Source organism: Lagenorhynchus albirostris, chromosome 10 (genome assembly GCF_949774975.1).
Source record: "Lagenorhynchus albirostris chromosome 10, mLagAlb1.1, whole genome shotgun sequence".
Classification (NCBI taxonomy): domain Eukaryota; kingdom Metazoa; phylum Chordata; class Mammalia; order Artiodactyla; family Delphinidae; genus Lagenorhynchus; species Lagenorhynchus albirostris.
The window spans coordinates 79295832-79440010 of record NC_083104.1 but is presented as its reverse complement, the minus strand read 5'-3'; the positions used below and the strand labels follow the sequence as shown (position 1 = coordinate 79440010).

At 44.3% G+C, this 144179-nt stretch overlaps 1 protein-coding gene, 1 non-coding gene and 1 pseudogene across 4 annotated transcripts; 1 reads left to right on the top strand and 2 right to left on the bottom strand.

The window, feature by feature from the left end:
- Positions 1–30971: 30971 nt before the first annotated feature.
- Positions 30972–31135, bottom strand: LOC132528300 (U1 spliceosomal RNA). The gene has a single exon (XR_009543179.1). It is a non-coding gene; the product is annotated as a U1 spliceosomal RNA (small nuclear RNA).
- A 37699-nt stretch (positions 31136–68834) lies between these two features.
- ELOVL5 (ELOVL fatty acid elongase 5) lies at positions 68835–138777 on the top strand. 3 transcript variants are annotated; one of them, XM_060163114.1, is made up of 9 exons: positions 68835–68989; positions 113282–113347; positions 116514–116701; positions 130464–130541; positions 131337–131508; positions 133223–133347; positions 135526–135660; positions 136924–137095; positions 138294–138777. In XM_060163114.1, exons 2-8 carry the CDS (start codon positions 113290–113292, stop codon positions 137053–137055), a joined length of 888 nt encoding a protein of 295 aa, XP_060019097.1. In that variant the 5' UTR covers positions 68835–68989; positions 113282–113289; the 3' UTR covers positions 137056–137095; positions 138294–138777. The 3 variants fall into 3 exon arrangements, with proteins under 3 accessions (XP_060019097.1, XP_060019096.1, XP_060019098.1); XM_060163113.1 differs by having other exon boundaries at positions 136924–138777; XM_060163115.1 differs by lacking the exons at positions 68835–68989; positions 113282–113347; positions 116514–116701 and adding an exon at positions 129825–129991 and having other exon boundaries at positions 136924–138777.
- Positions 77701–78737, bottom strand: LOC132527916 (large ribosomal subunit protein eL22-like; annotated as a pseudogene).
- Positions 138778–144179: the final 5402 nt, after the last annotated feature.

Here is a 144179-nt window from a genome sequence, read left to right as displayed (position 1 = left end):
CATCTCTCCACCGAAGAGGTTTGAACAAGGCTCAGAGTTTCACTACTATGAAGACAGATGCTGGATTAAGAAACTGAGACCTATGATTTATCGAAAAGAGAACTGGTTTCTGAGTTCTGAGCACCCGGAAGACCTGAGAGCGGTTTTCATCCTTAACTATATTTGGAAGTTGAGAGATTGGGGGTCAGAGATGACCTGTTTCATATTTCTGTGGTCCCAAGACACCACGCCATGCAAAGCTGATCATTGGGCATTCCCTTCTCAGGGCCTGCTGTAAAGCCCAGAAGTAAAATTGAACTTTTACTAGATGGTCAAACAGTCCACCAAACACAAGTAACCCAGAAATCCTTTAAAAATATGTACCCAAGAGGACAACTACATGCTTTCATTGCAAAGAGCACACTGGTACTAGACAAAATCACTGCATTGTAATTAAGCTGCAGCGGCCAAGTTAAGCTTAAGGGTGAGGCTCTAAGACTTTAAAGAAGAATCTATAACCAAAGTGGTGTTTGCTTGGTGAGCCTCGGGCTCCAAAAGGGCAATATCCCAGGGATACCTTCCAAGAGAGACCAAGAAAGAATTTTCCTGATTTGTGAATGTATTTGTATAAAAAGTTTTTGAAAGGTTTAAGTTAAATCACGTTTATTTGAAATCGACGTCATCACAGAGAAATTATGCTGTTTGATCACTGACTGCGCCAATAGAATCTAACATTTTATTTTTGTGTATATCTCTCCATGAAAAAGGAAATTGGGGTTAACACAGATATTTCTCTGATTTAGAATAGAAACACGTATTCTGTATTCTTCCCCGATTAAGGGGCTTGCTTTTATTTCTAAACCCATAGGCATATAAATATAAAAATAATATTTAACCCAGGAAACTGTGAGTCACATTGAATTGGTGGGAGAATGGCCACATAACCCTTAAACTTTTGACTCTCCAACCCCACCTCGACCTCTCACCACAGGACATTCTTTTGTAGGTCTCCACTGAAGTGAGTCCAGTTCCAAAGAAAACAAAAGCCTCATCTATTCTAGTCTCTTAACAAGACAGCGTTGCTGACACTCAGAGACCTTCCTGCACCACTGTGCGCGTCCTTGGAGGTCTGAGGAAGCAGCTGCTTCACGTTTATGGGAGCGTGCAAGCAGAGGGCCAGCCCAGGAGTCCTGAGTCTTTTCTGCAGGCCAAGCCTTGAGCAGCCATATCGCTTTAAGAATGTAGTGAGGTGGATGGACCTAGAGTCTGTCATACAGAGTGAAGTAAGTCAAAAAGAGGAAAATAAATACCATATGCTAACACATATATATGGAATCTAAGAAAAAACAAAGGTCATGAAGAACCTAGGGGTAAGACGGGAATAAAGACATACACCTACTAGAGCATGGACTTGAGGATATGGGGAGGCGGAAGGGTAAGCGGTGACAAAGTGAGAAAGTGGCATGGACATATATACACTACCAAATGTAAGGTAGCTAGCTAGTGGGAAGCAGCTGCATAGCACAGGGAGATCAGCTCGGTGCTTTGTGACCACCTAGAGGGGTGGGATAGGGAGGGTGGGAGGGAGGGAGACGCAAGAGGGAAGAGATATGGGGACATATGTATATGTATAACTGATTCACTTTGTTACAAAGCAGAAACTAACACACCATTGTAAAGCAATTATACTCCAATAAAGATGTTAAAAAAATAAATAAAAATTTAAAAAAAGAATGGTTGAGTTGCAAATGAAATAATGCCATTTGCAGCAACATGGATGGACCTAGAGATGATCATACTAAGTGAAGTGAGCCAGACAGAGAAAGACAAATATCATATGATATCACTTATATGTGGAATCTAAAAAAAAGATACAAATGAACTTATTTACAAAACAGAAACAGACTCACAGACATAGAAAACAAATTTATGGCTACCAAAGGGGAAGTGGGGAGGGCAGATAAATTAGGAATTTGGGAGTAACATATACACACTACTATATATAAAATAGATAAACAACAAGGACCTACTGTATAGCACAGGGAACTCTACTCAGTATTTTGTAATAGCTTATGTGGGAAACGAATCTGGAAAAGAAGATAGATAGATAGATAGATTTTTTTTTTTTGCTGTACACCTGAAACTAGCACAACATTGTAAATCAGCTATACTTCAATTTTAAAAAAAAATAAGAATGGTTGAACTACTGAGCAAGATAAAGGTACTCCCTTGATCAAAGAACGTTCACATATTCAGGTGTGGGTAAGTCATTTGGGCATATCCATGAGTTATCTTGAATTTTATGCCGACCGGAACAGCCTGGTTGTGGCCTATCAATCATACATTGTACATCTGCTTTATTTATTAAAGAAAAAGGCACACTGACCAGAAGTAAAGAACGTCCAGTTAACAATAAAGATTAAATGCCTCCCTTCCTGGGACGCCAATGCTGGCCCTCCTTTGATGATAAGACTCCCTTCCCAGGTGGCAAGGCCATGCTGACTCTCTGTGTATGTGCTGATCTCGTTTTTTTGAAACCCTGAAGGAAAGCATCCCTGACTTGTTTGATGTTCTTTGTTCTGACAAAACATAAAACTGCACTGAAAACCCCACTTCTCCAGAGCAGTTCCTCAGAGTTATCTGAGAGGCTGTCTTCTAGGCTATAGTCCTCAGTTTGGCTCAAATAAAACTCTTTTCTATTCCTATCACAGATTGTTTATTGATTATTTTTGTCGACACCCTCACTGATTTTTTTGAGGCTTACCTAGTAGTAAGAGTACTAGAATACATAAGACATATATAATCTAAAGGAAAACTCACAGTTACCATAAAGCAGGAGGCAGAGACAATAAAAAGACACTGACGTGCTCAAAGGGATGGTAGACCTAAATGTAAAATGAAAAAGGATACAACTTCTGGAAGATAGGTCTACATATATTTATTTTTATCTAGATAAATATTGATGTATTTAATCTAGATAGAACTAAGGGAACTTCGGTTCAGCAATAATTTTTTAGATACAGCACCTAAAGCACAATCCATGAGAGAAAAAAATTAAGTTGGACTTCATTAAAATTAAAATAACTGCTCTGCGAAAGAATGAAAAGACAAGCCATGGACTGGGAGACTTACCTGATGTCTTGCAAAACATATCTGATAAAAGACTTGTATCTAAAATACACAAAGAGCTATTAAACTCAGCAATAAGAAAACAAACAACCCAATTTAAAAATAGGCAAAAGGTCTGAACAGACTCCTTATCGAAGGAGATACACAGATGGCAAATAAGCACATGAAATCCACTTTGCATCATATGTCATCAGGGAAATGCAAATTAGAACAACAATTAGACATCACTACACACCTATTAGAATGGCAAAAATCCAAAACCCTGACAACAGCAAATGCTGGCAAGGATGTGGAACAACAAGAACTCTCATTCACTGCTGGTGGGAGTGCAGAATGTCACAGCCACTTTGTAAGATTATTTTGGCAGTTTCTTACAAAACGAAACATACTCTTCCCATATGATTCAGCAATTTCCCTCCTTGGTATTTATCCAAAGGAGCTGAAAAATCTACATCCACACAAAAATCTGCGCTGTCATGTTTATAGAAGCTTTATTCAAAATTGTCGAAACTTGGAAGCAACCAAGTTGTCTCTCAACAGGTGAATGCATAGTGTGGTACATGCAAACAATGGAATATTGTTCAGCAATGAAAAGAAATAAACTTGCAAGCTACAAAAAACATTGAGGAAACTTAAGTGCATTCTGCTAAGTGAAAGAAGCCAACCTGAAAAGGCCCCATACCATATGATTCCAGCTACATGGCATTCTGGAAAAGGCAAAACTATGGAGACAATAGAAAGCTCAGTGGTTGCCAAGAATTCAGGGGAATGGGGAGCGGGATGAATAGGTGGAATAGGCACACTTTCAGGACAATGAAACTATTCTGTGTGATAAGGTAAAGGTGGATACAGGACATGATGAGTTTATCAAAACCCATAGAACTAGGCACTTCCCTGGTGGCCGCAGTGGTTAGGAATCCGCCTGCCAATGCAGGGGATACGGGTTCGAGCCCTGGTCTGGGAAGACCCCACATGCCGCGGAGCAACAGGGCCCTTGAGCCACAATTACTGAGCCTGCGCTCTGGAGCCCACAAGCCACAACTACTGAGCCTGTACGCCACAACTACTGAAGTGCGCGTGCCTAGAGCCCGTGCTCCGCAACAAGAGAAGCCACTGCAATGAGAAGCCCGCGCACCGCAACAAAGAGTAGCCCCCGCTCACCACAACTAGAGAAAAGCCCGCGCGCAGCAACAAAGACCCAATGCAGCCAAAAATAAATATAAAATAATAAATAAATTTAAAAGAAAAAAAGAATCTTGCCAGGGGAGATTATCCTGGATTATCTGAGTGGGCTCTAAACCCCATCACAAGTGTCCTTAGGAGAGAAGCAGAGAGATTACACACAGAGAAGAGGAAAAGGCGATGTGAAAATTCAGGCAGAGATTAGCATGACATGACCACAAGCAGAGCAATCAAGCTGCTGACAGAAGCTGAAAGAGACAAGGGATGTATTCTCCCCTCGAGCCTCTAGAGGCCGTGCTGACCTACCGACAACAAGAAGCAAATGCAGATCTTCCTTGACTTATGACGGGGTTTTGTCCCAATAAACCCATCATTAATTTGAAAATATCAAAAGTCAAAAATGCATTTAATACACCTAACCTACCCAACATCATAGCTTAGTCCAGGCTGCCTTCAATGTGCTCAGAACATTTACATGAGCCTACGGCTGGGTAAGATCATCTAACACAAAGCCTATTTCATCATAAAGTGTTGAATATCTCTCATAATTTACTGAATACTCTCCTGAAAGTGAAAAAAAAACCAAAAACAGAAAGGTTGTCTGGGCACAGACGGCTGTGTGTCGGTTGTTCACCCTCGTGACTGTGTGGCTGACTGGGAGCTGGGCTCACTGCTCAGCATCACCAGGGAGCATCTTACCCCATATCACTAGGCCCAGAAAAGATCAAAATTCTAAGTACAGTTTCCACTGAAAGCATATCACTTGCACATCATCATAAAGTCAAAAAAAATCGTGAGTCAAGCCATCATAAGTCAGTCACATCCTAAGCTTGGTACCATGACGTATTTGTAGAGTAACTACTGTGTTCCGGTCACTATTCTAAGCATCCATGTGTAGTGATGCATTTAATCCTCACAACAATAAATGAAGTAGATACTGTTATTACCTTCATCCCCATGTTATAGGTGGGAAAACTAAGACTCACATAGGTTCAGTCGTCTGACCGAGGTCACACCACTAGTATGACATAGGTGGCATTCAAGGCCGGGCAGTCTGGCTGCAGAATCCTTGTGCTTAACCACCAGGTGACACTGTCCTTGGGCAGGAAGCAGCTGTAGTGTATTGAGTGGATACAAATGCACTTTGAGAAGTGAAGCCGTGAGCAGCGAGATAAGGCTAGAGAGGTAACCCTTACCACACAGGGGTCTCGAATGTCATGCAAAGATCAGGCTTGAGCATGCAACATCAGAAGCACCCAGGAGGCTTGTCTGTACCCATATTTCTGAGCTTCACCCTCAGTTTCTGATTCAGTAGGTCTGAGGTGGGGTCTGAGAATTTGCATTTCTGGCAATTCCCAGGGGATGCTGATGCTGCTGGTCTGGGGACCACACTTTGAGAACCAGTGCTCTAGGTGATAAGAAGCTATTCAAGGGTTTCAAGCTGACAGGAACTCTGTTAGAGTTGCAGTTTAGTTACCTAAAGGTACTAAAAGCATTCAACAGTATCAGAAACAAATCTCAATATTTAAAATCGATAAAAATGCAGCTGCTCTGTTTTAATAAGGAAGTGGTAGAGTACTTTCTGGTTCTTCAACTTGTAGGTTCTAGCATCTGTGAGACCTTGGGTAACTTACTGAACCCCTCCCAGCCTCAGCTCTCTCATCTTTAGAGTGGGAGTAGAATCTTGAGGGTGAAATAAGCTGAATGAAGTATAACAATTGACATATAGTAACACTCATTACATAGAAGACATTTTTATATTTAGTATATTGTTGAGGGGAGTAGGGCAAAGCTCCCTCCCCCAGGATGGATTCTAGGTGAGCTGGGACTTTCTTTTTTAAATATAGTTTATTTTAACTTAAATGTGCTTAAAGGAGTACACTCATATTGGTTAGTATAGTGTAATTTAGTTCAACTTAATGAACACAATTTGGACCAAAGTTGTAAATGGTTTAAATATTTAAAAGAAAAAACAAAACAAAACCAGGACTTGCTATCTGTATTATTTTTCACCTATTTTAAGTGTACAGAAGATCCTCCCTCAAATGCTACGAAAAAAGGCAGCATGAACCCTGAGAAATTGGATTTTAGTTTACTTCAGAAAAACAATGTGTTACACTGTCAAGGCTTAAAAATTGGAGCAGCAAAGCATTTTCATAATGTTTCCGTGCCAGCTTACACAAACGCAATAGCCATAGCGTAGCCCCCGGGTGGGGAAAGGGTACTTCACGTGTGAGGCAAGTACAATAGCTGTGTGCATCTAGTTGATATTGTGCGTGGCTTCTAAATCTATGCCCTCTGAGAGTCAACCAATTCCCTAGGTCTGAGTTAACACTCTCAGTCGGAGGAACATTTTGAAAAATACTGAGTTAGATCAGTTTTAAACACTACGTTTTGAAATTGTAAGGTTTTTAAGTGAGCATTTTTCCCGAATTAAGTAATTAGACTGATTTTTGCCAGATTTATAGATTCAGGTGCTGAATAATGTGCCTGGTCTTTCAGGGTACTGGAGATATTTTCTGCGTTAGGCCATTAATCTTGATCACATTTCAGTGATACATGGAAAAAGTAGGTCTCATCCTCCTTAAGTTTTAGAAGGAGAATACAGCGCTGAAAGTCTACACATAAGGTCACTGAAGAAATCTGTTTCAGAGCTGCCACTAGGTTCTGGGCCTCCTGAGATCTCTTCCGGAGGACTGTGTTAGATTTCACTGATGACCTTAAATAGGAGAATGCACATGGATTTTCAATCAGGAACCATGTGGTCAACCAAAGTATCAAAAACCTTTGCAAACATTATGTTAAAACATAAAATATGCCAGAGGATTATCAACCTTTTTCTTGTTTGCCAATATACTGAGAAAAAAAAAAATCTCATTACTGTTCTACTCTGTAGTTCCTTAAGAGATCTTGAGCATCTTTTCGTATAGCCTCTATGAATTGCCTTTTCCAATCCTTTGCCTTTTTCCTCCTGTTACATCTTTTTCTTATTAAGGACATGATTTCACTGCCATATATTTTTAAAAGGCTTTCTTTCTACTCTATTGCTGATATAAAGGGATCACAATCTTTGATGCATGCAGAGAATGCAGATTCTTTATTTTGTCCATTATCCATCACCCTGAATGAGCCCCACTTGCTAAAGAGAAGAGAAAATTAACAAAATGTTAAACCAATGTACCCCTTAGTCTGATTTAACAATTTAAACAGTTCTTTTAGGTAATGTTCACCTTTAGGAGTTAATTGTTAGTCGGTCTCATTGCTTGCGCCCCACCATCACTACTTACACCTTCACTCCTACTTCTCCCAAGATGGGACTTGGTATATAAGAGGAGATGGGCTAATGTGAGCTAGGAAGAGAGTGCAGGGTCCCAGGGAATATGCACAGTGCTCCAGAGTCTCCCCAGGGCCATCTGCAGAATGGCTGGCTTGGTACCCATTGGGTTACAGTTTGTTCCATCCAAGCCACATGCATTTTGTAAGCATCTCCTGCAGCTGGTGATACCAAGGTTGATTTATTCCCAACTTGGTGAGAGCCATAGCAGTGACCCCTCCTCACCCCCCATCACCACTGCCTTGGCCCGCTCCAGTCCTTGCTGAGTGGCAGACTCCACTGAGCATCTGCCTCATGTTTTATCCTGCCCTCTGGCTCAGGGTTTGGTGTAGGGCCAACTCACGCTCTTTATAGTGGGCTCCACGGTTCTCAACTCAGTGTGTCCATTTGAAGAACCATAGGAACTCAGAAATGCACTACCCTCCACCCTCCTCTCTCCCTCTCCTAAACTTACTGGACACGACTAAGTTAACACAAGACTTCTACACAGCTGTCTCCTCCAGGACTCATATGGAAGGTGAAGCCAGCCCTTCTGCCCTTGGTGTTTCCCTCAACTGATCTGGCATTACCTCCTCTTAGGACATGTGTCTAATTATCTACTCTCCTGGCATGTTATCCAGTTCCTTTTCCCAAAAATCCCTTAGGACTGGATAGGGTGAGCTTTCCCTGATTCTGCTCCTGAGACCTCTCCAAGGTGAAAATGCTCTGTCTCTAGTTCCCTTCTCTTGATATATGTATTTCTTGTGGCAAAATCCTATTCTGAATGTCAGATGTTGACTATTAACTCTTTCTCTTGGCATTTTGGCTATCTCAATTATTTTTTAATCCTTTAAACATAATTATGCTGTCATTCATTGTTCACAAATTTTTGAACATTCAAATTTATCAGTCTTTTCCTTCACGGAGTTTTCAGGTTTTCAGTTTTCATAAGAAGACTGTACATAACTCAAGATTATAAAAATATGTTTGTATAGTTTTCTTTGGTTTCTTACTATTTTTTATGTTTAGCTCTTTAAGCAATATGATTTTCTGATTAGAGATATGACTTTATTTTTTCAACATGGATAGTTACTTGCCACAATATCGTTTTCTGAATCTAAACTCCATTTATTTTATCAAACTAAAATTCCCATTAATACATTGATCCGTTTCTACATTTATTCCCCTAGGTCGGGAATCTCTTGGTAAGCAACAGGTGGGAATGTTCTGAGTCATTTATTCTTCTAAATTGGGTTTTTGTCCTTTGCCTGCTATATTTCTTTTCACTATATATATATGTATATATGTATATCAATATATATGTAGGTATATATGTAGGTATGTATCTATACATATAGATATATGTCTGTATCAGTCACACAAAATTTTTACACATTGCCTTTCATCTTGCTAATTCTTGGAAGCTCTGTCCACATATTCCTTTTGTTCTTGCCTCATTGTGTGTCTTCTTTATTTTCTTTCACTGTATTTGATAATATTTTGCTTTCCTCAATCTATATGTTGACACTGGCTATCTTACTTTTCTATCATCTAAGTGATGATGGTTGGGGTGGGGAAGGACAATTGCTTGCCTGAGGCTTTGTATACTTGTTAGAATATCTGAGCTCCACCTTCTCTCCTGTGATGTGGGTGACTGTCCTGTTCCAGGTTCCTTTCACCTGGGGAGTGAGGAGCTGGGAAACAGCCTATTCCCCTTGGCTTCACTTTAGGGTAAGCGGTGGGAGCTTGGGGTACCCTGAACGCCAGAATAAGAAGGACTTTACTTGGAGACACCAAATCCACACTGGCCATCCTAGTTCATCCCTGTCAGTTTGTTCTCTTTCTTAAGGAAAAAGAAATCCTTCAGTCAAAACTTTGGCCAAGGAGTGAATGCCTAGCTGCCTTTTAGGTTGATGAGACAGAAGAGGTGGGCGTGTGGAGCCATAAATCTACATCTGAGGGACTTCCCTGGTGGTGCAGTGGTTAAGAATCTGCCTGCCAAATGCAGGGGACATGGGTTCCAGCCCTGGTCCGGGAAGATCCCACATGCCACGGATCAGCTAAGCCCGTGCGCCGCAACTACTGAGCCCGTGAGCCACAACTACTGAAGCCCGCGGGCCTAGAGCCCGTGCTCTGCAACAAGAGAAGCCACCGCAATGAGAAGCCCGCGCACCGCAACAAGAGTAGCCCCAGCTCGCTGCAACCAGAGAAAGCCTGCGTCCAGCAACGAAGACCCAATGCAGCCAAAAATAAATTAAATAAATAAATAACTTTTTTAAAAAATCTGCATCTGAGGAATTCCCTGGCAGTCCAGTGGTTAGGACTCCATGCTTCCACTGCAGGGGACATGGGTTTGATCCCTCGATAGGGAACTAAGATCCCAAATGCTGCACACAGCCAAAAGAAAAAAAAAATCTGCATCTGAATCTTCAATCAGTCCCATCAATGTCCACCCCACCGTCACTCCTGACTTTTGAATCGGGCCATTCTACGTGTTCTGCAGGGTAGGTCAGCTGCCCTCTGCACTTGTTTTAGCATTTGATCTCCTTGATTTAGCTTTATTATTAAATATCTGCTTTGTTGATGCCTCCTGAATTGTTGAGTTTATACTTTTTTAAACTTCTTTACTATCATTTAAATAGGGGTCTCAGGAGGAAGAGTAGGTCAAAGTTTGTACTCAATCCACCACCTGAATTAAAAGTATTTTCAAGTGATTTACATACCTGGTAATTCTTTAGAATTGTAGATCTAAATTCTTCAGAACTGTGGATCTGTTGATGGTGTCTTTTGGTTTCTGGCACTCTAAGGAAAGATGATATAGGTTATAGGTATATAGATATAGATATAGATTATAGGTACAGATATAGGTATAGATGTGTGTGTGTGTCCTATGATTTTGAGGGATGAACCTGAAGACAGAATGGTGTGTGCTCAATCTGCATCTTAATCCAGTTTCTCCTAAAGCCTTCTTTTATTGAGAAACAACCCCTCAAAACCCGTATTTCCACGAGTATATTTTAGCGACTGTCAGTCTACAACACACATTCTTTCTTAGCCTCAGACTGGATTTCATTGCCAGCATTTTCTGGAACTGACCGAGTATTGGAAGAAGACTCTCTGGCCCTTCTGACCTCCCTGGAATCATTTAACTGACAATCAGTCACTACAAGCTCCTGGTAGATTTGGGAGTATGAATACCCACATGTGCTGGACATGGCACATATCCCCATATTCTTCTATATATACTATTAAGAATCAAACATATATTTTTCTCACTGAGAAAACTAATACACACTCATTGCTGAGAAATTGGATAATATAAAAATGAATAAAAAGCAAAAATATTACTGCCAATCTCATTTCCCAAAGAGAATAGTTGTTAATCCTTTATTTTCTTTCAATTTTTTTCTATGCATTTTTAAACAAAGTTAGGGTCGTTTTATACACATACGTTTGTAAAATATTACACTCTGCTTTTAAAATATCTTAATGACATGAATATTTTTAAATGTCATTAAGTATATTTGGAAAATATTAAGTTAAAAAAATTTTGATATTGACTGGAATTAAAGAACTCAAAACAAAATAAATTTATGTGCATATTAAGAAGTCTCACTCCATATTGATTCCACCACTGTCACCACCATCACCACCATCACCATCACCCTCTCTAAAGTAACCACTTTCATTAATTTATTATTTATCTTTCCAGTTGAAAACACTATTTTTAATGGCTGCATAATAATCCATCCCAAAGAGATATAAGATTTACACATTCTCCTAATTTGGGGCATTCGGAATGTTTCCAATTTTTCACTATTATAAATAATATTTACAAAAAATTTTAAAGTATTGCTATGACTTCGCAGAGCTTCCTGACTTTCTATTCACCATATTTTATTTTTCTATCTGGCACCAAAGGAGAAATAAAAGTTCGTTAAATTGTACTTCTGGCTTTTACCAAAACCTTGAAGCTAAAGGGTCCCTTAGAGTTAGACTAGTTTAGTATCAACCCCTCATTTAATAGAAGTAGGAAAGTAAAGCAGAGAATGAGTGACTCACCCAGAGCCACAAGCGAGTTAGCAGGAGGAAAGTGATGGAACACAGGACAGTCTGGCTGCAACATCTGCCTCACCACTGCCCTCCCCAGGCTGGTAGGGATGACTGGGGTAGTAGACCCCCTAGCCCACCAGTCAGTCCCACAGTCCCGCTCAAATACACATGCTTGGTTGAAAGAGGAAAAAAAGAGTGTTTAAAGTCAAAGTGACCGCATATCTCTGCTAGAACATCTTGGTTGAACCATCTTTAGGCTGAACATCAGGTATATAAGTAAGAAAAGAGATGAAAACTGAGAAAATAAGAAAAGGGACAATTCTAAACCTCCCGTATTGTTTCTAAATCATGCAGCAGAATCCAGCCAGCTGCCAAGGCGAGAGGCATACTGTGAAACTAGATTCCCCCCAAGCTCCCTGGACAACCTGTCTTTCCTTGTTCATTTCTCTTAAGGGAATGTGGAAAATTCCCTGGGATTTAGAAGCCTTTGACTCATCAACACATATGTCTGAGAATTTATTCTAAGATAATACACAGACAAGTACACAAGATGCATATAAAATGATTTTCATTGCAGTCTTAGATATCATGATGAAAACTGGACAATTCTATTTCTTCAGGATATATTTTATTTGCCTCTGCGGCTTCTCTCAGCCTCACCTGGCTCTGAGACCCTTTGCTTTGCCTTGGCTATTGCTATGGCTGGTCCACTCTTCGAAGACTTCGAAGTTCACCTCCTATGGCCAACCAACCACACACTCACAGTCTCTGACTCTCCCGGTCACTTGCAAATTCCAATGGAGAATTTCACTGTAGAACCTGAAATCTTGTTCGGCCAGTGGCTGCTAAAGATGCTGAGTGATGAGAGGGAGTGTGACGGAGTCAACTTCCTGCTAAGGAAAACTTGGACCAGTGGAAGAGAGAAGAGAGGGGCTAGCAGGGAAAGGCCTCTCCCTTCCTCCCTCCAAAACACTGTCCTGAGGCTTGACTTCTCCATGTGGTCCTCCTGGGTACATCCTGCAGGACCAAGCAGATGTACCTACTAAGGAACAGGTGCCTCTTAAAATTGAAAATGATGACGTTAAAGTTAAAAATGATGACATATACCTATATTCACTAGCTTGGAAAGAGCTCTGAGTGATGTTTCTGGAGGGAAGTTAACCCTGTTTGTTTCTAGATAGTCAGATTTTGGACATTTTCTTTTTTTTAAACTATTATGGATTATTGTTGCACTTGCTACAAGTATGTATTAAATTTATAAACAGAATAGTTTTGGGGAGTCCAATTTTTACACTAAAATGTTGCCAAATTTTTCATCACAATAAAATTTGCTCTAATGAATACATTTTAAAGATAAATACCTTATCAATGTCACATGTATATAGAAGTAATGTTTACACGTGTAAATAGATATATACATAGTGTATCAGTACCTAAACCATTTTTGAATGGAACTTTTTTATTAGGCTGTCCACTGACAAACTGCTTTACTCAGCTTCCAGTTTCAGAAATGCCACTGAATAATTGCCTATTCACAAAGAACAACAGTCCCTTTGTGAAACAAAGATTTTTGGCTTGCAGCCTTACAGACAGAGTTCACAGCACTATTATAACTGTTCATACACATTTGTCAAAAAAGGATGGTATCTGGGGTTAAGTTCAATCAGTTCCCTACAGAATTCAATAATAAACTTCTAGCTAAACTTAGAAATGCTATTTTATTATTTACATGTGAAGTGAGTTTTTTGGTTTTTTTTTTTTCCCATTTAGGGTATGTCAGCTGATTTAAATAAGCAACTTATACTGAGGAAAGCTTTTATCCAAGTGAGCAAGCTAAATGGAAAAATACAAAACCAAATAAAAAATGCTAAAAAATAAAGATGTTGCCCAATTCTGGACCCAAATGAATTAGGAAATAGATTATCCAATGGTTCATGATTCTAAATTCAAATATGGTGCCAACGTACAGAAATAGTATGGGAAAGATGTTACAGAGGAGTCCGAATCAACTCTGAAATATCATTTTCTGTGGGGAAGAGAGGATGAAGAAATCATTAAAAGCCATGGCTAAGTGAAAAGACATCTTCTAACACACATGTCCCACACCTGGTAAGAGATGTAATTAAAAGGGGTATGTGGATAACAACATGAAATACAGAGTAAAGAGAAGAGTCATTATTTCAAACCTATCCCCTGAAGTCACTAGTGCCCCCTCATTCTCCTTCTAACTGGATTCTGGAGTTTCGTACACATTCTTCTTGCAGTACCTAAAGTTCTCTGAAGCTCAGGGCATCCAACTCACTTGGTCTGTTCTCTCCTGTCCTGTCTTCCAGGCTCCATCTGTGGCCCAACAGTGACGATGCTAAGGAAACTCCCTCATCCAGGTCTCACTTCTCATGTTCATGGTGGAAGTTGAACTTCCTTAACTTTGCGATATATTCTTCCTGTTGCCATTTCTGGCATCAGTCTGGTCACTTCTAAAGGTAGTCTACTGCCTCCTGAGAAAAAGAAAGCTTTTTTCCTCAAGCATTTCAATACTTCTGTAGGCCCCAGGAAAATCATGTTCCCATTCTGCTAAGATGCACCTGGAGCCCCGAAGTAGCACTCTCCCGACTCTTTCTGTTCCCAGTCTACCACCTTCACCCTTTTATAGGATGCTCAGTCACACACCCAGCCATTCATTCAACAAGCCTTTTCAGAGCACACTGGGGTCACTGTGCTCAGTTCTAGAAATTTCATGGTGAGCAAAACCAGAAGCAACAACCCCAGGCCTCCTGGAGCACCCCTTCTAGTGAGAGAGGAGACATGGACTGAATCATCCCCAAATGCAGAATTATATAAACTCTAGTAAGGGTTGTAAAGGTAAGTTCCCAAAAGCTAATAGAGCATGTAATGAGAATACTGATTTATTCTGGCAGGACCAAGAGGCATGTCCAAGAAGTCATCTAAGCAAGTATACTCACACTGATATCCAAAGAAGTTTTCTCAGCAAAAAGAAGGAATGTGCCAGGCAGAAGGAAGAGTTTTTGTCAAGTTTGTGACATCCTCAGTGAATGAAAGAATTTCGGTATTTTGGAGCTAAGAAAGTTTGAAAGGTTGGGAGGTACGTACATTCTACAAATTCTGGCCAAGACGTTAAGGGTGAGAAGTGTTTATCGCCCTCCCCACTCCCTCAAGCGCCTCAGTCCCGGAGCTGTCCACTGCAACATGCTCCAGCTCTTTTCTTTCAAGAGGCCCAACCAGGAGGCTTTACGTAAGCACAGGCTCCAGGGTCCCAGCCAGACAATATTATGAGCACAGAATGAACCTCTTTCTGGTATAGTACCTTGTACGCAACTTTATAGATGGCAAATTGTAACCAGTAAGGATCCTAGCAGTAAGGGATGGGGCAGTGTGACTGGCAAGAGCGGAGAACTGTTACCATTCCTAGGCCACAGGGAGCTGCGAAAAGATTGGTTTCTAGAATGTGAACAGATGGAGAGGCTACCTGACCAGAGACAGCACCTTTGAGAATGGGATGCAGCCCACCTGTGGTTACACCTCAGGCAGGCACCTGGGGGGAGGAAGAGTCCAACTTCTCTCTCCTCCCACCCTCTGAGCTCTTGTCCTTGCTGGAACTCAATGAGAGCCGGAGGGCAAGGACACCCACGTGGATCATCCCCCCAGGATACAGAGCAGAATGGAGAACGGGGGATGCGCAAAGCAGGTGACATCGTCAGGAGGGTTAAAGCATAGTGCCCCAGTTTCAAATATCTGAGGTGCCACTAATAAAGTCCATTCATCTCTAGATGCCTCAATTTCCTCATCTTTAAAATGGAAATGATGACTACGATGCACTGGTTTGCTTTAAGCATCCATAAAGTGTTTAGACTAGTGCCTGACACCTGGCCAGTGCTTATAAACGTTCTTACAGAAGAATGTTTATAAATGCTTTTATAGAAGAAACTGAAGTTCACACAAGGTAAGTGACTTACTCAAGCTCCTGCTGTCAGAAGGGGCACAATCAAAGCCAGAATCCAGACCTTATTGTTCTTGTCTGAACACTCTTAAATCTCCTTTAAGCTGTGTCCTCCACTCTCTTCTTCAGAATCAACAGAATAATTACTAAATTGACTAATAGTTAATTCTGTAAGCACATTCTGAATCTTAGCGCTGTTTGTTAATTTAGGGGGTATTTGCATTTTCTCCCAACTTTATTGAGATACAATTGACATATGACATTGTGTAAGTTTAAAGTATACAACCTATTGATCTGATACACTTAGGTATTGCAATAGTGTTAACTCACATCTCCATCTCGTAGCACAATTACCATTTCTTTTTTGTGGTAAGAACATTTAAGATCTACTCTCTTAGCAACGGTTGATCATACTTTTCAAAAATGTATTCACAGAGGACAGGAAAACGTTTCTCCTATTCTCTGTAACTTAATGCAAATAGGAACCTGTACCTTCACAACCGCATAGAGAAGAGGAAGAGAGAACAGCTCTGTCTTCCTCTCTGTCCACCATGTGAGGACACAATGAGAAGGCTGCTATCTGCAAGCTAGGGAAAAGGCCCTCATCAGGAACTGAATCCGCCAGCACCTTGATCTTGGACTTCCCAGCCTCCAGAAATGTGGGGAATAAATGTCTGTTGTTTAAGCTATCCAGCTATTTTGTTATGGCAGCCTAAGACAACTAATACAAGATCTTCTGTCCATTTTAAATTGGAATATTTATCTTTTTATTTTTGAGTTGTAAAAGTTCTTTATATATTCTAGATACAAGTCCCTTTGCAAACTGTCACTTTCATCTAAGATGCCACCATCTCTCGTTTGGACTAATTACCCCATCTTCCTGCTTCTACTCTAGATCTCTGTATTGCATTCCCCACACAGCAGTCAGAGTAATTAATTTTAAATATACATCAGATCGTGTCACTCCTCTGCTCAAAATCCCTTACGGCTTCTCTTCTGATCCAGAATAAAATCCAAAGTCTTTACCATTGCGGACAAGCCCCAACCGATGTTGCCTCTGACCCCTGCTCAGTCTTCATTTCTCCCTTCTTCCCACTGCTTACCCTGCTCCAGGCACAGTGGTCACTCTGCTCTTTCCTAAGCAAGCCAAGCAAGCTACCACCTCTGAGCCTCTGTACTTGCTATTACAATAAGAAGCCAGCCAAGAGAAACTCAAGAGAAAGTATTGTAGGCAGAGGGAAGGTCTAGAACAGTTAGGCTGAAAGTGAGACTGACATGTCCAAAGAACAAAAAGATGTCTAGTGTGGATACAGCAAGTGGAGAAGAGGCAGTAGGTGACACAGATGGAAAGTTCAGTAAGGCTTTGTAAGGCAGGGTAAGGACTCGGGGTTTCACCACAATACAATGATGGGAAACCACTGGAGGTTTTTAAGCAGGAGAGTAACGTCTGATTTAAGTTGTAAAAGCATTGTTCAGGATGGGTAGACAGTGGCCACTAGCTTGGAGGCAGGAAGAAAATTAGGATGCCTTACTCTTACCCACTCAAATGTCTCCACTCTACTCCCAACTAGTCTTCTTCTACTTACGCAGATTCTCTGCCCTATATACTCTTCATTTTCCCCAGATGCAAGCTCTCCCATGAATGAACGATTGAATGAATGAACGAGTTTGCATCTTAACATTAATACACCAAAGGAGCTTATTCACGTTCAAGAAGCACTTAGTGAGCATTCAAAAATTTTTGAAAGGCACAATACTCTGCTGTGGTTAGTTATACACGTGACCAAGACACTCTCCTTGCCTTTAAGAAGCTTTTCTAGTTCACTGAGGAAGACACCTCACCTGTATCTAAAATACCAGCAAGAAGGGTTACAAAAGAGTTACAGGTAAAGTTCTATAGAGAGTTCAAAGGATTGGATGATCACTTCAGGTAGAAAAATCACAGAAAATGTCCTATTTGAATAGAGTAAGACTTGAATAGGTGAAAATGGTTAGAAAGTGCATTTTAGGTCGATGAAAAGAAACTGATGTAGAATCTGGGAGCAGAATAAGATATTAAAGATCATTTAGTCCAAAACTGATTTTCCACGAGTGTAGCAAATTATTTTATGGTCAATCACAAATATAGAGAACAGACTTGGTTGTCGGGGAGAAGGGAGTGGGGGAGGGAAGGATTGGGGGTTTGGGATCAGCAGCTGCAAACTATTATATATAGGATGGCTAAACAAGGTCCCACTGTATAGCACAGGGAACTGTACTCAATATCCTCTGATAAACCATAATGGAAACGAATAAGAAAAAGTATATGTATAACTGAATCACTTTGCTGTACAGCAGAAATTAACACAACATTGTAAATCAACTATACTTCAATAAATTTTCTTTAATGATTTTACGGCCGAACAAGTACTCTTTCAACTTCATGCTTTCCCGTAAAACCGTATATGCAGTTTGGTAATGAGACTGCTACATTGAAGAGCCACAAAATTGTGGTGTAAACCTCCAGGCTATGGCTGGACCAGTGATAAAAATACATGTAACAGTCAGGCGTGGAAGAGAAAACGTCCGGACTATTTGTGAAAGTCTGCTCCATCTACCCCATAATGTTTCTGGTGCTATTCTATCTGTTCTCTCTACAGAATCTACTTTCATGCTTGTATAAAGACAGCTGATGAAATTTAACTTCTGCTTGTCTTGGAAGCTGAGCTAAGTCAATAATAAACATGTACTTTGGAATTTTGTCTATTTGAACATTCACAACCTGCTGCTAGACTTTTAAAAAATCTCAGAAGTTTTAGGCTAGTATAAAGGAAAATCATTATGATATTCACCAGAGAGAAAAAAAATCATTGATTTTTAAACTTTGAGTTGACAAAGTCAATAGAGTATGTTCAAAGAAAAACCAGTGAGTTGCTACAGTCGTGGCTCAGCAACACTGGACTTGAACATGGACTTATAATGAGTATTTATCTTTAACATTCACATGAAGATCGTGTCTGCAAACCTCAGCAGTTTCAGGATACTGCCAGATAAAGATGTTTTCATTTACGTTTCAATTTTTACTGCTTAATCGCATCCCTTACGGATCAAGGATGCATACAGTTTCAGGGCTAGAAGATTAGGCAGAAAAGTCTTTACAATTCTTTCTGTGTCCAGTCTGGGTTGACAAGAAGTCCTCGGCGTTTTTTTCTGACAGTGTTGCTTTGGAGACAACAAAGAGTTAAATCAGAGATATGGGGATATATATTTATGTATAGCTGATTCACTTTGTTATACAGCAGAAACTAACACACCATTGTAAAGCAATTATACTCCAATAAAGGTGTTAAAAAAGAAAGTTAAATCATAAGTATTCCAAAGACAATCCTTTATACCTAGCATATCAGTAAGTATGGGTATTAGGGAAAAAGTAAGAGGTAGTTTCTGCCTTCAGGAAATGTACACAATTGTTGGAAAGTTTATGTGTGTATCTATATACTATGAGAAAGAGCCAGAATGAGAGAAAGAGAGACATGGAAGCAAAATATAGACAAATATTTAACAAAATATAGCATTTGTACAACAGACATTAGGAAGGGAGAAGAAACTGTGAGCAGGAGTTAATCAGAGAAGGCTTCATAGAGGAGAGGGTAGGATTCAAGTAGTTACAGTAGAGAAGAGAAAGTATTCCACATAAAGAGAATGGCACAAGCAAAGACACTAAGATATTCCCTCCTTTTTTATTAATCCACTCAACATTTATCAAGCACTTCGCACCAGGATTGCTAACCAGTAGTTTCAAAGATGAGCTGAAAGATGGAAACCATGCTCTCGCCCTTCACGGGAGTGGCTTAGGAGCCATTCAATCTTCTAACCCAGTATCTACTCTGCAATCAGATTTTTTGAACGTTTATCAAAAAGTTGAAGCTTCTGCTACTTTCTCAATGCATCTTCTTTTTTTAAAACCCTCTATCCAGTTCACCTGTATTCTCATATCTTTCATGAGATTATTTTCCACCTGCTGCTCTCACAGTCCACAGCATTAGCAGTTCTGGGAGCAAACACTAGAAACCCAGCCGAGATGTGTGGGTTGATGAAGCTCAGCAATGAAATGACCCATAACCAGAGCCACCCAAGTTCAGTTAAAGGATGATTGTGATTTGGAGCAGCCAAGGACCACTGCCATCTGACAGTGGGGAAACTGACTCCTTGGAGAAAATCAGGATAATGACCTGCCAGCCCCTGCCAACTGGAACTAAGCATGGGCAGATAGAATCAGACTCCTCTCCCTGCCCTGAACCCTGAACAGTTAGGGTCACATCCATTCCAAGAGCAAGGGCAGCTCCAGAGAACACTGTGAAATGGGTCTTTGGTCATCAGTGCCCTATTACTCTCTTATTTGATTCTCCTTTAGAGGCTCCTTCTCTGTCCAATTCTCTGTTTCTTCAGGCCAGCCACAGGCTTCCCAGAGCCTCCTCCCCAAAGTGGGTGGACTTTTCCTTTGCCCACATGGAGGCATGTGAGCATGGCTGGAGATAATCAAGCAATTGGACAGGTCAGTTTCTGTATATTCATCATAACCTTCTACTTCAATAGGAAAATAGAAGTCATCTCCCCTTCCCACCATGAAATTCCCCACCCACCTGCATATACATGTTCATCATCTCCTCTCCTACCATTTCAACAGAGTTGTTAAGAGCATGGAGTTAGACTACAAAGGTTCAAGGCCTGGCTCTACCACTTAGCAATGTGATCTTGGATAAATTGTTTAGCCTCTCTGAGCCTCAGATTCCTTAAGAGTAAAATAGGGGGAATTTTAGAACCACCTCATCAGGTTGTTGTGAACTTAAAAGGGAAAGCCAATGACCATTACAGTGATCCATAAAGCAAACCCTAAGTTTATTTATTTGCCAGGCAAGGGAACATGTACCAGTGAAGAAGTTCACTGAGGTGGGGAGAGAGGTGTATATATAAATAAATAAATGGGCAGGTGGGGCTCACAGTGGTTATACTAATTAAGAATAATAAGTAGGAATGTACTCTTATTCAGAGGATTCAATTGTTTAATCCATGGTAAAGCATTTGAAACATTGCCTGGCATATAAGAAACCCTCAAAAATGCCACCCTTCATTATTTATTACTAACCTGTTCCGAATCTTGTTCTCTCACTATCTCAGGGATTTTACTCTTGAATTTCCAGTTCTCTCCGTCTCTACTGGATCATTCCCGTTAGCATTCAAATATATTCTACAACCTCCATACATAAGCCTTCTCTCTCCCTTAGTAAAGATGAAGATGGAACCTTAAATTCAATAGTGAAAAGACAGATTTATATTATAAATGATTTGGAGAAAACAGGGAGCCATCTAAAAATAAAACCAAAGTTGTATCAGTACTTCCCACTTTACACCAGGAAAATCTCCTATTGGATCAAAGATCTCAGTTTAAATAATGAAACTATAAATATACTGTAAGAAATCATGAGAGAACTCTAATAAACTCAGAGTGGGAAAAGCCTTCTTAACTATGACACAAAACTCAAGGGCCATAAACAAAAAGATTTATAATTTTTTCTTTTTTTTTTTTTTTTTTTGGCCGCACCGCATGGCATGTGGGATCTTAGTTCCCTGACCAGGAATCAAACCTGCACCCCCTGCAGTGGAAGCGCGGAGTCAACCACTGGACCGCCAGGGAAGTCCCAAGATTTATAAATTTGACAATATAAAAATCAAACATTTCTGCAAGGCAAAAGCCACCATAGGGCTTCCCTGGTGGCGCAGTGGTTGAGAGTCCGCCTGCCAATGCAGGGAACACGGGTTCGGGCCCCGGTCCGGGAGGATCCCACACGCCGCAGAGCAGCTGAGCCCGTGAGCCATGGCCACTGAGCCTGCGCGTCCGGAGCCTGTGCTCCGCAATGGGAGAGGCCGCCAAGAGTGAGAGGCCTGCGTACCGCAAAAAAAAAAAAAAAAAAAAAAAAAAAACCACCATAAACAAATTCAAAAGACAAACAACAAACTGGGAAAATAAATTCCAAAGATAAATAACAAACTGGGAAAACACATTTACATCGTTATATTGCAAACAAAGGGCTACTTTTCCTATAGCATGTATAAAGTGCTAAGAAAAAAAACCCATAACCTGGGGCTTCCCTGGTGTCGCAGTGGTTGAGAGTCCGCCTGCCGATGCAGGGAACACGGGTTCGTACCCCGGTCCGGGAAGTTCCCACATGCCGCGGAGCGGCTGGGCCTGTGAGCCATGGCCGCTGGGCCTGCGCGTCCGGAGCCTGTGCTCCGCAACGGGAGAGGCCACAACAGTGAGAGGCCCGTGTACCGCAAAAAAAACCCCAAAAACCAGTAACTCCCTTTTTTGAATGGACAACAATCCCCAAAAAAGGAAATACAAATACCTTTTAAACATAAAAAGATGTTCAATCTCACTCATAATGAAAGAATACAAATTATAATTATCCAGAGCTACCATTTTTCACTTACCAGATTAGCAAAGGTCAAAAGCCAGATAATACTCTGTGTTAATGAGGTTATGGGGAAAGAAAATCCCGCGAGAGCTGCTCGCCCCTGACCCGCGGGCTGCCGGTTCCAGCACAGCCGACTACGCGGGCGCTGCCGAGGCTCTGGGGGACGGGCTGCTGGGGTTTCCACTTCCGCCGCCACGGATTCGCTCCCGGCCGTGGTGGTTTCCTGTGCAGAAGCTGAGGAACCTGCTGGTGTTTTATTTGGAGGCGTGGCTGGCCGACTCGATCTTCGGCCCAGGCCGAGCCGTGGTTCCGGAAATGGAGTGGATGAGCCAGGCCCTGCTGACGGTGGACGCACTTCACGCCGGGAAGTTGGTGGAAATCACTAATATGTGGCAGAGCCAAGATTTGTAATAGGGAAGAACAAATCTCACTCCATATTGGATCTGTTTCTTTTACTTTAACCTTTGTTTTCTATTGCTTTTGCTACAAATTAAGAATGTTGCTTGTAGCCTGAAATATACAGGACAGCCCATTCTCAAAGCTCTGACCTTTAAAAGTGTAACACTTTTCCATTGATACAGAGATTAAAAAGTTGCACAACAGCACATTTGTCTTATTGGAGGTTTACAGGAACATCATGACCTGACCTACATGGACAGCTGCTAGAACAAAGGATTCTGACACCAAGAAGTTTGCAACCACTAACCATGCCCCTCCTGTTTAGTATAAAAGAAGCCTGAGGGCTTCCCTGGTGGCGCAGTGGTTGAGAGTCTGCCTGCTGATGCAGGGGACACGGGTTCCAGCCCTGGTCTAGGAGGATCCCACATGCCACGGAGCAACTGGGCCCATGAGCCACAACTACTGAGCCTGCGCGTCTGGAGCCATGCTCCGCAACGAGAGGCCACAACAGTGAGAGGCCCGCGCACCGCCCTGAAGAGTGGCCCCCGCTCGCTGCAACTGGAGAAAGCCCTCGCACAGAAACGAAGACCCAACACAGCCAAAAATAAATAAATTTATAAAAAATAAATAAAATTTAAAAATAAATAAGCCTGAATTCTAACTTGGGTAAGATAGTTCTTTAGGACACTAGTTCATCATCTTCTCTGACGCCTGGCTTTCCAGATAAAGTCACTATTCCTTGCCCCAACAACTTGTCTCTCAACTTATTGGCCTGTTATGTGGTGAGCAGTACAAGCTTGGACTCAGCAACTGATTCAAGTCCAGGTATGACTGACACCAAAGCTCAAGCTCCTAGCCATGATGCTATCCTAAAATCGAGTATAGAAAACTGCCCAAGAAACATTAGTGCTGAAACTCTTCTGCAAACTCTTCATAGGTAAGTGTCCCACCTGGCCAACCTGAGAGTTCCATCTAATGGGTAGTGAGGACAGACCAAGTGCAGGGGTACTGCACAGCGTAGGAAGCACATACCCTTCCAGTCTTGGCCATACTACTCTCCAGCTGTGGAACTCCTGCAAAGCCACTGACTCTTATTTTCCCTGTGTGGTCTTTAAGGTCACGGTCACCTCTAAACTCTATGTGCAGTATTTGTTTTGCATGCAGAAGGCTTACTTCTCATGACTACACCAAAAATATCCTAACACAATGGTGGGATGTATTGATTTCAAACATCCTTTTTTTGTAGCTCTGAGCTACTAACCTACCACCTAATAAACATGTCTTTGTTCTCCTTGGATGTAACAACAAATGCACATAAGTAATTGCATTAAAACTTATGTGTCATCAATTATTACTACTCACTTTGGGCTCAAGAAGTGCAAAGCCTCAAGGCAAAATGGAAGCTCTAACTTATTTTGCAAAGAAGGTAAAAGACAAAAGACATGTGAATTCTTAAGAAGCTAGAAGGAGGCTTGTTTCTTTCACTCCTAATTCAACTCTCAAACCTAACCTGGTGGTGTTCAAAACATTTCTATGAAGGGAAAATATCTCACCATCTACAGAGACTTCATTATTCTTTTATCCCAAGGAAACTAAAATATTTCCTATTTTTGTTAATTGGACATATCTTCACATTAGGTTATTGCTTTTTTCTGTTTTGCTTTGTGTTTCCCTGATTGGCTTATTGAACTCAGTTTCACATAATCCTTTGAGCAATATCCCCAAAACGGCAGTGTTGTGTTTAACCTAGTTCTATGACAAAGTAAACTGCTTTCCTTCATACTTTAAATGGAAATGTTTTCTTATTGTTCTAATCCCCCATATTCATTTCTGGGATGTTATTCCTCATAAAAGCTCTTTCTCATTATAGAAAATGAGAAGCATAAACAGCGTGGACCTCCTAATGTAGAGTGATGAGAATGTTCTAGAGTAAATGTGGCTAGATTGCAGCTGGTTCTTCTACGTGTCAACATGCATATTAGGAGAAACTGGAATGGGGCTTGAATTTTATTCTCTTCCAGAATTTGGGATCTCATTCACTGCATTCTTCTGTTTCAGAATTTGGAATACTGAAGGATACTATTAAGTCAGAAACTGAAGGGTTAGAGATTTTCCCCTACTTGCAAGCTAACAAGTAAGGCTGCTATATACAGTTGTATATACATGACAGTGACTGAAGAATACACACCGTTTGGACATAGACAAAACTGTTTATTAATCACAACAAAATCAGCACCCAATGCAATATCTTGCATCAGTTCCCAAAACCCCCATCCCCACAGAGTGACACAGTGGGGACCAGATATCACCTAGGCAGTCACTGGGGTGCATCGCAAGAGAGAAATCCCCAAATTAGGAAAAACTGATTTATATAGGGCTACTACTGGCTTGCCCATTCTCCCCTCCAGAGAAATAAAGAGGTTTTATTTTTCCTCTGGAGTGTAAGCAAAGCTCTTCAGGGAGAGGAAGAAGATTTTTACTAACCTGGAATGTGTCTAGGGAGGGAGACATTTACGAGCTCTATTATGTCTAGCTTCCAAGGTCATTTGCTCTGCAAACATCCTTGAACCAATGGTCCAAAAAGTATAGGAAATGCCATGAAGAACTGCCTTCCAAAGCAGATAGGACTGGGGACGGAAAGTGAGTGCTGTCTCCAGAAAGCAATTTACCCCAGCAAAGCCCACGAGTCTTGGGCCTCCCTCCCAGACCAGCCCCGACCTGCGTGCTCTGGACTCCAGGCTGCCGGTTCACATCCCAACCCTAAATCAGGGAGAAGCTGAATCCCAAAACCTAGTGAACTCTCAGCTGAAAACCAGAAAAGACCTGGCAGAGGGGGGGAAAAAAATCCGTTAGACAGAAATCAGAATAATCAAATAATAGGTGGTACTTGGGAGAGAATGGTTTTTAGAGAATTTTCTAAGCTGATCTGAATGCCTCATTGCTTTCTTATATGATATGCATAGGCTTGGACAAGGCAGGGAAGAAACAGATTAAAGTGCCTGTCAGTTTAGACAATATCCCTGGAGTATAGGGATTGCTCAGAGAGCCCTCAGGAGAGCCCAGAGGAGAAATGATATTACCCAAGATGGGTTCAGGGTGGAAGAGAATTTATCCTGTAATGTCCATGTCCACAGTCCATGCAGTCTGACTCTTTATTATGTAGACAGACCTGCCAGGAGGAGCTCGCATCAGCAGCCCCCATGATTATAACCAATTAAGATGCTTCATTCGTATATTTCCATTTCTCAGAGTGAAAAACTGGTCTGAAATGGGACAAGCTATCGTTGACAACCCAAGGTACCAATGAGTGTACTGCTTGGAAATATCATAGTGGTTCTTTGGCGAGAATAGCTTTGAAACTGGGTTATGCTCTCAGCAACAAATCACCGAGTGTTCCTGAAAAATTGAAAGCATCTTGTCTGGGGAAGAGGCATTACTTCTATTTTCTAGCTAAGGTATTTTCTGGCGTTCTGGGGAGGCAAACAGCCAAGATATAGTCTCTTCAGGCTTTCATTTGCTGAGAAAAATGGCCCTTCAGAATCTGTGATATTTTGGGCACATTAAGCTGAGTGAAATTTGGGGTCATCTAACAGGTTAATGATCCGAATCATTAAACGGGCTACACTAATCTTCCTTCCCACAAGAACAATGTCAGTCATTTGACTTCTAAAAATGAGGGCACTAGGAAACAGAAGTAGGGATGGGAAAAATTGTGGGCAGCTTGTATGCTCTTTAAACAAGTTCAGATTCTAATTCAAGAGGAAGAACGTTTACAGGGGTCTTCTCTCTGCACACAAATTATATCTTTAAATATATATACAAATTGTTTTTTTCCTTTGCTTTTAGAATGCTAGTGCTATAAATTAAGTGTTAATTGCTTGGTTTATTGTAGTTAAAATATGCTTTATATACTATGATTAAATTAACCTCTCTTTGGAACTTCCCTGGCAGTCCAGTGGTTAAGAATCCATGCTTCCCAACTGGCAAAGGATTAATCTCCAAAATTTATAAGGAACTCATGCAGCTCAATAACAAAAAAACAAACAACCCAATCCAAAAATGGGCAGAAGACCTAAATAGACATTTCTCCAAAGAAGATATACAGACTGCCAACAAACACATGAAAGGATGCTCAACATCACTAATCATTAGAGAAATGCAAATCAAAACTACGATGAGATATCACCTCACACCAGTCAGAATGGCCATCATCAAAAACTCTAGAAACAATAAATGCTGGAGAGGGTGTGGAGAAAAGGGAACCCTCTTACACTGTTGGTGGGAATGTAAATTGATACAACCACTGTGGAGAACAGTATGGAGGTTCCTTAAAAAACTACAAATAGAACTACCATATGACCCAGCAATCCCACTACTGGGCATATACCCTGAGAAAACCATAATTCAAAAAGAATCATGTACCAAAATGTTCATTACAGCTCTATTTACAACAGCCCGGAGATGGAAACAACCTAAGTGTCCATCATCGGATGAATGGATAAGGAAGATGTGGCACATATATACAATGGAATATTACTCAGCCACAAAAAGAAACGAAATTGAGCTATTTGTAATGAGGTGGATAGACCTAGAGTCTGTCATACAGAGTGAAGTAAGTCAGAAAGAGAGAGACAAATACCGTATGCTAACACATATATATGGAATTTAAGGGGAAAAAATGTCATGAAGAACCTAGGGGTAAAACAGGAATAAAGACACAGACTTACTAGAGAATGGACTTGAGGATATGGGGAGGGGGAAGGGTAAACTGTGACAAAGCGAGAGAGAGGCATGGACATATATGCACTACCAAACGTAAGGTAGATAGCTAGTGGGAAGCAGCCGCATAGCACAGGGAGATCAGCTTGGTGCTTTGTGACCGCCTGGAGGGGTGGGATAGGGAGGGTGGGAGGGAGGGAGACGCAAGCGGGAAGAGATATGGGAACACATGTATATATATAACTGATTCATTTTGTTGTGAAGCAGAAACTAACACACCATTGTAAAGCCATTATACTCCAATAAAGAAGTTAAAAAAAAAAAAAAAGAATCCATGCTTCCACTGTAGGGGCCATGGGTTCAATCCCTGGTTGGGGAACTAGGATCCTGCATGCCAAGCAGTGCAGCCAAAAAAAAAAAATTAAAAAATAAATTAAGCTCTCTTTGTAAACCAGCCATTATGCCTTCATTTGTGTATCTTTGCTTCATAGAATACTGTATTCACAATCTTCTAAGCTTCTAACCTTTAGGAGTATTTACTTAGCCATTATGTCATTCAAACTCAGATTTTTCCATTTTTAATCTCGAGGATTATTCAATCCTTGATATCTGGGACAACGTTAAATGTGCTAGAAACAATGCTTCCAAGTCCTTACCTCTCCCTATTTCCTATGTGTGTTCAAGCCATTAAGTCTTTCTTTTTTTTTTTTAATAAATTTATTATTTATTTATTTTTGGCTGCGTTGTGTCTTCGTGGCTGCACGCGGGCTTCCTCTAGTTGCGGCAAGCTGGGGCTACTCTGTTGCAGTGCGCAGGCGTCTCATTGGAGTGCTTCTCTTCTTGCAGAGCGTGGGCTCTAGGTGCGCGGGCTTCACTAGTTGTGGCACGCGGGCTAAATAACTGTGGCTCACAGGCTTTGTTGCTCTGCAACATGTGGGATCTTCCTGGACCAGGGCTTGAATCCATGTCCCCTGCATTGGCAGGCGGATTCTTAACCACTGCGCCGCCAGGGAAGCCCAAAACCATTAACTCTTAAGAAAATATTTCTTCACGAAAAATGTTTTCCCAGACAAGCTTTGATGGTCATCTGAGGTGGACAAACCCAGAGGTGCCACAAGCAGGTCAGTCTAACACAAAGGACACACCATAAATGAGTGGTGATTCTACTCTGGAAAATAAATTTCTACCAAGAGGAGTGGTACTCAGGCATCATCCAGTATTATAGAAGAAGGAAATCCTGTCTCTCTTAAACAAAATAGAATCCAGAACCTCCAAAGTTCATAGGTGGGAAGTGAAAATCCAGATAGGAAAGTCTCTGAAAAAGTGACTTGTTTTAGTCCCACTCTGTGGTAGGCAGAATTCTTAGATGACCCCCAAATAACATGCAATCCCCTCTCCTTGGCATATGGGTAGAATCTGTGAATATGATGAGCTATTACTCCTGTGATTAGGTTACATTATATGGCACAGTTGACTTTTTTTAATCGTAAAAAACACTACATAAAATTTACCGTCTTAACCATGTTAAAGTGTACAGTTCAGTAGTGTTAATTATAATCAAATTGTTGTGCAGCAGATCTCCAAAACTTTTTCATCTTGCAAAATTGCAACTCTGTACCCAGTGAAAAGTAGTTCCCTATTTCCCTCTCCCTCCAGCCTCTGACCACTTCCATTCTACTTTATGCTTCTATAAATTTGAGAACTTTAGATATTTCATATAAGTGAAATGATATAGTATTTATCTTTTTGTGTGTGACTGGCTTGTTTCTCTTAATGTGCCCAAGTTTTATGAACGTTGTAGCCTATGACAGGGTTTCGATCTTTTGTAAGGCTGATTAATATTCCATTGTATGTATATACCACATTTTGTTTATCCATTCACCCATTGGTGGACATGTGGGTTGCTTCTGTCTCTTGGCTATTATGAATAATGCTGCAGTGAACATGGATGTGCAAGTATCTCTTTAAGACTCTGCTTTCGAATCTTTTGGATACATACCCAGAAGTGGGATTACTGGATCATACAGTAGTTCTATTTTTAATTTTTTGAGGAGCTGCCATAATGTTTTCCATAACAGTTGCACCATTTTACAATCTCACCAACAGTACACAAAGGTTCCAATTTCTCCACATCCTTGTAAACACTTGTTATTTTCTGGTTTTTGATGGTAGCCATCCAAACAGGTATGACATGATATCTCATTGTGGTTTTGATTTGCATTTCTCTAATGATTAGTGATGCTGAGCATCTTTTCATATGCCTTTTGGCCATTTATATCATCTTTGAAGAAATGTCTATTCAGGTCCTTTATTCATTGTTTAATTAGGTTATTTTGCTATGATTTAGTTGAAGGAGTTCTTTATATATTCTAGATATTAACTCCTTATCAGATATATGATTTGCAAATATTTTTCTCATTCCATAGATTACCTTTTTTTTTTTTTTTTTTTGGCTGCGTTGGGTCTTCGTTGCTGCGCATGGGCTTTCTCTAGTTGTGGCGAGCAGAGGCTACTCTTCATTGTGGTGCACGGGCTTCTCACTGCGGTGGCTTCTCTTTCTGTGGAGCACAGGCTCTAGATGTGCGGGCTTCGGTAGTTGCAGCACGCGGGCTCAGAAGTTGTGGCGCACAGGCTTAGTTGCTCCGTGGCATGTGGGATCTTCCCGGACCAGGGATTGAACCCGTGTCCCCGCATTGGCAGGTGAATTCTTAACCACTGCACCACCAGGGGAAGTCCCTCTATAGATTACCTTTTAATGTTGATTTTTTTCCTTTGATGCACAGAAATTTTTGAGCTTGGAGTAGTACTCTATGTATATTTTTGCTTTTGTTGCCTGTGCCTTTGGTGTCACATCCAAGAAATCACTGCCAAATCTTAAGGTCATGAAGTTTTCCCTGTTTTTTTTCTAGGAATTCTATAATTTTGAGTCTTACATTCAGATCTTTAATCCATTTTGAGCTAATTTTTGTATGTATTGAAAGATAAAGGTAAATTTTGTTATTCTGCATGTGAGTATCCAGTTTTGCCGGCAACATTTGTTAAGGAGACTGTCCTTTCCCTATTGAGTGGCTGCTTGGCAGCCTTGTTGAAAATCATTTGCTCATATATACAAGGATTTATATTGGGCTCTCTGTTGTATTTTATTGGTTTATGTGGACACAGTTGACTTTCAGAAAGCAAGATTATTCGGGTGTGCCTAACCTAATCACATGAGCCAGGTAAGAGCAGAGAAATTTTTCTGGCTGGTCACTTGAGCAAACCAGCACGAGCAAGATTTGACAAAGGCATGTTGCTGAGATGAAGGGGGACCTGTGGCTAAAACTTGAGAGCAGCCTCTAGGAGTCGAGAGTGTGCCCCAGTTGACAGCTGGCAACTGCAAGGAAATGAATTCGGCCAACAATCTAAATGAGCTTGAAAGTGGATCTTTTTCTAGTCGAACCTCATGATGATAACACAGCCGATTCAACATTTTTATTTCAGCCTCATGAGACCCTGAACAGAGGACTCAGTTAAAACGTGCCAGACTGCTAACATACAGAAATGGTGAGATAGTAAATGTCTGGTATTTTGAGATGCAAAATTTGTGGTATTTGTTACACAGCAAGAGAAAACTAACATACCCAGGTCACACCTTCCTCTTTTGATGAGGTCATTCTAATCACTGTGGCCATTAGTCCACTGGACTCCATGGCTCCTTTGTTCTGACCAAAGTTGAGACTGAATGAAACCTTTTTCTTTCTTCTCTTTTTATTTACTTATCTTTAAGGAGGAATTTTTTTTTTTCCAGGGGAAAGTGCGAACGCAGTCCCCCACTACCACAAATTATGCAGTCGAGTTTCCCACATTTGGGGAAATCGCAGGGGTCAGCACATCCGGAGTGCAATGGATAAGCCTCGCCCTGGGAAAACCACCCTCGTGATCATGGTATCTCCCCTGCCAGGTAAGTATTAAGGAGGAATTTTTAAGTTAATGTATTAAGTTTGTAAATAGGTAATATGTTCAGAAATACATGGTTCAGAAATCAAAACATGTAACATCTCTACATATTACAGTGAGAGTAATCCCTCGTCGGCCTGTTCTGTTATCCCTCATCTGCCTGTTATCACCTGCCAACCATCTCCCCAGGGAACCACTGCTTCTAGTTTCTTGATATCCTTCCTGAGTTATTTTAAATGCATATATGTGACCAAAAAAACTGTTAATTACTCCCAATATCAATTCTCTTCTTAAATAGCATTAGAATTTTTATTGGAGCAAATAGCTTCCAGGAATCAAAATTATATTCCCCAGGGTCCCTTATAGCTGGGTGTGACCAGGTGTGGCAGCTTTCCGGAACCTTCCTTGGTGTATGCCCTTTGTCCCTTCTTCTTCTCCTTTTCCATCCCACTGCCTGGAAAGGAGCTGCTTCCTTGGACCGAGGACAAGGCCATGCCCTAAGAATGGAGGGCAGGTGAGCTAGAAGGAAACTAGCCCTGTGAGTGTGTCACGTAGCAGAGCCCTGACTCCATTCTGGACTGCCTTCCCCTAGATATTTACAGAGAGAAATGATCTTTTATCTTTTTTAAGCCACTGTTCTTTTTGAGTATTATCACTGGAAGCTAAACCTAATTCTTAACTAACACAATATTTTTAAAAATATGAAGATATAGTCTCCCTTACCCCTTCTTTTACCAAAAATAATAGAATATTACATAATTCAATATTACATTGCTCTGTATTTTGCTTCTTTGACTTAACAATTTATCTTGTAGCTCTTTCCATTGCGTACTGTCAGGGAGGACAAGAAGTAGATGGCACACTACAAACAGGTGTTAAGGGAAAAATAACAGGACTAATTACAAAGATTTGCGCAGGGTTAGGAGAAACCAGTAAGGGAAGGGGAAGCCAGAGTGGGAAGCCACTAGTACCCTTAGGCCTGAAAAGGTAAGTAGATGGACTGGTTATCAGAACTCAGAGAGATCTGTTGCTGCAGGACAGGGCAACCCAACAGAGGTGTGGCTTTTGATTTAAAAAATAGCCTCCAACCGTCACCTTATTAGGGAAGGGAGCCTGAGGAATATCCTAATCACTTTCTTCCTATTCTCCAATCTCCTGTTGGTGCCTCCTATTTCCTAAATCCAAGCAAAAGCCAGAGGGCAAGGAAGATTGTTGTGATTCACAAAGTTCACCCCCCTGGAGCCCAGAGCAGTATGGAGAAAGGCAAAGAGTGCATCGAGAGGGAAAAACAGGAAATATCCAGCACTATCCACCCATGTTACTTCTCAGCATCTACTTTGTCCTTTGTTTAGAAGAGAAATTTGTGTCCCCAACAAAGGGAACATACAAAGTCCCATCAGCTCCATGCATTCATAGGGTAATGTCTTTCAGTCATATTCCAATATCATTAAACTTTAGCCGTGACATTGCTCTTCATTTAAATCTGCAGGAGGATCTACAAACTCAGTGCAATCCCTATCAAAATTCCAACTGCTTTTTTTGCAGAAATGGACATGCTGATCCTAAAACTCATATGGAAATGCAAAGGACCCTAAAGAGGCAAAAAAAAAAAAAAGAAGGAAACCACTGAGAAAGAAGAGTAAAGTTGGAGGACTCATATCTCTTGATTTTAAAACTTATTACCAAGCAACAGTTATCAAAATATTGTGCTACTTGCATAAAGACTGATATATAGACCATATATAGATCAATGGAATAGATTGAGAGTCCAGAAATTGATTTCAGACAACAGTACCAAGACCACTGAATAGGGAAAGAATAGTCTTTTCAAAATATGGTCCTGAGGCAAGTGAATATCCACATGAAATGAATGAATTTGGACTTCTACCTCACACCATATACAAAAATTAACTCAAAATGGAACAAAGACCTAAACAGAACAGGTGAAACTATAAAACTCTGAGACAGAAACCTTGGTGTAAATCTCTGTGATTTTGGAGTAGGCCACAGTTTCTTAGATATGACACCAAAAGCACAAGCAACCAGAGAAAAAATAGATAAATTGAACTTCACCAAAATGTAAAACTTCTGTGTGGCAAATTATACCATCAAGAAAGCGGAGGGCTTCCCTGGTGGTGCAGTGGTTGAGAGTCCGCCTGCCGATGCAGGGGACGCGGGTGCGTGCCCCGGTCCGGGAAGATCCCACATGCCGCAGAGCGGCTGGGCCCGTGAGCCATGGCCGCTGAGCCTGCGCGTCAGGAGCCTGTGCTCCGCAAAGGGAGAGGCCACAACAGTGAGAGGCCCGCGTACCGCAAAAAAAAAAAAGTGACAAACTACTACACATACAACAACTTGAATGAATCTCAGAAACTTTATATTGAGTGAAAAAGTCAGACCCAAGAGTATATAGTGTGTAATTCCAGATATGTGATGCTCTGTAGCAGAAAAAAAAATTATGATGAAATCAGAATAGCGGTTACTTCTAGAAGTGGTGGGGATTGACTGGGAAAGGGTGTGAAGGAACATTCTGGTTGATGGAAATACAGTCTACCTATATCTCAAGTGTCTTGATAGAGTATGTGAATTATAAGGGTACATGCCTCTGTTAAAACTGACTCAACTGTACACTTAGATCTGTGTATTTCATTGCATGTGAATTACATCTAAATTAAAAAACAACTTATTTCCTGCAAACAACTGCATTGTGCATCTCTAGCCCTTTAATCCACTTTCGATAAAGAGCACATTAAGATTTGGAGTCTATTCCCATACATGTTTGCCTCATCTCTTAGCCTTGTGAACTGTGATGGAGGGAGTTAACATAAATATCATACAGGAAAATAGGGGACACTATGTCACTAGTCATCAACTGCAGCAGACCAGAATACCAAGTAAAATAAGTCACAGTACCAGTTTCAAATAGAAACAGGCATAAATTAAAAAGGGAACATTTTACATTTACAAAAGGTACATAATAAAGGGTAATATTTAACCATTTTCAAGTGATAATGCTAGATATTCGAAAGAGTCACATTCCTTTATTTCCAAGAGAGCAGTGTGTTAAATAACAAGGCAATCTGCATTGCTATTTCTATGCCTCATTAGGAAGTAGTTAATAACGTCCAAGGGCTTCCCTGGTGGCGCAGTGGTTGGGAGTCCGCCTGCCGATGCAGGGGACGCAGGTTCGTGCCCTGGTCTGGGAGGATCCCACATGCCGCGGAGCGGCTGGGCCCATGAGCCATGGCCGCTGAGCCTGCGCGTCGGGAGTCTGTGCTCCGCAACAGGAGAGGCCACAACAGTGAGAGGCCCGTGTACCGCAAAAAAAAATAATAATAATAATAATGTCCAAGATATTTAAACTAAAATCCAACTCATAATATTAATTTTTGTTTACCCTAATAGACCAGTTATAGATGAAGTAAATAGTTCTTTGTTTGGACTTTAGGAGCACATTTTATGGACAATATATCTAGTTTTTGGTGGTTGGAATTCAGCAGTCTTTTCAGTGGGCAGTGTATAAAATGATCCCTTACCTCATTGCCCTGTAATATTCTTCTCCTTGTCTCAAAACCTTCCATTGAGATCAAAGTGGACATTTTCCCACCTGTTCTTGATTTTTCTTGACCTACAGGCATACCTTATAGATATTGCAGGTTTAGTTCCAGACCACAGCAATAAAGCAATTATCTCAATAACATGAGTTGCACGCATTTTTTTGGTTTCCCAGTGCCTTTAAAAGTTATGTTTACACAATACTGTATTCTAGTAAGTGTGAAATAGCATTGTGTCCAAAAAAAAAAGTACATACCCTAATTTTAAAATATTGCTAAAAATGCTAACCATCATCTGAGCCTTCACAAGTCGTGGTAGTAACATCAAAGATCACTGATCACAGACCACCACAACAAATATAATAATAATGAAAAATTTTGAAATATTCTGAGAATTACCAAAATGCAACACAGAGACACTAAGTGAGCAAATGCCGTTGGAAAAATGGCTCCAATAGACTTGCTTGACACAGGGTTGCCATAAACCTTCAATTTGTAAAAAACACAAAGCCAGTACACCTGTACTGACAAAGGGTCTCTCCTTGACCACTCTCCAGCCCAGCTCCTCTGAGCCTCTTCTCCACTAGGCCCCAACCTTGCCCTATTAAGGCTGGAACAAACATCAACATAGTTCTAACAGCTCGAGGCCGAATCCCTAGGAAGACCCATTCCCCCTTAAAAGGCCTGCCTGAGAACACTCAAGGCTGTCAAAAGAATTTGCTGTGTGTTTCAGCCCCTGTCTCCCAGTCGCTATTGGAGGGGGGTGATGCTGAAAACTCGACCTCTGTGCACTGGTGCAGGGTCGAATCTCGGAGACAGCGTGTAGAAAAGAATAGCTTTATCGCTTTGCCAGGCAAAGGGGGCCACAGCAGGCTTGTGCCCTTCACAAACTGTATCCCAGCCTGGGGGAAATTTGATGAGGAGTTTTATAGCAATGGTTCAAGGGCAGGATTGCTGATAAGGATCAGGGTGTGTGCAGGGCCTGCATTCCTTTAATCTGGCCTCAGGTGATCTCCTGATGAGCTTCTGTGGTTCCTTTAATCTGGCCTCAGATGGTCTCCTGATATTCTCTGAAGAATGCTTCATCAAGTAGTTAACATCTTCCGTTTGTTGGGAGTTTTAGTTCTGCAGAAGAGCTCAATGATACTGTTATGTGTATCCCTTGAGGCGGAACTAAGGTCCTGCCCCAAGGCTGCACTCTTGTTTCTCGGCTCCCTCCCTCCTTGTCTCTGCATCCCGCCCCCCTTCCCTGATTAGCCACTGTTTGAAGCTGCCCTTTGGAGCTCAGAGAAGGTCATGGGGGCTAAAGCCTATTCCCTACAAACAAGAAACGGGGGACACAGAGAGGCTTCCGTGCCCAGGAGCCCCACAGGGTCCTGCTTGGTTTCACTAGGAGCCAGTTAGCAAACCCAGATGGGTTTCACATGGACCAACCCTTTTTCCCCTCGTATTTTTATAAGTTTTCACCTCCCTGATTCTACGGAGCCCCCAGTCACCCTCCCCTGTATCCTCTTATTCTCTCTTTAAAATGCCCAGTCACCTCTGTTTAAGTCAAAGTTGAGTTCAGTTGACACTAGACCCTTTTCCCTATTGTAATAGTAGATTCCTAACTAAAATCTGCCCTGACCACTTTAGCTAGTGTCCAGCTTTGTCTATTAGCTGTCACCAAAAACGGGTTGAACGGAGAAGAGCCTACAAGGGGCCGACAATCAAATAACAGACGGGGCCCACATACAACAAATACAAACACAGCTTCTAGAGTGACAAAAAAGGAGGTCAGAGATTTGCAGCAGAATGATAGTATTTGATTAAGGAAGTCTTTTGGAAAGGAGAAATTTTGAGAAAGCAATGAAAGGGTATTTACAGTTCAGAAAAGAGCCAAAGGTCACATCCGCCTGATGTAGTCTTGTTAGGGTTGGAAATCAGCAGTGGGTGTGGACATTGTTTGAGGGACAAGTGTAGTGAGAGTGGAGGGGTGAGGATCACAAAGGAACAAGGGAGCATCGGGAGTAATCTAGATGGTTAGAGTCTGTAACCCAGGGAAACACCTGCTTTGGGTTGTCACAGAGCATATCACAGTGGTCGCCATCTTTAGCTGCAATGGCCTCTTCTCCGACTTGCCCGAAGAAAGGCTCTCTCCAGCACAACAGGGTGACTGTGTGCAAACCAGAAAAGGCTTTGCTGCCTCAGGCAGAGACTCTTACATGGAGTGAGAGGAAGGGAGGAGTTTAAAAATACTGAATTAGCATAACGGGGCTCATCCATGTGCAGCCTCTGTGCTGAGACGCTTGGAACACAAAGGACCTGAGTCACTTTGAGGATTGGGGTGGAGGTAGAGATTCACTTTGTCTTCTTTCAGCTTTCAGGGGGTTTTGTTATCTTTGTTTTGGATTGGGGTTTTGTTGTTGTTGTTGTTTGCTCCTCTCCTAATTTGTCTGGCTAAGGCCACAGCCTGAAAACCTTGAGTTTCTCCCAGAGGTGATAGCACAGTCTGCACTTATCTATAAACACTCCTCCAAGCACTTTCGTAAGTCCCTGAGTCCTTCCAATCAATTTACTTCTAAAGTATCTCTAAAGGCATTAAGGGGGTTACTTCATTTCTAGAGATTTCCTAATTCAAATCTCCAACAACTCTCACTGTAATCACCAACTGCAGAAGTTTCTTCATTGTTTCTAGCTCTCCTCTCCAGCTCAATCCAATATGTCATGGACCTTTTATCAGAATCACCTAAGACACATCTGATCTTATCACATGCCCACTGAAAAACCCTCAGGGTCTCCCCATTTCTTAACTGATAAAGTGCAAACCCTCAGCACAGAGGCACAGTATGTCCCAAGATCTTCTGCCTCCTTCCCTCTCTGGCCAGAATCCCTCTCCTGGCTTTGAGATACCAGAGAGTTGCCATTTTTCAATGGTGCCCAGCATTTTCGTTTCTCCATGGCTTTGTTTGTATGGTTCCCTCTGCTCTAATGCCTTCATCCTTATACCCCCATGTCTGACCAGCACTCTTTATATACCTTCAACTCCAGCTTAACTGTCCCTTCCTCTGGGAACCACAGCAACTTTTTCAGGCAAAATGAATCCTTCCCTCCAGACTGCTCCCCAAACCCAATCCCCCTACTGTAAATTCTTATTGCTTTGGTCTTTACTGAACACTGTAAAATTGTCATTTGCTTAAATAGTCTTTTATGAGATTATAAAATCCTCAAAGGTAGAAATGAAGTTACACACATAATTTGACACATAATGACATACTGTCTCAAACTGTTTCCCTTTTTCTCATGTCTTCTCCTTCCATCTTAGATTGTAAACTTCTTGAGGAGTTAAATCCTTCTCTTCCTCCTTCACTTTTCCAACCCTTACTCTTGTGATGAACCTAATTTATCCTTTTATCTGTAAAAGGATAGATTAGATCACCTACTGGGTTGTATCTTGATGTAACATTTGGTAATTCTGAGAGCAAACAGGAGGAACCCAAGAAATACATCATACTGATTATACAAGGGCTGCTTAAGTGGTATTTATACTTAGGAATTGAATAGTAATTACCTTTTTTAAGTAGGAAAGAGGCATAGAATCAATGAAGATCCTCCTCCTGCATGCTCCTGGTTATTGATGGCTTACTACGCGCCCGACACTAATCTAGACATCGGGGATACAGCAGAAAATGAACAAAACCACACAAAGGCCTTGCCGTCCGTGGAGCTTGCAATCCAGGTGGAGAGACAGAAAACAAAGACGTACATGGTACCGTCAAGTGGCAACGATTCTATGAACAAAAATACCACACTCCCACTGCTAACAATAGCAACGATGATATAAAGCTGGTGAGGAGCTACAGAGTGGTGAAAGGCAGCGATATTTAGGAATGACAATCAGAGAAGCCTCTCAAAGGAGCTGCTAACATGTGCAGGAAACACTGCTGTGGGTCCCCAAGACTATCCTCACAGCTGTCTTAGGAGGAAGACACTACAGTATGGTTACAGCTCAGAGCTTTGCCAAGAATGGGGCAGACGGGATTGTTTACCTGACAAAGCGAAAACATTTAAGAAGGTCAGTGGACAAACACATAAGTGAGTAAACAAATGGTATAGTCATCATCTGTTCCAAAATAGAACCTCTTATTTTATCTATCATCATAAATGGTGGTTTGGGGCTTCCCTGGTGGCACAGTGGTTGAGAGTCCGCCTGCCGATGCAGGGGACACGGGTTCATGCCCCGGTCTGGGAAGATCCCATGTGCCGCGGAGCGGCTAGCCCCGTGAGTCATGGCCGCTGAGCCTGTGCTCCTGTGCTCCGCAGCGGGAGAGGCCACAACAGTGAGAGGCCCGCGTACCGCATTAAAAAAAAAAGAAAAAAAAATGGTGGTTTGCAGATGTTTTTTAAACTTGGAGAATCTCTGACCCAATAAAATATGAGCAACAAACTATACATAGGTATGATCTCATCTGAATTAAAGTTATAATTACGTACGTGTGTGCACTTCTTTTACTATCACAAAATAGTAATAGTGTCTCTAGCTGGTAGAATTACAGATGGATTTTATTTTCCTCCTTATACTTTTTAATATTTTTAACAGTTTCTACCTCAAGCATGTCTCACTTATACTTTTTCATTTTACTTTTTTTTTAACTTGTGCTAAGATGCTTGAGATATAACATTTTAACAAATAAGGGTACAATGCAATATTGTTAACTATAGGCACAATGTTTCATTTTAATTTTCACTTTTAAAATGATATGTGTGCATTAAAAATACTTCAAATAAACCAAAAGAAATTAAAATAGCGGAGATGTGCAGAAGGTAAAAACTAAACATCTCCCCTGCCCTTACCCACTGGTTTCTCTCCTCAGAGCTTTCACGCTAACAGTATCTTTCAACAGCCTTTTCCATAGCCTTAGAAAATATTTTATGCAGGTCCAAACATATACATATATTCTTTTCCCCCCACAACTGGAATTATAATATATATACCATTATATAAGCTATTCTTTTGTTATTGATTTAAAAAGACTTAAATACATTCCTATGTCAGAACATAAAGAGGTGCCTCATTCTTTTTTCAACTACTGGGTAGAATTCTTTCTTCTGGTGTCCTATATTTTACCTAAATGGATTGTTGCCAATGCTTTGCTATTGCAAATTGAGCTGCAAACAGCAACTGCTTGCGGTTCAAGGGTGTCTCCAGCCAGCAGGGTTATCTGATGTTCGGGGCATCCGAAGACAGACCAACTCAGGAGTGGCCTGCTGACCTGGCTTCGCAGAGGCTGAAGTGTCTTCTGCACTCATTTCTAGGTTAAGAGATTATTTCTCAGAGCCCTTCAGCTCTAGAGTCATTTCTGAGATGGGCTGGAGGGTCTGCTGCCATCAGGAGCAACACACACACACACACACACCCCTGGCAGTACTCTCTCCTGGTTTGCCCTGGGCACAGGCCCTGTCTTCTCTGAGTCCCCTGATTGCCTCCTTTCTTCCCATCTTTAGGCTGAAACCACCCACCAGGTTGGCCTTCACTTTCAGACTCGAAGACCCACACTCTGGGGTTTGGGGTCTGGCTTTTCGGGCAGCCATTGAGGAGTCAGATCACCCAACGCAGATGCATGGGGAGTCCCGATGGGGTGAACCTTAAGCGGTAAGAAAAGAGAGATGAGTAGATGGGAAAAAAACTCCCCCAACTTTTGTCTCTTCTGCAGACAACTAGGAGGCCCAGTTCTTCCCTCAGCTCCTCCTGAGACGTCCTGCCTGAAGTGCCCTCCCAGCCAGCCACCAGCTGAGTCCCTTTGTACTTTGTTGGGAAACAGCAGCCAGTGAGGAACCACTGTGTTGCTTCACAATTTTCCTGGCCTTGCTTTCTCTTTATTCCTCACCCACAAGCCCTGGGACCTGCCAAATAAAGTGTCAGCACTTTATTTTTGCCTCAGGCTGCTTTCTAGAGGACCTAGGCTAAGATATACATTAAAAGGAAAAACAAGCCTTTTTTTTTTTTTTTTAAATAAAACCACTGCCCTATAAGGTGGTTTTAGGAAGAATTCTCAGAAATAGATAAGGTCCCGTGTGTGTGTGTGTGTGTGTGTGTGTGTGTGTGTGTGTGTGTGTGTGTGCGCGCGCGCGCGCGCGCGCATGTGTGTGCCCATGCACACACATATGAGTGTAAGACAAACTTTAATACCTCTTTTTCATTAAAAAGTAATAAATTCTGGTCATCACTGTTTAAGCAATAAAAGAATCAAGGCTGCAAAAAAAATCTTTGTACAAACATACATATCTTTTCTTATGCAGACATATGTGTTATTAATACATATTTAATTTGGTGCATGTTGTGAATTACCCAGAGGATAAATTTCTAAAAGTGAAAATATTGGGTCAAGAGATATATGCATTTTTTTATTGTGATAGGTGTTATTAAGTTGCTCTTTAAAATTTTTACATAATTAGGGCTTCCCTGGTGGCACAGTGGTTAAGAATCCACCTGCCAATGCAGGGGACACAGGTTCAAGCCTTGGTCCGGGAAGATCCCACATGCCTCAGAGCAACGAAGCCTGTGCACCACAACTACTGAGCCTGCACTCTAGAGCCCACGAGCCATAACTACTGAGCCCACATGCTGCAACTTCTGAAGCCCACATGCCTAGAGCCCGTGCTCCGCAACAAGAGAAGCCACCACAATGAGAAGCCTGCACACCGCAAGAGTAGCCCCCACTCGCCACAACTAGAGAAAGCCTGCGTGCAGCAACAAAGACCCAACGCAGCCAAAAATAAATGATAATAAAATAAATATTTTAAAAAATCTTAAAAAAGAAAAGTTTTCACATAATTAGCTCTTCACCATAGTGGATTACTCTTTCTCCAAATCCCTTGCCTATATTGAGTCTTATCAAAATTTTAATCAGTTGGGTGGTTTTGACAATTCCTACTGGCATTTTTATTAGGTTTTTATTACTGTGTAGATTAATTTAGGATTGATGCTGTGATAATTGCTATCTAAGAGCAGAGTATGTACATTTTTAATATCTTCAGTAGAATTGTAAGGTTGTCTTCATATAGGATAGGTATTTTTTGTTATGGTAGTTAGTTCTGTTAGACTACAAGGGATCATTCCTTCCATTACACTTTCTAAATATTTTCTATTTTTACATATTAATTTGGAAACCAGCTACTATTCTGAATGTTCCTATTGCTTCTAGAAATGTTTCAGTTGATTCTCTTGGAATAAAGCTATATTATCTACTAATAATGATAATTTTGCCTCCTCTATTCCAAAACAGAACCTTATTTTATCAGTCATTAATTAATTAATTCAACAAATAATGGAGTTTCTATTGTATGCCCAGTGCTGGGCTAGGCTATGAATCTAAAATGTTTGGATACTATTTTCAGAACTGTGTTCACTATAGCATGCAATAATAAGCTTTCTGGTCTTTTTCATTTAATTTTCATACAATAAGTAGTGTTTTTGTGCTTCACTATTAAATGTGAAATATTATTTGCTTTGAAATATACATATTTTTATCAAGTGGAGGATATATTAATATATATCTATCTATTATGAGAATGTTTATTAAAAATACATGTTGAATTTTGTCAAATCCCTTTTTAGCACTTATTAGAATGATCACAATACGTTTCTTAACCAACTAGTATGGCTGATTATATAATATTAATCCCATTTTACAACTATTTTCGCATTTCTTCTCTGTTGAAATGTGCTGCTAGATTCTACTTGCCAATATTTCAAGTCCCGTTGTAATTTTAATGTAGTAATTTATTCTATGTGCTAATATTTTGTGCAGGATCTTCGCATAAGCGAGGTCTGTAGTTTTTAAAATGATTTAAATGATAAGAAAAGCATGCACTCCCTGAGAGTAAAAAACACAACAGTTTCGTATTCTTGTGTCTGCAGAATCCCGATTGGAGAAGGAAACAAGAACAGCAGGAGAAGGCTCACACCCTCTACCTGAAGTCTTGGCTTGGTGTTGCTCTATGAGATTATCCATGAACCTGAAGGCAGCAAAATAGCCTCGCCTTTGATTTGCCAAGATGTAAGGGCTAATCACCAAGAAGTAATGCACACAGCGTAAAGCTTGACAGCTTATGTTTGTAGTCAACCAGACCTGGCTTCAAGTCCTGACTTTGTCATTTCAGGCTCTGTGACCTTGGAAAAGCCCTTAACGTTTCTTGTTCTCCAAAATGGGAACTATCCCTCCAGCCACTTTATAGGGCTGTGATGAAGATGAAATACGGTAAAGCACATACAGTGGTTAACACAGCACTCGGTGTGTTGATATGCTTGATTAATTTAGCTATTAATAACGATTAATAAATGGTTATTGCTATTCTCCTACATAATCATCTAAAGTAAGTTTAAAGAGTTCTGAAATCCACATGCTATAGGTACCCTCACACCGAAACACTTACGCCCTCATCCTCTGACCCACCTTGGTTAACCGTATCTCAAGGAGCAGGTCACAAATTCAGTACTAAGGCATTCTGACTCAGAAAGTTTCCAAATTTATAGAATTTTAGAATATTGTATTTAGAATATTTAGAATTTTAAAATATTTATAGAATATTTATTCTATAAATAAATTTATAGAAATTTATAGAATATTGTCCTTTGCTACGATAACATCTTTCTCTGTCAGAAATTGAAGCACTTTTGACACAACACTACACAGAAAGACAAGGTGATTAAATCAAGAAATGTTTGAAACACACACACAGCTTTTCTGCCTAAATTAACTATGAGAGTACTTCATGCCTACAACTGGCAATTGAGTTGACATGGGGTATGGATTTGGCAATGGTCGTAGCTGACATCATAGTCAGTTTCAGCTAATCGGGCTGTTCTTCAAGGGACTAAAACAAAAATGGAGTCCTTTCTGAATTTTCAGATACTTGTCTTTAATCACTGACCCACCTTGCTTAGTGAATTCCACAGATGTCAGTAAAGCTTAGAAATGTTACTTCTCTCTTCCTAGCTGACCCTGAAAAGAACCTATCAGAGTGGCCACTTACATATGGTTTACTAGAAACACAATCGAAGTTCTAGGTCTGGGCTCCACTGAAGTGGCCACAAGCAAGGTTTCAAAAAAGAAAGGAGGTGGAGGAGATGGGGGGGGTGGTGATTCGCACTCTTAACTTCCTACTCCCTGAATGCACTAGTCTCTACCTGTAGCTGCAGCCAGTCTTGCACCCTAGAGACCATCAGGTTTATATAAATACAGCTGCAGCAACTGGGGATTCTGAGCATCTGACCAAATGATGACAAATTCTCTGAAAATAATTTTTTTTTTTTTTTTTTTTTGCGGTACGCGGGCCTCTCACTGTTGTGGCCTCTCCCGTTGTGGAGCACAGGCTCCAGACGCGCAGGCTCAGCGGCCACGGCTCACGGGCCCAGCCACTCCGCGGCATGTGGGATCTTCCCGGACCGGGGCACGAACCCGTGTCCCCTGCATCGGCAGGCAGACTCCCAACCACTGTGCCACCAGAGAAGCCCTGAAAATAATTTTTAAGGCCTGCATAGACCATTGCATTAGGTATGTTTAATGGGATGGCCCCAGGTCAATCCAAGTTTTTTATGAAACAGCTCCTGGCACAACTTAGGACTGCTCATTTCTATCCTGTCTTGCATTAGAATAATCAAATTATACACTAAGCTACTGAAATGAATGCATATGCACTAGGATACTCTAAACAGAATTAGTAAAGTGGCAAAATTCTCCCTCCTTATATTCATCTGCCGTGCTAAGAATGTGGCCAAAGGTCCCATGCTGACCAGACACAAGGGTTCTTGTATCAAGTAAATGTGTAACAGAGGGAAACAAAGACAGCTCCAAAGTACAAAGGATTTCTTGTTTAAACATAAAAAAAAAAAAATTTTCTAAGCAAAATTACAGTGAAAAATTAAGTATGCTATATATATGTATATATATATATATATACACTAAAGTATATTTGTATAAATGGTGTTTTTATAAACAAAAGACAAAAGACAGGAAGGCAATAAAATAAAACATTAATAGTGAATTGTGATACGATGGGTAGTTTGGGTTATTTTCTTCAAACTTTAGCATTCTACAATTCAAGTTTTCTACAAGGAATCTGTATTACTTTTATAAACAGAAACATATACAAAAAGAAAGTAAGAATTTTTTTAAACTTAGATTTGTAATGCAAACAGCTGGAACCAGCATATATTTAAAAGGAAACTCTTATACACTGTTGGTGGGAATGTAAATTGGTGCAGCCACTATGGAAGACGGTCTGGAGCTTCCTCAAAAAATCAAAAATAGAACTACCATATGATCCAGCAATCCCACTTCTGGGTATTTATCCAAAGAACACAAAAACACTAATTTGAAAAGATATATGCACCCCTATATTCATAGCAGCTTTATTTACAATAGCTAAGATAGGGAAACAACCTAAGTGTCATTGACAGATGAATGGATAAAGAAGCTGTGGTATATATGTGTAATGGAATATTACTCAGACATTAAAAAGATGAAATCTTGCCATTTGCACACAACATGGTTGAAACTACAGGGCGTTATGCTAAGTGAAACAAGTCAGACAGAGAAAGACAAATACTGTATGATTTCACCGATATGTGGAATACAAACAAACAAAAAACAAACGAACAAACCAAACAAAAACAAACACGTAGATACAGGAATAGAGTAGCGGTTACAAGATGGGAAGGGGTACAGTGGGGAGGAGGGCGAGGGCCAAGTGGGTAAAGTTGACCAGTGGTATGGTGACAGATGAAAACTAAATTTTTGGTGGTAAGCATGCCAGAGGGTATACAGAAGTGGAAAAACAATGTTGTACACGTGAAACTTATGTAATGTTATAAACCAATGTTACTGCAATAAAAAATTTTTTAAATAAATAAAATTTAAAAATAAAAGCAGACTTAAAATTAACACTCCCTGCTGAGCAGATCTGACCCTGATCATAGGCCATCTCTGCATCCTGTCTGGGATGGGGCAGAGGCTTTGGCTGAGAGATACTGGGAAGTCTGCTGTAGCTGGTGGTTCCAGTCACCCTCCTAGTCCTGGGACAAAAAACAGGAGAATACAGCTGTTCCTGTTTGGTGGTCAGAGAACACTCAAGTTGAAAGCGATGATATGTCAGCTCTATTGAAAGAACACAGAGTCACACCTCCTGAGCTGTCTCATTCTGCAATTAATGATGATGTGCCATTAGAAGCCAGCCTCACAATTATTAAATAAAGCAAAGATGCTGAAAACAAAACAAAGTTTATCATCTACAACAAAGAAAAAAGAGCTGATAGAATCATGGACCATACTCCTAACTCTTCTGATACTAGAGATATGAAAAAATACTGCCCAGCTGGAAGACAGGAAGCAGCCTGTTACTATGCAAAGAAAAGGGGAAACTGCAAAGAAAGGATGAGAGAAGGCGGCACATGGATGAAAACTTATATTCGTGGTCAGAAAGAGCAGGAACTGGTGTAATACTTGACATTCAGGGAAGCGTTTGCCTCCTCTGAGGCAATGGTTAGATATTTTAAGGAAATATGAAAAACGCATTTTTTCATATTTGTAACTGTACCAACGAAGGAAGGAATATTTGCATGTGGAAGGAAGATGGACACTGGCCAGTCTGCAGCATAGCCTGGCTCTCACTTACTGCTTACCAGAGAACTTACCACTGACAGTTGGGAAGAAAAGGCATATTCGTTTTTATCAATAAACTCAGAAAAATAGTACTGAAAAATCTAAGAGTTGCAAAAGAGGTTTGTCCAAGCGCTCATAGTGTCCACTGTAGTACTTAAGGAAGCTGCCCTCAACAGCCAAGTTGCCTGGGAACTGACCACCCCAGAGAACGCCTACTGACTTGGTATTTCAGCCAAATCATCCGGGAGCAGAAACAAGAGATCACCAAAGTGTGTACATCTCCAGTCTATAAGTATAGTCTACAGTATGTCAAAATATCCCAAATTGTCTTTGCCAATCTCTTTTTCTTAGCTGTTTTTAGGCATGAATTTTCACCCACAGAGCTCATGCCATTCCCTTGGAGGGAATTCACTAAGATTTTCGTTCTATATTCGTTATACTCAAGTGCACACTGAGTCAACATTTATTAGATGTCTCTGCGTTTGATGATTTCGATAGATATTTTTAGCATTTAAGAAATAAATGTCTTTTTTTTATATAATTTTTTTTTTTGGCTGTGCTCGGTCTTCGTTGCTGCGCGTGGGCTTTCTCTAGTTGTGGCGAGCGGGGGCTACTCTTCGTTGCGGTGCGCGGGCTTCTCATTGCAGTGGCTTCTCTTGTTGCAGGGCACAGGCTCTAGGTGCGCGGGCTCCAGTAGTTGCGGCACGCAGGCTCAGTAGTTGTGGCGCATGGGCTTAGTTGCTCCACGGCATGTGGGATCTTCCCGGACCAGGGCTCAAACCCGTGTCCCCTGCAGATTCTTAACCACTGCGCCACCAGGGAAGTCCCAACAAATGTCTTTAAATTAAAAACGTATTTTCCTAGTCTATCCTATTCTAGCCATTAGAGCTTGCCCCTAAAGGATTATAGGCTTTTCCTTCTTCAGGTTTTGATGGCTTCTGTACCCCTCTTATGAAATATTGTATTTTACCTTTTATTATTGTTTGTAGTTATTTCCTTCATCTGGGTGAAAGCCATTTAAGGCAAGATTTGTCTTATTTGTCTTTGTATGATCTCTAACACTTTACAAGTGGTAGGAACTCTGGAAATACGTGTTGAGCTGAATTAAATGTAATTACTTGGCATAAATGATAGGAGTTGTACTGTCCTAGATAATTGGTACAAAATATCCAAAATTGCATTCATTATATCACTCAAATCCATCACTCAAAAGCCTGCTTATTGCCCTGAATTTCAGATAATGAATGTCACCAACCATGTCCCAGATGCCCGTCCTCATGAATTCTCTCCTTTTGCAGTCTCTCCCCTCTCTTCTCTGTCTGACTATAGGTCCATTATTTCATAACAGTCTCTGTGTAAGCCGTTCCTGATTTCTCTTATTCCCATCTGGCAAATCCTTCTCACCACTGCCAAGGTAACCTTCCTAACCCAGGTAAAATCTTATTTTTCTCCCTCAAAAACCTCAAAACACTCTCAGGTACCCAAAACCTAAATGGCTTCTCCCGACGCCTTCTACTCTGATCTCAAGCCAGGCCTAAATTTCCAGCTTTCAGCTCCACAAGGCCCACACTCTGGCCACATGGGTCAGTGACCTGCTCCCAAAATTTTACACACTTTCTTCACTCACTGTTGCCTAATTATTTCCCTAAAATTTCAAAAATTCTTCTGAAGCTCAGATTTATGCAGACTCAAGTTTAACAGAAACAGGTAAAAGGGAGGTACCTGAAATTTCTTTAGCTATTAGAGGTCACGCATTTCTTTTGCAATAAGAGGACAGAAGAACTGAAGCTATAAGCAGAGACACTCAACATCATCCCTGCAACATATACCATATGGGTGTCAAACTCCTGGAAAGCAAAAAGGTGATGATACATTTTGACTCTGGAAGGGAAGGGCTTTTTGTCTGTTTTGTTCCCTGATCTCCCAAGAGCCTCAAGCAGTGCCTACCACATAGTAGAAACTAAATAAATACCTGTTGAATGAGGAAATATATCAGGAGGCATATTCAGTATGGAAGAAATTGAGGACAAAGAGGCATTTCGTGTGTGCCCAGTCTGTACCTGGCAGTGCACGGACAATGGGGATGGAAATGGGCAAAGGAAGCCAGGCCCCGCCCACGAAGAGCTTATAGCCCAGAGAAGGCGACCAGCACAGGGGTACTATTTGGAATAACTCAGGTGGGGAGTTTTAATGTTTGACCGTGGTCTCCCCAACCATCAGAGAAAAAAGTTGACTAAACCCTCTGCAGTCCCTGGGCCCTTCTTGTCTGAAGTATGCCGTTGACATTTCCTACATGAAAGTTCCAAGAGGCGCGGGGCTGTGCCCTCTCACCTTTGTATTCCTTGCAGAAGCCAGTACCATTCCTTGCAACTAATTGTTGCTTAATATCTTTTTTTAATTGAACTGATTGCAATTGTCTAATTTTAAAAACAGAAATAAAATTAGAGATAAAGAAGAAAACCTCTCTGCACATTATAGTAAAAATATGTAAATTGGGAGATCGGTATTGACATATACACACTACTATATATAAAATAGATAACTAATAAGGACCTACTGTATAGCACAGGGATCTCTACTCAATACTCTGTAATGGCCTATATATCCACTCTAAAAAAGAGTGGATATATGTATATGTATAACTGATTCACTTTGCTGAAAACCTGAAACTAACACAACATTGTAAATCAACTATACTCCAATAAAATTTTTTTAAAAAATCATCACACACTGGGCTTCCCTGATGGCGCAGTGGTTGAGAGTCCGCCTGCCGATGCAGGGGACGCGGGTTCGTGCCCTGGTCCGGGAAGATCCCACATGCCACGGAGCGGCTGGGCCCGTGAGCCATGGCCGCTGAGCCTGCGCGTCCAGAGCCTGTGCTCCGCAACCGGAGAGGACACAACAGTGAGAGGCCCGCGTACCGCAAAAAAAAAAAAAATCATCACACACACACACACACAAAAGAACAGGATGTCACCAATAAACAGATCGCAGCGTATGATGTGAGGCAGCACAGAACAGAAAAGGCAGAAAACTTTGCACATTCAGAAAATGAATAGCTTCTTTGGGGAAATTGCTTAGCAACTTTGTCTTGACCTCCTCAAAAACAATGAGAATAATCAACCTACTTCACAGGGTTGAGAGAAACTAATCAGATAATGGATGTGAACTTGCTCTCTAAGTATGAGAATGTTCACGAACATTAGTTAATACTATTACCACTGATCAGTTCCCCATGTGTGGCTGCCTTCTTCCCTAAACTAGTTAGTCAACCAGGTAGAGTATGGAAGAATTTTGTCTTATATCCACTAACCTCCTTAGATTTAAACTATTGGCTGTCTCACATTTAGAATTCAACAGGTAGCTAAAATCGGGTTTACTGCTGTTGGAAATGTTTATTGATTAATTAATGTGGGGAAAGAATATAAGAAAGTCAGGAGAGATTTAAAAAAAGTATGCATACTTTTGGTTCAATATGATATACCAAAAATAAGAGAATTATTCAAAGAAGGAAAAAAATATGTTCACAAAGATATTTATTGCAACATTAATTTACAACAGTGGAAAAGAATGACTTTTCTCTCCAGCTGTAGCAGAGCTCTAAAGGCCCTGCTGTCCTCTAACCTCAGGATGACTGCTTTTGGTAAAGCAAACTGTATAATGAGGTTCTTGAGCTCACCCCCCAGTGCAGTTGACCCTCAAACAACACAGGTTTGAACTGCATGGGTCCACTTATATGCAGATTTTTTTCAATAGTAAATACTATAGTACTGCCCATCCGAGGTTGGTTGAATCCGAGGTTGAAGAGGAAGCTCGGATACAGAGGGCCCACTGTAAAGTTACACTCGGATTTTGGACTACGGGGCATCAGTGCCCCTAACATGCCCATTGTTCAAGGGTCAACTGTATTTTGAATTCAGTAGGTTTGGTTCAATGCCTAGAAATTTGCATTGAGCACCAATGGTGTAGGCAATGGCTGTGGTACTGTCATTTAATGGACATTTTATAAAAGATAATGTAGCAATAGAAAAACATTATAATTAACTAGGAGGTTAAGGAAAAGCAAAATCAGGGACTTCTCTGGTGGTCCAGTGGGTAAGACTCCACGCTCCCAATGCAAAGGACCCGGGTTCGATTCTTGGTTGGGGAACTAGATCCCGCATGCATGCTGCAACTAAGAGTCCATGTGCTGCAACTAAGAGTCCGCATGCCGCAACTAAGCCCTGGTGCAGCCTAAATAAATAAATATTAAAAAAAGAAAAAGCAGAACCAAAATTGCACAACTGTGTAAAAGTTGTATGTTCAAGTTGACGAGGTACAAGATCAATTTTAAAGAACAATTTGATTTGTTAATCTAGAATAACTGAGAGTTAATTATTGTCTTCCTTTTATTTTGAGGGCTGTTGCTTAGCTGATTTTAAAATCTGTACTCGTTAAAACCAATATGTGGATTTGGGAATTTATGAACACTTTAGAAAACAGAAACAGCCAAAAACGATGGCTTCTGCCTTTCCCATTAACGTTCTAATTAATGTTAGTATGTAAATACTTACATGACTTTAGGAAGATAGCTTAGACTTGTCAACAAACAAAGGCACAAGAAACACACAGAACCATAACCATTAACCTCTCTCATAAAAACCAACAACTACAGTAACTTCTACCACAAATTTAGAACCCAGAAATGTCCACACCAGGATGACTTAGTGTGCAGACACTATAATCACATTACATATAATACCACTGGGGCTTTCTCAGAACCATCCAAAAGATTAAAGAACCGAGACATGTATATGACATAGTTATTGCTAGAATAAAAGGTTTAGATTATCTCTTAATCCCTTAGCATCTGTAGCTGAAATGCATTCTCTGGCATTACAGATAAGAAGAAATGAGTCAAGAAACTTGCTAATTTATAAAATAGTGATTTTTCATAGTCTCCTGTTTGGAGCCATATCTGTATAGTTAATCTCAGACAATCGAAGCATTTAATAGATGAGTACTTCTTCCCCATGCCTTTTCATTTCCCTGGGAACCTGTGTTATGATCACATTTCCCATTGAAGTGGGAATTGATGGATGCTACAATCATTACCAAGTTAAGTTAAACCAATTGTTACTTAAGAGATTAAGGCCAAAGCAGATCCTCCTCTATTTTCAGATAACTACCTCTAATTCTTACTTGGTCAAGAGCAAACATAGCCATGGAATGTCTTAAATATAGTGGAGGACAGAAATAGAGCTTTCTTTTCAGAACTGACAAAAGGAATAATTCACACTAGAAACTCAATTACTTATGATATCTAAAAACATAATGCGAAGTCCTAGCCATGATCTGGCCATTACAATAGGAGTTAAGGGTAAAGTCCATCAAAGACACTATTTTCACTGGGGTTAGGATATGTAAATTTGGATGGTATTAAAAATATACTCCTTCACCCCATACCAGCAACAATGCTGGAGACAGTTGGTCCAGGGACTGACTTTTGATAACTATTGGAATGGTCAGACCAGGATATAATCTTAGGTCTCACAGAGATCTTTAAAAAGAACTAAACTACACTAATCGAAAACCAGCAATAAATATAAATAGATACATAGGTTAAACACTTAGCTGGTACAAACTTTTTAGCAGTTCTATTATGCTTCATTTCATTTGGGCAGAGACTGACCCTGCATTGTTTTATAAAGTACTGAATTCATATTCTAGGTGTATAGATTTTTTTCCCCAGTGAGCTTGGTTTTCCCCCCTTATATTCCCAGGGTCAGAGTCAGCTTCAGCCCAACCCAGGTGAAATTTTATTTCTGGAGATGCCTACCGAGCTGGACCTCGTGTCCAACCTCAGTGATGGCCATTCTTAATCTGCGGCAAGCCCAAAGAGCTGGGCTGTTTCCTAAACTCTGTGGAAGGCTGTAAGGATGTGTTGGGGCCAGGCTCAAATCCCTGAGAATCCACAAGATCAGCCCTGCATCAGTTCTGGAACTTGTATCTCCCACTGGCTTCTCTGAGCGTCAGAAAACGTGGAACAGCTGAATTAGTCTCCGACCGCTGTCTTGCCACCTTCTCCCATACCTTTTATCCTTGGGCACAGTGCACATTCTAAGTTTGGGTCAGTACTTGCCTGTCTTCTGGGTGGTTGAAAACCTCACAAGTGGGACAATGTTGGACACATGAAGACAACCATTCTCCAAGAACAACATTCTTCAACTGGTGACAGTGCAATTTTGGAAGAGTGGGTTTCTATACTTGAGGTATCAGGGAGTCATAACAAATGAAACTTCTCACAGTTTCTCATCTTCTCATCAAATATGCGGCACTCGTAGAAATAGCCCCAAAGCTCGAGCATCTCTGCAGAAGCCAGAGCAGATGGAAAGCATCACCCTGATCACAGTGGAAAAAATCTGATACCTGTGATTAACTTTACCTGCGCCTCACCTGTGCCTCTCACCCCACCTGCGCCTCTAGCCTCAGATTAGAAAGCTCTTCACACACAGTACTCATGTGATCCCACAACAATTAAGGAACATCATGCTGGGCTTACTGCCAACTTATCCCATTACAGTAGAGATAACACTATCTCTAGAAGGTTCTCACTTCAGCCACAAAGAAAGCCCTTCCCAGATTAAATCCTACTGTGTGTCCCTCCCCACCCCCCAGGCTTTTCCCCATATGCCTTTTTATACAGAGCGCATTCCACCAAATCCTAAATTCTTGGGTTCATCATTATCTGCTACCCTCTTACCCTCCTTGTAAAGCAGACTTCCTGGTGCCAGGGACATTAGTGAAACCTTCATCTCAGAAATTTGCTCATCCACCCCCAGGGTTCCCAATTGTTTAACCCAGTGCCATCCAATAGAACATAATGAGAAAGCCACTTATGCAATTTTAAATTTTCTAGTAGCCACATTTTTAAAAATTCTATTTATTTTTGGCTGTGTTGGGTCTTCGTTGCTGTGCACAGGCTTTCTCTAGTTGCTGCGAGCGGGGTCTACTCTTCGTTGCAGTGCGCGGGCTTCTTGTCGGGGTGGCTCCTCTTTGCCGCGGAGCACGGGCTCTAGGCATGCGGGCGTGCGGGCTCAGTAGTTGTGGCTCATGGGCTTAGTTGCTCCGCGGCATGTGGGATCTTCCGGGACCAGGGATCAAACCCATGTCCCCTGCATTGGCAGGCAGATTCTTAACCACTGCGCCACCAGGGAAGTCCTGGTAGTCACATTTTTTAAAAGTAAAAAGGAATAAGTGAAATCAATTTTTAAAAGTGTATTGTGGTAAAAATTCACCATTTTAACCATTTTTAACTGTACAATTCAGTGGCATTAAAGTTCTTGCACAATGCTGTGCAACCGTCAGCACTATCCATTTCCAGAACTTTTGCGTCAGCCCAAACAGAAATTCTGTATTCATTAAACACTAACTCTCCACCCCCACTTCCCCTAGTGCCCCGGTAATCTCTATTATACTTTCTGTCTCTATAAATTTGACTATTCATATAAGTGGAATCGTATAATACGTGTCCTTTTGTGGCTGGCTTGTTTCACTTAGCATAATGTTTTCAAGGTTCATCTCTGTAGTAGTGTGTGTCAGAATTTCATTCCTCTTTAAGGCTGAATAATATTTCATTATATATATCGTGTTTTGGTTATTGATTCCTCTGTTGATGGAAATTTGGGTGTGACCATCTTTGGGCTATTATGAATAATGCTGCTATGAACACTGGTATACAAGTATCTGTCTGAGTCCCCATTTTCAGTTCTTTGGGCATATCCCAGAATTAGTGAAACTAATTCTAAAAATATATTTTACTTAAACTAATATATCGAAAATATTACAATTTCAACATGTAATCAGTAGGAAAAAATGAGATACTTTACATTATTTTTACATTATTTTTTTGTATGGGGTTTTCAAAATCCAGCATATTTCTTCTCAATTCAGATGATAAATTTTCAACAAAAAATTGATCTCTGTTTAGATTTCATAAAATATATATTTGAAAAAGTAGATTCACATGCCCACATTGTTCCAAATATACTTTAGAATATGTAAATTAATTAAAATTAAATAGAATTTAAAATTCAGTTCCTTAGTCACATTTCAAGTGCTAAATACCCGCGTGTGGCCAGTGGCTCCCATACTGAAGAGTGCAGGTCTAACCAACTGAGTAGAAACGCCTCTTTTTGGTGCTGTACAATCCACTCCATCCTCCCTTACTCAGCCTGCCTCCCACTATTTCCCAACAACTGATCCTGATCATTAACTCGAGAAATATTTATTGAGCCCTGACAATGTGCTAACCACTGGATATAACGGGAAACACATCTATGCATGGAGCCCCAAACCAGGTGGGGCCAGCAGACATTAAAAACAAGTGATTGCATAAATACATATACATATACATATATATATACACACACACATATTTATAGTTATAAACCTTATGGAAAAAAGGGTGTGATGACAGGACAAGCAGATGTCAAACAGAATCACATGAATAACAATATCTTAAAATTTTTGATAAGTACCTGGAGAAAAAAAAGATCTGATGGGAGTTATAATAGTGGGCTTTATGTAGAAGAGAAGCTTCTCAGAGGAAGCAACTTGAAGCTGAGAAGGAAGGACAGATGAGCTGGGGAACGGGGTATAGAAGAGGGACAGGGTAGTAAAGTGACAGGCAGAGGGTCAGCATGTGTGAAAGGCCTGGGGTGAGAAAAAGTTTCGTCTCTGAGAAACAGAGATGAGTAGAATGTTGCAAGTGTAGACAGCCGGGCCCCCAATGGGTACATAAGCAGGACTCAGTGTAGACAGTGGGGAGGCTGGGCAGGTAAGCAGGACTCAGTTTATGCAGGTTTTTATATCATAGTAAGGATTTGGGATTTTGTACCAAATGCAACAGGAAAGCTATTAAAGAACAGTTAAGAATGTTGGGCTGGCATTTCTTTTAAAGGCCACTTTGACTGGTGAAGAAAATTCCTGGCTCTGCAGCTTGGCTCTTAAAAGGGCCCTTCTTTCCTTCTTCAGCCTTTTGACCTACGCTGCTTGGTCAAAGCTGAACCATAATTCTTAGCTTGTATTTATCTACTGTCATTGTATGTACTGCCTTCCTTCACTGTTATTCATACACTCAGGTCACTAATGCACCTCACCCTAACTGTAATCTTTTCCAGCAGGTGGAAAAGCTTCTCACCCATCTTTGTGTGTCCACAGCCTGGAGTATGGAGCAGACAGACCCAGTCAATCTGTTAAATTGGATTGAGGTCAAAGTCTAATCATAGTTTGCTACTTTCTCCTTCCAAAAAGCATTCTGTGACCTAATTAACTCTTTGATCCAACTTTTCTGTACTCTGCTTGCCACAAAGAATGAAGTCCCTGAACAAGACCTGGGCAGCCCTCCAGCATCCCGGCAGGCAATACTTAATTACAAAAAGGGGTTTTGTTTCAGGTCAGGCTAGGGTTACAAAAGACATCAGCCCATATGTGACCTAGCATTTCAGAGCTTCAAGGAACTCTCCTTCTACCCTTCAAAGTTCTGGCATGAAAACTATGTACTTGACAGAGTTCTCAAGAAATACAAACCCATCTCCAAGAAGTGCTTGCACACTGGGCTAGATGCACCGTCCTTAGCTAAGGGTGCCAAAAGCATTAGATTCCTTTCTACCTTCCATTTATTGTGGATTCCATGATCCGGGGGTAAGAAGTGTGGAAAGGGCCCAAACTCTGCGATACACAAACTGTGATCTTGGCCAGATTAATCTCTGAACCTGTTTTGACATCTAAAGCAGGTGATAATACCTATTACTACAGACTGGTTAGGGGGACTAGGTGAGAAGTGAAAATATCTAGCAGCAGTTTGCGGTCAAACTGTTTTCTGTGCCTTACGGTTTTGGGAGGGGGCAGAAGGGAGGGGGAGGAAGAAGGGAGTGACCTCTGCCACCAACAGAAAAGCCACTAGGTTTCCTCTTAATCCTTCCTGATGAATAAGACATTATGGTAGATAGCTCAGAAGAAAAAACAAAAGCCCATTTATGAAACATAGTAGGACAGATATTTTCAATATCACACAATTTTTGAAGATACAAAGAGTAAATATAATTTTACCTCTACAGAAGCAGCCTTTTGTTTTATCCCCACCCTCGGCAGCCTGGACAAGCATTAACAAAGTCTACCACTGCGGGGTAATTCCCGGATTATAAAAGATGACTGCGAGAGATGAGTAAGGACTTCAGGCTTCTCTCCACAGCCCTTCCCTAGCATCGCACTTGGGCTGAGCTGTCCAGAGCCACATTTTCCTGCTGCTTCATCTTCCCCTTTTCTCCTGCCCCACCCAGTTCCACCCAGGGCGCGGCTCGGGACCGGGAGCTTCCTACGCGCCAGTCTGGATGCTCTGGGCTCTAGGTCCGAGGGGAGTGGGACCACTGCAGTCAAGACCACTTTCCATTCTTCCCGACCACCCTCAGATCCCAGGACTCCTCCGTCCGGCCCGCACAGCTCTCCGACCCCTCGCCCGGCGTCTCCCCACCCTCACCCAAGTGCACGCCGGGTCAGCGCGAGGCCGAGGCAGGTCACTGCCCGGGACTGACCCAGGCGGGGCCCGGGGCCGGGAAGGGATGAGCGTGTGCCCGGCGCGGCCCCGCCCCATCGCCAGATGCGGAGCTGTGGGTGCGCGGTGATTGGCGGGCACGGCCGCTGGATGAATGGGGTGACCGCAGCGGGGGAGCGGGGCGGGGCAGCGGAGGGCGCAGGGTGGTGGAGCGCGGCCGGGCGCGGGGCCGGAGTGGCACCGCCCTGCGCCGCAGGCGGTTAACGGTCCCCACGCCCTGAGAGTGGAGGAGGGGTCCGGGGGGCGGGCTGTGGTCCCAGGGCCCGGCGTGGCTGTAGGGCCCGGAAGTGATGGGGGCCCCGGAGGTGTTGAGGTCCAGACTCGGGCGCGGGAGGTTGGAGTGGGGGAGGAAAAGCCGCGCCCGCCCCTCCGGCCGGCGCAAAGGGCGTCCCCACCCCATGAGGATCCCTCCTGGGCTCTCGGAGCCTGTTGGTGCAAAGATGGCCCGGAGCTCTTCGGAGGACGAGCTATGACAGGAATCCATGTCCGGACACGCAGCTTTTTTCCATCCCTCGACCAGCACCCTTTTTTGACTTCGCATTTTACATTGGGTCATCCAGCAAATATCTGTTGAGCGCATACTTTATGCCTGGCACACCCCAGTGAACAAGGCGGACTTGTTTCTGCCATCACGAAGTCTAAAGCCTAATTGGGAAGGTAGGGATAAAAATAGCAAGCGAAACAGTCGCAGATTGTGTCAAGTGCTGTGAATTGAGCGTAAACTAGTGGCTGAGGGAAAGGAGGTGAGGAACTGATTTTAGCTGGGGTAATAGGGGAGACCTATCTGAAAAGGTGACTTTTAAGTTGAGACCTGGAAAAGGGGAGGTGGGCAGTTTTAAGTGGAGGGTATAGCCTTTGCAAAGGCCCTGCTGCCTCAAAACCCTTTTCTCATCCTCTCCAATACCTGAATTCCTGGGGCACCTTTTTCTGCACTTCTTAAGGTACATCACTTTTTTACCAAGTATTGTAGTTTTATTATCTCAATTCCTGGCACACACCAGGTCCCCAAAGAACATTCAGGAAATATCAACGTAGCATTAACTGACTTGCAGATACCCGGCTAGGTGCCCAGGTAAATTTAAGAAGTGAATAGACTATTCATGAATGTTTCCTGAATATTCATTTTGTCTTTTTTGTGCTTCTCCTATACACTCACTGTATAGGAGTGTATAGGAGTGTATATATTTTGTGCTACTCACTGTAGCACCCTTTATCCCTAGTCTTTGGGAATTTTTCTTAATTTATTTAACCAGAACGCAACTTCCCAGGTTTTCACACTTTCAGAGCTTAGTGACTTCTTTTTTTTAATTATTTATTTTTGGCTACGTTGGGTCTTCGTTGCTGTGCGCGGGGTTTTTCTCTAGTTGCGGCTAGCGAGAGCTACTCTTCATTGCCGTGCACGGGCTTCTCATCGCGGTGGCTTCTCTTGTTGTGGAGCACAGGCTCTAGAGCACAGGCTCAGTAGTTGTGGCGCACGGGCTTAGTTGCTCCGCGGCATGTGGGATCTTCCTGGACCAGGGCTCAAACCCGTGTCTCCTGCATTGGCAGGCAGATTCTTAACCACTGTGCCACCAGGGAAGACCCTTTTTCTTATATAAATTTATTTTATTTTTTGGCTGCATTGGGCCTTCGCTGCTGTGCGCAGGCTTTTCTCTGGTTGCGGAGAGCAGGGGCCACTCTTCCTTGCAGTGCGTGGCCTTCTCATTGCGGTGGCTTCTCTTGTTGCGGAGCACGGGCTCCAGGTGCGTGGGCTTCAGTAGTTGTGGCACGCGGGCTCTAGAGCGCAGGCTTAGTAGTTGTGGCGCACGGGCTTAGTTGCTCCGCGGCATGTGAGATCTTCCTGGACCAGGGCTCGAACCCGTGTCCCCTGCATTGGCAGGCGGATTGTTAACCACTGCGCCACCAGGGAAGTCCGCCACAACATTTTTAACTCAAAGCTTCTGTAGGTGAGGAATCGGGGCATCACTTACTTAGGTGGGTTCTCTGCTCCAGGGTTTCTCATGGACTACAGTCAAGATGCCCACTGGGCCTGTAGTCATTTCAAGGCTGCACTGGGTAAGGATCCACTTTGTTGGCAGGATTCTGTTCCTTGTAGGCTGTCATATTGAGGACCTCAGGTCCTAGCAGTCTATTGGCTAGAAGCCACCCTTAGTTTCTTGTTATGTGAGCCCCTCCAACATGGCACCTTGCTTCATCAAAGCATGCAAGTCAAGAAGCTATATGGAGAGAGCCAATAAGATAGAAGTCACTTCTTTTCTACCTAATCTTGTAAATGTCATTCCCTCATTTTTTTCGCATGATTTCTGCCATGTTCTTTCTATCTATTAGGAGCAAGTTACCAGGTCTAATCCATGGACATGAATATCAGGCGCCAGAGATCACTGGTGGCACTTTCAGAAGCTGCCTACTGCATTATTAAAGAACATTAAACTGCTGAAGTAAACTTGGGGCTCCAAAAGCCTTTCATGCATATCCTGAAACAGCCTACTATGTTTTATTTGCCGTCCTTATCATGAAGAAAGTAAATGGTCTTTGAAAATCTGATTCAGTAAACATTCATTGAATGCCTACTACGTATCTGGTATAGCATAATGCTAGAGGAACAAAGATAAATGACACATCTTCCAGCCTTGAGTTGGGTTAGAGAAGTAAAAGCAAATAATTACAACATTAATATCACAAGTGATAAAACAAAGGCCTGTACAGAGTGCTCTGGTTACAGGGAGAATAGGAAAGAAACATTCTGTTCTAGGTTACATTCAGAAAGTAAAAAGGGTGGGAGGAGGTGGAGAGAAAAATGAAAAGACAACATATAAATTAAGACTATGTTAGAGGGCTTCCCTGGTGGCACAGTGGTTGAGAATCTGCCTGCTAATGCAGGGGACACGGGTTCGAGCCCTGGTCTAAGAGGATCCGACACGCCGCAGAGAAAATACGCCCGTGAGCCACAACTCCTGAGCCTGCATGTCTGGAGCCTGTGCTCCGCAACAAGAGACACCGCGATAGAGGCCCGCGCACCATGATGAAGAGTGGCCCCCGCTTGCCACAACTAAAGCCCTCGCCCAGAAACAAAGATGCAACACAGCAAAAATAAATTAATTAATTAATAAACTCCTACCCCCAACATCTTCTAAAAAAACAAAAAAAGACTGGGGGGCTTCCCTGGTGGCGCAGTGGTTGAGAGTCCACCTGCCGATGGGTTCGTGCCCCGGTCCGGGAAGATCCCACATGCCGCGGAGCGGCTGGGCCCGTGAGCCGTGGCCGCTGAGTCTGCGCATCCGGAGCCTGTGCTCCGCAACGTGAGAGGCCACAACAGTGAGAGGCCCGCGTACCGCAAAAACAAACAAAAAACAACAACAACAAAAGAAGACTATGTAGAAGTTAATCTTCCTGATTAGCAAAACGCACAAGTAATAACATATTATTGTACTTTTAACTTGCTAGACTTTAAACAATTTTATGTGTATAGGGTATCTGACAGTTTTTTTTAATTAATTTATTTTTGGCTGTGTTGGGTCTTCGTTTCTGTGCAAGGGCTTTCTCCAGTTGCGGTGAGCGGGGGCCACTCTTCATCGCTATGCGCGGGCCTCTCACTGTCGTGGTCTCTCTTGTTGTGGAGCACAGGCTCCAGAGGCGCAGGCTCAGTAGTTGTGGCTCACGGGCTTAGTTGCTCCGCGGCATGTGGGATCTTCCCAGACCAGGGCTCGAACCCGTGTGCCCTGCATTGGCAGGCAGATTCTTAACCACTGCGCCACCAGGGAAGCCCCAGTTCTTGTTTTTTGTTTCTTTTGTTTTTCTGGCCGCACATGCAGCATGTGGGATCCTAGTTCCTGGACCAGGGATCGAACCCCTGCCCCCTGCAGTGGAAGCGTGGGATATCTGACAGCTTTTTAAGTTGTATACCTGCGTCCATTCTGTTGAAATACATCTGATGGAGGGCAGTGCATTATTTAATCATTCAGATTGGAAGACAATACTATAAAGCTATTAAACCTGAAAGAGAATTGACTGAGTGAACCTGACATCAGGGAATATATGAATTTCAAAAAAAATAAATGTGCTTCACCAACACATGCCAAGCAATAGTTTGCAGAAATAATAGAACTGCAACATACACTTGTAGATTTCACTTGACACTTAAGATGCCACATTTACTTTCAGCAAAAAGGGAATTTGAGATTGTGAAAAGAAATGGCACCGCCAGTTTTTGACATGTAATATAGAATGTCTAATATTGCAGGTGTACAGGGCTTCCCTGGTGGTTCAGTGGTTAAGAATCCGCCTGCCAATGCAAGGGACACGGGTTCAAGCCCTAGTCTGGGAAGATCCCACATGCCGTGGAGCAACTAAGCCCGTGCACCACAACTACTGAGCCTCTGCTCTAGAGCCCATGAGCCACAAGTACTGAAACCCGTGCACCTCAAGCCCGCTCTCCACAACAAGAGAAGCCACCACAATGAGAGGCCTGCGCACTGCAACAAGAGAAGCCACCGCTCGCCTCGACTGGAGAAAGCCTGTGCACAGCAATGAAGACCCAACACAGCCAAACATAAATAAAATAAAATAAATTGCAGGTGTACAAAAGCAAGGCGTTTTATGACACGTTATGCCTATAACTAATACATCACATAACCTAGAATAATTAAACCAATTATGGCTAATATTTGGAAAACTTGTTTCATAAATAACAGCACTAGGGCAAAGCATATTCTGTGCTATATCACCAACTCCAAAATCATCCAGAGCACTTACAGAACACACTGCTCGACCAGGACGTAGTCCACACAAGCATGTTCTTAACAACAGAACCATGTCACTACTCTTTGCCAGTTGCACATAGCTTTTAGCCAGAATTTTGGTTATCATCTGCTTTTGTCTACTTCCTAGAATTCTTTAGCTCCTTCGTATGTTATAGAATGAAATATATCAATTGAGAAATTTCTCTTTCGATAACCAGCAAAGTAAAAGACACATTGAGAAGCTCTCCTGATTTAAGATCTTATCTTTGACAAAGCTCAGCCTGTAAAGAGGTTGAGGACTGAGACCTGAATTCAATCTTAATTCTTCACTTACTGGCTTTGCAGCCTTGCGATGTCACTTAACCCTTCTGTGGCTCAATTTTCTCATCTCATTATGGTGCTGAAAGGATAAAAGGAGAGTGTATTGGGAAAGGCTTTAGAAATTTATAAGTAGTAAAAAGAAAAAGAACTGGTGCCAAGTTTGACTTATCATCTAAATAAATGTAACAGTCTCTATTTCAAGAGAAAGTGCTTGATATTCAAGATAACTGATGCAGGACTTCCCAGGTGGCGCAGTGGTTAAGAATCCACCTGCCAGTGCAGGGGACATGGGTTCGAGCCCTGGTCCGGGAAGACGCCACATGCCGCAGAGCAACTAAGCCCGTGCACCACAACTACTGAGCCTGTGCTCTAGAGCCCGCGAGCCACAACTACTGAGCCCGCCTGCCACAACTATTGAAGCCCGCGTGCTCTGCAACAAGAGAAGCCACTGCAATGAGAAGCCCGAGAACCACAATGAAGAGTAGCACCCACTCAACTAGAGAAAGCCCGCACGCAGCAACGAAGACCCAACACAGCCAAAAACAAATTAATTAATTTTTAAAAAAAGGTAACTGATGCATTTATAGAAGAGTAAGACATCCCGAATTCATACCAATTTAAGACAATGGTATGTCTTTTTCATCGTAACCATAGTTATAGTCTTTCTTCTTTTATAGCACTTTAAAAAGGTTAAGTATTCTCTTGGAGTGTGTTAACTTTTCAGATTTTAACATTTCAGAAAGGTGGCAGGAAAAACTATCATTAATGGGGAACAGAAAAATATTACCCATCGATAGTAATTTTTAAAATTATTATAGTTGTTATTTTCTTTCTCTTAGACTTAATTTTTGGCCAAGGGGTTCCTAGTAAAAGCATATCTTACTGATCTGCATTTCAATTTTCCATTCATTTTTCATTAATTTATCCATTTAATAAGTACTGACTGAGCTCCTACCAGGTGCCAGGCAATGTTCCAGGTGCTGGGGTTTCAAGTAGTGGTGAACAGAACAGTCTGTGCCCTCGGTGAGTTAACAGGGGGATGAGAATAAACAAAGATTAAGTGAGCCTTTAGGGACTTCCCTGGTGGTACAGTGGTTAAGACTTCATGCTCCCAAAGCAGGGGGCCTGGGTTTGATCCCTGGTCGGGGAACTAGATCCCGCATGCATGCCGCAACTAAGAGCCCTCATGCCCCAACTAAAGATCCCGCACGCAGCAACAAAGATCCCACGTGCCACAACTAAGACCCAGAACAGCCAACTAAATAAATAAATAATTTTAAAGTGAATCTCTAGTATGTCTGACAGTGATAAGTGCTAAGGAGAAAAATAAAGCAGAGTAAAAGGAAGGCAAGGAGGGAGATGTTACAAATTTAGATAGTGATCAAGGAGAACTCTCCAAAAGATGACATTTATAGAGATCAGAGTGAAACAAGGGTATAAGCCTTGGAGATTTCTGGGTTAGATTATTCTAGGCATGGGGGAGAGTAAGTGCAAAGGCCCTGAGGCAATTCTAGTGCTTAGTGTGCTCAAGGAATAAGAAGGAGGCCGTTGCAGGTGGAAGACAGAGTAGCTTTAGAAGGTCCAAGAAATGACAAAGGTCTTATATGTTGTTTTAAGGGTTTTGACTTTTACTGAGTTAAGAGTTTGATAGATTGTTTTAAGTGACTTAATCTGGCATTGGTTTTAAGAGGATTGCTCAGGCTGCTGGGTTGTGAATAGACCATAGGAGGAAAACACAGAAGTAGAGGTCAAGTTGGAGACTATTGCAAAATTCTGGGAAACAGCTGATAGTGACTTAAATCAGTGGCTGTCATAAGGAGGGTGAAAAGTAAACAGATTCTAGATATGTTCTGAGGATGGACTAGGCAGGATTTTGCTGATGCATGAAGATAGGATGTGAAAGAAAGAGGAGTTAAACATAACTCTAAGGTGTTTGCCTTGAGAACATCACAGAGGGAGCAGGTCTGGGGAAAAAATCAAGAGTTCACTTTTTATCCTCAGTTTGAGATGCGTTTTAGACAGACACCCAAGAGGAGGAGTCATTAATAGGCAGTTAAGTATATAAGTCTGGAATTCAGGGGAAAGGTTTGGGCTGGAGAAATACATTTGGGAGTCAGCAGATTGTAGATGGAATCCAAAGCCATAAAAGGGGGATGATAATACACCTAGGAAGTAATATAGATAGAGGGAAGTGAGGACACAGATGCCTTTCATTGCCCAGTTGCTCCCAGATAGAGTACTAAAGACTATAAAAGGAAGTGGAGAAGAAAAGACCAGAGAATCCAGAAACAGGTCAAATTGTTCACTCATTCAGTAGATATTTATGAGCATCCGCTATTTACCAGAGGTTCTGCTAGCCATTGGGAAAACAACATGGTAGACAGGCATGGGCAGTGCCTTTCAGTAGCTCACATCCATTAGGAGGAACACTCAAGGACAGGAATAGAGATAAACCTGGTTACATGTTGACCAGCAACAAGGAGGAGTAGCAGCAAAGTAACAAAGGAAGCATGGAACAAACCCCAAGGTCTGAGGAGGAAAGAAAACTGCCTTTTCATCTCTCTCTCTCTCCAGCAAGACAAGCCAGGCCAATGGGAGCCCCTGGCAACAAGATAACAGAAAACACAAATTAGAAAAGAAGAAAAAAGTAAGATCACGGGGAGGAAAAACAAAAGGCAGAGACTGAATAGTGTTACCCTTAGCATAAACTAGCTTATACTTGGTTTATATTTTAATCAACATTCAAATGTCCAGAGGCAAACATAGGCTTGTATTTTATCTCAAAAGAGAGGTTTCATTGGGTTGTGCAAATACCTCCTAAGCACATGTAGTATTTCATCTTTAAATCAAACAGCACTCATTAGAACAGCATTCTAATGAAACTCTCAATCATATTTCTTTTTTTTTTTATTTTTTATTTTTTTTATTTTTATTTTTTTATTTATTTTTGCGGTACGCGGGCCTCTCGCTGTTGTGGCCTCTCCCGTTGCGGAGCACAGGCTCCGGACGCGCAGGCTCACCGGCCATGGCTCACGGGCCCAGCCGCTCCGCGGCATGTGGGATCCTCCCGGACCGGGGCGCGAACCCGCGTGCCCTGCATCGGCAGGCGGCCTCCCAGCCACGGCGCCACCAGGGAAGCCCCTCAATCATATTTCTTAATTCAACTTCAGATGCTACAACAATAGAACAAATCTCCCAATATTTCTTAATACTGAAGCAACCTTCTGATACAGTTGGAAGTGTATGGTTGGAGGAGACCTGGGATCACAGAAGGGAGAATGCTGCCAGAATTTAAAAAGAAAAAAAGAAAAGCAGGAGGAGGGAGAGGAGAAGAAATAAAATAGTTAACTATTATGTGAAGATAATTCAACAATCACTTCTCAGGGGACTACCATTGATGCCATAGGGCAGGGGTCCCCAACCCCCGGGCCACAGACTGGTACCAGTCTGTGGCCTGTTAGGAACTGGGCCACACAGAAGGAGGTGAGCAGTGGGTGAGCGAGAGAAGCTTCATCTGCATTTACAGCCGCTCCCCATCGCTCGCATTACCGCCTGAGCTCCACCTCCTGTCAGATCAAGTGCGGCATTAGGTTCTCATAGGAGTGCAAATCCTACTGTGAACTGCACACGTGAGGGATCTAGGCTGCGCGCTCCTTATGAGAATCTAACGCCTGATGATCTGAGGTGGAGCTGAGGTGGAGATGCCAGCACTGGGGAGCGGCTGCAAATACAGATTATCATTAGCAGAGAGGTTTGACTGCACAGAGACCACAATAAATCAATTGTTTGCAGACTCATAGCAAAACCCTATCAGTGAGTGGCAAGTGAAAACAAGCTCAGGGCTCCCACTGATTCTGCATCATGGTGAGTTGTATCATTATTTCATTATATATTACAATATAATAATAATAGAAATAAAGTGCACAATAGATGTAACGTGCTTGAATCATCCCGAATCCATCATGCCCCCACCCACTACCCTGGTCTGTGGAAAAATTGTCTTCCATGAAACTGGTCCCTGGTGCCAAAAAGCTGGGGACCACTGCTATAGGGAAACAAGCAAGAGCTACAGGGCTGTGTACTGCACCTACTTGGGTTCTTTTTTTGCGGTACGCGGGCCTCTCACCGTTGTGGCCTCTCCCGTTGCGGAGCACAGGCTCCGGACGCGCAGGCTCAGCGGCCATGGCTCATGGGCCCAGCCGCTCCACAGCATGTGGGATCTTCCTGGACTGGGGCACGAACCCGTGTCCCCTGCATCGGCAGGCGGACTCTCAACCACTGCGCCACCAGGGAAGCCCCTTGGGTTCATTTTTGACAGGCTGGTTGTAAGGATTGGGATGGCTCCAGCACAGGGTCTAGAACCCAACTGGCCAGGAATTTGATTCTGACACTCAGTAACACACTTTCCTTGAACCCCGGCATGGAATCCTAGGCATTCTCTTGATCTATTTTGAAAAAAAATACCCACAGTTAAGTTGAAGAGTCATTTCTTGCAACTTTATCCATGAATGCGATGGTGTTGCCATATGGAGTAACTCATACTGAAGTCATGGTAGTCAGTTTACACTGCAGGGTTAAGATGAGTTGTCTGGGGGACAGAAATTTCTCCCTAAATCATATATGTATTGGGAACCCTAAGTCTCTGGATGGGTAAAGAATGAGAACATGACCTTACTAACTTAGGTTTGAGAGGAGTCAATAGTCCTGGGACATAACTATCTGACAGAGGGTTGGAGTTCTAGAGCAGAAAATGGAAGCACCAGTGTGATGATGGTGAGGGGGAGTAAGAGCTCACACACTTATTCAAAACATATTTACTAAGCTCTTATTATATATCAGGGACTGTAGTAAGATCTGGGGATAAATAATGAGCAAAATTCAACATGGTTCTCCCTCCAATGGAGTTTACAATCTAACGCCAGGGCTCTTTAAAGTGAAGGTACAAGCACCCCATGGATTGAACAAGATGGGACAGTCAGGAAACTACAATGCAGAGTGAAAAATGCTCTAATGGAAACCAAGATACACAGACAATAACTAAGGCATATCTGTCAAGGGCATATGAAAAGGCGTCCTTTGTTTTTATTTTTGTTTTTTTTGCGGTACGCGGGCCCCTCACTGTTGTGGCCTCTCCGGTTGCAGAGCACAGGCTCCGGATGCGCAGGCTCAGCGGCCATGGCTCACAGGCCCAGCCGCTCCGCGGCCTGTGGGATCTTCCCGGACCAGGGCACGAACCCGTGTCCCCTGCATCGGCAGGTGGACTCTCAACCACTGCGCCACCAGGGAAGCCCAAAAGGCGTCCTTTGAAGGCTAGGAATAAAATAATAGAAATTTGTGTTTACTTTTCTCTTAAAATACGAAAAATTATTTAATATTTAATGTATGACTTGACAGTTATATAAGTCCATAATTAAAAATAAATACAGATATTTTGGTAGTATGGCCGAAATATTTTGATAGGTGAACACAGCAAAAACAATTGTGTCTGGGTAAAACTGGAGATTTTTGGAATATCAAGTTAAATTTGAAACTTTTAAAACCTGGAAGGTTAGAACTTGTTAGGGTGATGAAGAGCTGAACCAGCTCTGGCCTTGAACTTCGGGCAGAAAAGTGAAGAATAAAGGAGATACATTTGCCCAACTCTTCTAGGCCTCTGGCATATGCTTTTCACCCGCCCCTTGACAGACAGTTCTTCATTAATCTCCTTATCTTGGTTTCCATCGTACTGTTTACCATTCTGCATGGTAGTTGTTTCCTGACTATATCATTTCACAGGGGGAGGGGATCCTTGCAGTTTTTTATTTCTAACACCTAGCATAGTATCTGTCAAACTGAAGTCAGTGTTTGTGGAGTTGAATGGCAATCGACTGTTAAAAATCTTGTTATTTGTTTATGTTTACATTATCTCATTTGTATATAGTTTGTACACCTGTATTCTTAAGGCAATGGGCAATGGCCGAGGTCCTGGAACGGCTGGCACATGATAAACATTGTAAATACGTAAATGAATAAACTTGCCTACATTAAACAGTTGACCATGTTGGGTCCGTGGGCATGGGGTAATAGAAATACAGCCAGAGGGCACTGGGAGAAAGGCTTAATTTCTGGGGCTGGATATGGGGAAAGCATAGGATACTAGGATGATGAAGGCCTTAAGTTATCCAAATATCAATGAAAAACAGCAAGGATCTTCCACTTGTGCCCTGAGCACAAAGCACTTTGTCTTATGTGCTTAAACCTGTCTAGCTGAAAAGACGTCACTTACTCCACCACATTTTCTCCTTCTACAAAAAGTCTTGAGGAGAGATGGAGTTGGTAGTGATCACTAAGGGAAAATCAGAATCCCTAAGAAAAATCACGGTAAATCTACCCACCAGGAGTTAAGCTATAGCATCAGTTTTGAGCGCTTTTTTGTTGTTGCCTTATCTTGTTCGCGCCGGTGATCTCCGCAGGCATTTAACCCTATCATCCAAAACCAAGAAGAACTGGCTCCCTTCCAGAACCCGCGAGGAGACTGCAGAGTGGGCTTCTGCTGTCCAAACGCGGCCACACAACCTCGCCACGCCTGGCACTAAAAGAATCAGAGTTCAGGGCATCGGGAACTTCACTGGTGCTATTGCGCAGGCTCTGCGTTCCACGCAGGCTTATTAGGAAGAAAGGGGATAAAATTGCCCAGAGACACGTGAACCGGAGGGGACCAACCCAGACCACGGTTCCCCACTGCGTCGGATTCTGGAATTTACAATCACGAAAGTTCTATTGTCTCGCGATTGGCTCCGGAGCCGCATGACATCATAGCGCTTGATTCGGCCTCCCGGCGGCGATTGGCTGGCCGCGCCATTGTGACGTCACGGTCAGCCCACGTTCAGATTGTAGATACCCGGAGCCTTCCTCTTCCCATCCCGGCGGCTGCTGCTGGCCCGGCACTCCCTCCCGCCTCTTCCTGGCTCGGCTGGCCCCGGGCGCTGCCGCCGCCGCCTCGCCACTTCTTGGAGCCGCAGCCACCCTCGGCCTAAGAGGTAAGCGGGCGGCTCCAGGAAACTTCGCCTGGCCGCCGCTCGGCCATGACACCCGCGCCGGCGCGCGGCCGGGACCGAGGGTTGCGACCCACCATTGGGTCCTGAGCCCGGTGCGCACGAGCGACTGCCGGCTCGGCCCGCGCTGCGCCCGCGTGGCAGAGGAGTTCGGCAGCTCCGAGGGCGCTGGCCCGCTCCCGGGCGCGATGGCGGGCGGGGTGAGAGCTGTGCGGGCGTCTCAGGAGTTTACGCGCGATGCTGTCTCACCTGTTCGGCGGTGGAAGCAGTCGGCGGGCGGTGTGCACGCTGACGGGCGCGGCGGGAACGCACCCGGCGCGCCGACGGGAAGTAGGGCGGGTGGGCTCTTGCTCTCGGGTCTGCCCGCCCGGGCGGGATGAAGGCGCGGCCGGAGGTCCGGGGAAGAGCCCCGAGAGCGATCGCGCTTCCTCAGGGGAGAACAAAACCCGAGGGAGCTGGGAGAGCTGCCACGGGGTCGCAATGCGCGGGTCGGTGCGCGGCGCCTCTGGCCTTTCCTTTTCTCTCTTACCCTCCCGCCTCTGCCCCTCGGAGTGGGAGCCCGCTAGCCCGGGAACGCTTCGGTTTTTATTAAAACCAGATAACTGTAGCCCGCGGATCCTCGGGGAGGCCGGTGGGGAAGCGCGGGGGAGGGGACTGGAGAGCCACCTGGGAGACCCTAACTGGAGTCTGAGCGCGGGGCCGGCCGGGGAAGCCCTGGGGTCGCGTCTGCTGCGAGTGGCAAGGAAAAGGCTCTTTTACAGTGTACACGCAATAAGACTCGGCCCCCACCCCATCCCCGCTGTCTGCACGCCCGCCTCGGGGTGGAGGGAGTCGTGCCTGGAGCAAGGCTTGTTCTTTTAAACTGTCTTGCAACCGTTCCGTGCCCTTGCACTTTTAGGTTGATGGTTTCCCCTGCTCACGATTGTAGTTCAGCTCAGCTCCTGGCTTCTTGATTGCAAATTGGATAATGCATTTGGCCCACTTTGGGGTGAGGGGTGAGGAGTCCCGTATGGAAGAATCCAGTGCATGACTTGTGAGCTGGGCTGCGGAACCTAGGCATGCGGCGGGAGAATAGTGGGGAGAGAGCAGCCTTAATTCTTTAATAGCGGGCCCCGTGGCAGGAAGTGCTTTCTTTATAGGGTAGGACGGAAGAGCTAACGTTGCTTGTTAGGTTTTGTAACTTGTTCGCCTAACCATTCCGTAGATAACCTGTTGGTGTGCACTTGTTTTGCTTGCACCACCTCTCAGCCAACAGCGTTCGGTGCATAATCTCAGATAGGGACACAGCCTATCTGTGGACGAACACTTTAACTTTCCATCTGCAGTTAGGGAGAAGCGGATCACTTTTTTATTTCGTTCGGAAGCTGCCTGGGATTCTCCAAGGAAAGCTCCGTACTTGAAAGAGAAATGTCACTCATGTCCCTTTTAGATTCTGACCCCAGATTATAACTTCTCATTGCCAGGAATTTTTTCTGTACAGTTCCTCTTTTTTGTATTTCTTTTCTGTTTCTAACTGAAGACAAAAGGGAGAGTGTTATTGATGGTTACAGATGGTTAATTTTACAGAATATAGAACAGAACTGGGCTGAAAAGTGAAAGTAGAAAGTGTATTAAGATTTGATGGCCAGATTTTTTTCAAGAAAAGTACATCATAACTTCAGACACTGTCCTCACCCTCTTGACTCAATTTCCTCGTCTGTCCACAGGTTTCACGTTGCAGAATTGTTAGGGATTCCAAGAGATGACACAGTTGAAAGTGCCCAGCATGGGGCTTGCCAAATAGTGGTTTGATAAATGTTTCTTCTTCACTTATTTTTCTTCTTGGGGAAGGGGAAGTGAGGTTTAGGGGATGTGGCCAAGGATACAGCTGGAGAATCTCAAGTAACTGGGAAAATATTCAAAACTAGGTTTTCACAGACACTAATGCCAGCATTCCTGCAAAGTCACTTTTGAAAATGAGGTGAGTTATCTCCTTCCCTGGGATCGACTGAGCTTCCTTTTTCTTTTTTGTGCGGGAGGGGTGTCAGAATTCTTAATTTTTGGATGTCTGCAAGGATCTTTTTTCCATTGCCCCCTCTTTTCCTCTTAGCATAACGGTTGATTGCCCTCCTGTTTGTAGGAGTGAGTATCGGTACTTGGGTGTCTTATTTCCAACTTGAATTATACAAATCAAGGCAAAACTGTTTACTTTCCTTTAGGGTGACTTTGATGCCTAAGTAGATAGTAGAGAGTGTGAGTGATGGTTTTATTTCTTTCTTACTCGGGGCCACATCCTTCCCCTAAGAAAATTTGTAATTAAGTCTAATACCTCTTTTATGCCTACCAACTCTTTTACTGATGGGATAATCTTTCCATTAGTTAGTTCCCAAAATAGGTCTGTCTTTGCATGCATTCAGTTTCAGGTATTACTGATGTGAGCACCTTCCTATTCATAGTTGCTTTCCGTACATAATTCTTACAGCCTCCCTGTGAGAAGTGCTATCCCCTACCTCTTTTATAAAGAATTGAGAACTAAAGCCTAGAGATGCCAAGTGACTTGTCCAAATCACATAGCTCTGTCTTCTGTAACATACATGCTCCTTCCTCTGTCCTTGCTGCTGGGAGGATTTGGTCAGTGGGCTCTGCCCTTTATGTAACTCTGTTACTCTGTAACTTAAAACTCTAACCTCATGATTAAAGGTCCATCTTCGAGCCATCCAAGATTAACAATTTGCCATTTTTAAATCTGTGTCAAGTCTGTTCCTTCCTTTTAGCCCACATTTGATTTACTCTCTTTATTAATTAATTGACTTGTCAGTTACTGAGTGGGTACTGTGTGTGTGTGTCTTGGGGGAAGAGGTTGTATACAAAGCTGAAGGACAGTTTCTGACTCCAAAGGGCTTCCTGAATGAGTTTACACTTTAATCCTTTTATACCCATACTTAATCTGCACCTTCTACTAGAAGGGTATCAGAAACAGTTTTCCAGGGGGCTTGTCTCACTGTTTCTGGGAAAGCTTTATGGCAGAGCTCACCATGTTAGATGTATCAGTGCCTAGCACTGATGGGCCTGTTTTTCGTGCAAGAGACAGAAAACCCAATGCACATGGGCTTAAATGACCATCCGACCTGAAAAGTCCCATAGGCAGAACTTTTGCTCTGTTTCTCTGAAGTCTCCTCAGATGTTGGTTATGTCCATAGGCTGATTTTGCAAGATGACTGCCAGCTAGTCTGGACCCCTTGTTACCATATTCTCATGTGGGAACTTCCCTTCCCACCACCTTCCAAAGAGGGTCCTTGGCCTTGAGGTGATTGATTTTGGCTTTGGTTACTTGAAGTAATAACTAAAGCAATGAAATCTGATAACCTGGGGCCCATCCCAAACTGAGGAAGTGGATTTAAATCTCATCTCACCTACCTGGCTGCTAACTACACTTTCAGGAAGGGCCTCTGTGGACATGGGGGTGTGTCGGCTATAAGGGCCTCCAAGGATGTCAGGCCCCATCAAAGAGATGATTGGATTAAATGAAACAGAACTGAATCAATATTTGAATTTCACTTTACCTGTTATAGAGGAATCTTATGGGCGCACAGAGGTCAGAGGGTGGGCATTCTAGGAGAGGGAGTTTGGAGAGCAAACAAGTGAGTCATTGGGCATTAAAGCAAGTAGCCCAGTTGCCTGAAGCTAATAGGGCAGAAGTGGAAAGAAAGGTTAGAAAGGCAAGTTGGCGCAGTGGTTGAGAGTCCGCCTGCCGACGTAGGGGACACGGGTTCATGCCCCGGTCCGGGAAGATCCCACATGCCGCAGAGCGGCTGGGCCTGTGAGCCATGGCCGCTGAGCCTGCGCTCTGCAACGGGAGAGGCCACAACAGTGAGGCCCGTGTACCGCCAAAAAAAAAAAAAGGGGGGGCTCACTTTTATTAAACTTAATACATATCAAACTCTGCATTGAGCCCTTTTATGTGGGTTTATCTCAAGTACTGTTAATTGGTACTGTGAGCATTCCCACTTAACAGATGAGGAAATGGAGACTCAGAAGTTTTAGACTTGCCCAAGGTCACAAAGCATTCCAGCCTGGGTGGACTTGACCCAGTAGCCTGCTGTCTTTCCTGAGATGTTGGGTAACAGGACCGCTGAAGCTTTTGAACCAGAAGGAGTGCGTTGTGAATCCTGTGTTCCAAGAATATGAGTGTGGTCAGAGTACGTGGCGGGGATTGGCGAGGACAGACACCGGGGCTGTGTGGGGGTGGACTGGGAGGCTGTTGGAGGCCAGGGCAGTGGTGAGGCCTCACCTGGAGCCACAGCCATGAGCACAGACTGCAGCGAGCTAATCACATGAGGTTGTTTCTAGGACAAGATCTATGCAACTTGGAGACCAGCTGGATTGAGGGCCAGCAAGAGGAAGGGCGCTCTCAGGCCTGGGAGTTAGAAGAAATGCGGTGTTGTGGGGTAAGAGGGAGGAGGCTTTGTCCTCAGGTGGAAACATCTTAAGGGCCCATGTTCCATCCAGACAGGCCCTTTCTCCCCATGTTGGGCCCGCGGTCCTCTTTGCAGCTGGTGTTTGTCCGCCACTTTACAGGTGTGTGTTTCCACCACATTTCATCCGTTTTCAGGCAGTTTTTCACATTTTCACATATCTGGGTAGAGATGCAGCTTACAGTCAGTGGCACGGCACACAAGCCGTCTTTCGCATTTTAATATTACTGAAATCAGGATGCTTCCCAGCTTTTAATGACGTATTGTTGGTGAGAAAAGTAAAGTCTCAGTATTGCTGAAGCTCATGGAGCCAGTTGCTGGCAGAGCCAGGAGTGAGAACCAAGGCCTCTGGGTTCCTCTCACCCACTGAGTTACCTCAGCTCACGTAAGAGATACTAAAATAAACATTGCCTCCTAATACAGGATTATGGTAAAGCACACGTATATTTCCTTGTTATTAAAACGGAAGTAATCTGAGAGGTTTGGAAGGCACAGTGGTTCAGGTAGAGTGCCTCATCCTTGTATAGAGCCCGGCTGCCCTGGTTCCCTATCCTAAACTTGCCATCAGCCTTAAGAAAATCAACTCTGGGCATTGGTCCCTTTCTTTAAAAATAAACAGTTACACCAAGGTGATTTTCAAGTCCGTCTCAGAACGAAAATTTTTTATTTTCACTTTTGCCGAGAGCAAATCCTTTGTTTCTGTTTGACCAGGGATAGAGAATGAAAGTTGAAGTCATTTAGGTCTCAGTAAGGTAGATGTCAGAATCAGTGATGGAAATTACAGTTTTCTCCTTAAGAGGTTAGTCGTAACCGCTGGAGATGTTCCAGCCTAGCAGAGTGAGTTGTTCAGGAAGGTGGACTGACCTCATTTTGAGTTTCTGTCATAGAATCCCTCCTCCCACCTGATCCCGATTTCAACCCATAAATGTTATCATTACCAAGCTCTTTGATTCCCACTGGCACGTTTCCTCTACGGGGACACTTTTATTTGACTTATGCATTTGCTTTTGGAATTGTGTGGCCCCTGGATTGAAAATATTCATACTTGGTGAGTTTTTAGGAAGACTGAATCCTCGTGCTTCCTATTTAAAGCACAGTTGTGTGCGATGTCTCAGTATTCCTTGTATCTTAAGTTAGACTTTGGTACCTTTTGTTGGATGAATGTTTTCTTGCTGACTGGGATTTAGGAAATAGTTTTTCACTTAAGATTTTTAGTGCTGGGACTCTCATGCTTTCTGCAGTTAGAATAACCATTTTCTTTTTTTTTTTTTTTTTGCGGTATGCGGGCCTCTCACTGTTGTGGCCTCTCCCGTTGTGGAGCACAGGCTCCGGCCGCGCAGGCTCAGTGGCCATGGCTCACGGGCCTAGCCGCTCCGCGGCATGTGGGATCTTCCCAGACCGGGGCACGAACCCGTCCACTGCGCCACCAGGGAAGCCCCTAGAATAACCATCTTCTTGAAACACCTGCAGTTTCAAAGGACAGTCCTGACACTAGGTTCACGCCCTCCTGCTAGCACACGCCCTCTGCCCTTTTCTTTCCCCATTGTCAACAGTTTTACTGTGTCAGAGCTAATCTCTGATAAGTGTATACTAAACAGACCTAATTAAAGCCACACTGGAGAATTGGCCACTCTGGTCCTTATTTTATCTGAGTTGTTCTGAACCCCAGAGTACCTGTTCCTTCTTTCTTGGGATAGCACACACTCCTACAGAGTAATTGTGAATTTCTCCTTCCCCAAAGAAGAGTTCTTATGACGCCGAATTCAATGATTATTCATTTGCTTCCCTGGGAAGTTTGGCCGTGTGCCGTACGTCCCTTGAGAGTAGCGTACAGGGTACCTCTGCTTCAGGTTTTGGCAGAAGAAATACATTACCTTAATATCTACAGGAGTTGTTGACACCTCTGTCTGCCCTGTTTGTGAGCTGATATGTACCTCTGTGAAAATTTGAGCTTACTTCTTACAAAACTTCCGAATGTTTAGCTTTACTGTGGATCTGAGGTGCATTTATTAAGAGCATCTACTGTGCTTTTTTTTAAAGTTAGCAAAGCTATAGGAAGGGGATTGGCGAAGAGGCCTTTCAGGTTAGCAGCTGCACAGGATAGGGACCCAGCTCTGCCCCACAAGGCTGGGCAGGCTCCGGCAGGCCAGTCACTGCACCTCTGAGACTTCTGTGTAGAACTTGCAGGTGATAATACCTGTGCCTCCTTTGGAGGGTGTCCAGACTATCGGTATTATACATAAAAGTTAAGTAGGGGACTGATTTAATTTGATGAGCGTAGTTAAAAAATAATCCCTCTCTTGGATAGGATGTTCACTGAAGCATTGTTTACTCAGCTGACTCAATCTTCTGTTATAATGTTCTTCAGAAGAATAAATGACACTGCAGTTGGGCAATGTTTGCAACTTATGACGAGAATGAGGCTGTTCTGTGGGTGCTAAATACACTACATGCCAGGCGCTTTTCTAAGGTGCTCTACATCTGTCAATTCATTTTGGCCTCACCAAATCCCCCCATGAGGTAGGTACCCCAGTTTTACAGATGAGAAACTAAGGCACAGAAAGGTTAAGTGACTTGTTCAAGGCCTCCCAGCTAGCAGGTGACAGAGGCCGGGTTCAAACCCAGACTGGTTGAGGGCATCCAGCGTCGGTTTCCTTGTCTGACCCCAGCGCCGCCTGGGTTTGATCTACAAGGTGTATAAGACCTGAGGGGTGTGGGTTGGGAGGGAAGGGCACCCACATCCTCCAGGCAGCCTCCATCTGCGGATTGTCTGGTCTCCCTTGAGTAGAGGTGTACATCCTGTGTGTTTGGAGAACATCTGGGTCATTCTGACACAGGGCTGGTTAAAGGCTGCTTGTTCGGGCTGTTCAGAATAACATCTTCCCCAGCCCTTCAGTCCTCTTGGGATTCTTACTGTTTTAGGACTTCCTCGTTTTCTTTCTGGGTGTGGGTCACTAGGTCTGACAACATTATGATGGCTGTTAAGTACCATAATTCCTAAAATACGAGGATCACAAAATTCACAGAATTGTTTATATATTAACATGAAATGTTACCAGGTGATAAAATAACTGTTGGCTTTAGACACTCTGTGGAGGACATGATAGATTGATTGCTGGGTTGTGTTTGCTTTTAAAAATGCCAGATCGTACCAGGCTTTTTTCTTTTGGAAACACATTTTAACCCTGCCTGTTCCTCCCATTCCCACCCCCCCCACACACACACACCTGAACAACAGTTATAAAATATGGAGGTTTAGATTGAGTTTTTAAAAAGAAATGTGTTTTCGTGTCACACCCTTATTTATGTTACACAGGTTTGAATTAAAATCTAAGACATTTTCTCTCCAGGGGGGTACATAGCTTATCTTTGTTAATTATGTTTCTCCACCCTCTTTTAATTTCAACCAAGGCTGTAACGCTGCCTTTGTATATTTTGTATGAATTAGCTTGGAGACCATGACAGTTTATTTTGAATATTCAAGTAATCACGTCAGTTAATCAAGTAATCATATCAGGCTGCAGTCAGATTTAGAATTATAAGTAGCTGCTTAATGTTGCTTAAATGTTGCTTAAAAGCCGCTGAAATGTTTGTCTCCCAGCTATCTGCAAGTGCAGTCTGATTTGTATGTTAGAAATGGGGTGGAAGTAGAGCTCGGCCTCTTTAAGCTGGGTCTTTAAGGGACCAGTTAGAGGCTTGCAGAGGGTCTCATATCCAGATCTGTGCGGCCTTCCATTGTCTGCAAGTTTGTTTCAGCCAGGAAGGCGGTTGTCCTGTGAAACAGGTCGGAGCTTCTACAAATACCCCCTTAAAGACAGTGTTTCAGGACTTCGTGAACCCAGGAGAATGCTGTATGTACTGGGCTTGTTATGGCAGATCCTTTTTGTTTTATTTGCAAGGCACGGTAGATTTGGAAGAGGCTCAGCGACCCAGAGGAAGGTGGCTGCGAGTGCAGAGTGAGGTGGGTGCTCTACGTTGAGCCCTGGTACAGAGCTCCATGCTTGAGTTTACCATCTTTTAGGAAATGGGACTGGCATATTTTAAAGTGCTTCCCGAAATTCAAGATGTAGGTGAATAGTTGCAAAGTACTGTTGGAAAACCAATCTCAGCGGGTGATTTACTTAACCCATGGATTCAAGTATTCACCCACCCACCCAACCCACTGTCCATCTCAGACATTTCTTTTTTTTTTCCCTAAATTTTATTTAAGAATTCATATAAAATACTCCAGATAACTGAGTTTCAGTCCTCATCTTCCTCCTCTTATTCATCTTGATTAATCTAGAAGTAACGTTAACTCATAACTTTCTTTCCTGTTAGCAGCTATGCATAACCGATCACGTAGATGATTATTCTTCAAATATTTTTTGGTGAGATATTTCAAATACTTTTTGGAAAAAGGCACCTCGGAAGTTACAGTGATTTTGCTTTTGCTTCTTTCGATTGTTATAACACCTCCTCTGAGATTCCCAGCTTTTCCATGCACTTTCATTCTTTCCTGAAGGAACTGCTCAAAATTGGCAGCATCCATGATTCCATCTTCTACAGGACGGGTACAGTCAAGAGTAAACTTCTGGACCTGCTTTTTCTTGCCCCCCTTCGCCACAAGCTTTTTCCACGCTTGCACTTTATTTATTTATTAGTTTTAAAATTTATTTATTTAGGGCTTCCCTGGTGGCGCAGTGGTTGAGAGTCCGCCTCCCGATACAGGGGACACGGGTTTGTGCCCCGGTCCGGGAAGATCCCACATGCCGCGGAGCGGCTGGGCCCGTGAGCCATGGCCGCTGAGCCTGCGCGTCCGGGGCCTGTGCTCCGCAATGGGAGAGGCCACGACAGTGAGAGGCCCGAGTACTGCAAAAAAAAAAAAAAAAAAAAAGTAAATTTATTTATTTATTTATTTATCTTTGGCTGCGTTGGGTCTTCATTGCTGCACGCGGGCTTTCTCTAGTTGTGGTGAGCAGGGGCTACTCTTTGTTGCAGTGGCTTCTCTTGTTGCGGAGCACAGGCTCTAGGTTCATGGGCTTCAGTAGTTGTGGCATGTAGGCTCAGTAGTTGTGGCTCACGGGCTCTAGGGTGCAGGCTCAGTAGTTGTGGCACACAGGCTTAGTTGCTCTGCGGCATGTGGGAATCTCCCGGACCAGGGCTCGAACCCGTGTCCCCTGCACTGGCAGGCGGATTCTTAACCACTGTGCCACCAGGGATACCCCAACGCTTGCACTTTGAAAAGCCTTTCAGAATCTGAAAAGACCTTTCCAAGAACACAGCCTACCTCCCTTCATGTCTCAAAGAACTTCACCTAAAACTTGTATTAATTGGGTCAATTTTTCAAGCATTTAGCTTTTGACAAAAGTCACTTTTTTTTTTCTTTCCCTAACATGTCTTCCTAGTAACAACCAAAAGGGCTGCTTTAAAATCTAGCCCCAGAAATACACAATCAGCAAGTAAAAGACCTGCCAGCAATGGGCTCCATACCTCCCCCCATGGTTTTAAACCAAAAGCCTACAAACGCCTAGAAGCCTTAAAAGCCCACCCAGGCAGAAAGATGCAGGTGAGCCGACAATGTTAACAAGGGCATCCCAGCAAAGGAGGAGGGTAGGAAGACTTTCTTACAGTGACCTGGGAGGAGAACGATCTGCAGCCAGAGTGACATGAGGGCGCCGCACGGCTCCAGGTTCAGAACTTCTCATCCGCTGATTCACCTGGTTGCCCTCCAAACCTGTCTCCTGTTGGCCAGCATGGCCAGGAGCACCACCATCGCCTGTGTGCCCAGGCCGTCAGGCTGGCAGCACTGCCTGGGTCCTTCTCCTGTCAGCTGCATCCTTCCCCCGCTCCCTCCAACCGTCAAGTCACCAGGTGTCCATTCGGGCTCTGCCCTGTCCGCAGCCCACCAGTCCTTCCTAGGTGCCTGGTTTCCCCCTCCTCCTTCCTGCCTCCCTGTGTTCTGCTCCCAGCTGTGCTGTCACAGAGGTCTTGTGACAGGTTAATGGGATCATGCGCTCCACCCTAACACCTTTGTTTACTCCCTGTCAGGGCCATCCTTGATCCAGCGTCGTTTTCTGCCGGCACTTTTCACTCTGCACACACCACAGACTCACATCTCCCCAGATGTGCCTTGTAGGCTGTATTTGGATGCTTCCTCAATTGCTCCGCACCGACAGAAACACAAAAGCAAAGCAAACTAAATAACAGAAAGGGCCCTGTTCTTTGTAAGTCAAACTCATACAGCCTAGAACCTTTGATGCATTTGACTCAATTAGATGTTCCCACCCCTCCCGGCTTGTGTAACCTTGGTTATACATGACTGACTAACCTCTGTGTGCCTCAGTCTCCTCATTCAGCAAGTGAGGATGACGAGTGCTTTCCTTCTGTCCCTGCTCAGCGCCTGGCACGCTCCCCGCGTATCCTTGGAACCTGTGTACTGTCTGGCATGGAGTAGGTATCTGCCAATTACTTGCACGCATGTCTCTAAATATGTACCTTTCAAGTACGATCAGTTCTGTAACCTGTGCTTATGGCTGTGTGAAGGTGAATACGCCTCAGTAGCCTGAGAGGCCTGAGACTTCGTAACACTGCACAGATCAGGGGCCCACCTGGGGAAGTGGGCTCTGGGGCACTGGTTTCCCTGCTTAGGGTTGCTGTTCCCCCAGCCAGGCTGAGGGAGTAGAGCAAATTGCTAGACATCCCACCTGCCCAGGAGCAGAGGATGTTTTTTTAATGTCTGTGTTAAAGGACCTTGCTTATTTGCATATTACCTTGTAGAGCTTTTAGGTGGAGTAAGCCAGTGATAGAGTACACTGGTGACCCTGTGCCCGAGGAAGGAAGAGAATGAACTCTGGTGTCTAGGCTCTGAACTATTCCCTGATCAAATAATGGTAGAAACTGACACTTTTTTTTTTTTCTTTTTAATCGGAGTATAGTTGCTTTACACTGCTGTGTCAGTTTCTGCTGTACAGCAAAGTGAATCAGCCATACGTATACGTATATCCCCTCTTTTTTGGATTTCCTTTCCATTTAGGTCACCACAGAGCTCGGAGTAGAGTTCCCTGTGCTATACAAGAGGTCCTCATTAGTTATCTATTTTATACATAGTGGTGTAGACACTCTTTTTTTAACTTTATTTTGGTTGGCCGCAGCAGTGAGCCAAGGTTAAGGTAGCCCCGTGTAGCTTGGACTGAGTCTGTCTGCATCAGTAACCACGTGGTCATCAATTCATTGACCATCCACACTTATTCACCGTAGAGGAGTTCTGTGTGCTGCCCTCTGCTCGGGTGCATGAATCCCGCAGAGACACATAACAGTACACCTACTGACAAATAGATTATAATCCAGTAGAAGAGGTGAGGTATGTACTTGATGCAACAGATAATTATTGGTGCTGTGGATATGGCTGTGTGTGTTGCAATTAAATTTGAGTGCAGGCGACAGGGATTCCAAAATAGTAATGGTTCCAATAATGGCATCTCAAAACAAGGTATTGTATTTCCCATAAAGGGCTGGAGAAAGGTACAGGTATGACCCAACTGTAGGCTCCTAGCTCACTGTGTGTAAGGCTTAGAGGCAGCAGGATGGAGGAAGAGACAGAGGCAGAAAGGACAGAGGATTCATTCGTGCTTTCTCTTAGGGAAGTTCCCAGAAACTGCCCCTAGACAATCTTGCTTATGTCTGCTTGGCCAGAACTTTAAACGTGCAGCCACATGACGCTGCAAGGCAGACCGGGAAATCTCATCTTGATTCTGGGTGGCTGTGAGCAGGTCCTTCTGCTCTATCCAGAATTTGGGTGACCACCCCCAGTCTGTACCTAGGGTGGTGGATGAGGTTGACTGACGGTGCTGCCCGTGTGGAAGTTGCAGCCTGGAGGATCCTGACGGGGAACAGATACGACTACCACGGTGATGAGAACGGAGAGCGTAGTGTGGGGTGCTATGGGCGCAGACGGGAAGGACGCGTAAATCAGACCGGGAGGGCCGGGGAAGGGTGCCTGGAGAACAGGCAGACATCTGCCTGGTGGAAAGAGGAAGTAGGCATTCAGGCAAAGGCACCGAGGCGAGGAAGCAGGTAGCACGTGAAGAACTGATAGGAAAATCGAAGGAGGAAGCAGGGGTCTGGGGCCACCCTGAGGAGTTTGGACATTTTCCTAAGAGCCTTTAACTGGTTTTGAGGTGAGTAACCTAGAAAGATGCTTTTTGGGGAGTGGGGAGCAATGCAAGGCTGGAGGCAGGGACCCTCTATCGGGAGGGAGTGCACTAATCCAGTTGACGTGATGGTGACCTTGATTGGACAGTGACTTTGGGGGTTGAGAGAAAAATGGATACAAACCCCCCCAGTTCGTAGAACTGGGAACGGATTTAGACTAATTTGGGCTGCTTTTCACTTGACAGATGATGAAAGCAAGGCTGTCAAGTGGCATGCCCGGGCCACACAGCTGGCTCAGGGTCATCCCTCTGCCTGAACCCTTTGTGTCACTGCTGAATGGCCAACTGGCGCAACAGGGCTTTGTGGGCATTCAGAGAAGGCAGAGAGAGGGCAGGTGGCGTGTGAACTGGAGCGCGGCGTGTGTGTGGCTGTGGAGCAGAAGCTGGTGTGTTGGGTGCTCCGGGTTCTGCAGGCTGAGGACAGCGCTAGGGTACTTCAGGGAAGTAGTGTGAGATAATCCTGCAGGAGTGTTTCGAAATCATGGAAGGCTTTAATAGCAGATTAAGTGGTTTAGGCTCAATTCTTTTTTTTTTTTTTTTTTTTTTTTTTTTTTTTTTTTTGCGGCATGCGGGCATTTTGTGGCCTCTTCCGTTGCGGAGCACAGGCTCCGGATGCTCAGGCTCAGCAGCCATGGCTCACGGGCCCAGCCGCTCCACAGCATGTGGGATCCTCCTGGACCGGGGCTCGAACCCGTGTTCCCTGCATCGGCAGGCGGACTCTCAACCACTGCGCCACCAGGGAAGCCCTAGGCTCAATTCTTTGAGCAGCGGGAGCCAGTTAACAGTTGGTATCAAAGGACTAACACAAGCTTGACAGCCAAGTCTGTGTTTAACCTTTGCCCCTCCCAGTGCCTTGTATCAGGCGCTTATGGTCAGCAGAATAAGGGCCCCCAGAGATGTCCGTGTCCTAATCCCCAGCACCCATGAATACGTGGGGTTATAGGCAGAGCAGCATTAAGGTTGCAGACGGAATTAAGGTTGCTAATCAGCTGACTGGAGCAGGGAGGGTCCTAGGTTATCCAGGTGGGCTCAGGGTAACCCCCAGGGTCCTTAAGTATGGAACAGGGAGGCGGGAGAGAAGTAGAAGGGTGGGGTGTGAGGAGACCTGGCCCAGTGTTGCTAGCCTTGAGATGGAGGAGGGGACTGTGAATGGAGTGATACAGGCAGTCCCTAGAAGCCGGAAAAGGCGAAGAAAAGGATTCTCCCATAGAGCCTCCAAAAAGGAACGCAGCCCTGCCCACACCTTGGTTTTAGCCCATTGAGACCCGTTTTGGACTTCTGACCCCTAAGATGCATTTGTGGTGTTTCAAGCCACTAAGTTTGTGGTCCTTGGTTATCTGATACAGCGGTCAGAACTTGTTTGCTGAGTGAATGAGTTGTGCTTTAAGAGATCAATGTGACAGATTCATGCATTAGGTGGACTGGATGAGGGGAGGTTCTGGAGGCCAGGGAGTTCATAGAAGATGGTTCTGGCAAAGAGGTGACGAGGCTGAGGCAGGCCGCGGTGGGGGAGTGGGTGACTGGACTCGCAGGGCCTGTGAACAAGCCTGAAGCCCTGGCTGGCCTGGGATCCACTCTTGGTGGGGGGGTGGAGTGTGCTTTCAGGCTGGGTTCCTGGGAAGGTGATTGGGCAGGAAATCACCTGGAGTGAGTCAGGAGGAAGGGAGGCTTGGCTTGTTGGGTTTAAGGTTCAGAAGCACCTCATGTATGTAGGTGGAGAGAGCAGATGGAAACTGGCCCTTGAGCGTGGAGTTGGGGATACAGGATTGGGTGTCATTGGTCATGATTCATCTGTACCCTGTCTTTAAATTTTTCTGGTGAAGAGACTCAGCAGCCCTTTTGAAGAATCCAGTATGTCACATTCCTTAAAATTAAGAAGTTTTTCTTAGTGTTTTTTGCCTAAATTTTTTTTGCGGCCATTTGAATTCTGTGACTCTTTTCTCCCCCCCCATTTATTTATTCATTCATTCATTCATTCATTCATTTATTTTTGGCTGCGTTGGGTCTTTGTTGCTGTGTGCGGGCTTTCCCTAGTTGCTGCGAGTGGCGGCTACTCTTCATTGTGGGCTTCTCGTTGAGGTGGCTTCTCTTGTTGCGGAGCACGGGCTCCAGAGCGCAGGCTCAGTAGTTGCGGCTCACGGGCTTAGTTACTCTGCAGCATGTGGGATCTTCCCAGACCAGGGCTCGAACCTGTGTCCCCTGCATTGGCTGGAGGATTCTTAACCACTGCACCACCAGGGAAGTACAATTGTGTGAATCTTTAAAAAATTTTTTACTAAATAAAAATAAGTTAATACTAAATACTTGTTTTAAAAAAAAAAAATAACATCATCCATGACCCTTCCTTGCATATTTCACCCTGTGCTGCAGGTCATCTTCCCAGAAGCCTCTCTGGCTCCGGTTGGTCTATCACCCAGCTTACCTACCCACCCCCAACCTGCCCCCGGGTCCTGGCCCTATCAGATCTCACCCACTGAACTGGGGAGGATAGAGCCCTAAACAAAACTTGGCTTGTGTTGGAAAAAGGGAAATGGATGGTACTTGCTAGAACATTTCCACATCTGTTTTTTAAAAATATAAATTTGCCACTGAACTATATATATACTTATTTTAGACTTGGTTACTGAAAGTCCTGAAAGTTCTTGGTTTTTGAATTCCTTTGTTCTTCATAATGCACTTGGTTGTAATGATTGAAGTTACAACCTGTTTCCTGAGAAATGGGAGAGGGACCATTTCCGAGGAGCTGTGTGGAGTGTATTGACATTAGAGGTGTTTTACTGTGGCACCGCATTGCCTTCCTACCTGTCTGTTGCTGCCGTCTTAGCACTCTGATCATTGTCCTTCTACTTGGTGGCAGTGTATCGAGTAATATAAGTTTAAAAGTTTTCAGTGAAGATTGTACTGAATATAAGTAAAAAAAAAGCCTTTGAAGATGAGTTATGACTAACAATGATGTCCATAAACCACACATGAAAATCAGTTTAATTTCAATGAGTTACTTACATTTCATTCTCCAGAAAAAATAAGATTAACACGAGATGTCATTCGTTCTAAGTTAACCAACTAAACTTTCTGCTCTCCCTTCCCTTTGCTCTTTGATTTGATTAAATAAGATTTGTGGGTGCTACCTGGTGAGTTGTCTTTCGCATCAATTGGTATCCCTGTAAGACAAAGGCCCCACAGTATCCGGCAACCAAGTGCAGCAGGGTTAAGCCGTGTTGAGCAGGAGGTGGGGGAGGAGGTGTTGGTCTGGACCCCAGTGCCCATTATTGACATTTCAACTGTGCTGTCCCCAGGAAACAGTCATGATTTTTTTCTTTCTTGAAATCAAGTTGTTTCCCCTAATGAGACAGTCCGCTTGGCGTACAGGCATTTCTCTGTAATGTTTTCCAAACTAAGAAAGCAAATAGAGAAAACATTTTGTAGAGAGAAGCCTGCAGATAACTGCACTGTGGCCGTGACCTAAAGTGAACACCCTGAGCTCTTGTTTAAAGCACTGGGTTTCTTCACAACGGATGGGAGGACATAATACACCTTTATAGCAAGTGAGTGTTAAGCTTCACACAGGATTTGTTCTCCCCTTGACACTGCTCTCTGTCAAAGGAATAAATGATGGGGGGTCATGCTTGGAGCTCTGAAATGTCACCTTCAGGTTCTTATTTTGGAGAAGGGAGTGTCCTGTAATTTTCTCCCTCTTATTCATATTCATTCTGTCTGTCTCTGCTGACCTGCTTTTCTTCCTCCAGTGGGGACTCTGCTTTCCTGTTGGTAATTATATTTCTGTGTGATGTCAGGGACATACCTGCCACTGACACCCCATTTAGAGGGAGAAGGAGGTGAGCCCCTGACCGGGCAGATGTGCTCCCCTGAGGAGGCTGCACTTTTAAGTTTGGGGAAACCTCCTGCCTGACGCTCTGTTGGACTCATTAGCAACATGAATCAGAGAACGGAGGACCCAGTGACAATTGGACAACTGAGGCGATAGTTAAATGGAAAGTGTGTTGTTTTAAAAGATGTTTTGTAGTGGCCGGAAAATGAATTTTTGACTGATTCTGAGCTCTCTCTCTCTCTTTCTCTCATATGTATGTGTGTGTATGTATATGTATATGTACATAAGCACTTCAGCATCTGTGTACTGGCTGGTGAGTTAATAACATTTTAGCTGCAGTACTACCTAATGTGACTTAGCCACAGGATACTTAGGTCTTATTACTTATGACTTAAAGTTTTAGGTTTTGGTGAATAAGAGTTTCCACGAGGAGTATCTTCATTTGAAAGGGAAGTATCATGCTAAAGAAACGTTCAGAGGTTTTAGCCCACATACTAATGTGAAAATCAGCTCATCCTGCTGTATATAATTTGAGTTACTGGGAAACCGGTAAGAATGTAATTATTTCACAGAGTGCTTTAAATTAAAATATATTCATTGTACGTTTTATTCATTACTGCTAGCTGGCTCTTTTTGAGGTATATTTGGGAATTTTGCCTTTAAGTTGAGAAGCTAAATTAATGTCTTTTTAGAGATAAAACCTTACAGAGGGGAAAAAATTCTGTATGCAGTTTTTAATACAGCAACTCTCAGAGTTTTTGGTCTTAGGACCTGCCCTTCTAAAAATTACTGAGAACCTCAGAGCTTTTGTTTATGTGGGTTATATCTGTTGGTATTTATTCTATTAGAAATTGATTTTAAATTATTTTTAAATAATTTTAAATAGTAATACATCTAAAAGTAATAATTAGCGCATTACATGGTAACATTGTCTATATTTTTATGAAAAATATTCTTTTCCAAACAAAAAGAAATGAGTGAAACCAGACATTTGACTGTTTTTGCCCATCACTTTGGTATCTGGCTTAATGAAAGACAGCTGGATCCTCTTCTCTGCTTCTGCATTCAATCTTTTGAGATATCACACATTATGTAGCCTCTGGGTTCACTTAACAGTGAAGAGAGAGTTGAGATTGAAAAAGTAATCTCTTAGCAACATTACAAAAATAGTTTTGATCTTATAGAACCCCTGAAAAGGACCCAAGGACCTTCAGGTGTCTGGCCTACACTTTGAGAACCCCTGTTCTAACTAGAGCCTATTGTATTTTTAAATAAGGACCAACCTTCTACTTGGCTATGAAAACATCCTTCATGGGGGTGGGTGGTGGTGTCTTATTTCATCAGCTATTGCCTCCTGAGTCCTTCTGCCTGAATAAATTTCTTGATTTATGTCACAGGAGGATCTCTGAATGTCACCTTTGTACGTGAACTTCATCAGGTGGACTGGTTTTGGTCATTTTATCAAATAAATGTATCTGTAGGTCTGTAAGTACCATACTTCGGTAGGATAATATTTAAAAGTAAATTTATGTCATCTGAATATGCTGGTTGCTTGCATAGGTGCTCTACTGGAGGACTGTAGTGTTCAGGGTTTTTTGTTGGTTTTTTTAAAAATTATTTTATTTTATTTTATTTATTTGGGCTGTGTTGGGTCTTTGTTGCTGCACGCGGGCTTTCTCTAGTTAGGGCGAGCGGGGGCTACTCTTCCCTGTGGTGCGCGAGCTTCTCACTGCAGTGGCTTCTCCTGTTGCGGAGCACGGGCTCTCGGCACGCGGGCTTCAGTAGTTGTGGCTCGCGGGCTCTAGAGCGCAGGCTCAGTAGTTGTGGTTCACGGGCTTAGTTGCTCCGTGGCATGTGGGATCTTCCCAGACCAGGGCTCGAACCCCCATCCCCTGCATTGGCAGGTGGATTCTTAACCACTGCGCCACCAGGGAAGCCCTAGTGGTCAGTTTGTAAAATAAAAATCCAGAGCAGAAAGGAGTTAATCAAGAGTAAGGTCTCAGTGTGGTGTAAACACCTTTTTCAAAATTTTTATTTATTTATGTATGCATGCATGCATGCATGTATGTATGAATGCATGCATGCCACGGCATACAGGAATCTTAGTTCCCCGACCAGGGATCGAACCTGCACCCCCTGCAGTAGACCATGGAGTCTTAACCACTGGACCGCCAGGGAAATCCCGTAAATACCTTTTTAGATGTTCGAGATGATCATTTCTTCCCCCACCATTCTCTTTGCCATCTATACATTATTGTATTGGGGCGTTCAGATTGGCTGTCTTTTGGAACAGTTTAAAAATAGCTAACTTCCTTTTTGTTCATGCCTGTTTGATAGATACTACTTAACTTTCTTTTTAGTTACTGCTGATTTTGGACAGCGCTTTTGCTTTAATCAAAATTTCCTGCATCGCGTCCCCACATCACCTTGTTCTCTTTAACCATTTAACCTTTATATTCTTGTGTTACACAAAGGTTCTTCTGGCGTTTTTTGTATGTCTGATCATGTAGAGTTCTGCTCTGGGGACTCGTCAACCCGGCATCTGCCTCCCCTTTCCTTTACTGGAGGGACTTTTTTCAGGATGTTTATAACCTCAGGTTCTGTGATGTCTGAATGAGGCGCCAGTGCACACTGAGCTGCTCGCTTCCAGATGCTGAGGTGTCTCTCTGGGATATATTTTGCACTGTCCAGTATAGTAGTCACCAGTCACAGAGCACTTGCAGTGTGGCTAATGCAAGTGAGGAACTGAGGTTTTTCATTTACTTTTACTTAATTTACATTTAAATAGCCATGTGTGGCTCAGGTCTCTCTAGACCATGCAGCTCCCAGGGTGTCTGACAGCTTCCTTTTACTGACTCATGCCCGGCTCAGTCTTGACCTCAGAGTCTCTTGCAGGTTCGTCTATTCATTTTTATAAGTTTTGTGTATATTTTATCTGTCAATTTTAGAAGTAGCACATAGGTTTCAGCATCTGTAGACTGCCTTACTGCCGGAAACAGAACTAGAGGGAATATTGGAGCTAAAAAAGTGAAGGCTGATGTTGGCTGCTTTTTATGAGATCTTGAGGTGGTTCTAGGTGAGATTCAAGGGTAAATAGGGTTAAGGGGAAAGATTTTAGGTTGGGGAGACTTGAACAGATTTGTCAGCTGATAAAAGGATCCTACAGAGAGAGGAAATTGAAGGTAAAGGGGGAAGTGGAGTTGAACAGTCAGTTCTTGAAGGAGGCAGGAAAGTAGGAGATGCTAAGCCTCCCTTTATGAATTGGGAGGGGAAAGAGTAGGTTGTTTTTCGGGTTTTTTTTTAAGTATTTGATTTTTTTTTTTTCCAAGCAAAAGTCTACGAAATCAACCTTTTTTTTTTTTTTTTTTTTTTTTTTGTGGCCGTGCAGCACGCGGCATCTTAGTTCCCCAGCCAGGGATCAAACCTATGCCTGCTGCAGTAGAAGCGTGGACCATCAGGGAAGTCCCTGAAATTAACCATTTTGAAGTGGACAGTTCAGTGCATGTAGTTCACCCACAGTGTGGTGCTCCAGCCACCTGTGTCTAATCTTGAAACATTTTCATCCCCCACAGGAGACCCTGTGCCCATCAGCCGTTCTCTGCCCGCCCTTTCCCTGCAGCCTCTGGGCAACACTAATCTTTCTATCTTTATGGATTTGTTTATTCTGCATATTTCATATAAACAGAATCATACCGTATGTCGCCCTTTGTGTCTGGCTTCTTGGCATAATGTTTGGAGTTTCATCCACTTGTAGCATGTAACAAGCACCTTGACATTTGAAGGCGAGGGAGTTTCCGGGAATTCATATTGACAGCCTGAATCTCAGCAGAACGAGTCAGTTCGGCCAGTTGGATTTACCGAGGATTAAGGCTCCACAGGGGCAGATGTGGCGTCAAGAGTATTTGTGGGATGACCGACTGAGGTCCACGCTGAGGGGAAACACACCCCAGGAGCCAGCGCTGGGGGGGATGGACATCGAAGTTCTAGATCAGGTGATGGTAATCGCCACAGCGAATTGGCTGCCAGTGGGGGCAGGCGGGGGAGGACCCTCCTTTAAGAGGGGGAGGAATGTCCTATTTCCGAGTGGGGTAAATTTGGGGCCCTGAGTTAGAGCCTATCTGCAGCGGAGGGAGCCTCTTCTGCCTGCAGATCAGGGGGCACTGTGCCGCCTGCTGCATGAACCGACCAACCGCACGTCCGAGGCAGGTGAGGTGGAAGCTGTGTCCTCCTGCCCCGCTGGGTGGCAAGGCAGCCCTGCTGCGCTGGGGACTTCCTCAGAAGCGGGGGCGGTGTGGGGTGGGGCGTGGGAAGCAGCCCCAGCCTTTCTTGCTGCTTCCTTTGATGAAAGTCATAAAGGGAGTCAGCCCCACTGGTTGGTGCCGGGAGCAGTGATGGAGGCAGCAGCGTTGCTGGCAAGGCTGCCCGGGGCCCCGGCTGTTTTCACCCACTGCTTGTGGAATAAAGGTCAGAGGACTTTCAAGGTCTTCCCCATCTTGTCCCCAGTCTGCTCTCCAGCCTCTTGACCCTGCAGCACTCATCCCCCAGATATGCAGTGGGCACCCCCGTGTGCCCAGCACCGAGCTGATGGTCCATGTGAAGCAGACACACACAGCCCTTGTCCTCGAGGACTTAGGTCCTCAGTGTTCGTTCATATCTGGGCTGTGATTAGAGTGTAAACAGAGGGACCTCACCAAACCTGGGGCTTTGGGGAAGAGGAGTCAGGGAGGGTTTGTCTGAGCGAAGGACCTTTATGCAGAGGTGAGGTCAGAGGGACCTTTATGCAGGAGGCTGAGGGAGCTTTCCCTGCACAGGACGTGCCTGCAGAAAGGAGAAGGTGGAGGGAGGTGGGTGTGGTCGGGGCAGTGGGCACGAGGGGAGGGCAGTCTTGGGCTGGAAGCAGGTGTGAGCCGGTGATGGAGGGGCTCTAAGCAAATGAGGGATTGTAGGTCGTATCCAGAGAACAAGGGACACATTGTTGAAAGGCTTCAGGCAGGAGTGGGCCTGCAGATTTTGGTGGCTCTGGTGCAGTGTGTGGGGATGGATGGGAGGGGACAGGGCTGGGTGCTCGGGACTCGCCAGCTGGGAGTCCACATGGAAGAACACGGCCTGGGCTAGTGGTGCGGACGGGAGAGGTGGGTGTATATAAGGTACTAGGGGAGAGCATCGGCATGCCCAGAGATGGTGTTGTTGCCCAGGTGCGCTGCCCCCTGCCTGCCGTAGCCTTCCACGCTTCCACGCCTCCTTTCAGGCTGTGCTTCAGCTTGAAACACTCATCAGCATTCTGCCTCCTAGGCCTTCCACCTGGTAAAAACCCTTACTAACCTGGCCCCATGCCACTTGTGCGAAGTCTGTCCTGATCCGCTGCTCGGAATAAATTCATTTAACATTTATGGAGCGTTCACATGTTTTAATGTGTTTTAAATCATTGCCGACACTTTTCTGGTGAAGGCGGCATCATATCACATGCCAGTCAGTCATGTGACCGCTTCATTCTTCCCAAAGTGTGGCGGCCCCCTTCCCCCTCTGCTCCTTGGATGCTGTCCTTCATTTGGAATACACTTCCCAAATCCCTTGGCCTACCCATACCTACTGCTCTTTTAAGGGTTGGTCCAAGCCCCACTCCTCTGGGGAGTCTCTCTGGGCATCCCAGCCCCAGATCTCTCCCTCCTCCCCACAGTGCTCAGTGCTTTGGTGCTTCTTGTCTTTTACTGGGTGTTCTTGTGGTATTAACTTTCTATGTGTGTGTGATTCCAGATAAGTTAGACAGTTGTGGACTGTTTCCTGTCCCCTCCATCAAGAAGAGCGCTTGTGCGTAGTTGGCACACATACGTATCTGTAGCGGGCTTATAACCACCCTAAATTCCTGTAAGTGATAGATAAGATATGGGTACTGAAATGGATAGATGTGACACTTGGATGTAAGTATCATATGCTGGTTTATGACACAGTAATGGGTATCTTAACCTAGAATTTGTTTTGGATTGAAGAGTAAATACCCACATGATTCTCCTCTGCTGTAGCTTTCCATACATTGTTTTGTTCTTGGACAGGACATCCAACCCCAAGGAGGTTGGTGGGTGGTAAATAGAGTGCGAAGCAAATGGCATTTTGGAGGATGAGCTGAGCACTGACCTTCCTGATGGAACTTAACCCCAGGATGGGATCCTCACCTTGGAACTGGGCCTAGGGGCGGGGCAGAGTCAGGAGACCCAGCGACCTTTGGCACAGTGCCTTTCTACCTTTTTCAGGCTGTATGGGAACGGGGTTATCAGCGTCCAAAAAAAGTCCTTGGCCTCAGGTTAATCTGTACTCCCAGCTGTTGGGTGAGGGGAGGTGCTTATTTATGCAATATCCCCACAGGCCCTCTCTGGTGTTTGTACTCTCTGAAAGTTCTATGTCAAACCTCAAGCTAATGCTTCTCCTTATTTTATGATAGCCCATTCCTCAACTTTCTGTCTTGGTTTAAGACTAGATCGTTATCCCAAACTCATTGCCATGGGTCTCTTTATTTTTTTAATCTTTTAACTATATATCCATGTTCTAAAAAAAAATTGTGTATTTTAAATCACATCAGTTGATGTAATACCTAGAGATAGAGATAGATCCATACTGATTTAATTATATGCTGCATATCCATATTTTAAAGGGATTTGGGAGCTCATTTCATTACTCATCCTGGCTCTAGAAACTGACCAGTGCTCTACGTGGTGGACACATTTCTCGTTCCGTATCATGTTGTCCTCCAGGGCACTTAAACCAGAAGTTTCCACTTGAGATTCTTTTCAGCTTATAGCCTCACTGAAATTACATTATCACCATTATTTGCTTTTCTGTCATTTCTAAGCAGGCTTGCCACCTGAGATTTAATATGACTTCATTGATGCTGTGAGCAGGACACCAACCTTCTTTCGGACTCATTTGAATGGGGAAGAAAAACCAAATCAAGTGTATGTCCCATAAACATTGTAGCCAGTAGTAACCATGGGTCCAGTGACATTCTGTTTTGTACACCATTGTCTTGGTGTTAGGATGCCTTGGGCATAAATCGTTCCTTACAAAACCTTAGATTGTTACTTAGAACCCAGTAGTGTGTTATAGGTATTTGTAGGTGGCCAGTTGGATGTACTTTCATTTTTCCTAGCAGAGTTAAACTTAGTCAGATTTTACCATGAGAGGCAGCTAAGAGCTTAGTTTGTTTGAACCCCCGAACCAAGTACAGGCTCTGTCATCGTGTGCAGTACCTTCTAGTATGCGAGCCTCCATTTCCTTCTCTGTAAAGTAGGGAAAAGACCCTTTACAAGGTTACTGAGAAGATTGAATTAAGTGGTGCACGTGAGGGTGCCCGGAGTGATACTTAGCACACACTGAGCGTTCAGTGTTAGTTACTATTCAGATAATCATCATTGTGTTTTCGGTTTTTAATGATCTTACCACCCTGAAGCCAGGGATTCTCTAAAGGAAGAATATTATGATTTCATAACGAAGTCTTCTTAACTCATTAATGAGGCATTACAGTCTGTAATGATCTGAGATTTGTTTGATGCTGGGATAAATTGGGCCAGAGTTAATGCCATTTCATCCTGTTAGACTTTGTATAGCTTATCTCATTGCCTGCCTGACATTTTGCTGATCAAAATTTCCTTTCCCCCGATGGTGGACCACTTGTCGTTATGAGGATTTTTATGATCCAAGTAGCAGTTGGTTGATTCTAAATCGAAGCTTTGGGTTCAACCTTTTTTGTTCTGGATGCAGGTGACTGAGCTGAAAAGTGCAGGCGAGAGGACACCTTGGGGTTTCTCATTTGTATCCTGTGAAATGCATATGAACTTTCTCTGTGAACAAGTCAAAATATTTTTCTAACTGCTCACTCAGTGCCTCCACATGGGATTGGAAAAACCAAGCTGTTTTATGCTGCTTTATTGATAGTAATGCTAATGACATAAACTGGATTCGGCTGACTTGGCTGCTGCAGAGCAAACAATGCCCTGTCTTCTGCAAAATGTTACGTACACAGTTAAAAACCACCTGGAAGCATCATCTTAATTCAAGTTCTTAAATACAGAAAACATTTGGCTTTTTAAAAGCTAGTTTTATGAGCCTCTGTTACTAGAACCGGATTTACTGTTGCTTTGCGGGGCTCCTTCCTTTGTGGTTGGGTTTGTAGAGTCCACTTTTTAAAAAACAGTCCATGGGCTTCCCTGGTGGCGCAGTGGTTGAGAGTCCGCCTGCCGATGCAGGGGACACGGGTTCGTGCCCCGGTCCGGGAAGATCTCACATGCCGCGGAGCCTGCGCGTCCGGATCCTGTGCTCCGCAACGGGAGAGGCCACAACGGTGAGAGGCCCGTGTACTGCAAAAAAAAAAAAAAAAAAAAAGCTTGGACTGTGCTTTTTAAATGCCTGCTGTCCTCAAGGATCACTACTGTGTATGTAAGACGAATGCTTCTCTTAGAGGTTTAAAAATTGGTAACTAGACTGAGTTCCTGGGTTTGAGGGGGGATCTTTGTGGAATGCAGACAATTCCATTTACTAATAACCTGAGAGAAGGAAAAACTCTTAACATAAGTGACCAATTAAATTGCAGCTTATATTCACAAATCAATTCCTAAGTAGAGGATACACAGAATTTATTATTCATTTTTCTTTTATGACCATTAGCCAGAAATGACTCTTTATACATTTATTCAATGTTTATTCAGCTGTTGGGCTTTCTGTGTGATTTATATTTCTAATATATACATAGAGCATTTTGTATTAGACTAAAAAATAAAATCTCTTTTTCCTTCATGACATTACCCAGTCCTGGCCAGGGTGCAGTTTATATAGGCTGTTCACATAGTCCCTGCTGGTAGGAATGTTAATAGGTGAAAATGTTTTGGAAAGAAATTTTGCCATATATATTATATGAAGACCCTTAGACATGATTGGCCAATTTCTGGGAATCTCATTCAAGGAAGTAATTTAATATACAGCTAAAGTTTTACGTGCAGAGATGGCCATCACAATATTATTTAAGAGTAGTAAAAACTTGGACGTCCCTGGTGGCGCAGTGGTTAACAATCCGCCTGCCAGTGCAGGTGACACAGGTTCAAGCCCTGGTCTGGGAAGATCCCACATGCGGAGGAGCAACTAACCCCGAGTGCCACAACTACTAAACCTGCGCTCTAGAACCCGCAAGCCACAACTACTGAGCCTGCGTGCTGCAACTACTGAAGCCCGCACACCTAGAGCCCATGGTCCGCAACAAGAGAAGCCACCACAGTGAGAAGCCCGCGCACCGCAACAAAGAGTAGCCCCCGCTCGCCGCAACTAGAGAAAGCCAGTGTGCAACAACGAAGCCCCAGCGTGGCCAAAAATAAATAAATAAATAAATTTATTAAAAAGAATAGTAAAAACTTGGAAACAGACTAAATGACTAATAATGGGGGGATAATTAAAGCATTTATATAAATATTGCTCCAAAACTCAGACTAGGTTCATGAAGATAGTAATTGCTGCAGTGTTGAAATGCAAGATTATACAAGTATATGCTTTTTAAAAGCATATAGAATAGTGGAATATATTTTATTTATATATTTATTATATAATATTAGCATAGCTCTGTGCTAAATGCTGTACACGAACCACTTCATCTGAGTACATAGGTATTATTTTTACTCCCATTTGAAGGGAATATTTCAGGTGAGGCAACTGAGGCTTTCAGAGGTTAACTTGCCCAAGATCACTCTGCTTGTAAATGGCAGGAGGAGGGACATGGATTCTACCACACTCTCAGAGGCTTTTTGTTTTTACCTTAAAATGAAACCAAAAAAAAAAACCTCTTCTATTTTTTTGAGTTCCTGCAATAAACATCCCTTTTTTATTTTCAGTGTAACATAGAAACTAGAGTGCAGTGGTTAAAAGAGCAGGCTGTGGAGTCACTCTGCCTGCTACGGGCATGACCTTGGATAAAGGACTTAGCTGCTCTCTGCCTCAGTGTGCTCACCTGTGAAAAGGGGACGTGTGAAAGGGCTGGCGTGAGGGTCAAGTGAGATCATCCTTGTAAATTCATAGCAGAAAGACTGGCGCGTAGTGAGGACTGAGTGTTAGTTGCTCTTGCTATCATCATGATGCTCTTCAAAGAAAAGGACTTGAAAATAAGAAAAATCATTTGAAATGGTGGCCTGCGCTGTCCTAAGTGGTTTTCAGATTCTCGCAGAGATGTTTGATGGGAGGGTGACTTCGGAAAGCTTTTTTGTGGCAGTCATTAGCAGACCATTTAGTGAAGGGAAATAGCAATTTGCTAAATAATTCAACCCCCTGAAGTGTGTAATTCATGTTGGAGTGTAGCTGGCTTAGTGTTTTCTTAGGACAAGAAGAGCATAAATCCCTAAACAAATGCGTGGCTTAGGTCCTAGCTTAAGCTTGAACTTCTTATACTTAACATTACTCACTCAGTGCACAGTTCATCTTGCAGATTTTTCCCTATAAGGGAACACATCACTACACTGAATGTTCACTAATTTGCACTCCAGTAATTCACAACACATGGCCTGCCTGTTGACTCAGCAGGCACGATGCGTCTATGCTGAACAGAATCGGTGGCCAGGCAGTACATTTCTAGATGGTCAGAACCTTCCCTATTCCCTTCTTCCTTCCTACTTGTCCCTGTGCTCCGTGACTCATAGGATAGCACTGCGTGCAGGGTGCAGAGTCAGAACCAGAATTGGGGCTTCCTCCTCTCACTCCCCTCGCCTTCCTGCCACCCCTCCTGTGGCCCCTGGTTCCCTCCCCTGCCGTGGCCTCACGGTGTCCTCCATCTCCTGTGTGGACTATTGTGGCAGTCTTCTGACTTGACCTTGATATCACTCTCTTTCCAGCCTCCCACCCACCCTCACTCTCACCCCCCACCCCTAATCTAAAATCAACCAGTAGAGCCCTTAGCTGCTTCTCCAACATGGGTTTTCACTTTTCTCTCCCCTCCCCTTTGTCCCATCCCCCACTGGCAAGCCTTACACGTGACTGTGACCCACCGGTCCCTACGTAGAATCGGTACGTCCTTTGTCGAGGCATCTCCCTCAGCTTGCTAGTTATCCTTTCTCCCTAGTGAGACTGACTTCTCCAGAGGCAGGTGTGTGTCCTGTGGCTCTGTGTCCCAGTGCCTCCCACGGTGCGGTGACTGTGCTCCAGGATCATAAAAAGCAGCTGCCGCGAATCGAAGTGCCCCTGCATTGCCCCAAGCGTGTCATATCATCTCACAACAACCCCGTGGGGTGTAGGCATCATTACACACGTGTTTAAAGTCCAGGGAACCGGGATCTGTACAGCTTACCAAAGATCATATTACAGTGTTAAGTGTCAGAGCCCAGAGGGTAGTAGCTCACATTATACATATTACATGAAATTATTTTCGTGTAGAAATAGTGAGAATCTATACTCACAGGCAGCACTTCATTATGAGTTAAGTAGTTTAGGGCCTGTCTGGAGATCTGTCAGCTACTTATAGCTAGGGTTCTTAATTTGGGGATTGAGGGTCCTTAGGATTTGGGGGAGTTTGTCAATTTTATCCAAATTCTCTGTCATCTGGGGATAGAAAGAGGGTCATCTTCACTTTTTTTTTTTTAACCTTTGCTTTAATCGTATTTTTACAATTGGAGTGGGATCCCCAAAAGGTCCAGAACTGCTAATTTCACATTATTTCTATGCAAAATAGAATATAGAAAATAGAATTTTCCAAAGGCCAGATGACTAGTTTACAAAGTAACATCTGGAACACAACCCTTTTGTAAAGTAGAGATTATATGTTTTGATAACTTGAGGGAGTAAATGAATGAAAATGATTCACCTTAGAGACTAGGTTTTCTAAAAGTAGCAATTATGGTCATTCCCTTTCCCTCTCAAAACCACCCTTCCGTTATACACTGAACGTTTGTGTGCCCTCACCCCCCATTTCATATGCTGAAGCCTTAACTCTCTGTGTGATGATGTTTGGAGGTGAGGCCTTTGGGAAGGGTTAGATGAACCTTGACCTTGGTCTTGCCAGCCCCCAGAACTGTGAGAAATAAATGTCTGTTGTTTAAACCACCTGTCTATAGTATTCTGTTACAGCAGCCCAAGCTGACCAAGACACTCTTCCTTTCCTTCTCCAACCTGAGGGCATATATTAAATTGTTCATGTATATGAAGAAAATTATTGGGGAAAACCGTAATACATTTTAAACATGTCCCTGCTTCTGTAGTCCCGTTAGTTTTCTTCAAGTTAAGTGTGTTTATTTGGTTCTGCCTAGGAATATGTGATAGCTTTTCCAAATCAAAGTAGGGTATTATGTATCCTTTTATATCTGTCACCTGCCAATTAAATGTTCTTGTCTTGGAACATTTGTGGGGTTTCTTTGGGGGGGGTTATTTATTTTTATCGGAGTATAATTGCTTTACAGTGTTGTTAGTTTCTGTTGTATAGCAAAGTGAATCAGCTATCTGTGTACATATCTCCCCTCTTTTTAGGATTTCCTTCCCATTTAGGTCACCACAGAGCATTAAGTAGAGTTCCCTGTGCTATACAGTGGGTTCTCATTGGTTATCCATTTTATACGTAGTTTCGGAACATTTGTGTTTTTAAGTGAGCTAAGAACGTGGGTTCCAGCTGGGTGATAGATTTCTGAGTTTAGGGGGAAGGACCACATTCCGTATCTCTGCCACCTACCGTGATGCCTTAAAACACATTTGCTGCTCACAGAAGGCATGTTGTTAAACAGTATATGCCGGTTTATATGCCTCAGTTCTTTTCCTAAAATTTTCACCTGATTGACTTCTTCAGGAAAGATACCTTACAAGTTCTTTTTCTTTTTTTTCACACACACACACACACACTGTATTTTATTTTTACACGAGATAAATAGACTGACACCAAGCATTGTAAATGGATGTCCACAACAAAAGCAACGATTGCAATTACCAAACACGAAACACACTCATACTCTGTCATGATATTGACATTCAGTCCAGGAATCCTCCACGGTAAGAGCTCCTTTACTTTGCAGTGCCTTACAAGTTCTATACGTAAATATTTTTGCTCCTCCTAATAACTGTGTCCTTAATTTTCATTTTCAGATCTGTTAGTGTCTCTTCCTTGGTGTTCCAGCTGTAGGTGGGCACCTAATTTTCATGCTAATTTGACCACTGGCTTGTCTTTCTTCGTTTTGTTATGGCAAAATGGCTTTTAAGACAGCTTGGAGTTGGATATTGGTACTTGGGGAGAATTGAAATGAAGGGAAACTCTTGTTATCAGCCAGTCAGAATATTCATTTACATTAATGTGACTTGCTAAACTACTTGGAGTTCCACTAAAATGTAATCACTTTAGGGCCTGATTCTCAGTTATTTCACCTTTAATGGTTGTCAAGGGGGTTTTAAACACAGTGGCACAGTTGTTGAAAGTAGCACTAGGTGAAAAGGAGAAAAGCTTTGCTAGGAAGAGATCTAATCTTACTGGAGAATTTTGAGAGAGGGTTACAGAAGTCCCCGCAGCCCTTGCTAGACAGTGTCTGTGCTCTGGGCAGCTGTGGGCGTGGAAGGCTCCTTCCCGTCCTGAGGGCAGCAAGGCCCCCTGCAGGGCACAACTTGTGCCCACACTGCACACACCCAGGAAACCGGAATCACAGAACGGTAGGACTCCTCCACTTCATAAAAGTGCTTCTTCGCCACTTTCTGTTTTTCATTGGATTGACAAGAAAGTGACCCAAAAGGTAGAAGAAAACAGTTTTTATTTTTCATAATGAAGTAAGCTTTTCTTCATATTTTTCATTTATCAAAAAAACATCTAGAATCTGACAACTCAAAACTATTGATGATGCCTAAAGTTTTCTATGTTCTGTGTACAATAGAAAGCGGCACGGAGATAACGGATGGCAGGAACTTCTTATTTAAACCAGAGAGGCGGAATAGATTTACAGATTTATCCCAATTATCTATGCCTGCTCCATCCATGGTTCTGTAAAATGGGATTGGTTCAGACTCTGGAACACTTCAAGATCACAGAATGCCCCTGAATCATCAAAGCTTTGATTTTATTCGGGAAGATTTTATTTGATACGTTTAATGATTTTCTTACTCTCTGAAAACTGGCCTATGTGAGAGGTATGGTCCCTTGAAGTCAATCAGAACATTAGGCTGGTCAAACAGTATTCCTGTCGCCTGAGTAGTCTGGGTAAATAAGCGTTTACTGGGAGGCTAAATCAGACAGCTCTGAAAATTAAAGTAGGGAAAACTCTAGCATTTAGGTGAAGCGTTAAGCTTTCATGAATGAGGTTATAGTTCACACTATTCCTTTCCAGCAGAACTCATTAACAGATGCCAGAAAGTCACAACTGTGTGTTAGTGGGAGGTGCAAGGGGGGCGTGAGGAGATAGAATTTTTTAAAAAGTCAAATGCTTAGTCTTGTTATTGGTTTGTTTTCCACTTTTGTGGATTTTTTTTTAATGTAACTTGTTATTTTGAGGTAATTTCAGGTTCGTAACTAAGAAATAACACAGAGATCCCAGATCCCAAGTACCCTTTACCCAGTTCCCCCTCCCTGGTAACATGGTGCAGAGCTGTAGTTTGGTACCACAATGAGGTTGCTGACATTGTTACAGAAAAGATACAGGACGTTTCCATCAGCACATGTTGCCCTTTTATAGCCACATCTGCTTCCCTCCTGCCTTCACTACATCTCTAACCCCTGGTAACTGCTCATCTCTTCTCCATCTCTATAATTTTGTCATTTCAAAAGTGTTATATAAAGGGATTGGCTTTTTTCCACTAAGTCTCTAGAGATTCATCCAGGTTGTTACATGTATCAGAAGTGTGTTCCTTTTGTTGCGGAGAAGTATTCCATGGTGTGGATATACCACTATTTGTTTAATAATTCACCTGTTGAAGGGTATCTTGGTTGTTTCCAGTTTGGGGCTATAATAGATAAAGGTGCTGTGAATATTCACGTATAGGTTTTTGTGTGCATGTCAGTCTTTTCTCTGGAATAAATGCCCAGTAACTTTATTTTAATGATGGCATACTGTTTGTATGCCTGTCCCATAATTTGTTTAGCAAGTTACTTTCAGATGGGTATTTTTCTGCTGCTTATATCACTGATGACAATCTTATAATTAAATCTTAATGCACATCTGCTTTTATTTCCTTAGTATAAGGATTTCTACAAGTGAGCTTGAGTGTGCAGAATTTAAAAGCTTTTTTTTAAGTATCTCTCATTTTTTAATGTTTATTTTTAATTTAAGTGCATCTGATTCCAGAGCATTTTCATTACCTCAAAAACCCCATACACCTCAGCAGTTACTTCCCGTCCTCCCCTCCCCCAGTCCCTGGAAACCACTAATGTACTTTGTGTCTATATAGATTTGCCTATTCTGGACATTTCCTATAAAATAGAATCATGTAATATGTGACCTTTTGTGTCTGACTTTTTTAACGTAGCATAATGTTTCCAAGGTTCATCTATGTTGTAACGTGTATCAGTTCTTCATACCTTTTTATGGCTGAAAAACATTCCATTGTGTGGATGTACTACCTTTTATTTATTCATCAGTTGGTGGACATTTGGGTTTTTACCCCTCCCCCCCCTTTTTTTGGCTAATATAAATAATGCTGCTGTGAATACTTGGGTACAGGCTTTTATTTCTTCTGGGCATATACCTAGGAGTAGAATTGCTGGGTCATATGATAGCTCTGCGTTTCACTTTTTTAGGACCTACCAAACGATTTTCCACAGCAAATGTACCATTTGACAATCCCAAATGATGTATGAGTGTTCCAATTTCTCCATATCCTCACCAACAACTGTGTCTTTCTTTATGATGATAGCATTCCTAGTGGGTGTCATATGGACCTTTCTAAAAGAGAGAAAGGGCCAGAGCTGTTGGAGTAACACTACCTTGCTGAGAGGTGGCCACCTGACCTACCAGCTACGGAAAGCCCTCGGGCACTGCTAATATGGAGTTTCCCAGTGGTGTCAGTGGGCTGTCTCTGGGCTTCTGTAGAGGAAGAGGAGATTGTAGCCCTGCCTGTGCCTCATGCCAGAGCCCCTGACTTGGATGCAGTTCAGTGAGGGCCCAGGAAGCTGGGCGGGGTGGGGGTTTACCTACTCATCCTTTGGGGACCCAATTGCAGAAACTCTGAGGCTGAAAAATTTCCTTGCTAGCTTTTATCATAACAGCAATTGTTTTACTCATTCTCGGGGGGAAAAAAAACACCCTTTCTTGGATACTGTGGGTAAAGGCTAGAAAGGCTTGTGGTTTCCATTTTCATAGGTGACATTTCAAAAGTCATTGCAGGGCTTCCTTGGTGGCGCAGTGGTTGAGAGTACGCCTGCCGATGCAGGGGATGCGGGTTCGTGCCCCGGTCCGGGAGGATCCCACATGCCACAGAGCGGCTGGGCCCGTGAGCCATGGCCGCTGAGCCTGCGCGTCCGGAGCCTGTGCTCCGCAACGGGAGAGGCCACGACAGTGAGAGGCCCGCGTACAGCAAAAAAAAAAAAAATGTCATTGCAGATCACAAGCTGCCAAAATGATAGCTTTAAAATGTACTTAAAAAAAAATTCTGTGTAGTAGTTAGCAGAGAGCACAAGATTTGTACATAGTAGGGTAACTAACTCTTCCCAGTGTGCCTGGGACTTGCCTGGCTTTTTTTTTTTCCCCTGATATTGAATCCCAGGAAACCAAGTTCCAATAAATCAGGACACTTGGCCACCCTAAGTCATATAAACCTGCAGATAACGAAATGGACCTGCTTGTTGTTTGGCCAGGTTACTTAAAGTCTCTGAACTTTAGTTTCCTCATCCGGAAAATCGGGATAATTCCTTACTGAGTCTTTGAAAATCTGGTATGTAATAGACGCTCAATAAATGTTAGCTCCCTTGTCTTAAGCTTCAGACTATAGATGAAAGTTATATTCTTTTTATAACCAAATTCTATATTTTCGATTACAAGCCTTTTCATTTCCTTCCCCGTTCCAATTAAATCAAGGGGGTGTGTGTGTGTTTATTTTTTATTTTTTAGGGCCGTGCTTCTAATTGGTGCCTTGGTTGAGTGTAGTAAGCAGCAAGAAAGCCAGCAAGGGAAAGGGGAGTTGGCTTTGAAGAGCCCCCTCTAACCACCCGCAACCTGTTACTTTAGTCTATTGCTAAGTAACAGATTACTGCAAAATTCAGCAGCTTTAAACAGCAAACATGTATTATCCCACACAGTCCCTGAGGGTCAGGAGACCCAGAGAGGCTTAGCTGGGTGGTCCTGCCTCAGGGTCTGTGCTGAGGTGCCGGTGGGCCTGCAGTCTGCTTCCTCACTCACTCGGGTGTTGGCAGAGGCCTTGGTTTCTTTCTGCCTTGGCCCCCCCATAGGATGGCTCACGACAGGGCAGCTGGCGTCCCCGAAGCTAGTCATGTGAGAAGCATACTGACCATGATGGAAGAAGTCACAGTGGCTTTTATAACCTCATCCCAGAAGTGACACACCATCCCTTCTGCTGTGTTCTACTGGCCCTACACACAGCCCTGGTCCAGTGCAGGAGAGGATCCCTGGGGACCACCTTAGAGGCTGCCTTCCACAGATGCCAAGTTCACATGAAGACACCTCTGTCCTCTAATCCAGGGACTGAAGCCGATAGGAAGTGGCTCAGTGTAGGACTGATAATAACGGAGCCTGAGCCAGAGCCCACCTCTTGGCCAGTGCCCGGATGCTTCCTGTCGTCCACCTTGCCTCCTTCCAAGCAGCACGTCCAGTTGGCTGTGGGCAGGTATGTGCTGTGAGTTCTGGCGTTGGCAGCCACTTGGTGGTACCTCACACGTCCCCAGCTTGGTATGACCAAGCCTGCGGTTACTAAATCCCTCCTGTGTCCCGAGAACAGCTGCTGGGGGTGACACAGAGCAGGATAGACCCTCCCTCGCTGTGCTTTACAGGCCTGGCCTCCATTGACACCTGTCAGCCTGGGAAGCGCTGACAGAGGGTAAGGGGTCCCTCCTTATATTATGTTGTATTCCTTACAACAACATTCCAGAGTGGAGGAAGGGCTTACACTACTTAATGCCTGCTGGCTCTATGTTATATGTGCTATGTAACACTGTGTTTAAAAGGTAGGAGAACTGATCTCTGACTTAATGAGGTTTATTTCAGCTTAAGAGATGATTCCCCCCCACCCCCTGTTCCCCACCCCGGCTGGTGGAGTTAGAGCAAACAGGGAATTGTAGCCTAATTTGTAGGAATGAAAAACATTTTGTCCTTGACCCCTGTCCTAGTCTAGACTCTTGTCATTGTAATACAATACATGGATACTGTCTGCAACAGATTTCATTAGTCCCAAAGCCCAGCTATGTACACAGCAGTAGTTCCCAAAGAAGCCTGGCTGCCCATCAAAATTACCTGAGGAACTTTTCAAAACAAAAAAACAAATTTCTCAGCCTCTTGACTACTGAATCAGTTTCTAGGAGTGGGTCCCAGAAATCTGTTTTTTAAAGCTTCTAGGTGATTGTGAGATGCGGACAGATTGGAAGACCCACTGATGTGAAACTGAAAGACGTGAAGGCATTCATTCATTCATTCATAGTCTCAGCCAGTAATCGGCAGTCTGTCGGGCACAGATCCAGGCTCTGAAGGCACAGATGGGAACATCAGAGGTGCTGCCCTTGAAGGCTTGGAGCTTAATGGGGCTTATGAACAAATGAGCAGATAATTACAGTATAACTGACAATCACAGCACTTTAAACAGAAGCCTATAATTTTATCACTGATGGAGATGGTGGAAGTGATGATGGGCGTATGAAAATGAGGCCAAGGAGGATTGCCACCCTTTTCCCACTGACTTCCCAAATAGGTCTTAATATGGAGATTCCTAAGATCTCTCTTACCAAGCATCATGAGTGAATACAACTGGTTGTTTTTGGTTTTTGTGTTTTTTCATTTTGTTTGTTTTTGGCTGCATTGGGTCTTCGTTGCTGCGCAGGGCTTTCTCTAGTTGCAGCAAGTGGGGGCTACTCTTCATTGTGTGCGCGGGCTTCTCATCGCGGTGGCTTCCCTTGTTGCAGAGCGCGGGCTCTAGGCACGTGGGCTTCACTAGTTGCAGCACACGGGCTCAGTAGTTGTGGCACTCAGGCCCTCAAGTAAGCATGCTTCAGTAGTTGCAGCGCGTGGGCTATAGGACATGCGGGCTCAGTTGCTCTGCGGCATGTGGGATCTTCCCGGGCCAGGAATCGAACCCATGTCCCCTGCATTGGCAGGCGGATTCTTAACCACTGTGCCACCAGGGAAGTCCCTACAACTGATCTTTTAAAATTTTAATTGAAGTATAGTTGATTTACAATATTGTATTAGTTTCAGGTGTACAGCAAAGTGATTCAGTTATATATTTTCAGATTATTTGCCCTTATAGGTTATTATAAGATACCGAGTATTGTTTCCTGTGCTGTATAGTAAATCCTTGTTGCATATCTATTTTACATATAGTAATTTGTATCCGTTAATCCGTTAACCCCGTAGTACTAATTTATCCCTCCTCCGCCCCCCTTTCCCCTCTGGTGACCGTAAGTTTGTTTTCTACGTGAGTCTGTTTCTGTTTTGTATATAAATTAATTGCTGTTATGTTTTAGATTCCACATATAAGTGATATCTGATATTTGTCTTTCTCTGTCGGACTTACTTCACTTAGTGTGGTAATCTCTGGATCCATCCATGTTGCTGCAAATGGCAATATTTCATTCTTTTTTTATGGCTGAGTAATATCCCACTGTGAATACAACTGGTTTTGTTTTTGTTTTTTAACTTGATAGTGTTATTTAAAATTAATTCTGCATTTATTCTCATGGATAAAGCTGTGTGAACTCAAAACCACTCATACATATTGTCACCATCCTCTTCACAATGATCTTATGAACATGCCCCTTGAAAGGCCATACCGGGTATTTTAAGAGAGGTAGGTTGTGGGGTGGGAGACTTGGCTTCAAACTTCGGCTCCACCCAAAGTCTGTGACCTTTGGCATCTCAGCCCCCTCTGCAGCTGTAGTAAATGAATGAACTCATTGGGCATCTACCATGTGCTAGTTGCTAGGAGTACAAAAGTCATGTCAGGTACAGACTGACTTCTGCTCTGTGCTGATGGTATGAACACTGATCTTCTCTTCCACTCAGAAGTCAGTGACCAGTGTCCCCTTAACATTCCAGAGAATTTATCTAGAGACTTAAAAGTCTCCTGGATTTGCACATATTATGTCATCCCATCCAAAGTAGAGAATGCCAGAGCTGTGAGGTGTGGATGTGGGCAGGTTTCCTTGCCCATGGACTTTGCAGGGGACCCCAGTCTATGGCTTAGCAAAAACTCTCATGAACATTGAATGTGAAATTGGTCAGTGCCAGAGGTCTTTGTAATGATGATGATAACACAGATATGTTTGCATCTATTGTGTGCATGCATGATTGTAAATATTGTAAATATTTTACGTATATTATTGACTCATTTAAACAGAGAAGGCACTGTCAATGGCCCTTCTTTTACAGGTGAGGAAATTAAGTAGCTGGCCCAAGGTCACACAGCTAGTAAGTGGTGGAGCAGGGGCTGGAACCCTGGCTGTCGGGCTCCTGCCCAGTGCTCGCCACAGGGTCTTTGCACACTGCCAACCACTGTGTTTCAGGAGGGCAGAGTGATGTCTGTCTCTGTCAGTCGTTTTCCTAACGAGCAGTACTGCATACTGCTTGGCACATAGCAGGCGCTTGTTAAATATTCAGCTGCCTTTCCGACGACTGGTAGCATGAAGGGAGCCACTCTCAGCATCACCAGGAGCACAGAAATAAAGCCAGTCATGGGAAGACCTGACCCCGGCACTCGGATCTTTCACCTTGTCTCACCGCCTCGTGTGGATCGATGAGTTACTGTCAGCAAAGCTCTTTGTGGGAGCAGAGCTCTCCATCCGTCCACAGCAGTCTGGCCTTCATCCACCGGCAAGGGGCTTTCTGTGTCTATATTCACTTCGTCTTCTTCCAAATGACAGTGTGCTTCAACCGAAGCCAAATGTCACTGGTTTTTTTATTCTGATTTCAAATGAGAATTGAGTCGTCCGAGAGTAATTTTCTACAGTGAACCCCTCTCCAGATGCTTGTGGGGTAAGTGGGTTGGTGTGTGGGGTCTTTACTGGGGAAGAACTTTAATGATGTGTTCTGTTCCTTAGCTCTGAATAAGAATTCCCCTAGAGGCCAAGGGGGAGTCACTTGACACCTAACCTGGGACTTGGAGAAAAGGTGGAAGACAGAATGAACAGGGAGGAAGGACCACAGATGATTCATTTAAGAACAGAGTGGGTGTGACCCTCCACCGCTTTAGAAGAATAGAATGTCCTTCGGCAATGGTTAGAATAGTGCTTTTCAGTTAACTGGTGGCGACCAAGGAGTTGGAGGTGACGTGGGCTTCCCTTTCAACCTGTCTCATCTAACTTTTGGATAAGGGAAAACTTGAGTGTGGCAGCATTTACAGTCCCCGCCCCCCCCCACACCCCAGTTGTCCATTACACCAGAATGAGGGGCTCAGCCTTTAACCGCAGCACTGACCTATAGCAGGACTTGGTGGTGCCTGGCGGTGCCCCAGCTTTGCAGTGACTGGCCTGAAGCCCAGCCAGAGCTGTGTCCTTTCTCACGTGCTTGCTGTACAGTAGGAGAGAATGACTCCATCAGAGTATTAACGCGAGTTGGATGTGCCCTTAGAATGAGGGTAAGAAAGTATGAGAAGCTTATGGGGGAATGAGAGTAAGCACAGATTCCTGGATTGTCAGAATGAGAGGACCACATCAATTATCTGTTGATGTGGCAGATAATTTCTCCCGAGCCAAGATTTAATCCGGAGTTATCTTTTTTTTTTTTGCGGTACGTGGGCCCCTCACTGCTGTGGCCTCTCCCGTTGCGGAGGACAAGCTCCGGACGCACAGGCCCAGCGGCCATGGCTCACGGGCCCAGCCGCTCCGCGGCATGTGGGATCTTCCCGGACCAGGGCACGAACCTGTGTCCCCTGCATCGGCAGGCGGACTCTCAACCACTGTGCCACCAGGGAAGCCCCAGAGTTATCTTCTTTTTAAGTGCCAGCACTCTAAAGGGATTCTCTTGTCAACTTGCTTTCATATCTGGAAGCTTGTTAGTGCTTAGATGCTTTTCTCCTTAGGGTCTCTATGACAGTTGTATATTTTAACATTTCTGAGCAGATGTGGTCATTTTCCTCCTCTTATTCCCAAGCTGATTTTCTCCAACCAAGAAAAACCTTTTTAAATTCAAGAAACAGTGTTGTGACTACCAAATTAAAGCACCATTTAATGTTTTGTGTTATTGGCAGCAACTTGGAATGTTCCCATGCCTGCTTAACAGGAGTTGACTGTTAAGGGGATGAATGGGTTGGAGAATAGAAAGTGGAGGGAGATTTCCTCCTGACCCCTTGGAGCTGGAAGCTCAGTTTAGCTGACTCATTTTTAGATGAACTGTGACAATTCTAAGTGAATAAATAAATAAAACGGGACACGATGAGGAAGCTAACAGTAGTTAAATGTCTGCAGTAAACACATCTTTAAACCAAAAGCAATGTGACTTGACTGATTTCACAGGAAAGGGGGCTTTCAAAGCAAGCTGACTTCTCCCTGCCACCATTGCCTTGGCAGCAAGAAAAACCAGGGCTTGACCCTGAAAATCAATCGTCACTGCTAAGCTTGAGAGTCAGCAAACAGCCTGGTTGTGGGTTTAGGTAATTAACTTCCTTTAGGTAATTAACTTCCTTTATAATTTTTTTAAATCTTACTATCCTTTAAAACAAATTTGCCTTAAGATCTCAGTACTTTCCACGTGCTCAGTAGCTTTCTCACTTTCTTCTGCTCCAGGTATAAATGGCCAAGAGGCTCAGCATTTGCGTTCTTACCAAGACCAATAACTTCATCTTGAGAATCGCGGTGGGAGCAGCTCTCCTTAACCCCAGCGACCTTCCCTGTGCTCACCCCACCACCCCGTTTGCTCACAGTTTGTTGTCTCTCTTGGGGGCCACGTGGAGAGGGGGGGCACTGGTTTGCCACAGAGCTTGTTGTGTCTTGTTTCGAGCCTCCAGCAAATTCTGTGTGATACTAGATCACAGTGAAAACGAATGCTTGTTGGGCCTCACGCAGATGACTCACCTGGGCCTGCTCCTGGGGAGAGCCAGCTCACGGACAGATGGGTCTTCCACAGGAGCCCGGCTCTCTGGGGGATTCGGGTTTTGCCCTTTCGTGCCCTGTTTTCATCAGTATTTCCAGGTTTGTGTATTCTGAGCTGTGGTAGTTTGAACGTTTCTCTTGAATTTAGGCCTGAGGCTCACCTCAACCCTAAAATACGTAGTACACGTGCCAGGAACTTGCCACATCACAGAACTAATCCTTGATTTAGATGAAGGTGTACTGAATGCTCTCTCATCCTCTTTTAATACAGGGTAATTACTGGCCCTAGTTAATCATTTCTTCTATTGAGATACTTACGGTGAGGCACAATTGTAATACAGCTGCATGGTTACCAGAAACACTCCAGAATTTGATAGTGGGAAGTGGCTTTCAACTAAGAGTGTCTTTTGGGAAATGTGCGTACAGAGGAGTTCTTTAAAATCTATTCTAATTTACCTGCCCGTGTTCTCTACCCTTATCCTGTTTTCATTGTTGTCATTTTCTGTGTGTGGCCCTTGAACTCGTGAAGAGCTTTTGGATGCTGTTGTGGTTGGAATTTTCCTTAATGTATCTGATTACTCCCTGTCGTGACCTGTCATTCTGGGAGGCCCCGTAGGTTGAGCGAGTGCCAGAGACTCCTGGTTAAAGAGGGTGGGGAGGCAGTGCTTTGCTAGGTGTCAGCGTGATCTGGCCCCTGGGAGGTGCTGACTCTCCCTTTTTCCTGTCTGAGTGTGGGGAACCAGTCACATCAAAGAATGGCTTATTCTTTGGCTGCACTCAGGACCAGAGCTCCTCTTGCATGGGCCCAGCACATGGGCTTGGTCCCTGCTAGTACAATTGTCCAGAGCAGCTGTGTGCCTGAGTGGCCCAGCTCGCCCAAGCTGCCAGTAGGTTGCCTGGTTGTTAAGAAGTGACGTTCCCAGCCCACGTGCAGCTTGGAAGATGGGGATCTGCCACAGTCAGGCAGGCCACAGACCTGGCCGTGCAGTTGGACACCTTGTGCAAAGTGGGTCATGCCATTCCCGTGATCCCAGATCGCCAGGCAGAGTGTCAAGGGCTTTGCAGGGCCCCGTGCCTCTTCCGTTCCTTTAGAAAAGTACAAAAGAGTACAGCTCAGCCCACAGGCTGCTCAGCAAGTGCGTGGTTCGCCCAGCAGGGCGGGCCGGCCTGGCGGGAGGAGTTCACTTGCTGGGACCTTTTGTCCTGTTCCTGCCAGGCGGGCCAGCCAGGGAGCTGTAAAGGGGACGGGGAGCTGCGAAGGGGACGCGGGGACCGGTGTGAGTGCAGCTAAGGAGCCGCCTCCCCTGCTAGCCGGTGGCCACGAGCTCCCCGCGCCGTGGGGTTGATTTCTGTGAACCCCAGTGGGCGGGGAGGGGAGGACAGAGGGGAGATGGCCCCAGGCCACTGCCCCCAGCTGGCCCTCAAACTGGAGTGCCCTTTCTCTCCGCTCTGTGGTCACCTTCTCCTAGTGGCGACTGCATTTTCCAAAGTAAATTTTCGCTCCGTGATCCCATCCCCTTTACCCTGCTTTATTTTTTCTTGCTGACAGTCACTTAACATACCATATTTTACGTGTGTGTTCCTGCCCAGCCTGGAATTTTGTTCCCTGCTGCACCCGTCAGGGCCGTCCTGCCTCTGCTCCTGGCACGGGGCAGGTGCTTGGTAAGCGTGTGGTATGAATGAGAAATGAATCCATGGTATTAAGGGATCTGGACGTGTGGCCGGCTGGACAGGAACTCAGAACTGTGCTGAGATGATGAAAGCAAACCTTTGCTGGAGAAGCCTCCTGGTGACCAGTGTAAAAATAGCCCCTTCTGAGCAGGTCACGGGACGTGTCCAGTCATGGGCGTGGCCCGGGGAGAGGATGGGGAAAGCCATGAACGTGGCCGCGTCCAGCCCACAACCAGGCCTCCGATTCCCCGGCCAGGGACTCTGCTGGTTAGGGCCTCATGTTCCCCCTTTTCAACATAGACGTTTCAGGAATTATGAGCAACTCTCTCTGAAAATTACTACTGTTGTGATTGTTCGGCTAGTTTTTTCACGTGTTCCTAAGTTGGATGGTGAAAAGTTCTGCAAGCCTGAGAGAATTCTCAAGCTGAGAAGAAATGTGGTCTAAGAACAGCTGGGCCCTTCCTGACAGAAGCGTGTGGAGATGTTCCGTCTTAGAATGAGCCCCTGTGCTGCCACCTCCTGCAGGGCTCAGGACGGGTTCAGATTCGGATCGTTCAGGACAGATGGCCTGTAACAGAAGTCTTCAGTATCACCACATACTAGATCCCATAGTCTCGTCTGGGGGCCTGCTGCTGGGTTCAGTGCGATTGGACTGAAATTTTACCTTGTGTTTAGCCAGGCTGCTTTTCTGTTGCCATGATGTCAGCGTTGTCATCTTTGTAACGATGGGTCATTTATACCCATTCCTGGGCCTCATTTTTTCCCTAAGTCCACGAATGTTCTCCCCCCACCTCCACCCCACAGGTCTGTTTCCTGTCATTTTTGAGCATTCCTTTACTTCTGTTTCCAGCTTTTCTACATCCTCCCTACATAGAAACCAAAACTGGTTACAGGCTCCCGTGAAAGAGCTCTTAGATAAAAATGAGAAGGGTGTTCTTACTGTTTCCGTCAGGTGTGTTCCCGACGTTGGATCCCAGAATGCTGTTACTTGCTAGGACTTTTACAGCTTGTTGTTAATGCGTATGTGCATCATTTCCAACATCTGCTTGTTGGCAAACTCGGTTGGTTTTGGTGTTCAGCACGTGCCTTCTCCCCCATCGTGAAAATCTAGTCCGTTCTAGGCCTCCAGGCGAACTCTTTGTGTTTTTCCCTATTCAACAATCCTTTGTACACAGTAGGTTTAGTACGTTCATTTCAGCCTCATCTTTCATGCTCAGATAATGCTTCACGCTGACAGGTGCCTCTCTCCTGAGATGTTGTCAACTGTCCCACCTTCCATTGCTGCCCCCTGGGGGTGTTAGGACTTGCATTGGACGTTGTGGGCTCACTGGTGGGAGTTTAGTGGGCAGGGCACACGGACGCTGGTGGTATCCACTGTGGAGTGGACCCTGCGGCAGACACACAGCAGGAAACCTTTATGGGAGGGCTTTCTGCGCGCCATGCACTGCTCTAAGGACCTTAGGCGTATTGGTGTATTAGATCATTTGCTCTTCTTAACAGCCTGAGGGGCAATTATTATTTCCCACATGTTACAGGTAGGAGGCTAAATAAGTTGTCCAAGGCCATATTACTATTAGGTGGAAAAAATGGGTTTCAAACCCAAATTGTCTGATAAGGAGCCCAACGTGGAGCCTCTTAATCACCTGCCAGCCTGTCACGCTTTTCTACCTAGTTGTGTAACTGTTGAATGACAAAGGTGGCGTATCTAATTGCTGGCACTTGGTGTGTGGGAGCTGGTGGCTTCTTGGCTGAGGGAGTCCGCGCCCTGCAAGTCTCTCCCCAGGGCAGGACAGATGCTGGAACGGAACCCTGGTCGCTGCTGCTTTCAAGGTGTCATCGATGGCAAATGATTAACTGCCTAGTTGATGAAACCAATTTTGCCTTTGCCCTTGGAAGCAAAAATATTTGTGGTTATTTCTATGAGAGTAATGACCAAGACAGTTAAACATATGCCTCCGAACTTTAGTATAGAAAATCTAGTCAATACACAGATGAAAAGATGCTTCGCTACCCTGTAAATGTAAATCTTAAATGGGGGGAAAATAGGGAGTTTTAAAGTCTTAAAGATGGAGGTAGGTCTGTAACCAGTGATAGGAGATCATCTCCAAGATGTCAGTGAAAACAATCAGCAATATTTTTCCAAGCCTTTTTTTTTTTTGCAGTTACCACGGTAAGAATATATTTCACATCGCAGCTGAGTACATCGCACTCATAAGTATGGTACAGTAACACTGAAGATTCGTGACAGTATTCGTTCTCACTAAGGGCAAAGCACTGTGATTATTATGATCAGTTTATTATTTCTAATGCGAAGTTGACTTGATCATCTATTAATGGGTTGTGACCAACAATTGTAAAAACTCCCATTTGGCATGACTTCTTTTGTGCTCAAAAGAGAGAAATCTCTGGAAGTATACCCAAGAAATGGTACCAGTAGGCTTCTTCTAACAGTGGGGTGGAGGGATTGTGTTGGAGCAAAGTGATGAGATTTTTCTTACCTCCGCTTTTCATTTTAAATGTTTGAATTTTTTTTACTATGGACGTGAGTACGTTAAGACAGTAATTAATAAAAGTACCCAGCAGAGGAACTGTCTTCTCCCTGTGGCGGTCCTATTTGCCCCGAAGGGCTCTTCCCTGTCTGCCTCCTTTCTATCCAGTTCCATCCTTCTCCCCACTGAGATTTCAGCTTCACAGAGAGAGTTTTTACAGAGCTGAGAAAAGAAGCACAGAAAACTGGTGCTTCATTTATAAAGTGAATTCACGGGATTGTGTCTTTTCTTTTGATTTTCAAATTAGAACTTAGCCCATAAGTTACTTTCGTGAGTTTAAAAAGAAATTGTTTGAACATGAGGAACTTAACCTTGTCCAGAGCATGTTCCCTGAAAAGAATTTGTTCTTGTTGTTTTATGAAAAAATACAAAAAGCATTTTGAGTAGAGATTTAATCAATGTCTCTTTTTCTTAATAGGTTTTAAAATGGAACACTTTGATGCATCACTTAGTACCTATTTCCAGGCATTGCTCGGCCCCCGAGGTAAGGTGGTTTTGGGTTTTGCTCCCCCCTCCTCCCCCCCCCCCGCTCCTTGTTACAGGCACATGTAAATATTGCACGAAGACATTCTAGAAAACATGAGCATTTTCCAGTGATTAGACTAACGCTTTGTCCTGGATACCAGGGGCTTGGAGTCCTCTGAGGTCCCCTGGCTGCTGGGGCAGAGACACAGGTGCTGTGACCCTCTGCTGACTTTGGCTGGAGCTCAGCTTTGCCGTCAAGCTTGCAGCCTGAGAATGCCACAGATTTCACCACTACTGGTGACATGGTTTCCTCAGTTCTTGTGAGTCTTCAGCTGAAACTGACTTCCAAAATGCCCTGCTGCAATAGGAGTTTAAAACTCTTCCCCTTTTACAATTCTAAGGGTTTTTTTTTTTGTTTTTTTTTTTTTTGCGGGCCTCTCACTGTTGTGGCCTCTCCCGTTTTGGAGCACAGGCTCCGGACGCGCAGGCTCAGTGGCCATGGCTCACGAGCCCAGCCGCTCCACGGCATGTGGGATCTTCCCAGACCGGGGCACGAACCCGCGTCCCCTGCATCGGCAGGCGGACTCTCAACCACTGCGCCACCAGGGAAGCCCCTAAGGGCTTTTTAATGTCCTTTGGTGTTGTGTCACGTCAATGGCTAGATATATACACCTGAGCTCTTTTGCTCTTCATCTTTCATTACCTTTTAGGAAGTAGGTCAGCTCCATATTACACCTTCTTCTAATGTCATCTATAATGTCTTAGTTGTAAAGAAGGAACTTTGGGAGTTCCCAGGAAGATTCTTAGGAAAACTACAAGAGGCTTTTAAACAGATGAAAAGATTCTGTTTCACTTGTGGTTTTTAAAATACAAAAGAAAACAATAAAAGGAACTTCATCTGTTAGTAAGGCAGAGATGAATTAAGGCTGATACCATCTGTGATAATAGTGAGGGTGTGGAGAAAGAGTCTAACTTGGGGTGACCTCTCTGGAAGGTACTTGTGGTTTCTGTTGAAATTAAAATGCTCGTGTCCTTTGACTCAGCAAAGGTATGTATAAGGAAGGTCCTTAACAGCATCGCTTGTCAAAACTGGAAATAATCTAGAAGCCCATCCATAGGGGACAAGTCAAATTAGTGTGCAGCCCCTGGAAAAGAACAAGCCAGATGTATCTCTGTGCTGGGTGTTGGGACGATGCCTTCTTTGAGTGTTGCTGGATCAAAAATCCAATTTTAAATGGCTGAAACAATAATAAAAATTATTAGCTTACATGATGTGATCTGAGTCACTTCAGGGGCTCCGTGATGATACCCAAGAACCCCGTTCTTGTCATTTCCTACCTGGCATCCTTGGTATGTCAGCAGCTCTGTCCTCAGGATAGGTTTTCCCACCTTTCGTGGTTGCAAGGTGGCTGCTGCAGCTCTAGGCTGCACCTCCAGAGGAGGAGGGAGAAGTCTGATCATTTGCACAGTTTTTTTTTTTTTTTTTCATTTGCACAGTTTTAAGAACAAGTAAATTCTTCCCCAGAGCTCTTCACAAACTGTCATCTCCTCAGAGTTCAGTGGCCACAGTTGCTCCACATGCTTATGTCTGAGCCAGCCCCCAGGGAGTGGGTTAGGTCTCCACAGTTGACCAGATCCCTAAGGATTTACCGCCTGGGGTTGGGGCCAGCCACCCAGCAAGTACTTGGATACTTGGTCATATAGAAGAATGAAGATCTGTGATAAAATTTAAAAAGCATGGTGCAAAACAGCGTTAAGTAAAAGGAAATGGGAGGTTTTTGTGGACGCATTTATTATGTTTGTGATTATGTACACATCAACATTTGTAACAGTCTAATGTTAGTTGCTGCGGAGGAACTTGTTTTCTCAGAATTGACCGCTTCCAGCCCAGAGCTGAGAACAAAAGGGGTTAAGAATCATCTTGTTAAGTTCACTGGGGGGGCCGCTTCCCTGAAGGGCTTCTGAGAAGCACAGTTCGGCAGAAACTGGCAGCCACCACCCTAGCATCACTAGTGGGGAGAGGGTGGAGGGCGTCTCCCTCTAAAGCCAAGAGAAGAAACACTGCGGGAATTTAGGGTGTCTGCAAGAAAGGAGACTGACAGTGGTTCCCCAAGTGCATGTATGTTCCACTTAACCTGTGCTTGTCCTACAAGGTCAAGGGAGAGAGCATTGGAGAGAGTAACAAGATGGTCCAGCCAGGAGCTCAAAGAAGGGGCTGAGACACTGTCCCCACTTAGCTGCTGCTGCTTAGAGGATACGGAAGTGAAACCAGCATGTGCCTTTGAGCTCCACAGTGGGGGGGCCTTGGAGGGTATGTAGAGTGAAGGGCAGGCTACAGGTTTGGGGGCTCACTGCAGCAGGATGCAGAGGGGGACGTGCTGCAGAGGTGGCTTCCTAGGAGTCAGCCAGAGGATGGAGTTGAGTCTTGCAGGGGACATATAACACCCAAGGGATCCGGCTGCCAGGGAGTTTGTTCCCAGCCACAGGAGGGCTGTCAGGTTGCCGCGGGCAGCCACTTGGAGTGCATTTTCCTTTTCCTCCTCCTTCCTGCCTAGGAGAGGGGAGGGGAGCCAGGGAGGTCCCTCCTGTGCCAGTAATTTCCTTGAATCAGTATAGGTCTTCCCTCTCAAGCTTCTGTTCTTCACTTACCTGGTCATTGCTGCTTCACCCTCACTTTTTAAAATATCATCCCCGCTGCTGTTGCCCATGGCACTCGTGGCAGACGCTGCCTGTTGAATCAGACGATCTCTGAGCTGGCTGAGTGGCACGTCTTCTGAGTCTGCGCATGCTGGGCAGACTGGCTGACACTGGGCTGGGATGGAGGACTTTGGAACTCAAAGACTGCCATGTCTAGGGTTTCCTTGTCCCATGCATAATTCAGCAAGCCTGGTTAATCAATCCAGTTAATGGAAAATTGAGCTTTCTCCTTGGTTTCTTTAAGATTCTTTGGAAAGGATTTTTAAAAATTATTTAGCAAAACCTGTGACTAATAACGCGTGTCGTTACTCAGAACATGAGTGTGAGCCTCACCTTGAGGCTGTATATTGAAGACTCACAGTTCCTCTTCCAGTTGCTTTGTTGGCTTGGGAAATTTTAATTAACGTTTTAATGTTTGAAAAACATTGTTACTATTTTTGTATCTACTTTGTTAATCACTAAATGTTGTTTCTTTTAATATTTTCCAGATCCCAGAGTAAAAGGATGGTTTCTTCTGGACAGTTATATCCCTACATTGCTCTGCTCCATCCTATACTTGCTAATTGTGTGGCTGGGACCAAAATACATGAAGAATAGGCCGCCGTTCTCTTGTCGGGGGATTTTAGTGCTGTATAACCTTGGACTCACGCTGCTGTCTCTCTATATGTTCTGTGAGGTAGGTCAGAGGTTAACACAGCTTCCTCTCACTTAAATGTACTCGTGTCACCGTCCTGAATTGTGCTCCTAAGTGGAGAAAGGCAGCTGCGTGGGGGCAGAGAACAGGGAGGGCAGGTACAGTAATGCGTTTCGAGGATGTTATAAAATCGATGTTTCAAAACGCCAGAGTTATTTGTACAAATGTGCCTTCTGGGCACATCTATCTAAAGTAGAAGGCTTTGCTATGGATTCTTTTGTTATTTATGTTCTGTATTATACTCAGAATTAAAATTAATATTTTCAGAAATACTCTTAACGCAAGCAGAACACAGAGTAGAAAATGAACAGAACGCAAAGAACAGATCTGTGAGCATTTTATTATGAAGCATTTAATAAATGCCTGGTTCTTGTTTGGAGGCAGCTGGGGAAGGAAGTGGGCGGAGTCTGCGTTTGGTATGTTTGTGGTCGGTCAGCCCTCTCCATCCTGATCTGATCGCTGTAGACAGCTTGGAGCTTTGAGAGGTTATTTTTTTCAAAGCTAAGAAGAGTAGATAGTGAGGTCTGCATTTAGGGTTGGAATGGTCTAAGTTCAGGCCAGATTATTTTTTCTATAAAACAGGGATGTTGAAAACCAAATTTGATGATCTTCAAGGCTTAAGGAAGAGTGAAAGACACATTGGAATCAAAACTTAAGCCTCCTATTTTGACAGTATAGTCACTTAGCCTTTAAAGCTAGAAGGGGAGGAAAGCTCCCACCGTGATAAGTACGATTTGTATGCATTTTTAGGGACAGAACTACACTGTTCAGGTTTATAGCACAAAACTACTGCTAAATCTCTGGGGCTGAGACTCAAGCCATACATAAAACAAACACTTGCAAGTACTCCTGTTTGGATTTTTAACCTTTCATTTTGGCTTCTTCTCCAAGGAGTAGTAAAAGAGAAGAAAAGGGGAGAAATCAATACGAATCTTGCAGTGAACTCCCCAGCAGCCTCGGGCTGTGACGGGGGTCTCCCCGTGTGTGTGCGGGGGTGTGCGTGTGATGCAGGAGCTGGTGGGAAGCATGTGTCTGATCGTCAGAGGCACTGCCGCTGGGAGAGGTTTGGGTCTGGCCGCCCCCCACATGTGCTTCATAAGCCAAGGTAAAGGTTTTATGACTAGGCTGGTAGATGCTACTATCATTGCTTTTATGCCTGACAGTCTGTGAAATGCTCACAACTCCTGTTTTGCTTCCTTTCTGGCCTGTTCTAGAGCGAAAGCAGTTTAATTAGCCTCCGAGGTGGAGATTGCGGGCCTGGAGGCAAGGGCAGTGCACAGGAGTGGGCCCAGCACTGTGCTCATCTCTGTGTTCCAGGGACAAAGCCGCAGCAAGCTGTCAGGTGTCTTAGAGCGAACCGTTTACTTTCCCCTACTTGATAGATGGTAGAGCCATTTCCTTAAGAAGGCTCTTATAGAGTTTATTATTACGCCTAGCAATATTCTAGAGAAAAAGTATTTAAGGCTATTAAATCTTACAGAACTTAAGTATCTATCTGTCTTATATGTTTCTCAAGCCCTAGAGATATAATTACAACTTCATAATTAACCTCTGAAACAGGTAATTCCCTGGTAAAGAGGGGAAGAAGAGTGCTGGGTAGATCGCTTCCAAGTGCATGTGGCTGAATGGGGGGGGTTCTAAAAGCATTGTAATAGGAAGTACAGATTTCCCTCCAAGACAGCTTGGCGAAAACATTGGAAGATGTTGAGCAGTATCTAAGCCCTGAATAGAGAGATTCAGGAAATAGAGGAGGAAAATAACGTGCTTAACCCACAATTTAGAGTACGTAGGGAAGTAATGGATAAGGGGGCAATAATCTTTAAATTAAATCAAGTTTATAAAAATAGGCCCAGATCAGATATTCCCGAGTTGAAAATAAACCCTAGTACCCACATTAGATGATATTTCTTTTTGATTTTGTCTGACTTTTTTTTTTCCTGTACTTACATAAACCCCTCAGGAATACCCTTATAACATATCTTTCGTCAAGTTTTAAATTTCATTTTAGCTACTGGTTTTTCCTCTTTTTTTCCTTAGCATTTATAGTCCAATGAGTACTGAAACACGGGGCAGTCATGGCATTTTACAGCAGAACAAACTGAGGGGACCATGGAGCCCAGCTGGGCCCCTCATTTCAGGGAAACATCCCAAGAGTTGGAGCCATTGCCTGTGGTCACACCATTGGCATGGTCACAACGATTAATCTTTATTTACCCACCTGCTTATCTACATATTTGGGTCTGTAAAGAATCTTAAATATGTAGCCATTGATATTTCTGTTTGTTTAATCCTGTGGTATGAATTCTCAGCTGCCTTGGCAAAGTTCTAGGTTAATATAAAGAAAATTAACTGTTGCAAGGAGATAAGAGAAATCTTGAAAGAGGGAGATAAAAAGGAAATGAGAGAGGAGTCAGGAAGTTTTAAAATGACTGGAAGAAGAAAAGTAACCAAATGACTGTCTTGTAACTGTGAAACTGAGTTTAAGGTATAGAAAGAGCTTGGTCATAGCTTCTGCACTTGGTAGAAAGAAAATTAAAAAGAGAGACATGGCTTTACTTCTGATTGCCTCATGAACTTGGTGTTTATTTCTGGGAAAGAGGTCATAATCCCTGAATAGAAGTATGTTTGAAAGTGGTATGTTTTAGCTTAGGAGTAGAGGACTTCACGGCAAGCATTTTTTCATTTATTAAATTAGGTGTTGTCTAAGATGACAGTCAGCGGTAAAGCCTCGAAAATAAAATGTCAAGTTATAGAAGAGAAACAACTTAGCTTGCATTACTCACTCAGCTTTGTAAAACGGTGTCCTCATAGCAAACATAAACACCTTGTGTGCCGTTCTACCCACACCCCTACTCCTCCAGCCCCCTCCCTCCCCCCCACCTCCCAGCTCCAGGGCATGTTTCATCTGAATGGAAGCCCCACTGTGTTTTCAGACTATCCACACATCTTTCCCTTTGTCCCCAAGATTGAGAATCCCCACCCACCAGATGCCAGATTGTGACTTTTCCCTCATTGTGCAGGGTGTACCTGGGCTGGACTCAGGTTTCCCCTGGCTCACGCAGTAGTATAACTCCTTAGTTAACATGTCAGACACTCAGGGGGCTGCTCTGTCCTGACCTGGAACTTTTTTGGTATATCCGCCCTGCTCCTGGCCTCTGGCCTCTCGTCAGCAAAGCAGGGAGGATCCAGTTGCTTGGTTTGTCACGGTCCGGAGGGGAGCATCCCTGTGCAGGGATCGCGGGGCTCAGCAGTAGCAGCAGGAAGCAGGGTCAGCACGCACAGCACGTCAACCTTGAACTTGAATGGAGAGAACTGCTGGCTGCCCTCCTTAGCAGCCTGCCCCAGTGCCCCATCCACTCAGACCCCCAAGACCAGGTTCTTCCTTTCTTTGGGTCTCTGCCCCACCTAGAAACTCCACTTCCTTCAGACCTAAGCGTGCCTCGGTTTGACAGTCCCCGTCTCGTTTCTGAGGACCCGTCTCAAGGTCAGTTGCTCTGTGACACCTTGAGAGGGCTTGGCTCTAGAGCAGTGATCCCAGCCTCTCCTGCCTCCCCGTGGTCCCGAGGAGCCTGACGCCTTCTGTCCCATCACGGTGCCCCCAGGGGTGCCCACGGTGCCTCCAGCCTTGCATCTCTCACACGCACCTCACTGGCTGTAGTTACAATGTTCCTTCCACATCTTTTCCGTCCCCTTGTTAGCATGGCTTCAGCATTAAGACATAAAAAAGCAAATGCCAGAACGACGTTTTACTTTATTTAACAAAGATAAATCACAGATTACAAACAAGATTATTTTGATTGTTTATTCCATTGCAGTTAGAACTGTGTGTTGTGAAGTAGTGTGAGAAAATTCAGTGAAATGATTCAAACATTCAGAACATTTAAAATGTAATTTTAGAGAATGATTGGTAACTAACTCGATAGGTGATCTGAATTGGCATAGATTCAAAACTTATTTTTTCTTTCCCTTTGCAATTTTTACTTAAAATTGTAAGTCCAAAACTACTTCAGAATATGGAAAATAAAATCATAGAAATATATTTATCTATGTACCTAACAAATATTGACATTACTGGTTTGAATTTTTTGTTTAAAGAGGAAATGACAAAAATGCATCTAAAGCACAGCCCCTTCACAGATTTGACTCTTCTGAAGTTCGTTTCTTTTCTGGATATGTTTGGGGTGTTTTTTGGTTTTTTTTGTGGTACGTGGGCCTCTCACTGTTTGTGTCCTCTCCCGATGCGGAGCACAGGCTCCGGATGCGCAGGCCCAGCGGCCATGGCTCATGGGCCCAGCCGCTCCGCGGCATGTGAGATCTTCCTGGCCGGGGCATGAACCTGCGTCCCCTGCATCGGCAGGCAGACTCTCAACCACTGCGCCACCAGGGAAGCCCCTGGATATGTTTTTATACTTTTACTAAACGTATGTATATGTGACAACTTACAGAATATTCTGAGACAATTTTTTTAACTTACATAAATGGTGTACAGTTTATACTCTTTATCAAATAGCTTTTTTCAGTCAGCATTATATTTTGAGAATATATGTTGAATCTTATGGATTTCATTTCATTAGTTTTAACTTCTCTGTATTATTTCAGTGTTAGAGTTTATTACGCCATTTTATCCATTTTTCTTTGGATGGACATGTAGTTATTTCCAATGTAACAATTTTGCATTGAGATCCTTGGAGAATTATTTCCCAACACTATCTTTCTCCTTTGCAGAAACTTCACTCTTGTTTTGCATTTTTTAATGTATTACAGAAACAAAATTGTATTATTTTCATAATTATTCTCCAAAGCAGCAATTCTCATGTGCTTTACTAGCTAGAAATAAATGTATATGCTGGCATTTGAGGTAAAAAGCTTTTGCAGTTAAGAAGGAATTAAAAAGTATGTTTTTTTCTTGATCAGAAACCTTCCTCCCCAAACAGAAACAATGTTGCATTGAATGTTATTGGACATGTCCCTGTGTGCAAATTTTATTTATTTATTTATTTAGGCCAGGTATACACTTAGGAGTTAATGACTGAATCTTGACACTCTTGTCTTTTAGTGGGGAAATTTTAATCCATTTTAATTTAGTATAATCGTTATATTGGAATAATTTCTATCACCTTTGTGTGTATGTGTGTGTTTGTATGTCTTCTTTGCTCTTTTTTTATTCCTTTCCTGCTTTCTGTTGCATTTTTTTTTCATTTTACTGATTTAAAAGTTATTGTAATTCTATTATTTAGTAATTACCTATAAGTTTTTAACATGCACCCTTGACTTAATGAAGTCTAAAATGAATTACTGTTTCTACTCCTGAACAATACAAGGACCGTAGAAGATCTGGGCTCTGATCCCCCATCTTCCATGTTATTGTTGGCAGGTGTTTCATTCCACCTCTTTCTGAGGTCCTAAACAGTCATCATTACAGTCTGTGCTTACTGATTTTCTTTGCACACTGTTCATTTGTGAAATCCATTCTTTCCTTTGAGGTTCAGTTTTCTTCTGAAGTAGTTCCTTTTCTGGGAAGGGTAAACTCAGTCTCTGTTTGAGCATCATTTATGTGACTTTATGCTTGAATAGTATTTTAGCAGGGCGTAGAATTCTAAATTAGCAGTTATCTTCTCCCAGCACTTTGCAGATTTATCAGAGAAGTCTGCCGCACTCCCATTTTTGTTCATTTTGTAGGTAGTCTTTTTCTTTCCAGATATTTCTAAAATTGTTTAAGAATGAAACAGAGTGTGCCTAGATAGTAGTCCACTTTTATTTATCTCACTCAGGATTGTGTGCATCCAAGCTGAGAATTTCTGTGTTTCTGAATTTGGGAAAGTTGTCAGGCATCATATCCTCGATGCTTCCTCCTCCTTCACCAGCTCTGGCTGGAGCTCCTATTAGACGTGTGTTGGACATTCTCACCCCTACGTATTCTCTCTCGTGTTTTTTGCATCTTTATGTCTCTCCTGCATTCCTCTAATTCACTCGTATTTTCAGTTGTGTCTAATCTGCTCTTTCAGCCATTTTTAGTTTCAGTTACTATACATTTATTTCTTCATAAAAATTCACTGCTTGTTCTTTTTTTCACTTCATAACATGGAAACATTGGTTTTTTTCCTAGTTAGATACAACTGTGATCTCAAACTTAACCATTTGCTGTATTGCTATTTGAAAATAACCTTTAAAAAATTTTCTTCCAGCTATATCTGTGAGGTCATGCTTCTGGGAATAATTATGATATCAATGTTAAATTTTTTTTTTTGGCCACACTGCACAGCATGTGGGATCTTAGTTTCCCGACCAGAGATCAAACCCACGCCCCCTGCATTGGAAGCGCAGAGTCTTAACCACTGGACCGCCAGGGAAGACCCTATGTTAAATTTCTTTACCTTTTTTAAAAACAAAAACAGGACAGTTTGTAGGGTGTCCCATGTAAGCATCCCAAGCTAGTATTGCTGGGGTCATCTCAGGTAAACGTGTCTGCCCCAAATAAAAGAGATTTTTAAAAGAACTTGAATATAAGCTCACTTCCTCTTTTCTAACTTATTTTTTTAGGGGAAGCCTCACCTTACAGTTAGGCATCAGTGGTGTTGGAGTTTTTTTTGGAGTTTCATATAGCATTTCTGCCTTGTGTTAACGGTGGGGAGGTGGTTCAGCTTTCGCGCGGTTTGCTGCGTTGCCAGGACCAGACGTCAGTGGTTTTCTTCTTTGAATCTTCTCTTGAAGATTTCCGATGCTGCTTTATGCGGAGGATGAGAGAAGTTGAGCATTTGACGGGAAGGGTGTTTTGCTTGTGCTTTCCGCCCCCTCTGTAATTGTGGCGTCGGTGCTGTCAGCACGTCTCCCCAGGCCCCCGATAGCACTGCCTCCCTGGCTCTGGCTTTGAATGTCCTCGATAGAGCTGCAGAGCAGTTGTTCTGGAGACATTATATTCTAAACGGTCTTGTTTTTCTTTCCCTTCAGGCTTTCTTAAAATAGATATGTTATTGTGGAAAAAAATAGGATTTGGAAAAACACTTAAAGGACCTGGCAAGTAATTACTGAATTTTATTTAGAAATGATTTTGTTTCCCAAAATACTCTGAAAAAGACATTTAGTACTATTCTGCCTTTCCGCATTGAACAGAGGTTGAAACTCTGGTGAGATTAATACTTATAGGAAAGGCCCAACTATTGCCTAAAACATTTCTCACTCACAGTTCCCTTACCACTGAAACTCCTTGCTCAGAAAGAAGCTTCTCTCAGGGAGAAGCAGCACCTCAGTTACCTGCCTGTCCATTTACCTGGCACTGCCCTGAGGGAATGCCTGCAGTGGGAAGATGGAGAGAAGGATTCAGCCTTCTGACAGACAGCCTTCCCCTCAGCCACACTCCCAGGGGACAGGGAAGGGATGCCTTCCAGTAGAGAGGAAGCTTTGGCTTTGGTCCAGAGCCAGGCCTGACTCCTCTAAACTGACCCTACAGACCTTGGTAACTGAGCCTTACAGCTGGTGTAAAAAGGAACCAGTCTACAAATCCTCAACTAAAGCAGACTCAGTTTGTAAAGCAGGAGTCAGTAGGTAAGCTGGAGGTCTCTCTTTGTTTTTGTTTTTGCGGTACACGGGCCTCTCACTGTTGTGGCCTCTCCCGTTGCGGAGCACAGGCTCCGGACGTGCAGGCTCAGCGGCCATGGCTCACAGGCCCAGCCGCTCTGCGGCATGTGGGATCTTCCAGGGGCACGAACCCGCGTCCCGTGTATTGGCAGGCGGATTCTCAACCACTGTGCCACCAGGGAAGCCCTGGAGGTCTCTCTTTAAATTCCGCAGAGGATGCTCTGGTGGGGCTTCTGTATACAGTAGGAGCAGCAGCAGTGCAGACCTAGTCACGAGCCTTCAAGCGCTGGGGCAGAAAGAGCAGACATTTGTGTAGAGTCATAGCAAAGACTTATATATACAGTGCCTGCCTTATGCCAGGTACTGGGTTCACTCACTGTTCATCACACTGTCACTGTCCCCTTTCTGCAGAGGCAAAGCCCCGGGTGGACCTGGGATTCGAGTCTGTGCTTCAGGCCATTGTGCGTCACTGCCTCAGAACACTGAGCCTCAGCTTGGGTTTTCTCTCCCAGCCAGTCCCATAAAATATAAAATGAGTGTTTCTCGTGGGGTATGTGGAAGCAATTTACCAGAAACCACCTCTCAGGAGGCTGAATAGTGAGACAAAAGGACTGCCAGCGTAAGTGGACAGGGCCCAGGGTTGAGGGAAGAATGCCAGACATACCTGTGTCAGGCTGGGCTGAGGACAAGCTGTTTCTTTGTGCTTTGTTCTGAAGCCTTCTCTAGTGTACAGAGCCTGGCCTTATGACGTAACCAAGAGTATTGCAGTCAGCTGTAACCCAAGGGGTTCCTGGGCCTCAGTGGAAAAAAACACTTTGGGAGGCCACAGGTATGAAATTATCTTAATGGGCATCCTTCTGCTCTGGACAGGAAAGATTTGAAATTCAAAACCACATGCTTTGACTTGACCCTGTTCCATAATGGCACTGCCAATATTGGCCAGCTAAACCTTGGAGAAAGAGGTGCTTTTAATTTGGGAGTAGCTGATGGTTCATTTGAAACCAAACATCTGCTGAAGATAAAGATGCAGCGAAAGGTGTGCTTTTCCATAGAATTCTTCATGAATAGAGTATCTCCATTGTGTTCTTACTAAAGACACAAAACCAGACAAGGAAGGTCAGAGGAGCTTGGAAGTGCTGTTAGAGACATTGCATTTGGACCAAGAGTCAGGATTCCTAGGTGCTGGTCCAGCAGTGCCATTGAGAAGCTGTGTGACTTTGGACCAGCCATATCAGTACTCGTCTCTGTTTCCTTAATAAAAGCATGACCTTGTACCGGTTCTAAAAAGTACACACTTGTAGATGCCACAGGAGCAGTCAAGTCTGGGAAGATGTCAACCTCACACGCTTTGGGTGGTGGTGCTTATTTTAGCAGAGTCCCTCGGGTCCTGGGATGGTTGAATTTCAGCGTGGATAGTGTCTGTTCCCGTTACCTTTCATTCCATTTCTGCTTAGGGGGAAATAACCACACAGCTCATCAAACCCTCATCACTAAATCCATTAGCCCCTTTTGGAAAGGGGTCACCTTACTGCTCTGACATCTTGGGTTGTTGGGGTGAGTGAACTGATTAGGGCCACACAGGATGACATTTTTCTGCTGAAAATGTTTCAAATGATCTTGTTTATTGAGATGCTTTGGTGGCATTACAGAAAGTGCCTTGGAAGTGGTTATCATGCTATAGGGTATACATTTGTGGTTAAATTGTGGTGTTAGATGAGAAAAGTCAACTCTCACCTAGACAATCAACTAGAGATGAATCACTCCGTGAACTGCATCATCCAGACCCAGCTGTGTATTCACCTCAGTTTTCTTCTTTAAGTGAAAAGATGCATGAAACCACTTTTGGTTATTGAATTTGTCTCATAAGGAGAGAAGAAAGCTTCTAGCTAGGCTTTAATTATAGCTCTGCACACGCCCATGGCCTAATTGAAGTTTGCTTTACTCCAGAGAAGGAGTGGTGGTTCACAGCGGTGCTGTGTGTGTCTTGGTTACTGGGGAGAAGCCAGGTGTAGGGTACTTAGTGCTCCCTCGGTGGTTCTTGGAGTGGCCGGTGGGATCCGGAGCTGGGGCGGTGGTGGCCAGCTGCTTGCTGTGGCCTGCTTTTCCACTGGAGCACGGACCTGCCCTGTCGGGGTGACTTCCAGAAGTCAGGGTAGAGCCCTGCCCTCACTTCCAGTGCCTCCCCTTTGGTCCCACCTCCTGGGCCCTCCCTGGGGCTGCAGTGTGATGAGCTGCCCAGAGCAGCTCTTGGAGGGAAGGCCGGGCGTTGGCTGAGAGCCTCCAGGGTCTGGTACTCAGACATGCCGTTTTTTTCTGATGGGAATGGAGAGAGCAGGACCCTGATACTGGCCACTTGTACGGAGGGTGGCTGAGAAGCTTAGGTGAATAAACTTGAACTCGGGTGCTTGATCCTCACGTATTAAATATCCTGTCCCTTTTGAAGCCAAGGATATTTAAGAATTAAACTCCATGTCACCAGTATGACATTTAATGAGGACTGGTTTTCATCTTGTGAACGGAAACTTTTATTTTCCCCTGCAAATAAAACATTGGGCCTAGATTTAAGGGGCAAGAAGCAGCACCTTGAACACTTTGTTTGTTGTTATCGAGCAAATATTTGTTCAACATCCCTTATGTACGAGTCCCCGTTCCATCTCCCTCCACCCCCGTGATGGATTCTGTGGATGCAGATGTGCAGACACAACCTCTGAGAGCTTTCAGAGGAGCTTCAGACAGAGCCAGTGACGGGTCTTAAAGGAGCATGTAAGCACATAGGTGTAAGTCACGGCACCTAGGCTCAGAGGCAGGAGACGGGCTTCAGCTGGAGTGCTCAAGGGAGCAATCATGAAAACCAATAAAATTTTAGCTGACCTTTGAAGGATGAATAAGATTTTGAGAGCTGGAGATGGGGGTCCATGGGTGCAGAGAGCACTGCAGTTGAAAAGGATAAAGTAATGGTCATTTCTAACAGTTGCTGTGCTTATCCTCTATACCAGGTTGGGTGAGATAAGCATTACACACATCTTGTTAACGTCTCACGGCAGCCTGAACAGGCCAGAGTATTATTTTTATCCTGTTTGAAGAGTGAGGAAAATGAGGCCTGAAGAGCTGCCATCTGTTTTTGTAAATAAAGGAACAGGCATGGTTTGCTGTTTCATAGTATTTTTTGTGCTCCCTCCCTCCCATTGGTGATGTAAAAGAACTGCAAGTTTCTGTTTCTAAGGAAAGGCTTCTGTGAACAAAGATTTTACATTCTCTTCTGGTGTTTTTGAAAGTTGTTTCCCCTTTTTTACTGCCAAGGGGCAAAAGCAGATGTGCTTAGAGGGGATGCCCAGAAGTGGTGACGCGTTTGCTTTGAAGTCTTCACACTGTTTCTCCTAGTTGCTCCTGTGACCAGAAACACGGAATCATGCAACAGCCAGCTGGGCTCAAGGGGTGGGACTTCCTACAAGGGGAACAGATTTTGCCCTTGGAGAAGGTATCTCACCTGGGAGAGGCTCACACCTGTGATCTAGGCTTCTTTATCTCCATCCTTTAACCCAGTGGAGTTCCAAAAAGTTCTTTCTCTGTACCCTCCAGCCACAGAAGAAAATTTATCAGCGCCCTCATGGGGTAGAAGGAAGGGCAGCAAAGAACATTGTGCCAAGATGACACCTCTCTTCCCTCAGGTTTCCACCCCAGCGCGGGCACACACGCACACACACGCGTGCGCACACACACACGCGCGCGCGCACACGCACACACACACGCAGCCCACTTTAGACTCAGGCTTTGTGTCTTGCTGGTTGGGACTTCTGGTAGGTCTGAACGCGGTGTGCTTAACTGGCATGACTTTAGGAAGGGGAAGACCAGAAAGATAGTATACCTTCCAGTAAATTACCTGTGGGTCTGGTTTTTCAAAGATAGTATAGTGTAGTTTATGTGTGGTCTGTTTTCAAAAAAATCTTAGTAACTGTAGAAAATTAAAACAGAACCTTTGGAAATAATTTAATACAGCCTCATCTGCTTACAGTAAAGAATGACCAAGGTCCAAGGGAATTAGCTGGCATGTCCCAGGTTGCTCACTAGCCCTGGTACTTCTGCTCCCTAATCCTGGGTTCTTTTCATCATAAAATGATGGGCTGGTCTTTCGCCGCAAAAACCGTGTTAGCTCTTAAAGGAGTTAGTAGAAGGAAAACCAGATTGAAGCAGGGTGTTGAGTGTGCTGGCTTTTGTCTCTGAGGGTGGAAGTTTAACCGTTTGTCTTCAGACCTTTGTGATCAGCTGATGTTCCCTGAGGGTATCTGTGTGCCGCTGCCCTCCCCCGCAGCCAAACTCTGTTGGAGGACAGTGTAGGGGAAGGTGGTCAGTGCGAGGTTCTAAAGTCCTGTGTCTCGGTTACATCTTTTGTGCAGCGCTGGTAGGTGAACCATTTCTTACGTGAATCAGGTAGCATGAAACCAGTGGTTCCCACTCCTAGTTTCACACTGGAATTGCCTTGCAAGCTTCTGGTTTAATGGTCTGGGGGAAGCCAGGCATTAGCAATTTTTTTTTTTTTTTTTTTTTGCGGTACGCGGGCCTCTCACTGTTGTGGCCTCTCCCGTTGCGGAACACAGGCTCCGGACGCTCAGGCTCAGCGGCCATGGCTCACGGGCCCATCTACTCCGCGGCATGTGGGATCCTCCCGGACCAGGGCACGAACCCGTGTCCCCTGCATCGGCAGGTGGACCCTCAACCACTGCGCCACCAGGGAAGCCCCCATTAGCAATTTTTAAAAGCTCCCCCGGTGAGCCTGTCCTACAGCTGGAATGGGAACCACAGCTTAACAGTTCTCAAACATCAGTGGCATCAAAAATCACCTGTGAAACAACCAGTTTTCACACTGCGGAGCTTCACACCCAGAAATTTCTGATTCAGTGGGTCTGGGGTTAGGCCTCAGATTTTATATTTCTAGCTAACTCCTGGGTGATGGTGCTGCTGCATCGGGACCACACTTTATAAACCACAGGATTGGATTCTCTAGGGTTTTGGCTCTGAAGCTCCAGGCAGGGCTCAGGTATTGGCATGTCTTTTGAGTTCCCACATGATGCTGGTGCAGCTGGACTAGGGAACACGTTGAGAACCACACTTGGGGGCCCAGTGGCCGGTTCCTCGTCTTGGCTCCCCAGATGAGCTCAAGCATGACAAGACAGACCACCTGAGGTTTCTCCTCCCATGGCCCCACTTGACCACCAGAGGGAGAGCCACCGGGAACAGTTGAGGATGCCAAGGCTTCAGGAGATGGTGGTGAGCTGCGGTCTCCGTGGAGAAAGGCGCATCTCGTGGGTGTCTGGCTGGCTGGAACATAGTGGACACGCACAGGGTGGTCAGATCACACCTTCCTTCTGGACCGTTGGAGCAGGTCCTTAGGTCTCCCCCTAGCCGGGCATCACCCTCATGTGCGGGTGAGGCAGCTGAGGCCCTCGTGGAGAACTGGCGACCCTGCAGCTCTGCACCCCAAGTCCGGGGTCCTCACTGTGCCACCACAGTGCCTACTCTGCCGCAGGTGAGTTCCGAGGCATGGGCACAGTTCCTCAGTTCGCAGAGGTCTCATTCATGGATCCGGAGACGACACAGCAGCGGAAAACAGTGAAGAGGCTCAGGCTGGACTCGGTTGCCCCAGGCTTGCAGCAGGGGGGCTCCAGACCGGCATCAGGATCACCTGGGAACCTGCTAGAAGTAGGAATTCTTGGGCCCCACCCCAGACCTGCCAGACCAGAAACACTCCCCGGCAATCTGCCTTTCACTGTGCCCTTGAGGTGGTTCTGGTCCTACACACTCAGGTTTGAGAAAGCCTGTGGTTTCCCCTGAGGCCGTGGCAGGGCAGGACCCAAGCCCATGATTGGAAAACTTGGGCCTCGGAATTGGCGAGGTGCCTGTGATGGGCCCAGGGGAACTGAGGGTTCTGGAGAGAGGCAGCCTGGCAAAGCAGGGCCTGCCCCTTGTGAAATTGAGTCCCTAGTCATGTAAACCCCCCTTGGTTCACACTCCCTTGTCATTATGGTTTTTTGCCCGGACCAAACTTGCCTCAGCACAGCCCAAGGTCAGTCTGCACAGATTCTCAAATTAATGAACTTTAATTGAATAGGACTTCTCCTGGTTCTTATTTTGTTGGTGATTAGCTTTTTCCCTTTTTCTTTTTTTTTTCCAGTTAGTGACGGGAGTATGGGAAGGCCAGTACAACTTCTTCTGTCAGGGCACACGCAGTGGAGGAGAAGCAGACATGAAGGTATTGTCTTTTTTTTTTTTTTAATAACTAAATTGTTCAAAAGACAAGATGGCCGTCCAGGTAATCCCTGTGGACATTTTTTAAAGAACTTTAAAAGCAGTATGTGCACATGGTATGAGAACTTAAGCAGCATGAAAAGTATAGAATGGAAACTAAAATCTCCCTCTCTGCAAAAAGTAAGTCCTGTTAACAGCTTCCAGGGAAAAAATGTGCATGCATTTATCAGTATTTGTGCTCTGTTTATATAAACGGGATCGGAAGGATGTCTTAAGTGTTTTAATCATTCCTCTAAGTGGCCTCTGAGTGTGGTCTGCCGGTTCCAGCTTCCACTCTGGCGTGTTTTTTGGGTTTTGTTTTTAACAAAACGCTGCAGTCTACCCTCAGCGTGGCAGTCATTTCCTTAGAGACCCCGTGTGGCACGTTTAATTGGGCAGAACCTGGCACTGGATACCCTGATTCCTTTCTTCCTCTGCCTCGTGTCTGTCACCTGCCCCACGCCAGCCCCTGAAAGCAGAAGTGCCTTTCATGTGGTTTTCTTCCTCCGATGGCTCTGTAGGCTCCTTCCAGAGGGAACAGGAGGCCGGCGGGGATCTGTTAGAGACTTGAAAAGGGTTGGTGGACCTTTGAGAGCTTTCCCTGCCTCCACTCCCCCCAGCCCCCCACCCAGCCCCTGGTGTTCTGGCTAAAGGCACTGCAGAGTGACGCTTTGGCAGGGCCAGTCGGGGGGAGCGGGGGCGGTGGGATCCTGGGGTTGAGCGCAGAACCCGGAAGATGCTGACGGCCCCTTCCTCCTAGATCATCCGCGTGCTCTGGTGGTACTACTTCTCCAAGCTCATTGAGTTCATGGACACCTTCTTCTTCATCCTGCGCAAGAACTACCACCAGGTCACGGTCCTGCATGTGTACCACCACGCCTCCATGCTCAACATCTGGTGGTTCGTGATGAACTGGGTCCCCTGTGGCCACTGTGAGTCGGGCATCTTTGGGGACAGGTGTGAGCGGAAAGGCTGAGTTGAAACTAAGGCTTTGAGAAAAGGTGTTGTTTCTGTAGATATCTAGGTCAAGCCTTTGAATGTGGTGTCCAGGTTGCCTTTAACGATAGTCTGCGTGGCCTGTGCACTCAGCAAGCTGACAGAACCTTTTTCTAGTTCGGTGCACATCCTGTGCTGATTTGGCAAGATGAGGGAAAGACCAGATTCCCAGCCTGGGGCACATGAAGAAATCAGGACAGAGTTCTCTATTCCAGATTGTCCCTGATCCTTGTTCCCCTATAATTTGGAAGACGTTTGACTGACAGGGACAGACCAGGAAGATGGAATCACACCATGGAGTGGGCACCGGAGAACAAGCATTAGCTGTAGTACCTCAGGGAGTCTGCACATACTCTGCTATAGTGACCCTCGCCTTCCTGAAGCGTGTTTAGCTGAGCAGCTTCTGTGACAAGCACCAATGTTTGAAGTAAATTCTCTAAGAAGGATGTGGACCGCTTGTAGTCTGAAGTGTCCTGTAATTTCCAGAGATTTAAGTTGTCCCCGTCAGTGTCAGCCCAGGAGTTCTAACATGTCCCAGTCAAAATTTCTGTCATCCATCACCAACAGATTTTGACCAGGACCCCTTGAGTCTATTCACAATATGTTTTTCCCCAGGATAGCACCACCCTTGATTAACTTGGCCCACCAGGATTCACATAGAGGATTTTAGAACCAGAAGGGACTTTCCAAGTACAGCTCCTTCCAGTTTGGGAGAACCCTGAGACCAAAGAAGGGTTGGTAGAGCTCACGCCTCATGGCCGTGGGTTACCTGAATTAACTTTCTAATAGAAACGGCACCTCCCCACATTAGAAGAGGACTTTAAATGTCAAAGATCCCACAGGATGACAGATGATCACCAGCCCCACCTGGCCGATGAGAAACAACTAGAGAATGGGCGTGACTTGTCCAAGGTCACGTGGCCAGTTCCTGTCATAGCCCAGCCTGGTGTGTCTGACGGCACAACCCAGCCTGGTGTGTCTGACCGCACAAGGGGGGAAAACTGGTAGCTTTGCTTGATTGCTCACTGTGGGGGCAGAGGGCGGAGAGTCTGAAAAAAGACCTGCTGGTTCTACTGGAAATTACAAATTAAGACATAAATAATGGGTCTCTCATCTCTAAGGAACGAGGCTCTGGACTCTATTATTGATAAGAATATATGGCCTCCGCACTGCGGTCCTGGGGAATAACTAGGAGGTGCTTTCAGAGACCTCTCCAGGCCTCAGCAAATGTGTAGAGGCGGCCAGCTTTGAACGTGCCGCCCACCGGCTGCCCTCCCCCCCCACATCTGCAACGCAGCGGTCACAGGCACTTGGGCAGCTGCCTCTGGGAGCCACGGGGGCCTGGCAGCAAAACCTTTAGGTGCCAGAGTGGGGCGGGTGGTCTCCTGACTCCTGTGCGGGATGCCCACCGGGTAGCTGCGCAACAGACCCTGGGCTTAAAGCATCATGACGACCGCCTTCCCTGGGTGGAAATTGAACTCCGATTGCATGCCCGTGCAGTGCCAGATTGCTGCCGCCGTGTCTGCTAGCCCCTGTTCAAAAACACTTTGTGTTTTTTTTTGATTTAAAAGGAATCTTGGATTTTATTTGTGACCTGTTACATATAAAACATTGAGGCATCCTCCTCCCCAATTCCCTCTGTTCCTGCAGCTTATTTTGGTGCCACACTTAACAGCTTCATCCACGTCCTCATGTACTCGTACTACGGTCTGTCGTCCGTCCCTTCCATGAGGCCGTACCTCTGGTGGAAGAAGTACATCACGCAGGGGCAGCTGGTGAGTGACGTGGCCTCTTTCCCCCAGGACTTGCCACCTGGGGAACGCCAAGCTCTTCCTGGGGCGCTCTTGCTGCCCTCCTGGCTTCCTTGTTGTTTACGAGCACCTAAGATGTGGCTTTCCCATCCTCTCTCTCTCTCGGTCCAGTTAAACTCCTTGAAGTGGGCAGAGCAGGGCATCGTGTTCATTTCAGTTGATGGAGAGACCGTGCCTGTGAGGGTGCAGCTAGTTGGATTGCGGAGCAAGGATTAAGTCGAACTCTCTGACTTCCAGTTCAGCCATTTGTTCTGAGTTTGTGCACAGAGCATATGTGTGTGCACATGTTTTCTAATCAGAACCCAAATCCAAGGTGAAACCTGTGTATGTGTTTCCAGGATTTGCTGGGAGGAGCGTGAGCCCAGGGCGCTAGCTTATTAGGCAGCAAGGATGCAGGTGCCGGGCGACCTCTCAGCCTGTGTGGTGGTGAGGGTGGCACTGCTGTGCCTCAGGTGGCGGCCCCCTTCCTGGGCCCACGTGCCAGGGCCACCCAGCAGCTGTTCGCACTTGGTGGTTATTTCCCACCGTCCTTCTTAAAGCTTTCCTCAGCTGTGAGTATGTTATACACCCTATTCCTCTCCCTTCCTGATTTCTTTCATAAACTAATTATTAACACTATTACTACTCACATTAAAATCCTGACATTTGTTGAGTTTACTACGTGCCAGGCTCTCACGTCAAGTAAGCAGTTTTACATGGATTGTCCCAGTAGCCTGATTTCGTGTTATTACCCCTGTTTTATAGACGAGGACATGGGAGCAATAGGCCAGAGCTAGCTAACCTGTCAATATTAGGTATTAAACTCTTGGCCCTGGCCTTGCCTTATTGGTACATTTTTTTCTAAGGAAACCAAGCTGATTCAGATCCCTCCAAGCCAACTGCAATTTTTCAATATTGAAAGATAACCTTCTGGGGAAAAAAAAATCCGAGGAGACCTTCTGAGCTGCTTATGTGTTTGGCGTTTCGTTATCATCTTTGCCAGCGGCTGGACAGGCCTTGTTAATTTTCTCCTTACCCACCTGTGAGGAAGGATAATTGTTCTTCAGCCTCCCTGTTACACTTGAGAAGCGACGCAGAGATCGATTTGCTCCACGCGGCGTGGCTCTGCAGAAGCAGAATTTCGAGCAGCCTGGAGAGGCGGTTTCCCATTAGGCTCTGCCCTTTGAGGTGGAAGATTGCACCCAGTTCGCCTAGATTTATTCTGCACACCACTTACAGTTTCTTCTCAGTCTAGAATACTTAACCTTAAAAAAGGAAACAAACAACAGCAAAAAACAGTTCCCTACATGGAAGCACTGAAAGGTGGGCCCGAAATCCAGTGGGCAGAGCCCTGCCCTCCGCTGTTAACTCCTTAGAGGAAGCAGCAGCCGCGCCTTATCTTAGCCCCTTCTCCCCATTTCCCTCGGCCCTTCCCCTGCTTCTCAAGATTGACTTGTCAGAAATAATCTAGGGAATTAGCATTATATGCCAGTCAGAGTATCAGTCTGTCTGCCAGCCTCAGCCTTCACCAAACCAGAAGGTCCACGGATAAGGATGGGGAAAGTGTCCCGTGGGATTGCACGTCCTGCGGTGAGGTCCCTGGTCCCTCTAAACATACACCCCACGCCCATCCTTCCTTTACGAAGAAAACAAAAAACAAAACTCTTGCATCTCCTATACTGTATTCCTGAAGTAAGTGTGTGTGTGTGTGTGTGTGTGTGTGTGTGTGTGTGTGTGTGTATTAAGTTTTTTAAACGCGTTTTCCATTTTTCTCTCCAGCTTCATTGAGATGTAATTCACATATAGTATTGTGTAAGTTTAGGGTGTACAACGTAATGACTTGATATATGTATCTGTTGTGAAATCTACCCTCAGCAACTGCCGAATGTACAAGGCAGTGTTGCCGGCTGTTCCCCAAGGTTTAGAGAAGATGGTTTCAGTAGTTGGAAGGGGAGGAGTGTATACGTAGGACTCATTCAGATGTATAACGAGTTTGGGTACGTTTAGCATATGCCCCGTGTTTTTGGAATGACCTCTGTACCTACAGAAAGGTTAATAAGTGTTCCTTCCCAATCTTGGGGGTGCGGGGTAGAGCGCCCATCTGGCGGATGCCTTGGCCCTGGGCCATGGCCGCGTGCTCAGCTGTGCCTCCTCCCCCACCAGGTACAGTTTGTGCTGACCATCCTCCAGACCAGCTGCGGGGTCATCTGGCCGTGCGCCTTCCCTCTGGGTTGGTTGTATTTCCAGATTGGATACATGATTTCTCTGATTGCCCTCTTCACAAACTTCTATATTCAGGTAAATCTCACTCTTCTGTGGCGGTTGAGATTTGGGGTCCTTGCAGCCAAGGCCCTCATTCGTTCCCTATGGGGAGCCCCTGCCTTGGGGGGGCTGGGGTGGGGGTCGCTGCCAATGTAGGAGGAGGTACTGAAGTCTGTCCAGGCCTCTGGAGTTCCAGGTCTTCGATGAGGGAGGCTCGGGGTCCCTGTGGGAAAGCGGAGCTGTCCAGCAGGCCCCGTACTGCCTCCCTCGTGGCCACTGCAGGCCCGCCATAGGTGAGTCTCAACGCCATGTCCCTCAGCCCCACTGCCCTAGACTTCGGGGCTTAACTAAATGTCTGAAGAAATTTCCATCACAGACCCCAGTTATAGACAGAAATCAGCCTTTCGTCCTGGTTTTCTCACACTTTCTCTCCCCGCTGCTCAGGTTTGGGGGTGTGGGTCGTTCCCGAGTGCATGATGTGACGTAGGTTTTTGCTCGTGGAAGCGTCTGCTTAGGGCAGGTTACCTGCAGGGGGGCCCGACCTTTTGCAGCCACAGTTGACTCCCCTGTGTCCCGTCACCCCTGGGGCTCGTGTGTTCGTGCTCCACGGGCAGGGCCTGGTTCTGGGCAGGCATATAGGGGGCGGTCAGGAGCAAGGACAGAGGGAGTAAAGCTGGCTCACATTGAGCATCCCTCCCCCGGGGCGGGGAGGGGCAGAGCAGCATGTTTGCCCCTCCCTGCGCCCCATGCAGGCAGACACCTTTCCCCAGACACGCCTGGGGTGGCGGCTTTGAGTTGCATTCACATCTTGCTGGGCTGGTGGTTCATGCTACACTTGGGGGCAGCCACCAGGTATGATGAGGGAGGTCAAAGGATAGGGCCCGACGAAGCTGAAGCCACAGCTGTTTTGACTGCCCTCGTGGCAGAGCACTCTGTACGTAAAGGGCCGAAATAGTTGCTGAAGTCATGAGGCAGCTTTGAAGGCAGAGGATGTGAGTGACAGAAGGTACCGCAGTGGGAGCGTGGAAGGGCAGAGCTGAGTGAAGTGTAAATTGTGTTTTCTGTCTAACTCTCAGATAACATTGATACAGTGAGCCTGTGACTCACTGAACTTACCCAGGCTGAGCCTCAAAGAAATGGAAGAGTGATTGAAACCAGTGGCAAAAAAACATTTTCCTGGTCGCTTGACCACAGACGTTGCTTCTTGATATGATAGCACTGGTCCCCAAAGGCTCTAACGTTAGGGATGCAGCTGGGCCCCCGCCGTGGTTGCCATCTGCCCTTATTTATGCCTTGCAGACCTACAACAAGAAGGGGGCCTCCCGGAGGAGAGAACACCAGAACGGCTCCGTGACGGCCGTGAACGGCCACACCAGCAGCTTTTCTTCTCTGGAACACAGTGTGAAGCCGAGGAAGCAGCGTAAGGACTGAGGCCCAAGGGTTGACAGCCTCTGAACCCCGTCGTCTGATTGTAAGCACAAATGAATTGTGCCCAATGCTCGTTAACAGCTGCTGTAACTAGTCGGCCTACCATAGTGTGACTCACGTAGGACCTCTTCCATCAGTTCCAAACCCCTAGGAAATGTAGACAGATTACCCAAGTAGGCATAAGATTTTTAACATTTCTGGGCTCTCACCGACCCCTGCGCTAGACTGTGGAGGGCGTGTTGTTGTAGTACACGACACTGCTGTTGCCTTATTAGTTATAACATGATAGGTGCTGAATTGTGATTCACAATTTAATAACACTGTAATCCACACTTTTTTTTTTAACTGTAGACCATGCATGTGATTGTAAATTTGTATAATAATGGTGTTACAGTAGAGAAACACACATGCCTTAAAAGTTAAAAAACAGGGCCCAAAGCGTATTCGTTTAAATTAGGGTATGTTTCAAGTTTTTATTCATTTCTAATAGCTCTGTTCAGAAAAGTCAAAGACCATGACTTATGAAACTATCGTGTGACACGTAGTTTCAAGTGACTTGTACATGTGAAATCGGCACCTTCAGTTTTGTAATATCGGCTTTAAATCAGGCAGGTTCAAATCTAGTGGAACAGTCAGTTTAACTTTTTAACAGATCTTATTTTTTTATTTTGAGTGCCACTATTAATAATGTAAAAAGGGAGGGGGGGTTCTAAAGCAGTCTTGATGAAACTTAAAATATATATTCTTTGTCTTCAGGATTTTAGGAAGTGTGTAGGATGAGTAGGCCGTTTTAAATTTCAGAATTGCTTCAGTGTTTTTATACAGGAAACAAAGCCCATTTTGCTTTCCACTTGTGAGAGAAGATTTATACTTTTCAAGAGAGATGATTAAATGTTTACCATTTGACAGAGTCCCAGAGATGAGCAGTGGGGAACTGGTTGCCAGGGTCCAAATTTGGGTTGATTTCTGTACTATTTGTTTTGACACAAACTTCCTTTGAAAATGTGCCTAGCTTACCAAAATGAATTAAAGGTGGGGAAAGGACCTTAGAAAAATTTAAGGTAAAATTAAACAGATAGCTGCCGCATGAGAGAACTGGGGGATTGGATAGAGATGGTTTGTTTAATGTAAATCTAATAGCACCTGTAATTTTTTTATCCTGCTTCAAATCTAAAGATTTGTTTAGAAATACTTGTTTAAAAATAAGACTGCTTATCATAAAATCATGTCTCATACCCTAGAGGCAGTGGTCAAACAGATAAGGACTGTTGTGTGTGTCATCTTAAAGTGTTGGAATTTAGCCTCGGAATAACCTTCTCCGTCTGGAGGAAAAAAACATTCACTGAACCACTCGTGACACATCTGAGAAGGTCATTGACAATGTATGAACGAATTGTTGGTTTGATATTTATGTAAATATCAGTTTATCATGCTTTAATTTTGCACATTCATATTATAGGGAGCCAGTTGGTTCTCTTAATTAGTCTTGTGGGATTTCTGTTTGGAAGGAGTCACAGCATCTGTTTACATTTACCTTATCAGATCTAGAATGTGTATATTTGTAAATGTATGTCTTCCTAGGTACTAGTTTGCAAATGTCTACATATTTCAATACAGAAAGTATAACATTCAATAGTGTGCTGTCAAAGTGTGCTTTAGCTCATCTGGATATACCCACAATGTTAAATAATGTCTAAACATTAATCATTAAAATGTTTTTGATTACCTGTGCTTAGTTTTACATTGTTTATATGCTGCTAATTCTGAATGACTGGAGAAAAAGCCGCTTTCTTCACCATCTAGGAACTCACCCCAATAGATGTAAGTAATTCAGTTTGGAAGGTTATGTTGTGGCTCAGCTCACAGGAGGAGGGCTCGATCCCCACATCGTAAGACATGGTGCTGGCTGAACCCCAATTTCCTTCCTCTAAGCCTTTCCCAGTTTCCCCACTAAAGGCCCCAGCTCGAAGTCCACTCCTTTTTCCTTCCTCCCTCCCTGCCCCAGGCTATTAGAGTTACTTTCCTAGATCTAGACCAGAGGTCTGCACATTCTTTCTGTAGAGAGCCAGATAGTACATGCTTTAGCCTTTGCAGTCCACCCTGTCTCTGTCCACACTGTTCAGCTGCCTTTCGTACAGAGCTCCAAAGCAGTCACAGGTCATATGTAAGTAGGTGGGCGTGGCTGTGTTCCAGTAGAACTTTATTTGCAAAACTGAAGGCCTGTGGCCATAGTTCCCTGACCCCTACTCTAGAGTAATGAGGGCCCACCTGTGTCACATTCTTTGCCAAAGACCATTTCACGTCCCAGGCCCTGCCCCCCCGAGGCCTCCCCCATTCTGACTTTAACCAGGTCCGTCCACATCCACGATGGAAATGAGGACACGACAGCCCTTCTTCCTTCCCTCCACTTCATACCACAGAGTCCCCAGTGCAGGCATGACCCTGGCTTTGAGTGTGTTCTGGTTTGTCAATATCGCCTTAAAAATATCATCAGAAACTGAATTTAGTATTAGGGATATCACCTGAAAAATGCAGAGGACTTTGGGGTTTGGTGGTGAAGATTATTTAGATCCTTGTCCTTCCCCTCTGGGTCCAGAACGAATTGAAAAGACGTCAAAAAACCAGACTGGTGGAAATCGGAATAGCTCATCTGTCACTGAGAAGACTGGTTGGTGATACGAAGACCACGGTAGGGCTCTGAGAATACCCTGGTTGCCGACCCTGTTGACGTACCTCGGTCGGCACTGGCACGCCAGTGGTTTGTGGCTGCCCCCGGTCGGTTGGTCTGGTGATGAACGGATTATTAAAATACTTTGAATATCAGTCCTGGAATTGACCCACCTTCGACTGCAAGCTCCCTTGCCGTGTCAGGGTCTGCCCTGATGACCTCACCTGCTCGGTATCTCCCAATCCTGGCAACCAAAAAGACGCCCTCCTCCCCTCAGAGCAATGAGTGGGTAAGAGGGCTGAGCGAGGCCAGACGTGTTCCCACCCTTTGCTCTCTCCTGTACGGAAGTGGAAGGGCAAGTTCACACACCCGGTGGAAAAGGGAGGCTTCCCACTTCCCCTCTTGAGCAGCCTTGCCATTTATAGGAAAGGCGGTGGAGCTAATGTGGGAAGCGCAGCTGGGGGCCATGCTGCCTGGTTGGAATCCTGTCTGTGTGATCTTTAGGCACGTTGCTTTAACTTCGCCTCAGCGTTCCCACCTGTCAACTTGGAATAATGTTCGTACCTACATTACGGGGTCATTATGAGGGTTAAATAGATTAATGTATACAAAGCTCTTGCAACCACATCCAGCGCAGAGTGAACTCGGTGTTAGCTGCTACCTCAGTCCGCCTAGCTGGTCTCTTTAAAGGAGCAGCTGTTGTTTTACTGTTACTTCCTTGATTAGTTGCTCTAACAATCCTATCAAAAAGGAGAGGAAGTTACTTGGGTTAAATCAAGAGTTGAAAAGAAGGGGCTTCCCTGGTGGTGCAGTGGTTAAGAATCCGCCTGCCAATGCAGGGGACACAGGTCCAGGCCCTGGTCTGGGAAGATCCCACATGCCGCGGAGCAGCTAAGCCCGTGCACCACAACTACAGAGCCTGCGCTCTAAAGCCCGCAAGCCACAACTACTGAGCCCACGTGCCACAACTACTGAAGCCCGCGCGCGCCTAGAGCCCGTGCTCTGCAACAAGAGAAGCCACCGCAATGAGAAGCCCCCGCTCGCTGCTACTAGAGAAAGCCCTCACGCAGCAACGAAGACCCAACGCAGCCTAAATAAATGAACGCATGAGTTGAAAAGAAACCAGCAATTGTTGGGAGTCAAAACGTGTATGACTATGTTATTCCAGATTTTGTCAGAGTTTCAGAATTTCTGGAATCTGCTTTATTTCCTCTCGGGAAAACAGGACAGGTTCATCAGTCGCTGGTCTGGTGCATTATTCCTCCAGATCCCTGACAGCAGTTCTGCGATTGCATCCGCAGACACAGCGTATTTCATGTGAACTGATTTTAAACAGGTGTCTCCCACTATCCCCACGTCAGTCGGAGATTTCAATACTAAGCAGCTTCTCCTCTTCAGTATTAACTTGGAGAATATTGTCTTCGGTGGAGAAGGAAGATGGCAGCAGAATAGTGGTTGCCTTAGTTTGCGTTCTGCTTCCACAGCATTGCGTCACCAGCCACTAAGTCTCATTCCAGACATAGATTTAAGACTCATCTTTGTCGCCCTTGACATTTTTATAAGCTTCATTTTATCTCCTTTCCAACATATTTATGGCACTCACCCAAAGTGAGAAAGTTCCCAGGCTGACGTTTGCTATAGTTTGCACCCAGCTTGTGGAAGACAGCTTGGGCTCCGGGGCAGAAGTTGTAGGAACAGGCAGAGTAGGACCCAGTAACTGGTGATGTAGTGGTGGCAGAGAGCCCATCATGGTGGTCAGCGGCTGTCCCCTTTCTCAGATCATTCAGACTCTCCTCAAGCGTGCTCACCATCCCCTCTGTTGCCCGTGTATGTTTTTTGTGTTGACCACCTGGTTCACTGAGCGCCTGGTGCAGAGGACTGAGTTAGGTGTATTGGGCAAACAGGGACCCATGAGAAAAGACTTCAGTCCCCAAAGGAGCCTTTGTTAGACTGGGATCAAACATACACACAGATGACTCCCACACAGGGTGGTTTGTGGTGAGAGCATGAGATTGACGCAAATCATAAAGAGTCCAGGGAGAGAGAATTCTTCTAGCAAGGTGTGATGAAGGAGAGTTCCTGCAATCTGAGCCTTCAAAGATGACTTGGATTTCTATAGGTGGTGGCTGAAGGTTGCCGGGGAGACAGCATTCCAAGTTCAGAAAACATGCAACAAACGAGTAGAAGGCTGGGACAGTGAGACACAGCACATTTCACTGAACTATTGGATGTGTGGGAGAAACGGCTTATTTTTAAATTAAGAGGTAAAGTGGAAAGTCCTTCCTCCCTCCCTCCCTCCCTCCCTCCCTCCTCCCTCCCTTCCTTCCTTCCTAGTAATTAGCCTTGAAAGAATCATCTGTAGCTATGCCTCCTGCCCAGATGACCTCCTCCTCTTCTCCAAGGGTGACTGCAACAAGAATTGGCACTCGTGTCTTAGTTATAAACTGATGGGAGTCATTTATCAGATGGGGCAGACTCAAAGGGGCCTCAGCCCTTCTGAAAATTCCTCGGAACCAAACTTGGGGCACCCAAGGGTATGGATCGTGGGTAGGATTCCATGTTAGCGTGTAAACAAAAAATTCTTAAGTGACTATATCAATACATATTACTACTGGCATTCTTTATTCAGATAATGGGTATAGATGTGGATTTCCCTTGATGGTTGAATTTCACAATGTTTCAACCAAGCTAGCACTTTTTAGCAAGTTGTGTGCCTTCCCCTTGACAACCTTCCCAGTGAAACAGCTGCCTGTTTGTAGCAAACCATCACCACCAGGCTCCAGCAGCCTCGTGTCTCCTGTGTCCCCTCGTGAAGTGCCGAGGTGGTCCGTCCTTTGTAAGGCCACGTGACTTGGGGTGACCAAACCCCGCCTGCCTGCTCACCCTGCAGTGCCGCTCACGCAGAGCCAGCACCCCTGGTAAAACGTATTTTAAGACCAAGGCCCAAAGTCGGGCCATGCCCACACAAGGGAGCAGAGGGGATCCAAGTCTAGCTTTCCTCGGGACTCCAGAAGAGGAAAGTCATGACCCCAAGCTAGGTCCTGAATCCCATCCTTATTTTAAAACTGGGTGTGATGGGGTACGGGCACACTGTCTTAGGCCACAAGCAGTGCCCCTGTCTGCTGGAAGTGGTCCAGCACCTAGTACATGTTAGAATACAGGCTTTGCTGTTGGCTGTGGGACCGCAAACAAGTCACCTCACTTTCCGGAACCTCAGTTTCCTCAACTGTGAAGAGCGCTGTGGGTGTGTGACAGATGGCTGAGGTTAAAGGCAGAGATGAGATTCAGAGTGTTTGGCACAGGGCTTTACAGTAACAGCCACCATTTATTATCAAGGATGAAAGACCATATAGGTAAGGAAACGAGGAAATGTTGCACATTCATCAGTTTTTCATCAGATTTTAAATTCTGTTGCTCAACACAAATTATTTCCACTAGATTATCCTTGGTTGAAGCTCAGTTAATACTAGCTTTTGGTAAGGGAACTCAAATTTCTTTTTTTGATTTTTTATACAATTTTTAAAAGTAACTTTCCATTTACAGTTTTTACAGAATACTGGCTATATTCCCCATGTTGTAGCTTGTTTTATACCTAATAGTTTGTACCTCTTAGTCCCCCTACTCCTGTATTGCCCCCCTCACTGAGAACCACTAGTTCTCTGTATCTGTGAATCTGCTTCTTTTTTCGTTATATTCACTAGTTGGTTGTATTTTTTCCACTTTTTAAATCAAAGTATAGTTGATGTACTGTATTTTTTAATCAGATTTCAAAAGAAGTAAATTGGATGTCTTAAATTTAGTTGTCTCACCAAATGATTTTAAGTAGGAGAATTTGTCTAATCATAAGTGGTCACTCAAAAACAAAAATTATCCTTTATAGCACTAACTGTATCTAATTCTGGTAGGACACATCATAAGTCTCTGGGTCTCATCTATAAATGAGAGAGTTGTAGGAGTGTTCTAGGCCCTTCCATGGAACATTCTGTGATTCCAAAACAGAACTCAGACAGAGCCCCTTGCCTCTCCAGGACACTGACATGCTTCCTACGCATCTCTAAGGCGAGATTTTGAACACACAGTGTACAATGCAGAGAATCCTGCACACAGTCAACCTCTCCGGCTCTGTGGGACCCTGGGCTGCTTGGAAAATACAGCCCTGAAGAGGAATAGTCAGTGTGAAATTCAGACCTTCTTGTCTGGATTTAATATAGCATAATTTTATTTGGCCTGTTTTAGATTCATCCCTAATGTTTGGGGAGTATATTTGAGAAAGAACTTTATGTTTTTTACAGTATGTTTTAAATGTATCTCAATACAGAAAAGAATGGGTGGGAGGTGATTGAAATAAGGCCCTTTATGAAAGGAGGTCAAGGGATTCAAGAACCTCCTCAAGTGTCCACACTGGCCCACGATCCAAGCGCACATGGCCTGTGTCCCAGGACCTGTAGTGGGATTTGTG

Excerpts from the sequence above, each read along its gene's own strand:
- ELOVL5 (XM_060163114.1), top strand. The coding sequence starts at position 113,290 with ATGGAACACTTTGATGCATCACTTAGTACCTATTTCCAGGCATTGCTC. Across the intron at positions 130,542-131,336 it reads GAGGAGAAGCAGACATGAAG|ATCATCCGCGTGCTCTGGTG; the intron begins GTATTGTCTTTT and ends CCTTCCTCCTAG. Across the intron at positions 131,509-133,222 it reads CTGGGTCCCCTGTGGCCACT|CTTATTTTGGTGCCACACTT; the intron begins GTGAGTCGGGCA and ends CTGTTCCTGCAG.